This window comes from Pipistrellus kuhlii, unplaced genomic scaffold (genome assembly GCF_014108245.1).
Source record: "Pipistrellus kuhlii isolate mPipKuh1 unplaced genomic scaffold, mPipKuh1.p scaffold_m20_p_51, whole genome shotgun sequence".
In the NCBI taxonomy this organism is placed as follows: Eukaryota; Metazoa; Chordata; class Mammalia; order Chiroptera; family Vespertilionidae; genus Pipistrellus; species Pipistrellus kuhlii.
Window position 1 is genome coordinate 692,577 of NW_023425553.1, and position 130,500 is coordinate 823,076.

A 130,500-nucleotide genomic window follows, 5' to 3' on the forward strand; every position below is an offset into this window, starting at 1 on the left:
CCATCTCCCTCAGCCCCCCCCCCCCCCCGCACCTGCCAGACACTCCGGTGCCCCCCACCCCCAGGCTGTCCCCTGAGCTTTGGTCATCCCTGAATCCTGGGAGCCTTCGGTAGCGGAGCCAGCATGCGGAAAATGTTCCTGTCTCTGTGAGGCAGGACAGTAAGAAGCTAGGGAATTTCCTGGGGCAGTGAAATGGGGAAACCAAGAGAAGATAAACAAGGCCCAACCATTTGAACCACTTACAGCCAGCTCCTCAATCACAAGACCTTGTCTTTCCTAATTAAGGACACTTGAGAGCAAATGGTTTACACCTCTCCTTCCTAACCAGAGAATACAGAGTTTAATTCACCTTTGGGATGGTGGGGGGTGAAGGACAGAGACCCCATTAATACCATTTGCCAGCCAAGCTCAAGGGTGGATGAAGTCGGGGGGTGGGGGGGACATCAAAAATCTAATTGGAGCTAGATAGATCCAAGACAAAAGTGAAACTAAAACAGACCAAAGAAGAATCCCTAACTCCCCTATACACTAATGTTGATGCATCAGCATATTAACAGTGCACCTGGAAAGCTGATGAATATTCTACTAAACCTCTTCCCTAAGATTCTCACCTGCAGCAAAACACATACAAACTCTCGAGACAAAGACCGAGACAGTTCCGGACAGGGAGGAGCCAGTGCAAAGGCCCTGAGGCAGGAGTGAGCCTTCTCGGGCATGAACTTTTTTTAAAAAAAATATGTGTATTGATTTCAGAGAGGAAGGGAGAGAGAGATAGAAACATCAGTGATAAGAGAACTACCCATCAGCCACCTCCTGAGCCCGCAACCCGGGCATGTGCCCCCAACTGGAATCGAACCCAGGACCCTTCAGTCCACAGGCCAATGCTCTATCCACTAAGCCAGTGGTCGGCAAACTCATTAGTCAACAGAGCCAAATATCAACAGTACAACCATTGAAATTTCTTTTGAGAGCCACATTTTTTAAACTTAAACTTCTTCTAACGCCACTTCTTCAAAATAGATTCGCCCAGGCCGTGGTATTTTGTGGAAGAGCCACACTCAAGGGGCCAAAGAGCCGCATGGGGCTTGCGAGCTGCATATACTCCTAAACTCTAAGGGTCCCCAGGAGACTTGTTACCAGGGGAGCAGGGGGCAGTGGCAACTCGACCAGGACTCACCCCCTGATCCTGTCACCAAACCCCCCTTTTCTCTGACTTCCCGGTGAGTTCAAAGCAGCCACACAACTTTGCTCACTTCTTTCCTATAATGTTTCTAGAGAGCCAAACCATTGCACTGCCCAAGCTCTCCCCTGTTGCTTCTTCTCCCCTAAGTCCTTCCTTTGTCTCACTGTGCCCAACTTCTATCAAAATCACCTGGACTCGTATAGGGAAATCTTTCCTACACGAAGTTGAGAATCCACACACTACAGGCTGGCCTGAGGCAGACCCGCTCCAGGCCAGTCTGTTCCTGTCTGGTGATACTTCTGCTTGGTCATTTTGCAGCCCGGATGGTCAGTCTTCACAAACGTCACCTCCACTTTAAGCTTCTCTGGCACCAGCTGGGCAGGGGGGGGTTTCCTTAACCTCCTTGGCTGCTTGCCAGCCCAGGCTGGTCTGATGCTTTCTCTTCTGGATGTGTGTGTGTGAGCTAGCTCCCTCGTTCTTGTAAGCCAGTGTTTCCCAAACTTTTGACATATGTGTACCCCTTCTATAATTTTTGTAACGCTGAGTCCCCCTCGTACTCATGAGAACGTAGAATTAGGCGCAGCTAAGCACGGTGCAGTGCATATCCCCACCAAACTCCGGAGCAATGCGTACCCCCACCAAACTCTTCCCGTACCCCTGTGGGTATGCGTACCACACTTTGGGAAACACTGTTGTAGGGAATCAGGCACAGCTTGCACTCCTAGGAGCCCAGGTCCAGAATCATTTACTGCCTTGGCACCACGGGTGGACTGCGAAGCTGCTGGCAGTGTCCACACTTAGGTCAGATCACATAAATCCTCTGTTCCAAACCTGCTCTGGGCTCCCCTCTCACGCACAGACACAGCCAAAGCCTTTACAGCAAGCATGTCAAACTCACAGGCTAACACGGGCCACAGAACCAAGGTTGAAGTGTATGCGGGCCACAAAACAACAAAAGCTTCCGTTTTCATAGAAACGTAGGTTTATTTCGATAGAGACACACTGAATACTAAGGGCTGAAATGAGTCATCGTTCACATAAAATAATAGAACATTTTAATAACAATTTTTTCTTGAACATTCACTTACTAGACACTGAATAATCGCACAAATCAACAAGCGTCACGCAAATAAACCTATTTTTCTTGTTGTCTGAAAGCAAAATATTTCCTGTTGCTCACACCAAACAAGTCACTCCAAGACTAATGATGTGGCATCGGCTGCTAAAATATTCGCTGCTGGTATGAGTGGAGAGAAATGGTGCGCCTGCGTGTAAGGCGAGTAAGGGAAATTAATGCACCATGATTATAGTCATCAGTCATTAGTGAACGTTATAGTTCGTTATTAATAACTAGAGGTCAGATGCACGAATTTGTGCATGGGTGAGGTCTGGCTGGCCTGTCCCCATGGGGCTGATCATATTGGGCCGGCCCGGGGGAGGGGCTGTGGGCGGTTGGTGGGCCAGCCCCAGCCTCTGGTCAAACTCCTGGTCTAACTCCCAGTCGAGGGGACAATTTACATATTAGCCTTTTATTACATAGGATATTGTAAAAATTAAGTTATTAAATTTTTCTTAAAACATTTCTTACATACCTTTATATTGGCTGGGCTGCAAAAATATTCATTGTGGGCTGCATTGGGCCGGCAGGGTCGTGAGTTTGACATGCCTGCTTTCCAGTGACCTATAAAGCCCTCTGTGATCCTGCTTGTGCCCTCTCTGGCCTCCTCGCCTCCCCTCTCCACCTTGCTCCCTCTGGCCCAGCCACATTGGCCTCTTCCCCCTTCTGAGACACACTCGGCCCACTGCTGCCTCAGGGCCTTTGCACGTGCCTTTTCCTGTCTGGAACTCTCTTTCCCCCAGGGATCCACCTGCCTTACTGTTTGACCTCCTTCAGGTAATTCCCGGATGTCACCCACTCAGAGAGGCTTTTTGGCCCTTCATTAAAGTTGCATTTCACTCTCCCACCCTCTGCCTTACTTATTACCCCCTGCAATATCCCCAGCTCCAATAGCAATGCCTGGCAGAGAGTAGCCCAAGACACTTGCTCTTTAATTAGACCTCCGTCTCTCTCAGCCAAGTCTCATCAAAAGCTATTTTCCTGGCCTAGAACATTCCCGGCCTGCCCCTGCTCCTCTCTCTCTCTCTCTCTCTCTCTCTCTCTCTCTCTCTCTCTCTCTCAATTCATCACCTGAGGATATTTTTCCATTGATTTTTATAGAGAGTGGAAGGGAGAGGGAGAGACATGAAAGAAAGAGAAACATTGTTGTGAGAGAGACACATCCATTGGTCACCTCCCGCATGTACCCCGACCAGGGCCAGGAGCCTGCAACTTGAGGCACATGCCCTTGACTGGAATCGAACCCGGGACCGTTCAGTCGGCAGGCTGATGCTCTATCCCAGCGTTTTTCAACCGCTGTTCCGCGGCACGAGATGTTGCCTGGTGTGCCGTAGGTGCAGACAAGACAAGAATTTTATAATTTTTCACTATTTTGTTTACTTAATATTTCATAATAAAGTAATTATAAAATACTTTGTGTTTATTTGATTCCTATTCTAGAGAATTACTTTATATATAGTCAATATAGGCACAGAGTTAAATTTTTTAACATTTTCTAATGGTGGTGTGCCTCGTGATTTTTTTCATGAAACAAGTGTGCCTTTGCCCAAAAAAGGTTGAAAAACACTGCTCTATCCACTGAGCCAAACTGGCTAGGGTCCCTCTTTTGTGTTAATAAATGGGGGAGGGGAGAAGAGGTTGGCAAGTTCCCCATGATGGACATACAACAGGGACAGGAAGGAGTGGCCAGATTTTAAGGAGTTTGGGTGCATTTGAGCCACTGGGGGTGTGGGGATTGAGCACCGTGATGACCTAGTCTGCCTCTGTCTTACCAGGTTTCTCCTCTGTTTGAACTTAACCTGAGGGAGGCCAGGGCAGAGGCCACTGATAGGCTGGCCACATCCAGGAAGATACTTACAGATAGAGACAGAGAGGTGGACACATACACTGAACCAGATTATTATCATCTCTGAACGCATAATAATCTGGCCACTCAATGTATAGCCTATATAATATGCAAATTCTCCCCTTGACCAGGAGTTCGATCAGCAGGCAGGCCAGCCAACCACCCATGTCCCCTCCCCCTGGCCAGGCTGGCCAGACCCCACCATGCACTAATTCATGCACTGGGCCTCTAATATAAATATACACTACATACACTGGGTGGCCAGCTTAATACGTGTTCAGAGATCATAATCATCTGGGCCACTCAGTGTAGGTGGTCGGGGGTATACATAGCCATGAGGGCAGATGCTGTTAGAACACCTGGGCACAAGGTCAAGAGTCTGGTGGTATCGTTGCTACTGGGGTATGGATCTTGGTCCTGTCACCCCCTTGCCCACCTACAGTGCCCAAAAAAGGCACTAATGAAGGGAACTCAGGTGTGCCGGGAACACATTGCCTGGCCTGGGTGACCTCACCCGTGCAACCCAATCCTGGGCTCAGCCCTGAGCCCCAGCCTTGAGGCCCACCCCCCTCAATGAAAGATGGCCCAGGACCGGGAAGTCCCCTCCTCACGTGTTCTGCCACCCTTAGCTGTTGTTGGACATGAAACTGAAGATCTCCTCCAGCTTCTGGCACAGCTTAGGTGAAAGCAGACAAATTCTTTGAAAGACACAAACTAGCCCTAGCCGGTTTGACTCATCGGGCTGCGGGCTCGATACCCAGTGTGGGGTGTGTAGGAGGCAGCCGATCGGTGATTCTCTCTCATCATTGATGTTTCTCTCTCTCTCACTCCCCCTTCCTCTCTGAAATCAATAAAAATATATTTTTTTAAAAAGGACACAAGCTCCTAAAACTAAGACCAGAAGAAAGAAGACTATCTGAGCAACCGTATAACAAATAAGGAAAAGGGACTCAGATTTTTTTCTTTTTAAAAAAATGTTTTTATTGATTTTTAAAGAGAGGAAGGGAGAGGGATAGAGAGGCAGAAGCATAGATGAGAGAGAGGAACCTCATCGATTGGCTACCTTCTGCATGACCTCCTGCTCCTCAGCTCACCCTGACCCATCCCAGGTATTTGTCCTGACCACCAGGAAGCAAACTAACAGCATCCTGGTTCCTGGATCAATGCTCAACTGCTGAGCCACACCGTCTAGCCAGATCCATAATTTAAAACCTCCCCATAAATAAAACTCTAGGCCAGGTACTATATTACTATTTCTACCAAAATATTTAAGGAAGAAATTGTGCTATTCTCACACATACCGTGTTTTCCCGAAAATAAAACATCCTCCGAAAATAAGACCTACTTACAGGTTTCTTTCTGAGTGAAATATAAGGCATCCCCCCAAAAAATAAGGCTCTCCCTTAGGCTCTGTCTCAGAATGAAAATTAATTTACCGTAAACTGGTCTCTAGGGCCGCCCTGACTGGCAACCAGTGATGTTACGCAGGAATGACGGCCTATCTCCAGACTCTTGATATTGCAATAAACAAGCCATTCAAAGACAATTTGCACATGGAAATTAATGAGTACATTGAAAATAGAATGGAGAGAAATCAGCGTGGAAACTTTGTGAAACCTAAACTGCAAGAAGTTGTGACTTGGGTGAAGAATTCATGGGAGAAAATCACTGACAGTTGCATTGCAAATGCACTGGGAGCAGGCTGCCTTGACAAGAAGTACTCATTTAAAGACAGTGCTATTGCTAAACATGAGAGATTTGGCCCACAGATTCTGAAAGAAATGGAGTCACAGGAAATTCAGGAATTGGATTGTTATGATGATGTTCCAGAAGATGATGACATGATTGTCATTGAATAAATCAGTAAATTCTTGATACTGTAGGATTCACAGTTTGTCTGGTTTGTGTTGACAACTACCGTACTACCGTACCGTATACGGGTAATAAATTTCCTTTATTTTCATTTAACAATAAATGTGTACCATATTCTTCTTCATGGAAAAATAAGACATCCCCTGAAAAAAAGACCTAGCGCATCTTTGGGAGCAAATATTAATATAAGACACTGTCTTATTTTTGGGGAAACAGGGTATTTTTTTAAAAAATAGAAGAATGGAACAATATTACCGTGAAACAAAACCAGACAAAAACATAAGCAAGAAGACAACTGCAGCCTCAAGCCCACAATCCAGGCAAGTGCCCTGATTGGCAATTGAACTGTGACTTCTTGGTTCATAGGTCGATGCTCAATCACTGAGCCATGCTGGCTGAGCAATCTTTCTACTTATTAAAAAATTGCTGTAAAACAGCATGCACTGGTATATCAACAGCAGCCTCACACATCTCATGTTTATTGTTTCTGGACTGTATCATTTCCTCGTGTGCTTGATTTAATCTCATGTTGTCTTATAAATTTATTGTAGCCTAAATGTACAGTGTTTATAAAGTCTACAGTTGTATACAGTAATGTCTGAGGCTTTCCCATTCACTCACCACTCACCAAAGAGCAACTTCCTGTCCTGCAAGCTCTATTCATGTAAATGCCCTCTATGCATGTATACCACTTTTTATCTTTTTTAAAAAACTAATTTTAGAGAGGAAGGGACAGGAGGAGAGAGAGATAAAAACATCAATGAGGAGAGAGAATCATGGACCGGCTGCCTCCTGCATACCCCCGACAGGGGATGAGCCAGCAATGGGGTCCAGATCAGGAATCAAATCATGACCTCCTGGTTTCTAGGTCACCACTCAGCTGCTGAGACATGCAGGGCTCGGCAAACCACTTTTATCCTTTACTAGAGGCCGGGTGTATGAAATTCGTGCAAGAGCAAGCCTTCCTTCCTCAGGCTGATGGCACCAGCTTCCCTCTGACATCCGAGACCCAGGCTTCCCTTGGGCCACCAACAAGCACCCTAGACCTGGGCTTCCCATACAGCCCTGGCTTCGTCTGGAAGGTCATCAGGTCTAATTAGCATATTATGCTTTTATTATTATAGGTTATTAGAGGTACTGTATTTTTACTGCATCTTTTCCGTGTTCGCATACACAAATACTTATTACCATGCTGTTACAATTGCCTACAATATTCAGTACAATAAATGCTGTACAAGTTTGTGTCCTACGAGCAAAAGATTATCCCAGTGGTCGGCAAACTCATTAGTCAACAGAGCCAAGTATCAACAGTACAACGATTGAAATTTCTTTGGAGAGCCACATGTTTTAAACTTAAACTTCTTCTAACGCCACTGCTTCAAAATAGACTCGCCCAGGCCATGGTATGTTGTGGAAGAGCCACATTCAAGGGGCCAAAGAGCTGCATGTGGCTCGAGAGCTGCAGTTTGCCGACCACGGCTCTAACCATATCATTGGTCTTTCTGGCATGGTCAGCTGCCATCCTAAATCTATCTTAGGGGCCCACCGTGAGTCACCTCATTTAGCAGACATTTAGATGTGATCCAAGAGGCCAACCATGAACAAAAAGGCACTGCTATTATTTGGGGACATCCAAGGATTGAGAGACTACCTACTGGGACCAGGGACAAAGGCCAATCAAATGTGTGTTTTTTTATTATTAATATATTTTATTGATTTTTTACAGAGAGGAAGGAAGAGAAATAGAGAGCTAGAAACGTCCATGAGAGAGAAACATTGACCAGCCGCCTCTTGCACACCCCCTACCGGGGATGTGCCCGCAACCAATGTACATGCCCTTGATCGGAATCGAACCTGGGACCTTTCAGTCCGCAGACCGACTGACGCTCTACCACTGAGCCAAACCGGTTTCAGCCAATCAAATGCTTTGTTATGAAACACATACATACCCAGGTTGTTTCTTCCCAGTGGTGCTGGTAGACTTGGAGGGAGAAAGACACCAAATCCTTTGCGTCCAGCACTCTAAGAGATGGCTGAAGGCTGAAGGGAGTTCCTCCGACAGAAGGGAAATAAACCAGGAAGAGGCAATGCCCAAACACAGGTGGGAAAATAGCAGCTCAAATGTTAATAAATGGAGCACGTTCGAGAGAGAATATTCCAAGAGGAAGCAGAAACATCACACACATAAACACTTTCCTGCTGTAAAGGAAAGGAGAGAACTAGTGTCGTAGCTGTGAGAAAGATCAGAAACTGGGCAGATCCGTGTCACATGACCAATGCCAGCTGCAGGGGGGGGGGGGCTAGGAAAGTGAATATTAACTTTTGCATGTGGAGATGGACAAGAGAAAGAGAGAGAGATGCTGCATTAGGCTTTGGGGTCTGCTACAGTGAATTTAGTTCTTGATTTTCAGCTTTCTGGCCCAGATACCATGAAATCTGGATGTCCTGTGCTTTTGCGTTATTATAAATAGCCTTTTAGCAGAGCTGTTTATATAGGTTTCTATTTTTATACTTGAAAGAACTTGAGGAGGAGAGAGAGAGAGAGAGAGAGAGAGAGAGAGAGAGAGAGAGAGAGAGAGAGAGAGGAAGAAACAGAAAGAAAGAAGCACCGCTAGGTGGCTCTCAAGATAGTGCTATCTTGCCCAGCTGGTATGGCTCAGTGGTTGAGAGTCATGGAGGTCACAGTTCAATTCCCCATCAGGGCTCATGCTTGGGTTGCAAACTTAATCTCCAATTGGGGAAATACAGGAGACAGCCTATCAATGATTCTTTCTCATCATTGATGTTTCTCTCCCTCTCTCTCTCTCTCTCTCTCTCTCTCTCTCTCTCTCTCTCTCTCTCTCTCTCTCTCCCGCCCTTCCTCTCCGAAATCAATAAAAACATATTTTAAAATATATTTTATTGATTTTTTTACAGAGGAAGGAAGGGGGATAGAGAGCCAGAAATATCAATGAGAGAGAAATATCCATCAGCTGCCTCCTGCATACTCCCTACTGGGCATGTGCTCGCAACCAAGATACATGCCCTTGGCCGGAATCGAACCCAGGACCCTTGAGTCTGCTGGCTGACACTCTATCCACTGAGCCAAACCGGTTAGGGCAAAAACATATTTTTTAAAAAAGGCAGTCCTATCTCAATGCAGCAGAAGAGGCGGAAGTCGTGCCTGAAAGTACCAATGGGAAGCAAGGTTGAATGCCAACCTCACCTCCTCGCCTGAAGGACATGAGCAGCTTCTTTCCCCAGTGTCCTTCAGGAGACAGCTGGGTTTCAGTCAAAGCCAGAGGTGGGATGAGGGCTGAGAAAAGATACTGAGGAGCTTCTTGATGATGGAAAGGGATGAGACTAAACAAACTTACTGCTTCAGCCCAAGGTGCAGAAAGGAAAACCAATAGACAGATCAATATCATGAAAACCTTCAGTCACAGATGATGGGAACATTTAGCAGACTTGTGGTAGAAGAAACTCAAGCCTTAGATGAGGTATTATTTTTTTTTCTTAAATATTTTTTTATTGATTTCAGAGAGGAAGGGAGAGTGAGAGAGAGAGAAACATCAATGATGAGAGAGAGTCATTGATTGGCTGCCTCTGGCACGCCCCCACTGGGGATGGAGCCCACAACCCAGGCATGTGCCCTTGACTGGAATCAAACCTGGGACCCTTCAGTCTGCAGACTGACACTCTATTCCCTGAGCCAAACCAGCTAGGGCTCAGATGAGATATTCTTAATAGCTCCTTCTCGCCCTAGTAGGTCTATAATTCTAAGTCTAGTTCTTAAGAGTCAATTTAACTTCCGTCTTATCAAATCAGTAGAATGATTGTCATCCATGGTTAAAGGAATTTGGCTTGTGGTGAAATGGGGAGGGCTGGGCAAAAGTCTAGCATGTGTTCACCAAGAGACCCAGTGTGGGCATGATGCCCGGGGTCTGGTCCTCAGCTGGGCCAGTTCAGAAGTCCAGCTGCCTCACAGCTGCCACAGCCCAAACAACTTTCCTCAGACTGAGCAACTGAGCAACAAGTTCATGGGCAGTGATAGCAAATCTTAACAGCCATGATAACAGTAACTGTCAGATACACCTGCTGGTCAACCAACTGTGGTAGAAATGTTAGAAGGACTTGGGGGGAGGGGGGCTTTTGGAATGACTCCATGGCCTGTTTCCAGAGGGTGGCCCTTCTTTGAGCTTTCTGCTCACCTCCTAACCCAGAATCGAAATCACCACTCGTCTGATGTTTCTATCTCCCTCTCCTTTCCTCTCTGAAATAAAAATCAATAACAATAAATCACTGCTTGTCTGAAATATTGAATTCACCTGGGATGTGGGCCCCACTTCACCTGCTGCGCTCAACCTCGCATCTAAGGCCTCATTCCCTGAGGGTCCCAGAGCTTCCGCCTTTGTTTGGCTCCCTCTTGCATCATCCTTCCCCAAAGGGAAGGTCGTCTCCCTGGGCAGGGGGGCTGGGGGAGATGAGGTAGATTCTAATTCTTCTGCCTTCCCTTGAAAGCCCCTATTTAACACCCGGAATGGGCTGCTTACAGAACACCAGAGTGGCCAAAAGGCAGAAACACGTGAAGCCCCAACCCCAGCACCTGGAGAGGTGAGTCCTAGGATGTAGAGGAGGAACAAAGCATGCCCTATGGGAGAGCCTGTGCTGTTGACAGAGAGAGACCGAGCTGTGTGTTTTTGACTTTGTACCTGTGTATCTGTCTGTAAATAGGTCGCCCTGAAGAGCTGGAAAAATCAAGGCAAACCTGTCATGTCTGTGAGGAAGGTGTGGCAGCCATAGGGTGACCAGTGTCTAGAATAACTGGGGCGCCAACTGACTGCCCACCCTGTTTTCTGACACCTCCTACTGCGCAGGCAGCTGTAATCTCTTCCGTTAGTGCGGGAGGGACCTGCAGCCAGAGAATGGGGTGTTTTGACATGCAAATCTCTGTGATACACCACATTAATAGGACGAGAGATTTAAACAAATCCTATGGTCATCTCCATAGACGCAGCAAAAGCATTTGACAAAATACATCCTTTCATGTTAAAAAGCCTCAACAAAATGGGGATAGAGAGAACTTACCTCAATACAATAAAGACAAATCACACAGCTAACATCATACTCGACAGAGGGAGGTTGAAAGCTTTTCCTCTAAACTCAGGAACAAGATGAGGCTGGTCAGAATACATATTCAATCCTGAAAATATTAAATTCCTTGAGAATTGGGTTTGGGCCCAGCAACTGCTTTATCCTGGTGAACGTATCCTCTGTGCTTGAAAAAGAGTGCGTGATTTGCCAAAACCGGTTTGGCTCACTGGGTAGAGCGTCAGTCTGCGGACCGAAAGGTCGCAGGTTCGATTCCGGTCAAGGGCATGTACATTGGTTGCAGGCACATCCCCGGTAGGGGGTGTGCAAGAGGCAGCTGGTCGATGATTCTCTCTCATCGATGTTTCTAACTCTCTATCCCTCTCTCTTCCTCTCTGTAAAAAAATCAATAAAATATATTTAAAAAAGAGTGTGTGATTTACACAGATCTAAAATTCAGCTTTCAGGTTCATCGTTCTAAGCACAGCAAGTCAATGGAGGTAGTTGATAGTATTATTCAGATCGTCCGTGTCAGGGGCCAACAAACTTTTCAGGTAAAAAACCAGAGTAAAAATCTTAGGTTTTTAAGCCACATAGAGTTGCTACTAATATTGCTCTTTCTTGCTCCTTCTTCCCCCATTTTTTGCCTCCCCGTCCTGTTCCTTCCCCTCTCCCATTCTTCCACCTCCCCCACCATCTTCACTATCCATTAAAAGTGAAAAAACAGCCGAAACCGGTTTGGCTCAGTGGTGGAGCGTTGGTCTGCGGACTGAAGGGTCCCAGGTTCGATTCCAGTCAAGGGTATGTACCTTGGTTGCGGGCACATCCCCGGTAGGGGGTGTGCAAGAGGCAGCTGGTCGATGTTTCTCTCTCATCGACGTTTCTAGCTCTCTATCTCTCTCCCTTTCTCTCTGTAAAAAATCAATAAAATATATTTTTTTTTAAAGTGAAAAAACATCCTTAGCTCCTGGGCTATTCAAAAACAGGCCATGAGCTGCATTTAGCTAGGGGGCTATCGTTTGCCAATCCCTGTTCTCTGTCTCAATAGATTGTGTTGTCTCCTCTCACTTACTGTGATTTTTTTAAAAATATATTTTATTGATTTTACACAGAGAGGAATTGAGAGGGACAGAGAGTTAGAAACGTCGATGAGAGAGAAACATCGATCAGCTGCCTCTTGCACATCCCCCACCGGGGATGTGCCCGCAACCAAGGTACATGCCCTTGACCGGAATCGAACCCGGGACCTTTCAGTCCGCAGGCCGACACTCTATCCACTGAGCCAACCCAGTCCCGGCCTTACTGTGATTTTCAACCTGTTCCTTTCACCTATCAATTCTTTTTTTAAAATACTTTTTTCTTTTTTTTTCTTTTTTTTTTTTTTTTTTTACTGATTTCAGAGAAGGGAGAGGGAGAGAGAGATAGAACCATGATCGGGTGCCTCCTGCACACCCCACACTGGGGACTGAGCCCGCATCCTGGACATGTGCCCTGAGCGGGAATCGAACCGTGACCTGTTTCATAGGTCAACGCTCAACCACTGAACCACATTGGCCAGGCAATCCTATCAATTCTTGCTTCATGTATGTTGAAGTTATGTTATTGGGCAAATATACATTTATGATTGTTTTATCTTCCAGATGGATTACTTGCTATTTTCACTATTTGGAATGTATTCCTTTATCTTTGGTAGTACAGTTTTCCTTGAAGACTGATTTATCTAATATGGATGTAACGACATCAGCCTTCTTTGCTTACTGTTTACTTTTGTATGTCGTTTTCCATCCTCTTACTTTCAATTAGTGTCTGTATATTTTAATTGACTCATGTAGGCAGCCTGTAGTGCAGCCTTTTAAAAATCTTTCTAATAATGTCTGCTTTTAAATTGGATTATTGGGCAAATTTACATTTAATATACACTGAGTGACCAGATTATTGTGATCTCTGAAAGCATAATAATCTGGCCACTCAGTGTATATCCTATATAATAAAAGGCTAATATGTAAATTGTCCCCTCGACCAGGAGTTCGACCAGCAGGCAGGCCGGCCAACCGCTCATGTCCCCTCCTCCTGGCCAGGCTGGCCAGACCCCACTCATGCACGAATTCATGCACCGGGCCTGTAAAAAAAAAATAACATACACACACACACACACACACACACACACACACACACACACTGTGGCCAAATTATTATGCTCTCAGAGATCATAATAATCTGGCCACTCAGTGTATTACTGATATGGTTGGATTTAAATCTACCATTTTGCTGTTCATTTTTTGTTCTTCCTTTCTTTTTGCTCAACTTGGTTTCAGTAAAATGTACATATGGAAAAGCACACACATTTTTGCTAATACTCACCGGTGGGTATTTTCCTATTGATTTTTATAGAGTGGAAGGGAGGGGGAGAGACATAGAGACATAGAGAGAAACATCGATTGGTTACCTCCCAAACGCACCCCAACCTGAGCCAAGCTTGCAACCGAGATATGTGCCCTTGACCAGAATCTAACGGAGACCCTTCAGTTCACAGGCTGACAATCTATCCAATGAGTCAAGCTGGCCAGGGCAAGTGCACACATCTTAAGTATACAATGTTATGAGTTATGACAGTGGCATATACAACAAAAGTCATGATAGAAAACATTGCCATTACTCTCACAGTTCCCCTTGAGCTTCTTCACAGTAGATCCCCTCCTTTACATTCTGCCCCCAGACAATATAGATTAGATTCGCTTTTTCTGGAATTTCATTTGAACAGTATTTTACAGTATGTTCTCTTTTGAGTCTACCACCTTTAACTTAGCATAATTATTTTAGATCCATCTAAGTTGTTTGGTGTTTCAATAATCTCTCTTTATTGCTGAGTGCTATTCCATGCACAGATGTATGTAACCATTCACCTGTTGATGGACAGCCGGGTTGTTTCCAAATCAGGCTTATTATTAATAGAGTTGATACAAAGCTGAAACTGGTTTGGCTCAGTGGATGGAGCGTAGGCCTGCGAACTGAAGGGTCCCAGGTTTGGTTCCAGTCAAGGGCATGTACCTTGGTTGCAGGCACATGCCCAGTAGGGAGTGTGCAGGAGGCAGCTAATCGATGTTTCTCTCTCATCAATGTTTCTAACTATCCCTCTCCCTTCCTCTCTGTAAAAAATCAATAAAATATTTTTTTTTTAAATTTGTGCACAAGTCTTTGTGAAGACAAATGGTTTTAATTATCAGGTAACTAGCAGATGTGGCCTTGCGGGGTCATGCGGTTAAGTGGAAATTTAACTTTATAAGGAACTGAAGAAGTGCTTTTTTCCCCTTCAATATGATGATGCCAGCTTACATTCCCACCAGCAAACTAGGAGCTTTTTGTTTTGTCTGTATTCTCTTTTAGTCGCGCTTATATCTTCCAACTGTAGTCTTCTTTTTCAATGTGGATGTTTCTATTCTGGATTCTTTGCATTTCCACATACATTGTGGAATCAGTTTGTCAATTTCTGCAAAGTCAGGATTTTTATTAGGTTTGCTTCAAATGTCTAGAATGGTGTGGTGAGAACGTACAATTTAAGAATGCTGGGTCTTCCAATCCATGAACATGACCTATTTCTCCACTTGGTAGGTTTTCTTTCATTTTTCTTGTCCACTGTTTTCAGTCTTCGTTGTAAATAGTTTGCACATTAAAAAAATATGTTTTATTGATTTTTTTAAAGACACAGGAAGGGAGAGGGATAGAGAGATAGAAACATTAATGAGAGGGGAAATATCATCAGTCCGCTGCCTCCTACAGGCCCCTGCTGGGGATCTAACCCACAACCAGGCATGTGCCCTGACCGGGAATTGAACTGGTGGCCTCTTGGTTCCTGGGCTGATGCTCAACTGTTAAGCTATACCAGCTGGGTTATTTTGCACATTTTTAAGTACATCACTAATTTCATGTTTTGGAATACCATCATGAAGGAGAGTGATTTTAAATTTTTCACTTTTCTTTTTTTGTAGATAGGATTTTCTACATACACAAACATGTCATTTCTCAATAAAGATACTTCTCCTTCATTTTTCCAATTTGTATGACTTTTATTCTCTCTTTCATTCATAGCTCACTGCCTAGGATTTCCAGGACCAATGTTGAATAGAATTCTGTCTTTTACCATTCAGTAATAAAAGCGCTGCAATCCTTTTAGATTGTATAATTTTTAGAATTCTATATGTAGTGGGTATATATTTAGAGTTGTTATGTCTTCTTCACAAACTGACCCCTTTACCATTGGCAAATGTCCTCCATTCCACCATATTCCTTGTCCTGAAGGCTACTTGGCCTGCTATTAATACAGCCATTCAAACTTTCTTAGGTTATAGTTTGTATGGCATATCTTTATCCATCTTATTTTTATCATATCTCTGTCTTTATATTCTAAGCATATTGTTTTGTTTTTGCTTTTGTATACAATCTGACAATCTCTGCTTTTTAATTTCAGCATTTGGACCATTTATAATTAATGTAATTAGTTATATGATTGAGTTTAAACCTATCACCCTGTGTTGTTTTTTTAAATATTTCTCTCATGTGTTCTGTGTTCCTCTTTCCATCTTTTCATGAATCCTTTTAGATTGTATAATTTTTAGAATTCTACTTTATCTCTAATACGTGTTTAGACCTAGTGTTTCTACTATGTATTTTATAATAGACTACCTTCAAATCATTGAAAATCATTTCGCATATGTTGCATGAACATTGCAACATTATGGTTCCCATTACCCACTCATGTCCTTTATTCTATTGTTGTCATACATCTTATTTTCACAGAGGTTATAAATACCACACTATGTTATTAATATTTTTGCTTTAAACAATTTTCTATGACTTAAAGAAATATAAAAATGAGAAAAATTACTTCATACTTAACTACATATATTCTATTACCAGGACTCTTCATTCCTTCATGTAGGTCCAAGTTTCCTTTCTCTTGGAAAACTGCCTTTAACATTTCCTATAGTGCAGGATTCCTGCTGATAACGAATTATCTCTGCTTTTATATGCCTGGGGGGGGGGGGAAATATTTTTACTTTGCTTTTTATTGAGGTAAAATTGAATAACATGAAAGTAACCATTTTAAAGCAAACAATTTAGTGGCATTTAGTTCTTTCCCATGTAGAAGAATTTCTAAGGATTGAGACCAAGAGAGCAGCTAGAGAAATGAGACTTGGATAGGAGGGCAAGGAGCTGGCAGTCGGCTTGATGATCAGAGGAGAGAGGAAAAGGTGTATCACAGGGGCCTGGCAGGCTGCAGGACGGCTTTGGCTTGGACATTGAGTGATGTGATGTGAGCGGCACTGAAAGGTTCAGAAAAGGAGAAGGAGGGACCTGATTGATGTTTTATCACTGATCCTGGACTGGGGTTCCACTGGGTTGGTAGTGGTGAAATAAGGGGGCCATTCCAGGCATTACAAGGTCTAGGGTCATTTATCCAGGGAGAAGTTGCTGAAGGATTGACGTTGATACCATTTCCATGCTCCTGGCCATCACCCACCTTACCACTGTTCCCTTGAGCCTAACCTCATTCCTCTAATTCTGAGTCATTTTTAAAAAATATTTTTTATTGTTGCCTAAACGGGTTTGGCTCAATGGATAGAGCATCAGCTTGTGGACTGAAGGGTCCTGGGTTCGATTCTAGTCAAGGGCATGTACCTTGGTTGCGGGCACATCCCCAGTGGAGGGTGTGCAGGAGGCAGCTGATGAATGATTCTCTCTCATCGATGTTTCTAACTCTCTATCCCTCTCTCTTCCTTTCTATAAAAAATCAATAAAATATATTTTTTAAAAAGAAAAATATTATTTCAAAAAATATTTTTATTCTTTAAAGTATTACATATAGTAGTACATATATCTTTTTTTCCAATTTATGTATTTTATTTGTCTTTCATTCGTAGTTCATTTACCTTACCCCAGCCTCCCCTACCCCCTGTCGCATGCCCTCATCGCACACCCAACCCCGGTGTCTTGAGTCCATTGGTTGTGCTTATATGCATGCATACAAGTCCTTTGATTGATCTGTTTCCCTCCCTCCCCAACACTCCCCATAATTCTGAGTCTTATTCCTATAAGCTTGAAGCCTATCTTCTTTGTCTCTGGACCTTCCCTCCCCTATTCCCTTTTATAGGCTGGGACACCAAACTTAAACCCTCATCTGACTCTGAGTTTGGATTCTACAGGTGTAGGTTTCTGTACGTGGTTCCATGCAGCTGGAAAATGAGACCCTAGTGTCCCAGTTTCTTCTGGAAGGATTGACTGACACCGAGGAGCTGAGGCCCTTGCTCTTTGCCATCTTTCTGTTGGTCTACGTAGTGGCTATAGTTGGGAACCTGGGTATTGTCATCCTTATCGTAATGGACTCCCGGCTCCACACTCCCATGTACTTCTTCTTGGCCAACCTGTCACTGCTGGACACTGCCTACATCACCAACACGGTGCCTCAAGTGCTGGTGCATCTGCTGGCACCGGTGCGGGCCATGTCCTATCGTGCCTGCCTTACCCAGATATTCTTTCTCCACTTCCTGGCCCCCTGGGAGTGCTTCCTGCTCACAGCCATGTCCTATGACCGCTATGCAGCCATCTGCCAGCCACTGCACTACCTGGTCCTCATGGGCCAAAGAACCCGGATAGGACTGGCTTCCATCTCCTGCCTCCTTGCCTTGACCAATGCACTCACCCACACCATCCTTGCAGCTCTACTCAAGTTCTGCGGGCCTCGCCTCATCACCCACTTCTTCTGTGACCTGCCTCCACTGCTCAAACTCTCTTGCTCCAGCACGCAGGCGAATGAGCTCGCCCTGTTCTTCTTCAGTTTCCTGGTGGCTCTTGCACCCTGTGTCCTGGTTGTGATCTCCTACATACACGTGGTAGCTGCTGTTCTCAGGATGAACTCTGCCGAGGGCAGAAGGAAAGCCTTCTCCACCTGTGGCGCTCACATCACTGTGGTGTGTATTTTCTACATCACCTCGGTCCTCTGCTACATCCTTCCCAGCTCTGCGTACTCTGGTCTGCGAGACCGGGTGCTGTCGGTGCTGTATGTGGTCCTCACTCCCATGCTCAACCCCATCATCTACAGCATGCGAAACAAGGAGGTGAAGAGGGCTTTATTTGAGGTCCTTGGGAAGGACAGCGCCTCCTAGGCGGTAGGCACATCAAATCAAGGCCAGACTCCTTCTCTGCGGTGAGGCTGGCACATGCCTGATGCTTTGGGGGTGAGTCCAACAACCGAGGAGCTTGGAATTTCACGTAGATGATACATTTGGAGAATCGTGTTTTGTGTGGCAGGTTTTCCCCCATCCCAGCAACGCTCAAAATATCTCTGTGGCATATTTTTTTTAAATATATTTTATTGATTTTTTACAGAGTGGAAGAGAGAGGGATAGAGAGTTAGAAACATCGATGAGAGAGAAACATCGATCAGCTGCCTCCTGCACACCCCCTACTGGGGATGTGCCCACAACCAAGGTACATGCCCATGACTGGAATCGAACCTGCGGCTCTTGAGTCTGCAGGCCTATGCTCTATCCACTGAGCCAAACTGGTCAGGGCGATGTGGCATATTTTTTATTCTAAAACGTTATTTTCCACTGATAGAAGCAAAACATGGTCATTGGAGAAGTTGTGCAGTCACAGAAATGTATAAAAAGAAGAAAAAATATGCTCCCCAATCTTACCATCCAGAGAGAACCAATGTGAACTTTGATGGTTTCCTTCTGTTTTCTTTGTGAACTGCAAATGTATGAGCATGCATATTTAAAGCAGGAAAACACAATTGCAGTCAGAATGTATTGACAGCCTGGCCGGCATGGCTCAGTGGCTGAGCATTGACCTATGAACCAGGAGGTCACAGTTCGATTCCTGGTCAAGGCTTGATCCCCAGTGTGGGGTATGCAGGAGGCAGCCGATCAATGATTCTCTCTCATCACTTATGTTTCTCTCTCTTCCTCTCCCTCTCTGAAATCAATAAAAATATACTTTAAAAGAATGTACTTACAGTTATGGTATGTTTGGATACATTTCATTTTTTCAACTATAATATATGCTTATTATAAAATCATGCTTGACACAAAGGTGTGTTGTTAGGAGAAAAAGAAATTTTCATAGTCTGAGTCCTGTACTAACCACTATGAACAGTTTTATGTGTTTTCTTCTCCACTTTTTCTTAGGCTATACTAACCTGCATTTTAATAGAATATTTTTTACATAGATAGGGTCATACCACATCTAAATTGGCTCTCTGTAATTCTTTTTTTTTTTAATATATTTTATTGATTTTTTACAGAGAGGAAGGGAGAGAGGGATAGAGAGCTAGAAACATCGATGAGAGAGAATCATCAATCAGCTGCCTCTTGCACACCCCCTACTGAAGATGTGCCCGCAACCAGTGTACATGCCCTTGACCGGAATCGAACCTGGGACCTTTCAGTCCGCAGACTGACGCTCTACCACTGAGCCAAACCGGTTTGGGCTGTCTGTAATTCTTATTCCATGAATTCCATGTTCTTGTCATTTGTACAATTTTTCTTCTGGGCTGTTTGTCTTTTTCTGTATCGATTTTTAAAAGGTACTTTCATTTTAAAGACACTAATATTTTTTCTAAATTGTTTGTCTTTTTACTTTTTTTTTTTTTTTTTTTGTGATTCCTTCCAAAACAGGATTTCAGACCTTTCTGTAATTAGACATTGATTTTAATTTTTTTTTCTGGATTTTGTATCCTGCTTTGTTTACAATTTGCCTGATAAATAATTTTTCTAATTGATTCCCAATTTGATGCATTTCTGGTGTGTTCTGCTATAAATCCACTTATTTATTGATCAGACATTGATCATTTTTTTATGTTAAAAAGATCATAAATCATGATCAAGTGAGATTTATTCCTGAGATTAGTTCAATATCCACAAATCAATTAACATGATACACCACATTTAAAAATGAAGGGTGAAAATCATATGATCATATCAATAGAAGCAGAGTAAGCGTTCAACAAAATCCAGCATCAGCCTGGCCAGTTTTGCTCAGTAGTTGAGTGTCACCTATGAACTAGAAAGTCACAGGGCAATTCCCGGTCAGGACATATACCCAGGTTGCAGACTTGATCCCTAGTAGGCAGCCAATCCATAATTCTCTTATCATTGATGTTTCTGTCTCTCTCTCTCTCTCCCTTCCTCTCTCTAAAACTAATCAAAAACATTTCTTAAATCCAACATCCATTTATGATAAAAACTCTCAGCAAAGCAGAAATAATGGGGACTTAACTCAACATGATAAAGAGCATATATGACAAACCCATAGCTAACATGATACTCAACTGGAAAAAGCTAGAAGCATTTTCCTTATCAGTGTACCTGTCCAATTTCCCAGCACCATTTATTGAAAAGACTGTCCTTACTCCATTATATGCTCTTGCTTCCTTTGTCAAATATTGAGTTGAATGGCTTGTGCCAATTTCTGGGTTCTCTGTTTTGTTTCATTGGTCTATCTGCCTATTCTTGTGCCAGTACCAGGCTGTTTTGAGTACAGTAGCTTTGTAGTATAACTTGGTATCTGGTATTGTGATTCCTCCAACTTTGTTCTTCTTTCTCAAGATTGCTGTGGCTATCCAGGGTCTTTTTTGTTTCCATATAAATTTTTGGAGTGCTTGTTCTAGATCTTTGAAATATGCCATTAGTATTTTATTAGGGATTGTACTGAATCTATAATGAGTCGTCAGCTGTTAAAGTATTATTTAAAATGATTAAATATAAAATAATTCATTTTTGGGGAGACACTTTGATTAAATATAAAGGCAGAGGTTGTACTTCAACTGCATTTTCAAACTTCAAGTAGCATTTCAGGATGAATTTCCTTTGTTCAAAGCTTAGTCTGGTTCTGGCCTCCCGCCCTCGGCAGCCGCCCGCCGCCATGGGCTCCGGGCCGCCAGCCCAGACATTCATCATTTTTATTCATACATGCCTTCTGGGTTTCATGTCATGCTTCAATTTCTACGTTAATGTTTCTCCTTTTATTTTTATAGTGTCACTAGAGGCCTGGTGCACAAAATTCTTGCACAGGGGGAGGGGGAAGGGATCCCTCAGCCCGGCCTGCACCCTCTCCAATCTGGGACTTCTCGAGGGATGTCCAACTGCCCATTTAGGCCCGATCCCACCTAAACGGGTCAGACATCCCTCTCACAATCCAGGACTGCTAGCTCCCAATTGCTTGCCTGCCTGCCTGATTGCCACTAACAGCTTCTGCCTGTCAGCTTGATCACCCCCTAACCACTCCCCTGCCATCCTGGTCACCCCTAACTGCCCTCTCCTACGACCAGGCTGGCGGGGGGGGGGGGGGGGAGGTAAGTGAGGGATGACCAAACAACTGAACAAGCAGGCTGCATGGGGCTACCAGGCAGGCCAGGGGGATTAGCGGGGGATGACCAAATGACTGACCAGCAGGCTGAGTGGGGCAACCAGGCCGGCAGGGGGGCAGGAATTGGGGTCAACCAGGCTGGCGGGGGAAGGGAAGGCAGTAAGGGGTGACCAGACTAGCAGGGAGGCAGTAAGGGGTGACCAGGCTGGAAGGGGGGCATTAAGGGGTGACCAGGCTGGCAGGGGGGGGGCTAGTTAGGGAGACCAGGCCAGCAGGGGGTGCAGTTAGGGGTGATCAGGCAGGCAGGAAGGTGAGCAATTAGGAGCCAGCGGTCCAGAATTATGAGAGGGATGTCCGACTGGATCAGGCCTAAGCTGGCAATAGAGGAGTCCCAGATTGGAGAGGGTGCAGGCTGGGCTGAGAGGACCCCCCTCTCCCCTGTGCATGAATTTCGTACACCGGGCTTCTAGTCAATTATAATAGTAAAAATTATTTTAAAACCCAAATGCTCACCGAAACCGGTTTGGCTCAATGGATAGAGTGTCGGCTTGGGGACTGAAGGGACCCGGGTTCGATTCCGGTCAAGGGCATGTACCTTGGTTGCGGGCATATCCCCAGTGGGGGGTGTGCAAGAGGCAGGTGATTGATGACTCTCTCTCATCGATGTTTCTAGCTCTCTATCTCTCTCCCTTCCTCTCTGTACAAAAACAATAATATATATATATTTTTTAAAATGCTCAAGTTTCTCCAAAGCAACAGTCCTCTAGTCCATTCATGCCCTAATCTTCTCTGTGTCATTTGCTTCTTATCCTTATGTTTCTCCCTGAACCCTTGGGAATGTAACCCAAGCTGCAAGGAATAAATGAAGATGGGAATTTAGAATTTAGTGAAGACAGCATTTCAACTCACTGGAGGAATCTGAATTATTTGGTAAATGATGTTGGAGAAAATAAACTCTGATGGAGAAAATAAAATAGATCAATGTCATTTTTTGCACACCAAAATAAATTCTTAGTGGATTAAAATATTAAAGTTATGAGTGTCAAATTTGATAACGTTATAGCGGCTGAGGCTTTCCATTGGACAGAAACTGCAAAAATCATCATAAAAAATTGATCACTTAAGTAACATTTAAAATTTTTAATAATTTATATATAGAAAGGAATTAAGAGCATAAATAAAAGGAAGCAATGATGAAGGAAAGTATGTTCAAATTATGACAAAGACTTGGTTTCTTTAATATATAAAGAGCGCTCAGCAATCAATAAGTAAACTATGATTATTCCAATTAAAAGTAGACAAAGGATATGAATGGACAGTTCTCAGAAGAAGAGACACCACTAATCAAATGTCATATGATAAGTACAACCAATGGACATAAAACTCTGGGGAGGGAGGGTATGTATGGGAGGGAGGGAGGGGGGCAAAAAAAATCAATAAAATATATATTTTTTAAAAAAAGACAAATGTCATATGAATTGGTAAGCCACATTAGAAATTTAAAAAAAATGAAAATATTGAAATATGATTTAGGTTACTATATGAGCAAAGATTTGAAAGGTTGAAAATGTTTTCTTTGGGGTGTATTATAAACTAAATTGCCCTCCTCCCCAGTTATATTTTGAAATCCTAATGTGACCGTATTTGGAGATAGGGACTTAAGGGGGTAATTAAGGTTAAATCAAGGCATAATGGTTAGCCTCTACCAGGATGGCCCCCTTTCTCCCTCCATACACATAGAGGAAAGTCCACATAAGGACACAGTAAGAAAGTGGCTCAAGGAGGAGGCCTCACAACAAGCCAACCCTGCTGGTACCTTGATCTGGGACTTCGAGTTTCCTGACCGTGAGAAAATAAATTTCTATTGTTTAAGCCACCTAGTGTCTAGCATTTTGTTATATTGCCTAAGCTCACAAATAGAGGCACACCTCAGAGAGATTGCAGGTTTGGTTCCAGACTGCCACAAATAAAGCCAATATTGCAATAAAATGAGTCACACAACCCCCGCCCCCCTCCCCAGTGCATATAAAACTATGCTGTAGTTTGTTAAGTGTACAAAAACATTATGCCTAAAAAATAAAAATAATAAAAAACCATGTCCATACCTTAATTTAAAAATACTTCATTGCCAATTCACATGGATAGAACTGGTTGAGAACATTATGCTAAGCAAAATAAGCCAGACAGAGAAATATAAATATCACATGATCTCACTCATTTGTGGAATATAATGAACAACATAAACTGGTGAACTAAAACAGACCCAGAGACAGAGAAGCATTGATCAGACCATCAAACCTCAGAGGGAAGGTAGGGGAATGGCGGGGGGCGGGGGGGTGGGGGAAGGGGAGAAATAAGAGATCAACCAAAGGACTTGTATGCATGCATATATAAGCCTAACCAATAGACACAGACACCAGGGGGTGAGAGCATGAGTGGGGGGGAGTCATTGGGGAATAAGGATACATATGTAATACCTTAATCAATAAAGAAAAAAATACTTTATTGCTGCCCAACCGGCATGGCTCAGTGGTTGAGAGTCAACCCATAAACTGGAATTCAGGGTTTGATTCTTGGTCAGGGCCCCTGCTGGGTTGCAGACTCGATCCTCAGGGTGGGGTGTGCAAGAGGCAGCTAATCAATGATTCTCTCTCATCATTGATATTTCTATCAATCTCTCCCTCTCCCTTCCTCTCTGAAATCAATAAAATATAAATAAATGAAGTTTTCCTTAGAAAAAGAAAAAGCTCATATGTTAAATGAAAATAGTTCAGAAAATATTTAATCCTGAACTTGAAAAAAGTATACACTATATGTCATTTTTGTCAATTTAATATATAAATGCAACTATAAAACAAAGACATTATTTCAAAATACCATCAGCTATTAATGCTGAATGACATGACACAATTTATTTTCATTTTCTTCCATTGACTAAATTGTCATCAATTGACTAGAGCAAGCATGTCAAACTCGAAGGCTAGCACGAGCCAAATAACCAAGGTTGAAGTTTATGCAGGCTGCAAAAAAATAAAAGCTTCAAGTTTCATAGAAACGTAGGTTTATTTTGATAGAGACACGGCTGAATACAAAGGGCTGAAATAAATGAGTTGTTGTTCACATAAAACAATAGAACATTTTAATAAAAATTATTTTTTGAACATTCACTTACCAGACACGGAATAACTGCACAAATTAATAAGCGTCACGCAAATAAACCTATTTTTCTTGTTCTCTGAAAGCGAAACATTTCCTGTTGTGTACACCACACAAGTCAATACAAGGCTAATGACGTGGCAATAGTTGCTAAAATATTCACTGCAAGTATTAGTGGAGAGAAATGGTGCATCTGCACATAAGGCGCTAAGGGAAATGAATGCACCACGATTATAGTCATCAGTCATTAGCGAACGTTGTACTTCTTTATTAATAATTATGTGTAGCAGGATATTGTAAAAAATTAAGTTACAAACATTTTACTCAAACATTTTTTACATACCGTTATATTGGCTGGGCCGCACAAATATTCGTTATGGGCCACATGAGGCCCGTGGGCCGCGAGTTTGACATGCTTGGGCTAGAATAACTGAATTGCACACCTCCCCTCCAAACCAGGGACAAATGTAAGAAAAGGTGGAGGCCGAATAACTGACAATCATGTCAGACAAGAGTGGCAGTTCAATTTTATTTTCTGTTGTAACAAACAAGTAAGAACCGCATTCTCCAGCCATGGGGGAAACGGTAGTGTTGCGAGGTAGGAAGGGGCCATACGAACAATTAGGCCCCAGAATAAAGTGGCAACTTCTGTCGGAAGCCACTCTCCAGGGAAGGAAGCACTGCCTGGGGGGGGGGGGGGGGGGGGGACTATGGGGGGGGGGGAGTGTCTAGGTTAGCCTCAGGCCCCCCTTTCCAGTGTAGGCTCGATGAAAAAGCTTGCGGGCACTGCCATCAGGGACAGCTGGTCGAGACAGGAGGTGATGTGACTTCGGATTTCGAAAGGGTCTTCGCCAGTCAGCCGGCTGAATGAGGGAAAAAGAAAAGCCGATTCAGTGCGGTGGCTCTGCACCCAGCTCTGTCTGCGCCCGCCGGGGTGCCAGGCCCAGGACCGACCCTGGCCACCTGCCACCAACCCCCATGGCCCCCTTCAGAACGCACACAGTGAGCCGGTTGTCAGACACCGTGAGCTCCTTCAAGCCCACCCCTTCCTGGGCCTGGACGTGAGGCAGCAGCAGCCGGCTGGCCATGTCCGCCTCCATGGACGACGGGAAGGGCACCATGAGGTAGCTGGGGGGGGCTCAGTTAAGGGACCATGCCATGGCCGCTTTGGGGGTTCTCCTCAGGCCCGTCTTACCCTCCTGGTCTCTGAGGTGGCCCCTCCGCCATCTAAGCTGGCCCATCCCCTCAGCCACCCCAGCGTCCCCGCTCCCGACCCCCTCAGTGCCCCGGGGTGACCCCCTCCTCCCCGGCCATGGGGCCATGGCCTTGCCCGGCCGCTGCTCAAATAGGATACAACTGGAGCCGACGTCCTGCCGGCCTTGCGGCTGTGGGCTCGTCGTGTCCATCTGGCCGCTGCCAGGCATCGGCGCCCAGCTCGGGGGTGACAAGTGCCAGCGCAATCTCTGTCGCCAGACTGTCTGAGGGACCGACCTCCCCGCTGCCGCCTCTTCCGGGGTCCTCGTGGCCTCCGGGGCCATGTTGGCTGCCGGAGCCTTGCAGGCTGGCCTGGCCTGCCCCATGTTCGGCCACGCGGCCTGCGCCTCCACCCTCAGCCTGCATGGCCCCCGGGTGAAGGCTGAGAGCCCCCTACAGAGGCGACTCGGTTCCCTCAGAAGCCCCGCCCCTAGAGGGTCCCAAAGAAGCCCCGCCCCTAGAGGGTCCCAAAGAAGCCCCGCCCCTAGAGGGTCCCTCAGAAGCCCCACCCCTAGAGGGTCCCTCAGAAGCCCCGCCCCCTAGAGGGTCCCTCAGAAGCCCCGCCCCTAGAGGGTCCCTCAGAAGCCCCGCCCCTAGAGGGTCCCTCAGAAGCCCCGCCCCTAGAGGGTCTCTCAGAAGCCCCGCCCCTAGAGGGTCCCTCAGAAGCCCCGCCCCTAGAGGGACCCTCAGAAGTCCTGCGCCCTAGCGGTTCCCGCAGAAGCCCCGCCCCCTAGCGGCTCCCGCAGAAGCCCCGCCCCCTAGAGGGGACATCAAAGGACCCTGAGTGCCTGCTCATGCGCAGACTGGTCCTGGCCATTCTCCCCGCCAACACGTCTTGGGAGGCCTCTGGCCACGTGGCTGTGAGCGTTTCCCGCCAGGCCTGCCCTGCTCCCCCAAGCTTGGGGGTGAACCTCAAAGCCTGAGCCCCTGCAGCCCAGCTACCCTCGCGGATGTCCAGCTTGCTGACCGCTGGCCCCCAGGCCAGTCCCTGCGGGAGCCGGGCCGGATGGACCTTGTTTTTCAGCACCATGTCTCACTCGGGGTGCTGTCACTCCGTGGTGCCTGACGGGAGGGGGAAGTACCGCTGTGTGTGCTGGGTAGCCACCCCCCCACCCCTGACCAGGGGCCCCCGGGCTCCGGGCACACACCCTGCGTTGTCTTCACGCGACAGGCTTGGGTCCGGGCCCCACCCGGGTGCTCGGGAGGGACCAGCTGGACACAAGGGCTGCGGGAGCGGGAGCACCAGCCCCGGGACAGCTCCCAGCGGCTCTGCCGTCTGCTCACACGGCCCTCGTGGGCTCTGCCTCCCCAGGAACAAAGTCTATATAGATAGGTACATTGTTATTAACTGAATTAGGGTGCTCCTAAGCTGGCCTTTGCTAAAATCTCAAGGGGCCAAAGAGCTACATGTGGCTCTCGAGCTGTCGTTTGCTGACCTCTGTCCTAGAGGATTTGGACAGAGCACTAACGTGCCCTCACGTGCTGCCAGAACGCAAACTTCTTAGGGAAAGGGATCTCTTTCACTCACTCGGGTCCACAGCGCCTACAAGAGTACACGTGACATAGCAGGTGGTCCCTGAGTATTTGTTGAATTAAATGCAATTATCAAAGGAAAGAAGTATTTCCTTTATTGCTTGTTTTGTTTTTGTTCTTTGTCCCTTGCCACTAAAGGTCTTTCACACCCAACACAATGAAGTTTTCCTGCAGTTTTTTTTTTATGATTTTTTTTCTTTTTTTTTTTAGAGAGAGGAAGGGAGAGAGAAACATTCATCAGCTAGTTGCCTCCCCTGTGTGCCCTGATAGGGGATCAAACCCGAAATCTAAGTCTGAGCCCTGACCCGGAAGTGTTAGTTTCTGAAAGGCTGAAGATTCTCATTCAGGGTTTGCACAGGGTTGGCACCTCGCAGAGCCGCAACTCCTAGGAGACTCGCCTTTCAACAGTAATAACAGAACAGCTGACACTGAATGGCCACTTAACACAGGCCCCAGCACGCTCCTAAGTGCTTCACCTGGCGATTTGGTTTGATCAGCAACCCCAGGAGGCCGGCACTCTTGCACCCATTTTTCAGATGGGAAAACAAAGGCGCGGAGTGATTTGCGCAAGCGCAGGGCGGAGCCGGGAGGCACACGTGTGGGGCTGCTGGGGAACAGATGTGCACAGAGACGACGCATGGATTCTCGGCGTGAGTGACAGCTGAGGCAGGATAGGACTGTGCCAGGAAGAGAGGGAGGCATGGTATTGGCCCGGAGACCAGGCAGCACATGCTAGGACCCGACTGGACTGCTGACCCTCAGGGGGTTCAGATTGCAGAGCCGTCTTGCTCAGGAACTCCGAATCAGGAATCCAAGTTCTCCCAGGGGCCCCCAGGACACGGAGCAGGCAGTTTCCACACCTGCCTACATGCCCAGGTAAGCACGGGTTCTAAGCCCAGTGAGGGCAGGGGCAGGTAATCATGGTGACCACAGTGAGGCTTAGTACCTGTCAAGCGCCAGGCTGCGAGCCTTCTGAGCATAGTCTGATGCACACTCAGTAACATTCCATCGAGGCTGCTACTATTATCATACCCATTTTACAGATGAAGAAACTGAGGCTCAGAGAGGTTACACATGTCTAACTGGCAGCATCTGTGTGACTCCAAAGTCACCACGTCCCTCTGCTACCCCCAACCCTCAGGGGCGGGGGGTGGGGGGGACGTGTTGCTAAGTCCAGCTTTTCTCTCCCTCTTGCTCTGGGACACCCCATGGTCAGCAGGCCTGAGCAGAGGAGGAGAGACGGGGCTCCGAGGGATCCAACGGGGGACCTGGCCATTATTTCTCTAGAGCCCAGCGATAAAGAATCAATAAGGAAAATGACTTGCCATTTCCAGCTATCAGAGCTTGTGGGTTGAGGGAGGGACCAAGAGGTCGGCCATCTCCCCCCCCCCCCCCCCCCCCCCCCCCGGCCCCAAACACACACACACAAACACATATGCCTTGCCCTTGGTGCTGGTCGACCTGTGTGTGGGATGATGGGGGGCGGGGCCTCGGCCTGGAGCCGTGGGTCCCCTCAGTTCCTCATTTGCCATTGGGCATTGGAGCCTGAAGGGGGAGGGACCGAGAAGTCCGAGAGGTCCTCCATTCCTCCTTTCCCACCCGCTTGCGGGCCCACCCCAACTGAGGGTCACCCTCTGTGGGGGGGGGGGGGGGGGACTGGCGGGGTGGAGTCCTTGGCCTGGCATAGCCCAGGTCCCTTGCCACCCACCCCTGGTTCTCCATTTGCCATTGGGGGATGGGAACTGCCAGCTAGGGAAGGGACAGAGAGGTGGAGTGGTGGTTTTTGCCGCCACGCCCCAGCGGCCTGGGCCCCACAGATCATTCCTGCAGCCAGGGGCCCACTGTTCCATCCTCCCAACAATCGTGAGGGCCCTAGGCTTTTATTAGTGTAAAATCTTATATAATAAAAGGCTACTGTGTAAATCGACCAAATGGCAGAACCACCGGTCACTATGATGCACATTGACCACCAGGGGGCAGATGCTCAACGCAGGAGCTACCCCCTGATGGTCAGTGCACTCCCAAGGGGAGCACTGCTCAGCCAGAAGCCCGGCTCACGGATTCTCCCACCTCAGTGGCACTGCTAAGGATGTTGGACTGCCAGCTTAGGACCGCTCCCCACAGGGAGTGGGCCTAAGCCGTCAGTTGGACATCCCCCAAGGGCTCCCAGGCTGCGAGAGGGCACAGGTCGGGCTGAGGGACCCTCTCCTGAGTGCACAAATTTTGTGCATCCAGCCTCTAGTATACATATAAAATAAAGAAGCAGGAAGCTTGAGACATAAGGAAGTGTCTGATAGAGTAAAAGGAGTACGGTTTAAGGGGCCTGAGGTTCAAAGACCCTTTAGGTTGGGTTTCACAACCTGCTTTTCAGGTCAGCCTTGAGGGCCAACCTACTCTTTTTTGGCTCAAGAGCTTGGTTTGAGGTGTGTCAGGTAAAAGCATTCAGGTGGTGGGTCTCATACTTCACCAAGGTGAGGAATTTCATGAGGCTTCCCTTCCTTTCTCTCAGCCAGGATTCCCTGGGCCTGTTTTCTCTCTTGCCTCTGGCCCGTGTCCCCCAAACCTGAGCCCCTACTTCTCTGGTTGTCCCTGAGCCAGCAGCACCCAGAGCTTCTCAGAGAAAAGGTAGGTGGTGGCACAAGAGATTCCTGGTGCGGACAGGAAGGCCAAGGGCCTTTTAACATCACTAATGAGGAAAGCCATGTTGCACGTGGTATCAGAGAAGGCCCTTGACTTTATTGCCAGTTATATATTTTTTTAATTTGCAATTGTTTTTATTTTTTAAATATATATTTTTATTGATTTCAGAGAGGAATGGAGAGATAGAAACATCAATGATGAGAGAATCATTGATTGGCTGCTTCCTGCATGTGCCCTTGACCAGCATCAAACCTGGGACCCTTCGGTCACCAGGCTGATGCTCTACCCACTGAGCCAAACCAGCTAGGGCTGTTTTTTATTTTATTTTATTTTTTTAATATATTTTATTGATTTTTCACAGAGAGGAAGAGAGAGGGATAGAGAGTTAGAAACATCGATGAGAGAGAATCATCGATCAGCTGCCTCTTGCACACCCCCCACTGGAGATGTGCCCGCAACCAAGGTACATGCCCTTGCCCGGAATCGAACCCGGGACATTTCAGTCCGCAGGCCAACGCTCTATCCACTGAGCCAAACCGGTCCCGGCATAGGGCTGTTTTTTTAAATTTCTCTTTTTAAATTTAGTTTATTGATTCAAGCTTTACAAATAGTAGTAAATGTGTCTCCTTTTTATCCCCATTGACCTTCCCCTGGCCTCCCCCCCCCCCTCGCCCTACATATGCCCCCCTTCCCCGTGTCTTGCATTCGTTGGTTAATGCTTTTATGCATGCATACAAGTCCTTTGGTTGATCTCTTACCTCGCCCCTACCCCCTCCCAAAGCCTTTCCACTATAGTTTGACAGTCTGTTCTATGCTTCTTTGCCTCTGTATCTATTTTTGTGCATCAGTTTATGTTGTTCATTATATTCCACAAATGGGTGAGATCATGTGGTATTTTTCTTTCACTGGCTGGCTTATTTCACTTAGCATAATGCTCTCCAGTTCCATCCATGCTGTTGCAAATGGTAAGAATTCCTTCTTTTTCATAGCAGCGTAGTATGCCACTGTGTAGATGTACCAGTTTTCTAATCCATTCCTCTGCTGATGGGCACTTAGGCTGTTTCCAAATCTTAGCTATTGTAAATTGTGCTGCAATGAATATAGGGGTGCATATGTCCTTTCTGATTGGTGTTTGCTTTCTTGGAATATATTCCTAGAAGTGGGTTTACTGGGTCAAATGAAAGTTCCATTTTTAATTTTTTGAGGAAATGCTATACTGCTTTCCGCAGTGGCTGCACCAGTCTTCCCACCAGCAATGAAGGAGGGCTCCTTTTTCTCTCCCCATCCCAATTTATCTTTATTGTTGAAAGTATCACACTTGTCCCATCCCCCCACCTCACACCCACCCTTTATTGCCAATTATCGAAGCTTGTTTCTGATGAAGGAAAAAGATGTCAATCCCTAACCAGTCTGGCTCAGTGAATAGAGCGTCAGCCTGCGGACTCAACGGTCACAGGTTCAATTCCAGTCAAGGGCAGGTGTCTTAGTTGCAGGCACATACCCAGTAGGGAGTGTGCAGGAGGCAGCTGATCAATGTTTCTCTCTCATCGATGTTTCTAATTCTCTATCCCTCTCCCTTCCTCTCTGTAAAAAATTAATGAAATATATTTTTTTTAAAAGATGTCAAGATATGGTTTGGCTGAACCCAGCCATGCGGCTTAGTAGTTGAACTTGAACTATGCACCAGGAGGTCTCGGTTCGATTCCAAGTCAGGGCACAGGCCCTGGTTGCAGGCTCCATGCCCAGTGCGGGCGTGCAAGAGACAGCTGATCAACGATTCTCTCTCATCATTGGTGTTTCTATCTCTCCCTCTTCCTTTCTCTCTGAAATCAATTAAAAAATATTTTAAAAGACATGGTTTGGCAGAGCAGAAGCAGTACTCATTACTGCCACCTGCTCAACTGCTTGCAGTGAAATAGCACGGATGTCGGTCACTCCGCGTGAGTTGGTTCTTAAGTCTGTTGCGATTGAAAACAGCAATGAAGTCTATTTCACATTCTCAACTTTCAAAACGTGTTCTATGTTTATACCAAATGCCATCATTGTAAACAAATAAGGAACTTAAGTCACGATTCCTCCTTACAAAACTTTATTAATGCCAGAAACGAAATAGTAAAAACACAATGGATTTTTATTTTTTTTTAACATCAGTATAATCGTGGGTACAAAGACGGCATGAATGGGGACTGAGGAGGCCTTGAGAAGAGAAAGCAGGCCTGGGGGGAGCCTTCAGCCTCAAGTGAGACCTCGAGGTGTCAGTTCAGTTGATCCTTGCTCCACCGACTGACTCCCACAGCCTCTCTCCACGCCTTGGTAGCGGTCTGTGTGCTGGGCCTCAGGGCTCATCCCACCTCAAGAAAAACTTATCTCCCCAAGTTCTCAGGGACTTGTAGGCTTGAGACCCTTCACAAGTCCCGATCCGGAGGAATTTTCTAACAAAACGAGATAGAAGGAAACAAACAAAACAAGGAACTGCGGAAAACAATGTGGGATTAATTAATTAATTAATTAATTCCGTTGATTCCCAAGTCTTCTAGAAGGAGCACCCTGCACAGTGTCCAGGTGTGCCGTGTGCACTTGACTCAGAATGGAATCTGGGATGATTTGGGGGGGGGGGGGGGGATCTCAGAGGTCACAGTTTGATTCCTGGTCAGGGCACATGCCTGGGCTGTAGGCTCAATCCCCAATGAGGGGCGTGCAGGAAGCAGCCGATCAATGATTCTCTCTCATCACTGATGTTTCTATTTCTTTCTCCCTCTCCCCTCCTGTCTTGAAATCAATAAAAATATCAAAAGTGGCCTGCTATATTTGGTTAAATGTTTAATTAACTCACCCCTAATGCCTTGGCAGGGCCAGAACAAATGATTTCACAGGCCTTATACGGCCCGCGGGCCAGACGTTCCCCACCCCTGCTCTATGGACGCTAGCAATCAGCAGCCTGGGATTCTTGCCGGAAGCTCTGTGACTCCTTGCAAATCACAGAGGAGGCGGCTCTTTACAGGCTCCAGCCTCCTGTGTGATGATGTGGAGCTGGCCACGGGGTGAGAGGAGCCCTCTTGTTGCTCTGTTTGGGCTCACTAAGGACTCGACTCAGTTAAAGAACTCAGCAGGCCCAGGTGGTGTGGCTCAGTGGTTGAGTGTTGACATGTGAGCCAGGAGATCATGGTTCGATTCCCAGTCTGGGCACATGCCCAGGTTGCAGGCTTGATCCCCAGTGTGGGGTGTGCAGGAGGCAGCTGATCAATGATTCTTTCTCAGCATTGATGTTTCTATCTCTCCCTCTCCCTTCATCTCTGAAATCAATAAAAACAATAAAACAAACAAACAAACAAAACTCAGCACTTCCCCCCACCTTGCTCCAGGAAGATGATATGACCAGGTCCTGGTGCTTTTAACATCAAAACTACTTCTTTTATGATCTAAACAAACAAGTCTTTGGCATTTACTTACCGGCAGGGCATTCTGAAACCCCAAAACCACGCAGCAAAGCCTACAGCTGCCCTGCGTAACCCTGACCGTCACAGACCCGCCTGCCTAGTGGATCCAGCCTCACACAGAGGGCACAGTGTCAGTGAAAATGTTCCAGAAGCTGCTTCCTTCCCAGGTATCCCGATCTGTCTTCTGGCCACAGGTGCTCGGAAGGATGAGGAAGGATTAAGTACAGCCTCATGCGCGACTGTGATTTTCGTCCGAGTGCCCGGAACCTCAGTACCCCCAAAACAGAGGGGGAAACGAGCCAGGAAACGTGAGGATGCAGCTCATTGTTTTTGTTTGTTTGTGGGGTTTTTGTTTTTTTTCCTAATCATAACTCTATCACTGAAAAGCGTAAGATAGTCAGGGACAATTTGTGGCTTCCCAAAGTGGCGAAAATTCTTCCACCAGCATTCGCCAGCTTATGGGAAACACGTCGCAAGGGGACCGTGCAATCCAAGAATGGGTTTTGCACTGGTCGTCAGGAGGTATTTGTCATGGTAAATACTGCTTATGTTAGAGTTCCATGTCTGAAACCCTGGCTGGACACGCATACCTTTCAAGTATAAAAGCACCTGCTCAAAAGCCTATGAAAGGGAAAGGAGATGATGCCTCATCTCAGGTCCTGTGTGTGCTTCCCACTTGGCTCAAATTTGACCAAACTGATCAATGTCATCAAAATCCGCAGAGTCGCCCTGGCTGGTTTGGCTCAGTGGATAGAGCGTTGGCCTGCAGACTGAAGGGCCCATGCCCGGGTTGCAGGCTCGATCCCCAGAGTGGAGTGTGCAGGAGGCAGCCTATCAATGATTCTCTCTCATCATGGATGTTTCTATCTCTCTTTCCTCTCCTTTCCTCTCTGAAATCAATATATATGTCTTTTTTGAAACCCTCAGAGTCAGTGGGAGATGGTAGAATGAACCTGCAATGGGCAGCCTGGCCAACGCTATTTAAATCCGACTCTGTGTCTCGGCTCCATGAGTGATCGTGGGCTAGGTGTGCCCTTCTCTGGTCCTCGTTTGCTTTTCTTCAAGTGGGAGCAACAGTTTCTGCCAACCGGGGCCTCTGGGGTCTTTTAGGGGGAAGAGGCGATGATACACGTGAAAACATGCCGGAAACAGGTCAACAGCAATGGCATACCGAGCCACAGGTAGCCGCTTAAACCACGACATCCTCAGAGCAGGCCCAGGTGGCTTAATCCCCACTGCTGTCCTCTGATATGGCCACCGCAGAGCCCAGGAACCATTGCCTCGTCACTTAAATTGTCTTTCTTTGGGGGATAACAACGATCTACCTGCTGGAGCCTATGGAGGAAGGAGTGCAGATTCTCCCACCATTGCTGGCTTGATCTCTTCAGCTGTGTCCTCGGGGCTTCTCTGCTGGGAAAATGTATCATGTCAGCAGAAGCATGAGAGAGAGAGGTCCATTTTCAGGTATTGGAGTCAAAGGATGTCTTCTTGTCAGTTAGGAATACCGGCTTACGATCTGCACTTCAAATCCTCCACTGGAGAGATTTGTCACCAAAGTCTTTGAAAATAGTCTCTCGAGTTTTCTTTTGATTGTTAATACCCTGTTGGAATGAATGAAGTTTTCCCCATGCCAGGCCATGGCCGTGCAATCCTCCATCTCCGCCTCTTGTGACTGTAGAGCCAGCTCTTTGCATCCCTGAGGCTCTGGGCACGGGCCGGTGTGGACAGAGGAGCAAACTTCTGTGACAGGTGGTGGTGTGTAGAGGGGCTGGGCTCCATCACAGCCCCCTCCGGGAAGATGCTGCTTCCTTCTTCTCCCCGTCGAATGTACACAAACAGATCCTCTCTCCCACAAGCCCACGACATTACAAGTTCTCTCTGCATCGTGACCTGTGTGGAACATCGGTGTGATTGCAGGGAAAACCCTCAAAGCCAGCCCCACGCTTCCCTGGGTCACACAGGTCCAAGCCCACGGCACTTACACTTTGGATTGCCTCTCATCGGTCCACTCCTGCTTTGTGTTCTGGAGAGCTTGCGTCTTCTGCTCATCCACCTGGACATAGTCTACTCTTTGCTCTTCAGAAAGGAGAAGTTTCTGAAGGGGGGGGAAACAAAAAGGTTTTCGTTACATTCACTAAAAAATTCGGGAAAAGGTCAGTCCTTCCACGGAATATTCCAGCGTTAAGTATTTACTTTCTGGATCATTCTCTGCAGAAGCGTTATTATATCTTGTGTAAGCTTGTGTATGCGTATGAATAGTTCTTCACCTCTGCTCCCTTCAACTTTGCTCTAGCCATCTGGCTTGCTTAGATGAATATAATGTGAGTGCAAGTGACACGTGCCAATCCTGTAGAGCAGGGGTGGGGAACGTCCGGCCCGCGGGCCATATACGGCCCAGGAAATCATTTGGCCAGGCCCTGTCAAGGCATTAGGGGGTAGTTAATTAAATGTTTGTACAAATATAGCAGGCTCATTTTCAAGGTGATAATTTTGTATGGCCCGAGAATGGTGTTATAAATATCTAAATGGCGCCTGGCAGAAAAAGGTGTGTGTCGTCGTCGCCCCCACCCCCACGGCCCCCCCCTCCCGCTAGGGAAAAAAGGCACCCTGTGATTCTGCAGTCCCTCCTTTTCCCCTGCCGGGAGATCAGCTTGCCTCAGCTAAGAGTTGCTCCTTCTGCCTGGGCCCTGGCTTGAAGATGACCCAGAATACCAGTAGTGGATTGTTCCAGTAGCAACAACCGAAAAAGCCTTTTCTGTTGCAAGACACTGAGATTTGGGGGATGTTTGTCTTGACTGAATAGCCTCCCAGAACAGACTAATGCATCTTTTTTACTTATTGGTCTCACCTTTCTGACCAGCTTTTCTGGAATATCAGTTCAGGTTTTTGAAATGAAATTAGAGGCAAAGGAGAAATGGCAGTTCATCCCGCAAAGGAAAGGGAAGTCTTCCAGACTTTTTTTTTTCTACATACACACACACACACACACACACACACACACACACACACACGAATCACACTGTATATCCTATTTGGCAGGTTGTTTTTCTCATCAAACAATACACTGTTAGGCACAGTTTAGATTATGACTACCCCTTGATTGAAAATATCCATCTGTTGTCCACTGCTTACCACTCATTCATTCCATGGCTTACACTAGTTACATGGGCAGCACTAGTTCATGGGCAACACTAGTTAATGGCTAGTGTTGCTTACATGTACTTACTCATTTAGTACATCAACACAGGTGCTATTCTTTCTGATCCCCGCATTACAGACTAGAACACTACCCAAGAGTTGAAACTGTCCAACTTGGCCTTCAAGGCCCTTTACTGAGAGATTCCAATTCCAACTGAGACCTCCTGTCACAATCCCCAGCCTAGCCACACTAGACCATGACTCCTGTTTTAAGCAGGCCTTTCCGATGTCTGAAGTGTCCTCTACCTCACCCTCATCTCTGCCAGAGATTTTTTTCCGTAAGCTTTTTATATATATTATTGAATTTTTACGGAGAGGAAGGGAGAGAGATAGAGAGCTAGAAATGTCGATGAGAGACAAACATCGACCAGCTGCCTCCTGCACAACCCCCACCAGGGATGTGTCCACAACCAATGTACATGCCCTTGACTGGAATCGAACCTGGGACCTTTCAGTCCACAGACCGACGCTCTACCACTGAGCCAAACCAGCTTCGGCATTTTTCCGTAAGCTTTATGGTCCAAGTTTTAAAGGCCATGAATACCACAAATGTGTATGTATATAGGCCGACCTTGAAGATATTACAGGTTTAATTCCAAAACACTGCAAGAAAGTGTCACCATAAAGCAGGTTGTAATTGTTTTGCTGATGAGAGGCCTGGTCTAAAACACATCTGTGGAGCGCAATAAAGTGAAGTGCAATAAAACCAGGTCTGCCTAGCCCTAGCCGGTTTGGCTCAGTAGAGTGTCAACCTGCAGACTGAAGGGTCCCAGGTTCAATTCCAGTCAAGGGCACATACCCAGGTTGTGGGCTCGATCCCCAGTAGGGGGCTTGCAGGAGGAGCCAATCAATGATTCTCTTTTATCATTGATGTTTCTATCCCTCTCTTCCTCTCCCTCCCTTCCTCTCTGAAATAATACACAAACACACACACACACACACACACACACACACACACACACACAGGTCTGCCTATACATCCAAAGAATATAACCTAGAGAGAATACAGCAGGATTTCTGGGAGGCAGAATCAGGATTGGTTTTAATATTCTTCACTGTACATGTCTGTATGCTTAAGATTTTGCAAAGAGAACACACATGGTTGAATCATCAGAAAAATCTGAACAGAAATGAAATCTGGGAATTCTCAGACATAAAGTCCATCCTACCTGCTGTACAGGAGCTGGTGACGATGAATTGAAGTCCAGGGCTAAGTAATCCAGGCTGCATTTCTTTGTCCACATCACAGAACCACCACTCAGAGAGTTGCCTGTTCGCTGTTCCTCCTAGGAACCAACATCACAGACTCAGGTCAACAATGTCTGGCCAGGCTACCAAAGGAAGGAGGGTGAGCCATGTCTTCATTTGAGCAGCTGTGGTCAGATCAGAACAGACTAGTCTGATGAGCCCTGTGCAGCTCATCCTGCATGTTGGAGTGACAGGAGGCATTTGAAATAAAAAAAAATAGCCAATCCAGTCTTCAGGTGAAGCTATCCCTTTATTCACCATGAAAACAGTTGGCCAGGCCCAGCCAGTTTGGCTAAGTGGTTTGAGCATCAACCAATGAACCAGGAGATCATGGTTCGATTCCCAGTTAGGGCATAAGCCCAAGTTGTAAGGCTCGATTCCCAGTAGGGGGTGTGCAGGAGGCAGCCGATCAATGATTCTTTCTCATCATTGATGTTTCTATCTCTCTCTCCATCTCCCTTCCTCTCTGAAATCAATAAAAAATAAAATTTAAAAAAGGAAACAGCCAAAATCTTCCCCCAAGAAGAATTTGGTTTATGGATCTGTCAGGCCCATGATACCTTAGAGATTAAATCCTGAAAAGATCAACCACACTTACTAAAGCTCTAGTAAAGTCACTCCAATTGCACTTATAGTTACTACTATATACGATACAATGATAACATGGATGTAACACTCACCCACGGACTTACCACCAGCTTCACAATTGGAATATTACCAATAGCCATGAAGCGCCTATTCTCCCTTACACCTCCTTCTCTCCCCCCTAAAGTTTAAGCACTCTCTTGAATTTGGTGCTTCCCACTCCTTTTCTTTTTTAAATATGGTTTTTGTGAGTGTTTAAGTACTGTCCTGAAGTCACATATTATTTAACTGGTAGTTTTGCCTGTTTTGAACTTCTATCAATAGAACCATATGGTATGCATTTTTGGTGGCTTCCATTTTGGCATCATATTACATACTTCACATTCACCCATGTCCATGCAGTAGCCCTATTTGGTTCATTTTCATTGGAATAGAGGATTCCATTGCATGACTTAACTGTTTCACTACCAATGACATTTGAGTTGCTTCCAGTTATAAGAAATGGTGCCTTGAGCATTCATGCACCTGCAGAAAAATTTCTATCCAACAAAATATTGGAAAGCAAGTAGGCAAGAAAAAGAAATGAAAGGCATCCGAACTTGGAAAGAAGCAGCAAAGTAACCTGTTTGCGGATAACATGGTCTTATATATAGAAAACTCTCAAGATTCCACTCAAAATAATAATAAACTCAGCAAGGATTCACCCTCAATTTGAATGCATTTCTATACATTAACAATGAGCAATCATGAAAAGGAAATTAAGAAAAGCACTTAATTAACAATAGCATCAAAAAGAATAAAATATTTAGGAATAAATGTAGCCAACGGGACAGACTTATCCACTGAAAACTACCAAACATTACAGAAAGGAAGTTGAGCACACGTAAATAAATGGAAAGACATCCTATATTCATGGATTGGAGGATAGGAAGGTTTAATGATTGAGATTACAACATTAGCCAAAGCAATCCATAGATTCCAAGCATTCTCTATCAAGATCTCAATGGCATTTTTTGCAAAAGATGGAAAAATCCATCCTAAAATTCACATGGAATATCAAGGAGCCCAGTCAATATTGAGAAGAAAGAGTAAAATTGAAGGACCAACATTTCCTAATTTAAAAACTTGCTATAAAGCTGTAGTAATCAAAACTGTCATACTGGGATAAGGACAGACATACAAATGAATGGAATAAAGAGTCTAGAATAACCTTCACACATGTGGTTAATTAATTTTCAGGAAGGTGCCAAGACCAGCAACGGGGAGAGGGCAGTCTTTCAAACAAATAATGCAGGGAAAACTGGATATCCACATGCAAAAGAATGATAGTTTCACCCTAACATTAGATAATATACAAAAATTAACTCAATTTTTTAAAAATTATAAACAAAGGTTTTACTTTGCTTTAATATAATCTGCCTAGAAAAGGATTCTATGTTTTGTCATTATCAGGTTTCTCTGACTACTTAAGAAAAATTAGTCTTTTCTGTCGATTTGGCTCAATGGATAGAGCGTCGGCTTGGGGACTGAAGGATCCCGGGTTCGATTCTGGTCAAGGGCATGTACCTTGGTTGCGGGCATATCCCCAGTAGGGGGTGTGCAAGAGGCAGCTGATAGAAGAAGAAGAAGAAGAAGAAGAAGAAGAAGAAGAAGAAGAAGAAGAGGAAGAAGAAGACGACGACCAGTGAGCTCAATTAGACATTTCTCCAAAGAAGATCTAAGCACATGAAAATGTGCTTCACATCAGTAGTTATTAGAGAAATGCAAATGAAAACCACAATGAGATACTTCACACACCTCAGGATGGCCATTATATAAAACCAACAAACAAAAAATGGGAATACCAAGTGTTGGTGAGGATGTAGAGAAACTGGAACCATTTTGCATAGCTGTTGGGAATATAAAATGGTTTGGCCACTGGAAAACAGTTTGGTGGTTCCTCAAAAATTATGCATACATTACCATGGGACTCAGCAATTCCAGCTCTAAGTATGTATCTGAAAGAATTGAAAGCCGAGATCTAAACAGATGCTTGTACACCAATGTTCACAGCAGCATTGTTCAGAATAGCCAACAGGCAGAAACAACCCAATTGTCTACCAACAGATGAACAGGTAGACAATAAGTGGTGTGTGCATACAATGGATTATTAGCCTTCAAAACTGAAATTCTGATACACGCTGCAAGAGGGATGAGTCTTAAAAATACTATGCTAAATGAAAGAAGGCAGATGCAAAAGGACAATATTGTTATGATTCCACTTATATGAGACTAGCAGCCCTGTGCAGGAATCCGTGCACCAGTAGGTCGCTGCTGCCCTCCTGTAGCTCTCAGCCTGCTGCCCTGCCCTCCTATAAGCTCCCCCAACCCCCCACTCCTGCTCCCCCTCATAGCTTGCTGCCCTGCCCCCTCCTGTAGCTCTCTGCCGCCCACTTGTTGCTCATTACCCCACCCTTCTGCTGATCCATGATCTGATCGTTGTGCAGCCATTCCTGACATGGTCAGTCGTTAACACCTCAAGGCGTAACGGATAATTAGCATATTCCTCTCTCATTAGGGTACCTAGAATAGGCAAATTTACAAAGACAGAAAGTAGAATAGAGGTTACCAGGGGCTCACTGGTCTTTCTCACAAACTCAGAGATCAGAAATGAGCTGCTAGTCTCTGGAATGCCTGTGCACTTGCTTCTAGTTTGTTATAGATTCACTTCCCTTTTCTGTTCTCTGGAGACAGAGCACAGCTGGTCCAGCATCCTTTCTTTATAAGAGTGTTTTCTTCTACAAACTTCCCAAGGGCCATTACTAAGTGTGAAAAACATTGGGAAGATCACAGCACATTTGTATATGAGTCACTTTCCATCTGCATATGGTTAAGTGCACTTACAGCGCAATTTTTATCTAACAGAAAGCCAAAATAAAGCCTTTAATTACTGCTTCACTGGAGATCACTGTGTTCAGATTCTGAATTGCGTATTATCCTCATGTACAGGAGGGCAGAACTGTCTTCTCAGAGGTATATAGGGCACCGGGCTGGCATGGCTCAGTGGTTGAGCATCGAACTATGAATCAGGAGGTCACAGTTCGATTCCCAGTTTGATCTTGGTCAGGGCACATAAGTGGGTTGTGGGCTCCATCCCCAGTAGGGGGCATGCAGGAGGCAGGCAACCAATGATCTTCTCTTATCACTGATGATTCTCTCTCCCTTTCCCTTCCTCTCAGAGATAATAAATATATATATATTTTAAAAATATATAAAATCACATTGCCTTGAACACTGTCCAAGATCCCCTTTCAAATTTTCAGAGTTCAGAGATTCCCTCTAGAGAATTATTTCTAGAGTTCCTACATTTTATTTTATTTTTAAAATTTATTGGTTGTCGACAGTATTACAGGCGGTTCTCCTACTTCCCACCACCACCCAGGCCCCACCCCACCCCAGGCCTTCCCCACACTATTGTCTGTGTCTATAAGCTCCGCATATATGCATATTAAATTCTTCGGTTAATCTTTTTTAAATTGTGGAATGGCACAGTTCCAGGTAAAGGGTCTGATAATTGTCAGGGGTGCGAAAGCCCCTTCTCCTCTTCAAAACCCATGCTCTCAAATATTGAACTAAGAATCCAAGCTAAAGAGAATAGAACGGATATGAGAGGGCAGGAGGGAGAGGTTAGGACTAGAACTATAAATGGTTCATCAAAGGACAGAAATGTCAGATCTCTAGCCCAGCCGGTGTGGCTCAGTGCTTGAGCATCGACCTATGAACCAGGAGGTCATGGTTCAATTCCTGGTCAGGGCACATGCCCGGATTACGGGCTTGATCCCCAGTGGGGGGTGTGCAGGAGGCAGCTGATCAATGATTCTCTCTCATCATTGACATTTCTCTCTCTCTCTCTCTCTCTCTCTCTCTCTCTCTCTCTCTCTCTCAAATAAATAAAATACATTTTAAAAAAGACATGTCAAGCCTCTATCCACTGAGATCTACAGAAAGACCTGTATCACAGGAGTCTCCGAAGAGGAAGGCATTTGCAAAGCCCAAGGCAGCCCCACTCAATGGGACTCTTAAGTGATTCATCCTTTGGAAGGTTCGGGGCAGTCAGTGGGGGGTCACCTGTGGTCTGGTGGAGGGAACCATCCAACGTGTGAGTTTTTACAGCCTAGTTTTTGGATATCCAGGGAACTACACACCTATTGGGATCCAATAGGACAGTGGTCTGCACACTGCGGTGGCTCGTGAGCCACAGTTTGCCACTCTGTTGACTAATGAGTTTGCTGATCACCAGGATAGGGGCTTCATCACAAGAACAACAGCCTGTAATTATTGGAATCGAGAGTCTAGGACAAACTCATTAGTCAACAGATCGGCAAACCGTGGCTCTCATGGCACATGCCTAAACCCTGGATACTCTTAAATACGGTGGCCTCAAAATGGCACAAGGAACTAAATATCGCAGGGGAAAATACCACTTTCAAACGATTTGTTCACAGTCTAGAAAACACTGCAGCCTGTTACAGAAAAGTGACTGTATTAAGATTGTATGGGGCTTTCTGAGGTATATGTTTCCTTCCTAATGAACTCTTAGAATATAGCTTAGAGTGAAGACTAAGAAGAGTATGAAAAATATGGGATTACCATCTGGATGTAGCTTTCTTCCTCGTCTCTGGAAACAGAATTGGCAAAAAATCTTGCAGAATTAATACCGTTTCTTCCTGGAGAGAGAAAGCTGGTCCGATTGCTAAGAACAAAAATATAGATGAGGTCAAAGCAATGTCTTACAGCTGCTCTGAAAGCCAGCCAGGAACTGACATGGCCCCTGTGGGGTTTCAGCCCTCCCCTTCCAGATACAACTTCCTTCCGGCCAAAGCAATTCTTAAAGCAGTAGAGACTGCCCAGCAGCTTCTGTCCTACCCTGGGGCAAATGACTCCCAATTCTCAAAGGTTATTTTTTCTCCAGGCCCTCCTCGTGACACAGCTCATGAGCTTTCTAGAAACAGACCAAGGCATCAGATCATTTAGAAAAAAAAAACACTCCTCCTTTGGGGTTCTCTTGTTTCCATTCAAAATAACTAGGAGCCTGGGCAGTGTGGCTCAGTGGTTGAGTGTCGAGCTATGAACCAGGAGGTCACGGTTCAATTCCCAGTCAGGGCTCATGCCCAGGTTGCTGGCTTGATCCCCAGTGTGGGGCGTGCAGGAAGCAACCGATCCATGATTCTCATCATTGATGTCTCTCTCTCTTTCCCTCTCCTTTCCTCTCTGAAATCAATAAAAATATATTTCAAAAGAAAAGAGCCTATCTTTGCTGATAGCGGATTTTGTAGCATGCAAATAAGGTCCGGATCTACGGGTCAGCTATTTGTGGCCATGAGGACTGTGCAACAAAGAATAGTTCTTCAAAGAAAGAGGAACAAGCAAATGCGAAGAGAGAAGTAAACGTGAGAGATGGAGAGAGATTCCTTGGGTTCCCGTCAGCATTCTGTTCCTGATTCCAGTATCTTGAGAGGCCGTTATATTCCTTTGTGACCTACAATTGCTTCTGGCTTGTGATCATGAACCCTGTACCTCCTTTTGTTTAAGCTACATCAAGTGTGCTTCAACTACGTTTAACGGGAGAGGCCCAACACCAAGACTGGGCATGTCTGTGCTGAGGAGGCCCTTTGAGCAATCAGAGACTTACCAAGGCACAGTGTGGGTCCTGGTTAGAGAAGCATGTTCCCGGATGGTAGACAGGTTTCTCAGGTCTAGTGGAGGTGGCCGGGCTGCAAGATAACACACACAACATGCAGGAGGGTAAGTTCTCAGGAGTTCAAGGCCAGAATCTAAAGACTCTAAAACTCTCACATTGCACTTGGCTAGCACATCGAATGCAAATGGACGAATAAGCAACACCGATGACGGGTATGAATTTCATTGTCCTACTCTTTCCTGCCTCACTGAGCAAATGGTCACATGACTAGCTGGAGGTGACAATGAGGCCAGACACTTAGTCAATATACACTTAGTAAGGACACATTATACTATGTCAGGCGTGAGTCTAAGTCAGGGGTTGGGAACCTTTTTTTCTGCCAAGGGCCATTTCGATATTCATATTTATTCGTGGGCCATACAAAATTATCAACTTAAAAAAGTAGCCTGCTGCCCGGCTGGTGCTGCTCAGTGGTTGAGCACTGAGCTGTAAACCAGGAGGTCACAGTTTGATCCCTAGTCAGGGCACGTGCCCAGGTTGCGGGTGTGCAAGAGGCAGCTGAACAATGATCCTCATCATTGATGTTTCTATCTCTCCCTTTCCCTTCCTCTCTGAAATCAATAGAAATATATTTTTTTAATTAAATAAAATTTAAAATTCACTTTCTCAGTTGCACTAGCCACACAGAGTTCTGTTGGACAGCATTGCTATAGAAAATCAACCAAACAAAAGGATAACATCCACCTCAGAATTCCAGGTCCCTGCTAAATAGCTTCTGACCAGAATGAATGGTTATTTCCTCTGAACCTCTTAAGACAGGGTCTGTTCTCCTATTTAGCACAGGCCTCATAATTCTTCTTCTTCTTCCAGATGTTTTTTATATATCTTCTTTCCTCCCAGACTGAAGAGCCCTCCTCGCTTCCTCATCTCTGCATCCCACCCCGTGCCCAGAATAGCACGATACTCACTGTAAATGTGATTTGACTCAAATTGAACGGGTGCGACTGGAAGGGACCAGACATGAGTAAGGGATTCAGTTACCAGCTTTGGGCACGGCCGCCTGAAGGAGCAGTTCTCCCAGAGGACAAAGAGGGGGGGATGTACCAGATGTGAGGGGCTGTGATCGGTACCGGGCAGGTGACAGTGGGCGGGTATGAAGTTAGAAAGGGACTTGGGCTGAGACCGGTGTGGCTCAGTGGATAGAGCATTGGCTTGGGGACTGAAGGGTCCCGGGTTCGATTCCAGTCAAGTGCATGTACCTTGGTTGTGGGCATATCCCCAGTAGGGGGTGTGCAAGAGGCAGCTGATCGATGACTCTCTCTCATCGATGTTTCTCTCTAACTCCCTTCTTCTCTATACAAAATCAATAAAATATATTTTAAAAGAAAGAAAGAAAGAAAGAAAGAAAGAAAGAAAGAAAGAAAGAAAGAAAGAAAGGAAGGGACTTGGGCCTGCTTCTCCTCTTTCCCCCTGCCCCTGTCTCCCTGCCTGGCCGTGCTGCTCAGCAGACAAGAGAGGCTGCCTGGAGCAATGCACAGGCGTTAGGGAGCTATGTGCTCACAGGAGCCGGACTGCTCATGGCCAAAGTCTTCTGCCACCTGAAACAACTCAGCCGCAAGGCATGCACAGGGCACTGACTGATAAGTGGTATGTGATCAGGGCTCACATTCAGAAATTAGTGTCAGCGCTGGCTAGTGAGACTCAGTTGGTTGAGCATCAATCGCCCCACGCATCGAAGAAAAGCTGCCGGTTTGATTCCTGGTCAGGGCACATGCCCACATTGCGGGCTCAATCCCCAGGAGAGGGCGTATAGGAGATAGCCTGCTGATATTTCCCTCTCTCTCTCCTTCTCCCTCTCTCTCTCCCTTCCTCTCTCTCTCTCAAATCAATAAAAACATATTATTTTTTTAAAAAGAAAGAAAGAAAGAAATTAGTGGCCCTAACCGGTTTGGCTCAATGGATAGAGCATCGGCCTGCAGACTGAAGGGTCGCAGGTTCGATTCTGGTCAAGGGCATGCACCTAGGTTGCGGGCACATCCCCAGTAGGGGGTGTACAGGAGGCAGCTGGTTGATGATTCTCTCTCATCGATGTTTCTAACTCCCTATCCCTCTTCCTTCCTCTCTGTGAAAAATGAATAAAATATATTTTAAATAGAAAAAGAAAAAATAAATTAGTATCAAAGGCCATTCTCGGCTGCCTTGTAGGAGGAGGGAAATGTGAAGACATTCAGGTGCTATTTTAAATAAGAGACGCCTTGCCCTAGCCGGTTTGGCTCAGTGGATAGAGCATCCGCCTGGGGACTGAAGGGTCCCAGGTTCGATTCTGGTCAAGGGCATGTACCTTGGTTGCAGGCACATCCCCAGTAGGGAGTGTGCAGGAGGCAGCTGATCGATGTTTCTCTCTCATCGATGTTTCTAATTCTCTATCCCTCTCCCTCTCCTTCTCCCTTTCTCTCTGTAAAAAATCAATAAAATATATATTTTTTAAATAAATAAGAGACACCTGGTAGGTTCCATTCCCATCCACCATCATTTCTTTCTGGTCCATTTGCCTCTGGAATGAACTTTGGCTTTGGAGGCTGTACACGCAGCCTGTAAACCCGCTGGCTCCTTTAACCATAGTAACCTGGGGCAGCAAGGTTCCCCGGGCCTTCCCCTTTAATTCCAGTCATTTCTCCTCACCCTGAAACCTGCCAGTCCTCTAGGATAAGGTGACTAAGACGTCCCGATTTTTACCAATTTGTCCCGCGGCATTTGTAAAAAGTCCCGACAAACTGGTAAAAATCGGGACCGTCCCGCCAAAAGCGGGATGTCTGGTCACCTTACTCTAGGATGGTTCTTCTTGTGCTTCCTTCCCAGAGAGAGTCAGGAAGGAAACCCCCCATGGCCGCTCCCCTCAACTGCACAGCAGGCCCGGCCACACGGCTTACGTTTCCTCTGAGGCTTGAGATCTCTGTTCACCGGCGGAGGCTCCAGGTCCGGAGGGAGCTTGGGCAGGGGGCTCACGAGGCTTCCGGAGCTCATGGGGATGTAGTCGTCGGGGCTGCATGGGGTTCGGAGACAAGCAGCGGCGACGTGGGGGCCCATGGGCACGTAGCCGTCCTCGGCGCTGGCTGACGTCGGGGGGTACATCGGGGAGAACCTGCTCGGCTGCAGAAGAACAGGTGCAGGTTGGAAACCGCAGGGTAGTCATGGAAACGGCTGACGGGGGGGGGGGGGGGGCACAGGGTTTCGGTTGCCAATGCCCCCAGAATGACTCTGAACTTCCTTAGGGAGTTCAGGCGAGCCTCTTACTCGAGCTCCTGGACGCGTTGTGTGAGAGCTAACGCTGCTAAGGTGACCAGACGTCCCGCTTTTGGCGGGACAGTCCCGATTTTCAACAATTGGTCCCACATCCCGCGGCGTTTTAAAAAAGTCCCGCCAAAAGCGGGACGTCTGGTCACCTTATGGAAGACAGACGATTATGAATGGGTGCAAATGCTTTCAGTACAGAGGGATGCCTTCAGAGAGTCCACATCCGCTGCCTGCTCAGACTGTTTAATGGCAGTGACTCGAGTGTATTAACATTTTGATGTTTTTGATACTATTTTCCTTAAAGCTGAAAATATTGACAAATGGCTATGATTAGCCTTTCTAAATAAAATGAAACGAAACAACAATTAAAAATAAAGGGATGCCTTTAGCAGCTCCCCTGAGTCAGGCAGGTGTCTGAACCATTGGAATCGGCAGCATCCTTACAGAACGCAGTTTCTAAACAAATTCAAGCCTTAATTAGAGACTGGAATGGTCCTGAGATTCAGAGTGTCAAAAGACTTCAAGGGCCCTGGCAGGTTTGGCTTACTAGATAGAGACCTGAAGGGTCCCAGGTTCGATTCCGGTCAGGGGCATGTACCTTGATTGTGGGCACATCCCCAGTTGGGGGTGTGCAGGAGGCAGCTGATCGATGCTTCTCTCTCATTGATGTTTCTGGCTCTCTATCTCTCTCCCTTCCTCTCTGTAAAAAAAAAATCAATAAAATATATTTAATTTAAAAAAAAAAAAAAAAGACTTCAAGGGCTTAAAGGAACTCAAAGGGCCAAACTCACCAAATTTAAACTCAGCCGCTTGTCTCGGTGTCTTAAGGATTGGCCTTCTGCATCAGCTGTAAGAAACAAGATGGGGTGGTGAGTTATTCAGGACAATATCCCTTTAAACTAGGGTCCAGGCCGGGCCAGCATTGCTCGGTGATTGAGCACTGACCTCCAAACCAGGTTCGATTCCCAGTCAGGGCACATGTCCGGGTTGAGGCTTGATCCCCAGTGTGGAGAATGCAGGAGGCAGCTGATCCATGATTCTCTCTCATCATTGGTGTTTCTCTCTCTCTCTCCTTCTCCCTCTCCCTTCCTCTCTGAAATCAATAAAAAGATTTAACACCGTGGGACCCTGGCCTCAGCTCCCAAGAGGCAGAGAAGCATAACAGTTTCTATATAGCAAGTCTAGTTGGGCCAACAGATGGAAATCAGATCAGATTTGGAAGAAGCTTGTGTATGATAGCTTCATTTGTCTCTGTGAGTTAGGAAGATATGTGGCATGTCATTGACAAATGCTTGTTGTATTTATTACATCAAGTTTCTGAGCTTAGAGATGACGGAGACAGAACTGGGGGGTTGAGGAGAGAAGAGAAGGTGTTAGACACCCCTGGTGCTGACCAGGAGAGCAGAGTGAACAGGGAAGTGATGGTATTGCCAGCAGCACTGAGGGCTCATTTGAGATCTGTGACCATGAACTGGAGACTGTGATTCTGTGCAGCAATAGTCAGCTAGGCAAGCACAGGCGTGGAGAGAGAGGCAAGTTGAATTAAGACCAAATTAGAAACTTGTCAGATGGGTGTGACATCAAAATGTAGAATACTAGTTGAACTGAAAGAGATGTCCATAAAAAAAGTAAAGTTTAAAAAGAAGGAAAATTTTTTTTAAAAAAATAAAGTCAAAAAATAAAGTTAGTGACCAACATGGAGTTGCTGACTTTTTATTGTGCTAAGAACATTAAGAACAAAACCTGAACTTATACCAATCACCACTATTTAATAAAAATATGTTTAAAATGTTTGTAACTTGCCCTGACCAGTTTGGCTCAGTGGACAGAGCATTGGCCTGTGGACTGAAAGGTCCCAGGTTTGATTCCGGTCAAGGGCATGTACCTTGGTTGTGGGCACATCCCCAGTAGAGGGTGTGCAAGAGGCAGCTGGTCGATGTTTCTGTCTCATTGGTGTTTCTAACTCTCTATCCCTCTCCCTTCCTCTCTGTAAAAATCAATAAAATATATTTTTTAAATGTTTGTAACTATGTAAAAAAAATAATAAAAGGTGATGTCTCTAAGGCAGCAAGATACGTGGGTCTAGACTAGGAATGGGGGACCTTTTTCCTGCCAAGGGAAATTTGGATATTTATAACTTTATTCACGGCCACACAAAGTTATCAACTTAAAAATGACCCTGCTGTCTTTGGTCAAACATTTAACTAACTTACCCCTCAGGCCTTAGCTGGGCCAGAGCAAAGAACTTCTCGGGCCTTATACAGTCCTTAGGCCAGACGTTCCCCACTCTTGGTCTAGAGCTAGACTCTAATCCTATATAATAAAGAGCTAATATGCTAATTAGACCGAACAGCAGAATGACTGTCCACACAACCACCCGGATGACCTTCTGGATGAACCTGGAGCTGTGAGGGCCGAGCCCCTTGCATGAATTTCGACTCTAATGAAATATGATGTTTGGGAATTAGTTTCAAGATGTCAACCGAAGCCATAAGAGTAGATGAGATTCTCTAGGCTGCACATGTTAAGTGTAAAACCCAGCAAGTCCCAATATTCAAAGAACAGGAGGATGAGCAGTGGCTCATTCCAACGGTGCCATCACAGGATCATGAGGAGAGTCAGGGGCAGGGTCTTCCAGACTAAGGAAGGAGAGAACGGCCAACAACGCTGACTGCTGGTGGCAAGTGAGGCGAGTGCTTTTAGCACATGCGGACCAGAGCCAAGTGTCCCCCGAGAAATTAGAGATGTCAAAGGTCAGGCTGGCCAAAACCGGTTTGGCTCAGTGGCTGGAGTGTAGGCCTACGGACTGAAGGGTCCTGGTTTTGATTCCGGTCAGGGGCATGTACCTTGATTGCAGGCACATCCCCAGTAGGGGGTGTGCAGGAGGCAGCTGATCGATGTTTCTCTCTCATTAATGTTTCTGACTCTCTATCCCTCTCCCTTCTTCTCTGTAAAAAATCAATAAAATATATTTTAAAAAATAAAAAAAGGTCAGGCTGAAACCGGTTTGGCTCAGTGGATAGAGCGTCGGCCTGCAGACTGAAAGGTCCCAGGTTCGATTCTGGTCAAGGGCACGTACCTTGGTTGCGGGCATATCCCCAGAAGGGGTGTGCAAGAGGCAGCTGATCGATGATTCTCTCTCATCAATGTTTCTAACTCTCTCTCCCTCTCTCTTCCTCTTCCTCTCTGTAAAAAATCAATAAAATATATTTTAAAAAATTAAAAAAAGGTCAGCCTGTCTCAGAGAAATAAACCAGAGTCAAAGATGTGACAGAGATTAAGAATTAAGAATATGTATTATATATGCACATGTAAGTACGTATGTATGCATCTATGTCTTCGAGGCTGCAGAAGCCCCGGGGGGGGGGGGGGGGGGGTAAAAGCTGTTCTGCAGTCACACTGTCGAGTTTAAAATCTCTACTTCCCACCACTGATTAGCTGTGTGACACTGGATAAGATACTTACACTGTCTGTGTCTCAATTCTGTAATCTGTAAAATCAGATCAATAATGCAATCTACTGCATAGGACTGCTGGAAAGGTTAGACGTGCTAGTGCACATGAAGTTCCTGTCCGGTGTGGCTCAGTTGGTTGAGCGTAGTCCCACGCACCAGGTCAACGGTTCAATTCCCGGTCAGGGCGCATGCCCGGGCTGAAGGCAGCCAATCAATGATTCTCTCCTCATTGATGTTTCTCTCTCTCTTCCTCTCTGAAATCAATAAAGATATTTTTTTAAAAGAGGAGCTGGGCTTCTCTCTGTACCTCAATATTTGCATCCAACACTTACCTTTCCAGGTTCTCACGTTATCTAACCCCGAGAGGGAGATCCTTCTCGGCGCCGCAGTGCATTCTGGCTTCCTGAAGCTGCTGTGCCCACCCCACAGTAGCTGCTCCTCACGGCGCCGTTCAGAGAGATGAAGTGGCTTAGGCGGGCGGGGAGGTGGCCTGGTGGCCACCAGGTCTAGTTCTTTCACTCCGAAGGGTAAGGAGCGTTGGCTTTTATCTACGCGGAGGGTGGGATGTAAGGAAGTTTCCAGCAATGGTGAGGCAAAGTGGTCCCTGGCCGGCCCATTGATATCTCTGCTCCAGGTCAGGGCAGCCTGCGGCCTTGTGGGAGGCGCCTCCTGAGACCCATTCCGCTGGGCTGAGGGGTGGACCAGGTTAATGTAGGGCAGCGTCTGCAGGCCGTCAACAAAAACATCATCGAACGAAGTCTGTTCCAATGAGCGGTCTGAGTTGGACCAGCTGTCACATCTGGTGGGTAAACTGAGGGAAGAAAAGCATGAACATTTGACAGCAATGGAGCAGGTGGGTGTCTGGCCGCTGTAGTCGGTCCCACGGCGACACTGCTGATAGACTTGGCAGAAGTCTGAAGGAGAATGCCATCCACCCTCCACGAAACCCAGGGGGCCTCACTCTCCGATCCTCAGTGATCAGCTTTTATTTGACTTCTGTAGCTACATTCCCTCTACAACCCTCAGCCACACCAACCCCTGGGTGCAGAAATAAAATAGTTGGTTTTTGAAATATGAAAATGCAAGGTTAGCCCTAACCGGTTTGGCTCAGTGTATGGAGCGTCGGCCTGCGGACTGAGAGGTCCCGGGTTCGATTCCGGTCAAGGGCATGTACCTTGGTTGCGGGTACATCCCCAGTGAGGGGTGTGCAAGAGGCAGCTGATCAATGTTTCTCTCTCATCGATGTTTCTAGCTCTCTATCTCTCTCCCTTCCTGTCTGTAAAAAATCAATAAAATGTATTTTAAAAAGAAAGAAAGAAAGAAAGAAAGAAAGAAAGAAAGAAAGAAAGGAAAGAAAAGCCCTAAGAAAGAAAGGAAGGAAGGAAGGAAGGAAGGAAGGAAGGAAGGAAGGAAGGAAGGAAGAAAGAAAGAAAGAAAGAAAGAAAGAAAGAAAGAAAGAAAAGAAAAGAAAAGAAAAGCCCTAACTGGTTTGGCTCAGTGGATAGAGCGTCGGCCTGTGGACTGAAAGGTCCCAGGTTCGATTCCGGTCAAGGGCGTGTACCTTGGTTGGGGCACATCCCCAGTAGGGGGTGTGGAGGAGGCAGCTGATCGATGATCCTCTCTCATAAATGTTTCTAGCTCTCTATCCCTCTCCCTTGCTCTCTGTAAAAAAATCAGTAAAATGTATTTTTTTTAAAAAGAAAATGCAAGGTTAGAAGTGAAAGCCACAATGCTGACATCTATGACTCATTTTGTTGAGTGTAACACATGCTTCACCCTTCCTAGCGGTTGACAGTGATCTGACCCCACCTTGTCAGTCGCAGAAAGAGAAGCGAGGGCACACCCACCCACTGGGAGATGCTACAGCTGAACGGGCTGACTCGGGCAGGCGCACTGAGCATATCTCAGTGACAGGCCCTGCAAGAGGAGGCCATCTGGGCTCTGCAAACAGGAGAGAGCGTGGGAGAGGCCTGGCTCAGAGTCCGGCGCATGAGCATACCTGGCGTGGTGCAGTCTTCCACTCTCACAGTTGGACAGAATCAGATAATCAGGAAGGAAGAGCAGCTCTGACTCACTTCTGGTTTCCTCGGTGGCTATGGTAGTAGAGTGTGGGTCATCTCTTGGCAAGGGGGAGCTGACAGCATGGGCGGTGTGGAGGAAGCTGGCAGGGGACGGCTGGAGGGAGGAGGGCGTGTGAGTGAGGCTCTCCACGGAATCTGCCGGAGGAATCATTTCCCAGGTTAACGGTTAGGAATGGCTAGAACACTCACCAGCAATTTCTCAAACAGCATTTCAAGAAGCCAAAGAGAAGATGCAAATCACAGCTGGTGTTTGTACTGATGGAGGAGACCATTTCCCCAAGCTATAAACAATGTCTGGGAAAGGGGGCCAATGTTCCAAGAGTGAAGTGTTGAATCAATTAAGAGGGGGAAAAAAAAACCACCCCAAGCATTCATGGTATAAAAATCTGCAGTTAAATAGTCTACACACAGCTTCTTTATGGCCTGCAGCCTCAGGCCTGCATCACTATTTATTCAGTCAAAAAAAATTTATATATATATATATATGTGTGTGTGTGTGTGTGTGTGTGTGTATTTATGCATGTCAGATACATATGTATGTACTATGTGTGTACTTACATATGCATTTTTATGTATACTGAGTGGCCAGATTATTATGATCTCTGAACGTATAATAATCTGGCCACTCAGTGTATATCCTATATAATAAAAGGCTACTATGCAAATTGTCCCTGTGACCAGGAATTCGATTGGCAGGCAGGCCAGCCAACTGCAAATGTCCCCCATCCATGCACAAATTTAAACACTGGGCCTCTAATATACATACATATATATTAGAGGCCTCTAATATACATACTAATATACATACTAATATACATACATAATATATTCACACACACACACACACACACACACACACTGTGTGGGCAGATAATTATGTGTTCAGAGATCATAATAATCTGGCCACGCAGTGTATGTACACATGTATAGATGTCTATGTCTACAAGAACAGGCGAAAGTACATTTACGGTAGTGAGCATGGAAAACTTAGCTTATTATTATTTTTTCTAATATATTTTTATTGACTTCAGGTAGGTAGGGAGAGGGAGAGATAGAAACATCAATGATGAGAGAGAATCATTGGTCAGCTGCCTCCTGCACACCCCACACCTAGGATCGAGCCCACAACCTGGGTATATGCCCCTGGTTTATGGCTTGAGGCTCAACCACTGGGCCATGCTGGCTAGGCAAATTTATCCTTGTATAATTATTTATTCTTATATCTTTTCCATGCAAACAACTTTAAACAAGTTTTGCCCACCCCTCTATATGGGACACCTACTTTGCACCTAATATGGACCCAGAACTGTTTCAACTTTGCCAATTCAGCCGAGACAGAGACTCTGCCCTTACTGTCCTCCCCAGGAGACAGACAAGTGACACATAAATAAAGGACACTGTTGATGATAGAGTGTTAGTGACGTAGAAGGAACAGGAAGGGGGAAATGGGGCGTTGTGATGGTTAGTGTAGCCCACATCTCTCAAGGAGCATAACATCCAGAGACTCCCAACGAAAAGCCTGCTTCTACTTCCCCTTTGAACCAAGCTGGCAGGAGTTCAGAACTCCGGAGGCAGGGTGACTCAGAACGACCCGGGTTCAAGTCCAGGCTCTGCTGTCTAGCTGTCGTGAACGTGGGCAATTTAGCTTCCTGCTCCGAGTTCCCTCCCCGTACAGCGGAGACGCAGGAGGGATCTAGGCTGAGACCAGCTCATGTGCAAAAGCATTTAGCAGAGCTCCCGGCCGGAGTCTGCACCATGTGCCGCCTGCCCCTGCTGCCGGAGCCACAACCCAACTCGATGTGTGAAAAGCCACAGAACGCACTTTGGGTGTGGCTCTCCAGCGAAGAGGACTCTGTCCTCACATCCTTCTAAACACGCAGGGGAGATCCACGGAATAAAAGAGGTCAGAGGGGGTTTCTGGCTTCCTCCAGCTTCGTGCCAGAGCTTTCCATTTCCTGCCCGGGGCCTTCCTCATTCCTGTTCCTCTCTGAATATTAGGAAACATGTTATGTATGTCTGTTGTAGGATAACTCCTGGGCGAGGAAAGGGAGAGAGGAAACACATAGCAGGACACACAAAGATATATCTAGTTGGGGCTGGAGGTAGGGTGGCGGGGAGCGAGCGACAAGGCCAGAGGGAGTCTGCTTGCCCGCCATGCGACAGGCCAGCCAGGGCACACTCACTGCCACCCACTAATAAGCTTCGCCTGTTGTAGCAAGGACAAAGAGCTCGCCGTCACTTCATTTCCTTTTATCTGAGTGCTGTCAAAGCCCAACAATGTGCCTGAATAGCCTCACTTAATAAGCTTCCATGAAAAAAAAAAAAAAAAAAAAAAAAAGGCCCTAGCTGGTTTGGCTTAATGGCTAGAGCGTTGACCTGTAGACTGAAGGGTCCCGGGTTCCATTCCAGTCAAGGGCACATGCAAGCTCAATCCCCAGTAGGGGGCGTGCAGGAGGCAGCCGACCAGTGGTTCTCTCTCATCATGGATGCTTCTCTCTCTCTCCCTTCCTCTCTGAAATCAATAATAATATGTTTTGTTTATTTTGTTGTTGTTGTTGTTGTTGTTTTAAAGGGGGGGGGTAGGGGGGACTTCATCCTGAAGAAACACTTTCACATGCTTGTTGCAGAGATGCAGCTCTGACTCTCCACCGCCACCTAGCGTTCCATGTAGGTACTTCAGCGGCTGGTGCTAAGCATACAGGGACAGTGGAAATGTTGAAGCAACTGTTGACCACAGGATCCAAGAGTAAGGTTGTTGTCTACCAGACTAAGGGTACGAGAAATCAGGTGGGCCCGGCTAGTGTGGCTCAGTGGTTGAGCGGCGACCTATGAACTAGGAGGTCACAGTTCGATTCCCCGTCAGGGCAGTGTCCGGGTTGTGGGATTGATCCCGTGTGGGGTGTGCAAGAGGCAGCCAATCAATGATTCTATCATCATGGATGTTTCTATCTCTCTCCCCCTCTCCCTTCCTCTCTGAAGTCAATAAAAATAATTTTTAAGAAATCAGATGGGTTGAGGATCAGGGCATGCTGCTCGACACAAAACCCATGAAGGGGAGTGAATTGTAATCCTAGGGGCATTCCACTTGATAGATTACATAGAAAGGGCAGTGTGTGTGTGTGTGTGTGTGTGTGTGTGTGTGTGTGAGAGAGAGAGAGAGAGAGAGAGAGAGAGAGAGAGAGAGAGCATGAGAGCCCTAGCCGATTTGGCTTAATGGATAAAGCGTTGGCCTACAGACTGAAAGGTCCCAGGTTCGATTCTGGTCAAGGGTATGTACCTGGGTTGTGGGCACATCCCCAGTGGGAGGTGTGCAGGAGGCAGCTGATCGATGTTTCTAACCCTCTATCCCTCCCCCTTCCTCTGTAAAAAAATCAATAAAATATATACTTTTCAAAAAGAGAGCATGAGAAAATAAAGAGAGAAGGAGAAAGAGCCTTATGAATCATTTACTCCCACGGCACAGAAATGGCCCAGCATTAAAGTGGGACAAATTTCCCTTGCACAGACCTTGAGCCAATCGGAGATCTGAGGAAGTCTTCCCTACCTCTAATAAGTAGCCAAGTTCTGCCTTCTACCATCTAGTCCTAAGCAATCCAATAAGGAACAGAGAAGCTGGAGTTCCACGCATTTTTGAAAGACGGTGACACCAATATTTCCGAAGGATCAGCAGCAGCAGCTGCACAGGAAAAGTCAGCGCTCTATACAGGACATCCTCGCCCTGGGTTTACTTTCACTGAACGCATTCTCTGTGGCTTATGAGAGCAAAGGCACAGAGTGGCTTCGAGCCCGGCTGGTGTGGCTCAGTGGTTGAGTCTAGACCCATGAACCAGGAGGTCACGGTTCGATTCCCGGTCAGGGCACATGCCCGGGTTGCAGGCTCGATCCCCAGTAGGGGGCGCGCAAGAGGCAGCTGATCAATGATCTCTCGCATCATTGATGTTTCTATCTCTCCCTCTCCCTTCCTCTTCGAAGTCAATAAAAATATATTTTTTAAAAAATCAGGTGAAAGGGAGAAATTTCTGGTACTGTCTTTGGTGGGTAGAAACAGTTCTGATATAAATTAGCCGGCCAGCCCTAATCGGTTTGGCTCAGTGGATAGAGCGTCGGCCTGCGGACTGAAAGGTCCCGGGTTCGATTCTGGTCAAGGGCATGTACCTTGGTTGCGGGCACATCCCCAGTAGGGGGTGTGCAGGAGGCAGCTGATTGATGTTTCTCTCTCATCGATGTTTCTAACTCTCTATCCCTCTCCCTTCCTCTCTGTAAATAAATAAATAAATAAATAAATAAATAAATAAATAAATAAAATATATTTAAAAAGAAATAACATTAGCCGGCCACCCCTGCAGCCCCAGGAAGCCGGACTCTGCTCTCACCTGCAGCATCCTGCAGGTGGCCGAGGTTGCAGACTTGGCTGATGCTGTGGACCCACACTTGCATCTCCTCCTCGGTCTTGGCCACCAGATAGAACGTACGCGAAGTGGTCTTCACGATGAACACGAAGTGATTCTGGAACTCCTTCCGGACGAAGCCAGGGCCCGCATGCTTCCACACGGCGCACTCGCTCAGGTCGATCACGCGGATGGGCTTGCTGGAGTGCTTGTTGCGGTAATACTCCAGCACGTCGGGGTTGCCGCTCATGCGGCCCCGCCGGAGGACGAACCAGCGCTTGCGCCAGGCCTGCAGGGAGCAAGGCAACAAGGAGTTACTGGACCAATCCAATCCCTCCTGCCTCTCCCTCTGCCAAGCACCCATTACATGACAAGGACAGCAAAAGGTCCATCGGCCGTTCGAACGATGAAACGCAAAGCCCACCCTGTTAGTGTGCCACCTTCAAGTCTGCTTCATTCTTTTTCTTAATATGTTTTATTGATTTTATACAGAAAAGAAGGGAGAGGGACAGAGAGCTAGAAACATGGATGAGAAATATAGGTCAGCTGCCTCCTGCACACCCCCCACCGGGGGAGGGACAGAGAGCTAGAAACATCGATGAGAGAGAAATATCAATCAGCTGCCTCCTGCACACCCCCCACCGGGGATGTGCCCGCCACCAAGGTACATGCCTTTGACCGGAATTGAACCTGGGACCCTTCAGTTCACAGGCCGATGCTCTATCCACTGAGCCAAACCGGTTTTGGCTGCTTTATTTTTTTTGTTGTTATTAATCCCCACCTGAAGATATCTTCCCGTTGCTTTTTAGAGAGAGTGGAAGGGAGGGGGAGGGGGGAAATGATGTGAGCCGTAGCCAGTTTGGCTCAGTGGATAGAGTGTTGGCCTGTGGACTGAGGGTTCGATTCTGGTCAATGACACATGCCCGGGTTGGGGGCTCAATCCCTAGTAGGGGGCGTGCAAGTGGCATCGGATTAACCATTCTCTTTCATCATATGTTTCCATCTCTTTCTCCCTCTCCTTTCCTCTCTGAGATCAATTTAAAAATTTTTTAAAAAAGAGACATCGGTGTGATAGAGACACATCAATTAGTTGCCTCCCCCATGGACCCTGAAGGGATGGAGGGGGGGGGGGGTTGAGTTTGCAACAGAGGTATAAGCCCTTGACTGAAATCCAACCCATGCTCTACCCATTGAGCCAAACCGGCTGGGTCTGGAGTCTGCTTTATTCAATGATGATAGGATGGGTCATTTTGGGGGAGTGTAGTCATAGGATTCCCACCCACAGGTTGAAGGACCAGAATTATACAATCAATACAGCAAAGGCATGTAATATAAATGTATTTATGCTCATGCCCCAAAACACACAAAACACCTTATTAATGAAGAACAAAAAGGAAGCTTTCTTATCATTATCTCAACCCCTAAGCCAATATCGTACATTAAAATCACATGCAAATCATGAGGGCTCACCGTTGTCAGTATTATCTGACGTTGTTATATAACTTCTAGAGAATTGCTCAATCAGAAAAACCATACACATTGGAGAGGAGAGAGGATTACCATTATCTGATGTTGATGATTATCTTTCTATAATACCCCCAAGATGATTAAAATGCAAATAGAGTTCCAAGAGAATTAAGTAACCCGTGGCTAGTTAGATTTCTTTCTTTTAAAAAAATATTTTTTTTTATTGAATTTTTACAGAGAGGAAGAGAGATAGAGAGCTAGAAACATCAATGAGAGAGAAACATTGATCAGCAGCCTTTTACATCCCCACTGGGGATATGCCCACAACCAAGATACATGCCCTTGACCGGAATCGAACCTGGGACCCTTCAGTCCGCAGGCCAACGCTCTATCCACTGAGCCAAACCTGTTTCGGCTAGTTAGATTTCTTATATGAGAACACCATGTTCTAAGTCTTTTACCACAACCCCTTTAATCTCCAAAACTATACTATGGGAGATATTCTTATTTTATGTCCATGTTATGTCTGAAAAATCTGAGAGATGAACTAATGTGCCCACGGTCATACAGCTACGGCGTAACAAGAAATGGGTTTGAGCTCAAGTGAGGGTCAAAGGATCAGTAATGAATGTGAAGTACAAAAAGTATAGAGGGCCAAAACCGGTGTGGCTCAGTGGATAGAACATGGGCCTGCGGACTGAAAGGTCTCAGGTTCGATTCCGGTCCAGGGCATGTACTTGATTGCGGGCACATCCCCAGTAGGAGGTGTGCAGGAGGCAGCTGATCCATGTTTCTCTGTCATTGATGTTTCTATCTCTCTCCCTTCCTCTCTATAAAAAAATCAATATATATATATATATATATATATATATATATATATATATATATATATATATATATATTTTTTTTAAGTATAGAGAGTTTGCAACCAATTCTTTCTGATGTCTGACTGTAAAGGGGAGAACTCCAGGCCCAAGGAATTATTTTTTAAACATGGAAGGCACACACATTTTCCCCCACACCTAAATCACAGTGTTTCTCAACCACAGAATGAAATGCCCTACAGGACATCAGCAAACCAATGAGTTTTGCTTGGCCAGGAACTGTCTGGCCTGCAACCATCAGCGCCCTGTTGACAACCACTGTAACAATTGACAGGAACTTTCCTTCGTGCAGTAAAACTCTTAGAAAGAGTCCATCTTGAGATAAGATGATCTGGCAAAGCTTAGTACGTGCTCAAGAAAGAAACAACCCTGGCCAGTGTGGTTCAGTGGGTTGGACGTCACCCCATGCTCCAAAGGTTGCTGGTTCCATTACTGGTCAGGGCACAGGCTCGGGTTGTGAGCTCGATCCCCATTACGGGGCATGCAGGAGGCAGCCAATTGATGCTTTGCTCTCACATCAATGTTTCTCTCTCTCTCCCTCTCCCTTGCTCTCTTTCTAAAAAATAAAAATGAATAAAAATACTAGGGTTGGGGGAAGAGAATGAAACCAGTGCTGAGAGAAGGGCAGACTGTTGCGCATGCCACTGGAGCTACTGAGGAGGAACTTAAGACTCTGCGGCTCCCCACTCACCCTTGACCTAGAATGTTTGCTGCAGACAGTCCCAAGAAGATGCGCAAATTCCAAGGAATAAATAGATAGCTACCTTTTGGGTATGAGGCCTGGGGAAAGACGTATTTGCAAGTGACCATAGCCACACTAGTTTTGTTGTTGTTTTTAATCCTCACCTGAGAATATTTTTTCCATTGATTTTGAGAGAGGGTGGAAGAGAGAGGGAAAGACAGAGAGAAACACATAGACTGGTTGCCTCCTGCACCTGCCAAGAATCGAACCCTGGACCCTTGGGTCTACAGGCTGATGCTCTATCCACAGAGCCAAGCCAGCTAGGGCACTGGTCAGCGAACTCATTAATCAACCGAGCCAAATATCAACAGTACAACGATTGAAATTTCTATTGAGAACCGAAAACCGACTTCTGCGCATGGACCACGAAGTTTCAATCAGTAGGTACGCGCCCACACGTGGTATTTTGTGGAAGAGCCACACTCAAGGGGCCAAAGAGCCACATGTGGCTCTCGAGCCGCAGTTTGCCGACTGCCGGGCTAGGGCCATAGCCACACCATTCTGAGAGCCCTCAGGATCTGTAAACTTCCATGCCATGTCCCGGAGGCAGGGAGAAAGAAGTGAGGATGCTCCGAGTCCCTTCTCTTTGCCGTTCGGTGCCCTTTGACCAGTGCCCACCACCTGCCCAGCCCCTGGCCAGCACGGAGTGCAGGCCAAGGGAACAGGCTAAGGGAACAGGCCGAATGGCCGCCAGTGGGCCTTTCTCCCATCGGAGGGGCCCGATGTTGCAGTTGGCAAATGCAAGTGGAGAGATTTATGCTCTGTGGTTTGTGCTGCTGTGCAGTGGCATGTGTGACAGCAGGAAATGCGGGGTTCTGCCAGGAGGCATGGTGACCACGGGGACAGGAAGTCTTTTATATCTCTAGCTGAGGCCTGACACATGTATAAGACCCACCAGCTTGGACCGAGAGAACAGGGGGAAAGGGAAAGCCACCGTTTGGAGTGTTCTCCCCCCTCCCCCGCTCCCTGGCCAGGAAATGAGATCTGGGGCAGCAGAGAATCTGATAAAGCCCCGAAGAGGGGAAGGCCCGTGGGCACAAAGGACCCGCGATTATGCCTCCGAAGGAAAAGCGCTTTTGAGCCTGTGGCAGGGGCGGCCGTCAGAAGGAGGGCAGTTGGAGTGCTCCATGTCGGGTTGGGCCAGGAGGGGAGAGGGACAGAGAGTTAGAAACATCCATCAGCTGCCGCCTGCACACCCCCTGCTGGGGATGTGCCCACAACCAAGGTACATGCCCTTGACCGGAATCGAACCTGGGACCCTTGAGTCTGCAGGCCGACGCTCTATCCACTGAGCCAAACCAGCTAGGGCTTTTTCAATTTTTTAAAAAAATATTTGATTTTTGTTCATCCTCAACCGAGTATCTTTTTCCATTGATTTTTTTTTTTTTTTGAGAGAGAGAGACAGAGAGGGAGGGAGGAAGGGAGGAGGACAGAGGGAGAGATATTGATGTGAGACATACATTGATTGGTTGTCTCCCTAGGGATCAAACCTGCAACAAAGGTATGTGCCCTTGGCCACAGTCGAACCCAGGACCCTTCAGTCTTCGGGGCTGATGCTCTATCCACTGAGCCAAGCCAGCTAGGGCAGTGGTCAGCAAACTCATTGTCAACGGAGTCAAATATCAACAGTACAATGAACATTTCTTTGAGAGCCGAAAACGGACTTCTGCCCATGGGCTAAGAAGTTTCAATCGCACTGTACCTGCGCACCCGCACGTGGTATTCTGTGGAAGAGCCACACTCAAGGGGCCAAAGAGCCGCATGGGGCTTGAGAGCCACAGTTTGCCCACCACTGAGCTAGAGCAGTTCTTGTTTTGAAAGTGGGAGGAATGAGCATGTTTGTATGCTCACGGGAGTAATCCAGGAGGGAGAGCAAAATGAATGATGCCATAAACTCCCGTAGCAAAAACATGGGATTGAATGGAGTGGAGACTAACCCGTGAGGAAAGGAGCTCCAGAGAGGCTGTGAGTTTACAGTGAGGGAGACGGGAAATGTGGGCAGTGCCTGAGGCAGACAGGAGCACAAGGCCTTGTCCTGGTGTCCCCTGTGAAGATGGGCCTCCCTGTGACAACGTGGGCCCAAGAAGGGGCCTTGGCAATTAAAGAATGTCACATATGCCCTAGCCGGTGTGGCTCAGTGGGTAGAGCGTCAGCCTGTGGACTCAAGGGTCCCAGGTTTGATTCCGGTTAAGGGCGTGTACCTTGGTTGCGGGCACATCCTCAGTAGGGGGTGTGCGGGAGGCAGCTGATCCATGTTTCTCTCTCATCGATGTTTCTAACTCTCTTCCCTCTGCCTTCCTCTCTGCAAAAAAAAAAAAAATCAATAATATATATATATTTTTTTAAAAAGAATGTCACATATGCCTGCTAAGGAAAGTTTTTATGTTGAGCCTGGGCTACCCCACACTTTCCAAAGGGCACTTTGGTATGGATACGTGAAGAGGAGGGGGTTAGAACTACTATGTTTCCCCCAAAATAAGACATCCTCCGAAAATAAGACCTACTTACAGGTTTCCTTCTGAGTGAAATATAAGGCATCCCCCCGAAAATAAGCACACCCCCCCCCAGGCTCTGTCTCAGAATGAAAATTAATTTACCGCCCCGACTGGTGTCTAGCAACCAGTGACGTTACGTGGAGTCCTGACGTCACTGCTGTGTGGAGGGCGGAGCGGACAGTTGCATTGCAAATGCACTGCGAGCAGGCTACCTTGACAAGAAGCACTCATTTAAAGACAGTGCTATTGCTAAACATGAGAGAGTTGGCCCACTGATTCTGAAAGAAATGGAGGCACAAGAAATTCACCAGGAAATTCAGGAATTGGATTGTTATGATGATGTTCCAGAAGATGATGACATGATTGTCATTGAATAAATGAGTAAATTCTTGATACCGTAGGATTCACACTTTGTCTGGTTTGTGTTGACAACTACTGTACTGCCGTACCGTATACAGGTAATAAATTTCCTTTATTTTCATTTAACAATAAAAGTGTACCGTATTCTTCTTCATGGAAAAATAAGACATCCCCTGAAAATAAGACCTAGCGCATCTTTGAGACCAAAATTAATATAAGACACTGTCTTATTTTCGGGGAAACAGGGTATGAAATGGGCCTGGCCCACGTGGCTCAGAGGTTGAGTGTTGACCTATGAACCAGGAGGTCACTATTCGATTCCTAGTCTGGGCACACACCTGGGTTGTGGGCTGGATCCCTAGTACGGGGCACGCAGGAGGCCGCCGATCAGTGATTCTTTCTCATCATTGATGCTTCTCTCTCTCCCTCTCCCTTCCTCTCTGAAACCAATTTAAAAAAGATTTTAAAAAGAAGAAATATGACCCGAAGCCGGTGTGGCTCAGTGGATAGAGCGTCGGTCTGTGGACTGAGGGGTCCCGGGTTCGATTCCGGTCAAGGGCATGTACCTTGGTTGCGGGCACACCCCAGTAGGGGGTGTGCAGGAGGCAGCTGATCGATGTTTCTCTCTCATCGATATTTCTAGCTTTCTGTCCTTCTCCCTTCATCTTTGTAAAAAATCAATAAAATATATATATATTTTAAAAGAATTAGAAATATGAAATGGGTGGATTCATAGGGTACTGAGTACTGAGCAGGCCAGTAGGTGTGGCAACCAGGAGCGGTGGGCGTGCAAAGACGAGAATGACATGGCTACGTCTGGTTTTCAGTCCTTCGTTCAACAAGTACCTGTTAACTAGGCCGCTGACATGCTGGACACAGTGCAGAGACTGAGGAAACGGAGGTGAGCAAGCCACAGGCCCTGTCGCTGCCTTGTGGGCAGCAGGGGAAGTGGGCAGATGGATAAACAGACAATTGCAGTCAGCGAGATAAGCGCTATGATAAGGAGAAGCCAGAATGCTATGGCAACACGCAAGAGAGGCGTCGCTATCAGATCGGTGGGTCTAGGAAAGCTTCCAGAGGAAACGATGGCGGAGTTAAGACTGAAGGGGGCTGAGGGCTCAGCGTGTGTCAGTGCAGGTAGTCTGGCAGCGCCATGAGGCAAGCAGAACGGAAAGAAAAGAACTGTCGCACTCAGTAACCCCAGGAGGATGCGGCATAAGGTTCACGCTAAATCAGGCAAGCTAATCAGCACGCTCTCCCTCGGGGGGTTTTAAATCTCTACGTAAGAGCTGTAATTATGCAAAAGCAGAAATGACGCCTTCTTGAAACTCTCTGTGAAGGAGGCGGAAGCAGAGGCTGCCTCCAGTCCTGTCCCATCCGGCTGATCGGCTTCTGGAAGTGGGAGACATGTGACTGACAAGGAGTCATCCATATCAGAATGAAGCTGGGTCCTATGAAACAGTGCCACCGGAAGTCATCGAAGAAGAACGGTCCCATCAAGCCTGGCAGGTGTGGCTCAGTGGTTGAGCTTCAAACTATGAACCCAAAGGTCATTGGTTTGAATCCTGGTCAGGGCACATGTACAGGAGGCAGCCAATCAATGATTCTCATCACTAATGTGTTGGGTTTTTTTTCTCTCTCTCTCTTTCTTCTCCCTTCCTCTCTGAAATTAATAAAAATATCTATATATATATATAAAAGCCTAGGCCACATGTGTCAAACACAAGGCCCGCAGGCCAAATCCGTCCCACCAGGCCTTGCAATGTGGCCCGCACCGCGCTGTCATCACTGCACTCCGCTGCGTTTCCATCACAATGACAGTTTATGACTGTTCAGTAAACCATTCGGCCCGCGATTTAGGCTGGATTTTAGATTTTGGCCCCTTCTCTGATTGAGTTCGACACCTCTAGCCTAGGCGATCATTATGACAGAACTAGAACGACTGGTTGCTATGATGCACACTGACCACCAGGGGGCAGACGCTCAACACGGGTGCTGCCCCCTGGTGGTCAGTGCGCTCCCAGAACAGGAGTGCTGCTCAGCCAGGAGCTGGACTCATGTGGCTGGCAAGCGCAGTGGTGGTGGCAGTAAGGATGGTGAGCTAAGCAGTAAGGAACGAGCAGGAGGCTGGTTAGGAGTGAGGGGTCCCGGATTGCAAGAGGGTTTTTCAACTGCCAGGCTGAGGCCCCCAACCCCCAGCCCCCAGCCCCCAGCCTCCGCATGCACAAATTTCATGCATCGGGCTGCTAGTATTTTTTTTTTAGAGAAGTTACATCCAAAGGACATGGGAGCTAACCTGCAGAAGTTCCCACTGGCCAAAGAGGGGGCAATTTGAGCTTTAATAAGTATAATGATGGCCGAAGCCGGTTTGGCTCAGTGGATAGAGCGTCGGTCTGTGGACTGAAAGGTCCCAGGTTCGATTCCAGTCAAGGGCATGTACATTGATTGCGGGCACATCCCCGGTGGGGGGTGTGCAGGAGGCAGCTGGTCGTTGTTTCTCTCTCATCGACGTTTCTAGCTCTATCTCTTTCCCTTCCTCTGTAAAAAAATCAATAAAATATTTTTTTAAATGTTAATTTCCTTCAGTATTTTAAATTCAAATGCAATAATAAAGAATTTTCTACTTAAAAAAAATAAGTATAATGATGATAGTGGCTTCAAACCCATCAACATGTTTAAATCTGTGTGTTCTTGTGAAAGTACCAAATAAAAAAACTTCTCATCCTCAAAGGTTGTGAGGGGACCACTTCGTTATCTTGCAAACTGGTAAGTAAGGGGCAAGAAGTGAACATTAGCCTGCCTTTCCAGATAAGCCATCCCAGAGAGCAGATGAAGGGAAAGGGAAATACCTTCTTATAAATGTCTTCTAATATGGACCAGAGCAACAGAGGCCAGGCCCGGAGCAGCCAGGCCCGGAACAGCTTGCTCCTCGCCTGCCCCTGCCCCACAGCTGCCTCTCAGACATGGCTGGAAATTTTTGCGAGAACTTGAGGGTCTGCTGAATCAAGTAATGAGGCTTAGATCTGGATGTGTTGAGTTAATATAGTGCTGGGGTGTTGATCTGTGAGTGCCTTGGGTGGGGCCTGGATGAGGCTGGTTGACCTATTTGGAAATGTCTTTTGTGTGAAGTGTATCATTGGGCATGTGGAGGTATTATTGATATGAGAAAATGCTAAGTAACTGATTTACTATCTGAAAAGGGATTTACTATCGGGGAAAGGGAGGGAGGAAGAGACTGAACATGAACTGTGCACCTATGGATGAGGACAATGGGGGATGGGGAGGGGGCGGAGGGTGGGGTGGGAACCTGGTGGAGGGGGGAAGAAATGAGGAACCTTTGTAATAATATGAACAATAAAGATTTATTTATAAATAAATAAATAAATAAATAAATGTCTTCTAATAAACGGGAACAAATAGTAGAACTAGAGTACCGCCATTTTGTGATGGCCAGTGAATGAATAGGTGTAAGTACTAAGCATCAACAGTGGCCAACTCAGGAAGAGGAACAAGCAGACACTGTACCTTTAACAGCCTGGCATAAGGTAAAAGCCATATTGAGGGAAATTCTGCAGCCCAAAGTTCTTTAGTAGATAAATGATAAGAAAGTGCATGAGGTGGGAAATCTATGCATCACTTGACACTTAAAGGATGTGACAAAAATATTTCTAGGTCACCCGGCCAGCACTGACCTATGAACCAGGAGGTCACGGTTTGATTCCAGTCAAGGCCCGAGGTGTGGGCTCGATCCCCAGTAGGGGGCGTGCAGGAGGCAACCGATCAAAGATTCTCTCTCATCACTGATGTTTCTCTCTCTCCCTCCCTCTCCCCTCCTCTCTAAAATCAATAAGAATGTATTTAAAATTTTTTTCAATGTCTTAGAGTAAATTATAATGTGTACAGGACGGCCATTTGAGTGATAAAAACATAAAAGTCATTTTCTGAACCATACATTTTTAAAGTATGGTTTGCTATATCTATGTTTTCTTTTTTTATTTCTTTTTATTTTTTATTTAATATATTTTATTGATTTTTTACAGAGAGGAAGGGAGAGAGATAGTCAGAAACATCGATGAGAGAGAAACATCGATCAGCTGCCTCCTGCACACACACACACACACACACACACACACACACACACACCACTGGGGATGTGCCTGCAACCAAGGTACATGCCCTTGACCGGAATTGAACCTGGGACCTTTCAAGTCTACAGGCCGACGCTCTATCCACTGAGCCAAACCGGTTAGGGCTATGTCTTCTTTTATGATAACAAGGATTTTAAAACAATCCCTCCGGAGAGGACATATTCATGGATACATTCGATAAACATTTTCTGAGCCCTAGCCTGTTTTGCTCAGTGGTTAGACCGGGTTCGATTCCAGTCAAGGGTGCATACCTCGATTACAGGCTGGATGTGTGTGGAGGCAACCGATCAATATGTCTCTCTCACATTGATTCTCTCTCTCTCTCTACCTCCCTTCCACTCTCCCTAAAAATCAATGGGAAAATAACCTCAGGTGAGGATTAAAATAAACAAAACAACGAAACTCCACATTACTGAGTGTCTATGATGTGCCAGGCACTGTGCACAAAAGGTGCTGGGTCGTCAGGGGATTGGTGGGCTCGGGGACCTGGAAGATGTTTACATTCTACAAGTGCAGGGCCACAGGCTTCACAGCTGCGCCGGCTCCACCTTCTCCCCTCGGGCCTCCGCTGCCGGGCCGCCCCTGAGCAGCTCGGGAAGCCAAGCTGGAAAAGGGTGAGGTCAACAGTTCAGGAGAGACTGCGAAGATGAGCGTCTCCTGGGCCAAGAGGATCTAGAAAGCAGAATCCCCGTGCAAACAAGCACCCACAGTTATGACTCAGAGAAACAATACAAAAAAGGGGGGAGGGGGGAGGGGGAGAGGGGAGGGGGAGTCTGAATGGAAAGTCAGGAGACCTGCATTTGAATTTGGATTCTACTTTACTTTTTTTTTTTTTTTAATGTTTGTGGTTTTGTGGTTTTAAAAAAATATATTTTATGGATTTCTTTACAGAGAGGAAGGGAGAGGGAAGAGAGTTAGAAACATCGATGAGAGAGAAACATCGATCAGCTGCCTCCTGCACACCCCCCACTGGGGATGTGCCTGCAATCAAGGTACATGCCCTTGACCGGAATCCAACTTGGGACCCTTGAGTCCACAGGCCAATGCTCTATTCACTGGGCCAAACCGGTTAGGGCATTTTTTAAAATGTATTATTGATTTCAGAGAGGAAGGGAGAGGGAGAGAGAGAGAGAAACATTCACTGATGAGAGAGAATCATTCATCGGCTGCCTCCTGCACGCCCCTGACTGGGGATCTAGCCTACAACCCAGGCGCGTGCCCTTGACCGGGAATCAAACTGTGATCTCGATGCTCAACCACTGAGCCATGCCAACCGGGCGGATTCTACTTCAGACTTTCTGGGTGACCTTGAGCAATGAACTTGACTGCTGTGAACCTCAATCCTGTCATTTGTGAAGGAAGATAATAAACCGTGTTGAGCCTCCCGTTTGCTGTAATTGCAATGACCTAATGAGAATGGGTAGAAAACGTTATTGATCTAAAGGTAGGTTATAAAATGACAGTTGGATTGGTGGTCGCCAGGACACAAAGCTGCTTCTCTCTGCTTCCTCGCTGTGCACTGATGGCCTCCAAGGAAGGGCTATCTAGGTTCGCTTTTTATGGAATTGTTAGAGGAATAATGGAATTTCATCCTCCTGACAATAAGTTATGTGTCCTTCTTCTCTTAAACCAATCCAACTTGCAGATTTCACCATTTTCTTTATGTGTGTGTGTGTGTGTGTGTGTGTGTTATTCATTTCAGAGAAGAAGGGAGAAGGAGAGAGATATATAAACATCAATGATGAGAATCATCGATTGGCTGCCTCCTGCATGCCCCGCCACCAGGGATTAAGCCCAAAACCCAGGAATGTGTCCTTGACTGGAATCGAACTCGGGAACCTTCAGTCCGCAACCCAATGCTCTATCCACTGAGCCAAAGCAGCTAGGGCTTCATCACTTTCTTGATCAAGAGTGACCCACTAGCCCTAGCTGGTGGTTTGCTCAGTGGATAGTGTCGGCCTGTGGACTGAAGGGTCCCAGGTTCGATTCCGGTCAAGGGCACATGCCTGGGTTGCAGGCTCAATTCCCCAGTAGGGGGTGTGCAGGAGGCAGATGATCAATGATTCTTGCTCATCACTGGTGTTTCTATTTCTCTCTCCCTCTCTGAAATCAATAAAAATATATTTAAAACAAAACAAACAAAAAACAAAAACTAGACCAAATTTATAAAACAACTATTTTTCAGACACTGAGCGGTAGTCAGTGCAGGGCTGTGGTAGGAATGAGAAGAGAAACAAAAGAAGGGAAGCCTGCCCTAGCCGGTATGGCTTAGTGGATAGAGCGTCAACCTGCGGACTAAATGGTCCCAGGTTCAATTCCGATCAAGGGCACATGCCCAGGTTGCAGGCTCCATCCCTAGTGGGGAGCATGCAGGAGGCAGCCAATCAATGATTCTCTCACGTCATTGATGTTTCTCTCTCTCTCCTCTCCCTTCCTCTCTGAAATCAATAAAAATATATTTTTTAAAAAAGAGGAGAAGCCCATGACCTTTCAGCCTGTAGTCACATTTCAAGACTGTAGTGCCAGGAGAGTACCCCGAACGGAGCACAGCAGCCTTGCAGAGTGGAGAAGACGCAGATCGGAATTCTGGACAGTTGAAGAGGCTGAAATTTGTCCAGCAAAACACTAGAGAGGAGGGTGCTATTTAAAGAAACAGCTCCCGAGATCTACATAGGAATACCCCCATGAGAGACTCTGGCTGATAGTAACATGCCCTTGTAGGGTGAAACCCCATGAGGGGAATCCAAAAACAACTACTGGGGTGAGGTGGGCGGGAGCAGGCAGAGATTAACCGAAGAACATGTATGTGTAACCAATGGACACAGACAACAGCACGGGGAAGGTCTGGGGTGGGATGGGGGTTGCGTGGAGGGTGGCAAAAAGGGAGGGAACGGGAGACATCTGTAACATTGTCAATAATTTAAAAAACAATTTTAAAACAAAACAAAAAACAAGCAACTACTGAAGACTCAAACTGAATAGCTGCTGGAAGTCACACAGGGCTGACAGACATTTGAGTTGTGACCAGCTAGTGAGGAGAAACCTGGGACATTCAGCTGACACTCTGAACTAGCCTAGAGTATGGGCTAATCTAGACCTAGCCTAAGAAAGCTTTAAACAGCAGTCTTGGAATGATGGAGCTGATCCTAATGTTATTAAACATAGTTTAAATCTTTTTTTAAATATATTTTATTGATTTTTTACAGAGAGGAAGGGAGAGGGATAGAGAGCTAGAAACATTGATGAGAGAGAAACATCCATCAGCTGCCTCCTGCACACCCCCTACTGGGGTTATGCCCGCAACCAAGGTATATGGCCTTGACCGGAATCGAACCTGGGAGCCTTAAGTCCGCAGGCCGACGCTTATCCACTGAGCCAAACCAGTTAGGGCAGTTTAAATCTTTTTAATGGAAGACAACAAAGTCTAGACAGACAACAGTATAAATATTTACAATGTAAAACACCCCAAAATATTATTAAAAATGAAAAGAGGCGGAAAATGTGGCTCATAATCAAGAGAAAGAATAGTCAATAGAAAGAGACCTAAAAATGACAGAGAAGCCGAAACCGGTTTGGCTCAGTGGTAGAGCATAGGTCTGCGGACTGAAAAGTCCTGGGTTCGATTCTGGTCAAGGGCATGTACTACCGGGGGTGTGCAAGAGGCAACTCAACTGGTCGATGTTTCTCTCTCATCGACGTTTCTAGCTCTCTATCCCTCTCCCTTCCTCTCTGTAAAAACTCAATAAAATATACTTTAAAATAAAATAAAATAAATAAAATAAAAATGACAGAGAAGATGGGATAAGACACGAATTTTATTTATTTTTATATATGTTTTTATTGATTTCAGAGAGGAGGGGAGAGGGAGAAATAGAAACATCAATGATGAGAATCATTGATCGGCTGCCTCCTGCATGCCCCACACTGGGAATCGAGCCCACAACCCCAGGCATGAACCCTTGACTGGAATCGAACCCGGGACCCTTGAGTCCACAGGCTGATGCTCTAACCACTAAGGCAAACCAGCTAGGGCAGCAGACAAGAATTTTAAAACAGCTATTGTATGTTTGAGATTTAAAGGAAAACATGTACATAATCAGGAGAGGATAGTGAGATCTAGACAAGAACTAAATGGAACTTGTGAAAGTAAAAAAAAAATGTAATATCTGAAATGAAAGAAAAAAAAATAACTGGATGGGCATAGCAACATATGAGACCCTGAAGAGGGGTTAGAAATGAACAGAATCATCCAGGGAGCTGCGAAAAATGCACAACCCTGAGTCTCACTTGTAGACAGCCTAATTTATCAGGCCTGCCTTTGGGGCCCAGGAATGTGCATTTTAACATGCACCTGTGCAGTCTGTCATGCATAGAGGCGGACCCGTTTTCAGGCCAAGGATGGGGGGGGGGGGGGGGGGGGGGGGGGGGGGGGGAAGTAGTACAATACATATAACTCTGAATCCCGATCTCAAGGTGCACCATTTCAGCAGTGAATTCCTAACCTTTGGGGGGCTGTGAACCCCGTTAGTGAACATAATGAAATACACAGACTATCTCTCATCAGAAACACGTATGTGCACACAAGCACGTGCACGCACACAAGCACATGTGCGCACACATGCATGCACGCACGCGCGCGCACACACACAAAGTTCTGGACTGCCTTCCCTTATTGAACTCGTTTAATGGCCTCACCCAATCCTTAACTGCCAATCTATTTGATTATGATTTACAAAATCATGTTTCCAACCCAGAGCTTTCCCAGAAACTTCAGACACAGAGCCAACCATCTGACATCTCCACTTACATCTTAAGTGGCCTCTCAAACTTAACATGCTCCAAACGAAACCCTTGATTTCATGCCCCTTCCACTGACTCCTCTTCAAGCCTGACAATATCTCAGCCAATGGTGCCACCACCCATCCATGTTCAAACCTTGCTCCCACTCTCCACATCCAAACCATTAGCAAGTCCTGTTGCCTCTACTTTCAAAACATTCCAAATCAATGAATGCACTTCTTTCGTGCACCACCCCCATTCACAAAACACCCCTAGTCCAATTGAACCTGCTTCTCATTGCCCATTCACTCCCAACTTCCCATAAATTCATTCTCAATACAGAAATCAGATGCCTTTCAACAGCATAGATCATGTTGCTCCATTCATTAGTCCCTTCCAAAGGCTTCCTAATACCTCAGAAATATAAAATCCAGCCCAGCTGGTGTGGCTCGGCAGTTGAGCATCTAACCAGGAACCAAGAGGTCACCGGTTTGATTCCCACTCAAGGCACATGCCTAGGTTGCAGGCTTGATCCCCAGTAGGAACGGTGCAGGAGACAGCCTATGAATAATGTTTCTCTCTCATCGATGTTTCTATCCTTCTCCCTCTCTCTCTAAAAATCGACCAAGATAAAATTTGTAAATAATAATAATAATAATAATGGTAACATAAAATCCATTAATGGTAACATAAAATTCATTAGCAAGTCCCACATGAACTGGACTTGCCCATTTGTCCAACTTCATTGCAATCTTTCTCTTGCTTTTTCACACTGGCTTTCTGAACATGTAAAAGCTCTATCTTGGGGACTTTAACTTACTTGCTCCTTCATCTTGGTGTACTCCTTTTAAAAAATATGTGGGGGTTTTTATTGGTTTCAGAGAGGAAGGGAGGAGAGATAGAAACATCAATGATGAGAGAGAGTCATTGATTGGCTACCTTCTGTATAGTCACCCCCCGCAACCAGGGCAACCGTGACCTCCTGGTTCATAGGCCGATGCTCAACCACTGAGCCATGCCAGTACACCATGCTTGGTGTACTCTTTTACCAAATCTTGGCTTGACTGTCTCTCAACTCTCAGCTTCCTGTGACTGAGATCTCAATTTAATTGTCGCCTTCTCAGAGAGGCCTTCTCTGATCATCCAAACTGAAGTGGCCAGCCAGTTATTCTGTACCACGTTACCCTATTTTAATGACATGCCTCTTTCAATGCCTAGTGTTTTTCTTTCGTTTATTTGAGCTGTAGTGTCTGTATCTCTCTCCCCCCTCCCCCGCCAACCTCCCTGTCCACTAGTAGAATATGAACTCCTGAGGAGCAGAGACCTTGTCAGTATCAACTCTCTGAGCCTAGTAGTGCTTGGCACAAAATAGTTGCTCAGTAAAGATTTGTTGAATGAATTCCACGGTATCCCAGACCTCAGTTTAAAATCCTCCCCTTGAGAAACAACTAGTTTTGTGGATTCATAACAAATCTGGTCATCAGAATTGACTTATCATACGTTTATGCCCGAGGAGCTAGGGTGAACCAGACAGACACAGATTTCAGAGAGGAAGGGAGGAGAGACAGACACATCGTGGAAGTAGGACCTTAGGCAGTCAGACAAGGCTTGCTACCAGACTTGCAATTCAAACACAGCAAATGCTCTATCCAGACACCGCAGCATGCTGTTCAGGATTAAAGTGGGGTGGAAGAGTGATCAGCTGACCATACCAAGGGCGAACTTTTTAAAAATATATATATATTTTATTGATTTTTTTTACAGAGAAGAAGGGGAGAGGGAGACAGAGTTAGAAACATCGATGAGACAGAAACATCCATCAGCTGCCTCCTGCACACCCCCCACTGGGGATGTGCCCACAACCAAGGTATATGCCCTTGACAGGAATCAAACCTGGGACCCTTGAGTCTGCAGGCCGATGCTCTATCCACTGAGCCACACCGGTTAGGACGCTAGGACGAACTTTTATCAGTTAATAAGACAGGTTATCAAGGCTGAAGTCTGAGCACTTGATTCCTGCACTCCCTTCTATTAGCACAAAGAAACCTGGCTGCGTTATAGCAAGGTTTGGGTGTGTGTGTGTGTGTGTGTGTGTGTGTGTGTGTGTGTGTTTCGCTTCTTGGGTTCCACAATTCACTCCAATAAAACCGAAGTGGCCTGTCTGGACTGTGTCCATTGTCTAAAGACACTGAAATGAACGAAGAAACATCCTGAAATTCTCCGAGGCTGTAAAGAGACACCTCTGATTTAAACTGCTTTTCTGGCAAGAGTGATTACTGTCCCTTTGTTTCAGCGGAATTGGCCCCCTGCCCCCTCTGCAGTGGTGAAATCCCAAAGCTATGAAATCATTTCCTCTGCATGTGCACAGGATGGGTCAGTAACCTGCCTTCGGAGCCAGGCTTTCCAGCGCAGGCGGAGCGAACACAACCTCCATCTCGCTGCACTCGGAGCTCGAGGCTCTGAGCTCCGGGGCTGCTGTCATGTTAGCAATGGCCGTTTTCGACTTCACCCAAGAGTGGCCAGGGCTCCAGGATTTGGTGCTCGGTGCTGCTTGTCCTGATTGCTTACAGGTGTGGCTCTCCCAAGCCGCTTTCTCAGTGGCCTTACTGGACAGGCTGCACGAGATGCTTCAGGTTACGGGACAACAAGGGGGGGATGTTGCTGAGCCCTGCAGGAGGCAGCCGATCCATGCTTCTCTCTCATCATTGATGTTTCTATCTCTCTCTCCCTCTCCCTTCCTTCTCTGGAATCAATAAAAGATGTCTGTAAATGTTGCTGAGATCTTACGGAGACCAAGGCCTGGATCTATTGTGAAAAGCTTTCAAGTGATACGTGAATGGCCTCGCTATTACACGTGAAGAGAGGTGCAGAGTTGGATGGAACTGATTTGGGGAGCATGTGAAGTTACAGGCAGAAAATTAGAAGCCAAGACATGGCCAATGAACACCAAACGGTCTCCAACGCTCCTTGGGACTTTAGCCTTTGCTGACCCAGCCTGTGTGCTCTGTGATGACAGGAACGTCACCTGTCTTGGCTCTTGAAGTACCTCCAGCATCTTCAAAAGTCTTGGTGTATGCCCAGCCTCGGTGGCTCAAGTCAACCTATGACCCAGGAGGTCATGGTTCGATTCCTGGTCAGGGCATATGCCCGGGTTGCAGGCTCAATCCCCGATCATGCAGGAGGCAGCTGATCAATGACGGTTCTATCTCTTGTTCTCCCTCCCCGCCTCTCTGAAATCAATAACGATTTTTTTTTTAAGTCTTGGCGTACAATACTCAAAGCATTGTTGGGAACCGAATAATGGACTGACTGGTGTGGCTATAAAAAGTTAACAGGAGGAATCCTTGTGTTAGAAGAGATCTGTACGTTCATCGCAGTGGTGGTCACATGAATCCACACATGTGATCAAGTTGCACTGACATACACATACACAACACACACATGCGTGCATGTACAACAGGTGGAACCTGCTGCATATCTTGGGTCATACCAGTGTCATTTGCTTGAACTGAAAATTGTGCAAGATACTGACATGTGAAGGTACTGTGAGAAAGGCCAGAGGCCTCCTGTATATTTATTAATACTTACAACCTCCAGGGGATCAAATTAAGTTTTTAAATAAGTTTATAAAAAAGATTAGGGGCCCAGTGCACAAATTCGTGCACCTTGAAAGGAACTGTGGGCCATGAGGCTGCAGTAGGCACAGGGGCGGGTCTCAGCCTATCCTCTGCGCCCCCTGCTGGTGGCCCCACTCCCAACACCGCTGTCCCCATTCACTGATGGTGCTTGTATCCGCTGAAGGCTCGGAGCTATTGGGGCCAGAGCCAGCAAGGGTTTGAGTGGGGCTGGTGCCAAGCACTGGGCGGGACCACAGCATGTGCGTGAGCAAAGAATTTTCAGTAACCACCAGAAGCTTGCCCTGATGACAGCAACCAGTACCTCACCTTGGTCTGGCAGCCCCGCTCACCTATTCCACCATCTCACTGTGGCCAATGCCCGCCATGTTCTGTGCACGCCCCCAAGTGGTCAGTGCATGTCATAGTGACTAGTTATTTGGTTATTCTGCCATTTGGTCTACTTGCATATTAGCCTTTTATAATATAGGAGGATAGTACAAAAGAAGTTAAGGAAGTACAGAAATCCTGGTCAGTGAGGCTCAGTTGGTTGGGTGTCATTCCATGCATTGAAGGATTGCGGATTTGATTACTGCTCAGGGCACATGCCTGCATTGTGGGATGGATCCCTGAGCAGGGAGGGGCATGCAGGAGGCAGCCAATCAATGTTCTACTCTCACATTGATGGTTCTCTCTCTCTCTCTACCTCTCCCTTCCTCTCTCTCTAGGAATCAATTAAAAAGAAAAGTACAGAAAAGGAAGCCTAGAAAGGGTGGGGCAAATGAAAAGCACAAAATAAGGTGCCTGTTTTCAATCCAAAATCATCAATAATTACATTAAATGGAAACTGACTACGTAAATCATCTAGTGAAAACATATTTATTGAATGGATTGTGTACAAGGGACACAGAGATAAATATGACCGAGGCCCTACTCTTATGATGCTCACAGTGTCTTATGGACCAAGTGCTGTGACACAATGTGCCACATGCCCAAATTTGTAACTCTCAGGACAGCTAGAGTGACAGAGGATGAAGCTAGAGAGCTGGCAGCCGCCAGATGGTGAAAGACATTGGCTCACCAACTGCACATGAGCCATGAGGGAGAGGGAGGGCTCAGGCTGAATCCGAGGCTCTGATTGGCTACTGGGCAAGTACTATCAGGTACTATGATAAATTAATAATCTTGTGAAGTGCTCAAGGCAGCTACTTTTCCAGAAAAAGCTGAGATGAAGCGATTTGTTCATTGATCCAAGTCTCATGTCTCCCTTTCGGTGTTCAAGGACACTATTTCATTTAAGAAACTGAACTAGAATTAGTTGAAATTAAAGGAGAGAAAAGAGCCCAGCTGGGTGTGGCTCTGGGGTTGAGCGTTGACTTCTGAACCAGAAGGTCACGGTTCGATTCCCAGTCAGGGCACATGCCTGGGTTGTGGGCTTGATCCCCAGTGTGGGGCGTGCAGGAGGCAGCCAATCAGTGATTCAGTCTCATCATTGATGTTTCCATCTCTCTCCCCCTCTCCTTCTCCCTTCCTCTTTGAAATCAATTTTAAAAATATATTCTTTTTTTTTATGAGTATTCCCTTTATTTATTTATTTTTAAAAATATATTTTATTGATTTTGTACAGAGAGGAAGGGAGAGAGATAGAGAGAAACATCGATGAGAGAGAGTCATCGATCAGCTGCCTCTTGCACACCCCCTCCTGGGGATGTGCCCGCAACCAAGGTACATGCCCTTGACCGAAATCGAACCCGGGACCCTTCAATCCCCAAGCTGACGCTCTATCCACTGAGCCAAACCGGTCTCGGCTAAAAGTATATTCTTTCTATTATCAAGCAGGTTTTCGAGCTGATTGCTCCTGCCACTTCTGCAGTCTACAGAGAGGCATTTGAAAGGAAGCAGCTAACAGAGCACATAACCCTCGAAGTCACATACATGTTAGAGCGCTTTCAGCAAAGATCATTCCATCAGGTCTGACCAAGCCGTTTCCCCGACTGAGGTCTGCATTCTGAAGCGGAACATCGGTGTCCCTTCGTGTGCAAACATTCTCCTCTGGAGCCCAGCAGACACAGGAGGAAAAACGGAAAGAGGGTTAAGGCTTGCTCTGGTCTGATTTACTGACTTTCCATTTCCTTCTGCATCCTCCCTCAGCCCCGGGCCTCGCCAAGCAGGTTTCCCCCGCTGTGTGTTTTTCTTGTTTTCGTGTTGCTATTGACATCTACTTAGTAAATGCTGCTTGGTGTTTAGAAAATGCAACAACTCCCGCCGCTCACTGCCATTTGCGAGGCCCCCAGGAATCTTGGATGTGGTCCCGGAACACGAGATGAAAGAAAGCATTTGGTAACGGCTTTGAGATTTTTCGGTAACTTCCCCAAAATCTGCTTCTCTGAGCCTGATCCCCTTCCCTTCCCGGCCGTTTCACCTTGAAAACGCTCAGGGAAGGGTGGGGTGTGTTTCTGTGTTGCAAACTGAAGATCCAGAATTCTGGCTCGTGTTCTGTTTTCTGTGGTGTTTTACTCAAGAGGGGTCTTTCTCCTCCACCTTCTGCTTCCTTGCCGGGGGGGCGGGGATGGGGGTCGTGGGTGGGGGACCACAAAGGCTGTGGAACCCAAGGGCAGCAGGTCGGGAATTTCCAGAAGCAGGTTACATGGCTCCTCTCTACCCTGGCTCGGTGCCACGGGCGCTGGGATTGCTGGTGACCCTTCAGCCTGATGGCCTGTAACCTTCTGCTCGCTGCCAGAGAGAGTTGGGTCTTGTTCCAGGCGTGGAATAACTTCCTGTGATTGTCCTGGAGATGGCCTGGCCCACAGGATCTGCTTGCACGGCTTGTCAACACAGGCAGAAAAATCTTGTATCTCTGCGATGTGCCGGGCCTTGAAAGGAGGAATCCCGAGGAGGAATGTTCAGCAGAGATAAGTGTGCCACGCTACATGACACGGACCTGACCTTCCTCAGGCATTGTCAATCCAAGTGCCGCTGGGCGGTCCTGGCTGGCTCCTCATTAGCCCTTGTGTGGCGGGAGCCGGGAGGTCATTAAGGACCCACTAATCAACTCTGCAGGTGTTGTAAACCTGGGAGGGTCTCCGATGCATTAGGTAGCCATTGGGCTCAGGATGCAAAATGGGGGGTTGGAACAATGGGCTCAAAGCAACACAGGAATAAACAGTTATTTTAAACTCTAGTTACTCGAGTCCTGTGATGGATGAAGAGGCCGAGGTGGAGCCGAAACACAAAGGGGGTAATCAAGTCTGGAGGGAGGTTTGGGGAAGGTACAATGCGGAGGAAGCGACCTCCGAGCTGAGCTTAGCAGACCGGAATGGTTGAGGGGCGCCTCTTCGACGAAGGGTCCTTGCGAAGCTTTTTAAAGTGACCTTCCCACCAAAATGATGGGTCCACATTGTGCTGATGGTTCCACAGGAACACCGATGTGCTTAATGCCACCAATTATACATTGACAAGTGGTTAAATTGATCGCTATTATACTATGTATACTTTACTATTAAAAAAATATTACTGTCACATCATGGATGCCCCTCTAGGGATATTTCCCACTGCTCAAGCTTAGTACTCAAGTGTGAGGACTCCTGGGACTGTCTCCAAAGGAGTCCATTGACAGGACAACAAAAGGAAGACAAACAATCCAATTACAAAATGGGCAAAGGGCCTAAGTAGACACTTCTCCGAAGAGGACATACAGATGGCCAGAGAGGCAAGCGAAAAAAATGCTCAAAGTCACTGATCATCTGAGAGATGCAAATCAAAACAACAATGAGGTACCACCTCACACCTGTCAGAATGGCTGTCATCAACAAATCAACGAACAACAAGTGCTGGTGAGGATGTGGAGAAAAAGGATCCCTCCTGCACTGCTGGTGGGAATGCACACTGGGGCAGCCACTGTGGACAACAATATGGAGTTTCCTCAAAAACATTAAATATGACACTGCCATCTGACTCAGTGATCCCACTTTGGGGAATATATCCTAAAAACCCCAAAACACAATCAAAAAGGACATACGCACCCCTATGTTCATAGCAGCACACTTTACAATAACTAAGATCTGGAAACAGCCTAAGTGCCCATCAGCAGATGAGTGAACAAAAAGCTGTGATACTTTTACACCCTAGAATACTATACAGTAAAAAAGAAGGATCTCTTACCCTTTTGGGACAGCATGGATGGACCCAAAGAATACTATGTTAAGTGAAAAAGGCAATCTGAGAAACACAAATATCACATGATCTCACTATTTGTGGAATGTAATGAACAAAATGAATTGACCCACAAAATATGACCTAAATCAGGGAGGCATGGAACAGACTGACATACCTTGATGTGGGATTGAGGGAACAAGATAAACCAAAGAACTTATATACTAATACGCATAGCCCATGGTCATGGGCAATAGGGTACTGAAGACCTGGGGGAGGTAGGTAGGGACTGGGAGGAGGGAGTAAAGGGGGAAAATGGGAGACATCTGCAATACTATCTTATATACACTGAGTGGCCAGATAATTATGATCTCTGAATGCATAATAACCTGTCCACTCAGTGTATAGCCTATATAATAAAAGGCTAATATCCATATTGTCCCCTCAACCAGGAGTTCGACCAGCAGGCAGGCCGGGCAACTGCCCATGTCCCCTCCCCCTGGCCAGGCTGGCCGGACCCCACCCATGCACAAATTCATGCACCAGGCCTCTTACACACACACACACACACACACACACACACACACACACTGAGTGGCCAGATTATTATGCATTCAGAGATCATAATAATATGGCCACTCAGTGTAATAAAAACCTAATATGCAAATTGTCCCCAGAACTGGGAGTTCGATCGGGAGTTTGACTGGAGGGCGGCAGTGGCAGCAGGCAGCTGGGGAAAGGGAGGCCCCAGCCAGCAGCCAGTAGCCACTGGAGATCCTACCCGTGCACGAATTTCATGCACTGGGCCTCTAGTCAATAATAAAAATATATATTAAAAACACAATGAGAAGCTAGCAGCCCCAGAGTAACAGACCCGAAGTAATACAGATCCCTCCAAATGGACAGCAGCAATCATACTAGTTAACAACAGTCTCACACACTGTTCTAAGCGCTTTGGATGGATTAAGTGAAGCCATTGAACCTGCACACAGACCTTGTGCGCTATACGCTGTTGATGCCATTTGATATAGAAGAGAAAACTGAAGGGCAGGGAGATTAGACAACCCGCCTAAGCACACGAGCTGATACGTGGCAGAGAGGGGCCTTGAACTCAGATCACCTACTTCAGGATCCTGGCTCTTAACCACATGCAGCAGTGAGCTTAGAAGCTGCTATCCCCTGACAAGAGCTATGTAGGTCAAAGAGCTTAGAACGCCCAATCGACTGGGGCTGTGGGAGAGCGTGTATTTGGGTTACAAAGTCTAGGATTAAAGGTCTCAGAACGGCCCAGCCGACGTGGTTCAGTGGTTGAGCATCGACCTATGAACCAATCAGGAGATCACGGTTTGATTCAAGGGCAGGGCACATGGTTTCGGGTTCCCTCCCCACTGTGGGGCCTGCAGGAGGCAGCCTGGCAATGATTCTCTCTCATCATTGATGTTTTTATATCTCTCTCCCTCTCCCTTCCTTTCTGAAATCGATTTTAAAAAATATTTTTTTTAAAAGGTCTAGGAAAGGAGGAAATACAGCACCATTTTATAAAAAAGAGCTCACAGTCAGGCAAGGTCTTCCCGTTCTTTGTTCTAAAATGTGAATTTGGAAAGCATTCGGAAAACCTGGTCTCTTGTGTGAGTAGCTATGAGGAACCTAAGGTTTAATAGTGAGGAAATCTTGTTGGATGAATGAATAAATTCTGCCTGCATTAAAATTCACATTTAAATAAGGACATTATAACAGCACTGACAAAACAGAGGTGGGCATTTACCTCACACTGGCATCTAGAAAAGCTTTCTAAAAACAGGTCATTCTGCCGAAACCGGATTGGCTCAGTGGTAGAGCGTCAGTCTGTGGACTGAAAGGTCCCAGGTTCGATTCCGGTCAAGGGCATGTACCTTGGTTGCGGGCACATCCCCGGTAGGGGGTGTGCAAGAGGCAGCTGGTCAATGTTTGTCTCTCATCGACGTTTCTAGCTCTCTATATCTCTCTCCTCCTCTCTGTAAAAAATCAATAAAATATAATTTTTTAATTAAAAAATCAATAAATAAAAACAGGTCATTCTACCAAGTATGGATGCATATGTGAATAACCCATGGACACAGACAATAGGGTGCTAAAGGGCTGGGACTGCAGGGGGATCAAAGGAGGAAAAAGGGGGACATAGATAATACTTTGAACAATAAAGATTTTTTTTAAATAAAAACATGTCTCCCTAGCCGGTTTGGCACAGTGGATAGAGCATCGGCCTGTGGACTGAAGTGTCCCAGGTTCGATTCCAGTCCAGGGCATATGCCCAGGTTGGGGGCTCATTCTCCAGTGTGGGGTGTGCAGGAGGCAGCCAATCCATGATTCTCTCTCCTCACTGATGTTTCTATCTCTCTCTCCCTCTCCCTTCCTCTCTGAAATCAATAAAAACATATTTAAAATATTAATGAATTACACATCGAACCTAGAAAGAAAAACAGTGGCACATATGAATTCCTAAAAACAAACATGACTATGCTTAAAACACCTGCGCCTGAGACGGAGCAGGATGGGAGGGGAGAAAAGAGAGGCAGGTGAGCAGGAGAAGGAGTGACCCCCTGTCTTCAAAGGGGTCCCAGCTTCTATTGTGGCTGCGCCTCAGGGTTGCTGGGACATCAAGCAATCAGCTGGGGCCTCAGGGGGATTTTTTACAAAGTGGTTCATCAGCTCGAAATACTCTTCTGGCGGGAGGAAATTGCCAAAACCACCTCCCAGTCTCTCTGGCCGGCACATAAACTGTCAATCAGTAGGCGCTACTCCACCCAGACCACAGGCCACCGGTGTTTATTTAAGTTCCTGTCTCGGCAGGAAAGAAGCTGAGACCCCAGAGGGGGCCTGCCTGCAGGCTGATCCCCAGACACCTGAGAGGAAAAGAAGGCTCCTCCCGCTTCGTTACTTGCTTGGTTCAAAGCACACGCATCTCTAGAGGGAGGAACCTTTGATTGTTCGCAGTTCAAGGCAAAATCTCTTGGCCTCCTCACGGTTGACCCTGATATCATTCTTTCCCCCCCAGATGCAAAACAGTAACCAGTCTCACTTTCAATTCAGTGTGCGAGCACTAACCTCAGATGGTCCTCCCTCCCTGATGCACCACTGCATACCTCTTCTCGCCCTAAACCTCCATCCTCTTCCTCATTGTCTCTTTTTTTTAACATATATTTTTAAAATATATTTTATTGATTTTTTTTACAGAGAGGAAGGAGAGGGATAGAGTTAGGAACATCAATGAGAGAGAAGTATCGTTCAGCTGCCTCCTGCACACCTCCTACTGGGGATGTGCCCACAACCAAGGTAAGTGCCCTTGATAGGAATCGAACCTAGGACCTGTCAGTCTACAGGCCGACGCTCTATCCACTGAGCCAAACAGTTAGGGCCCCTCATTGTCCCTTTCTGCTCATGACCCCTGAGAGTCCAAAATGGAGGAATAGCCCACACCATAGTCCTCTCTTTCTTATAGATTTTTTATTGATTTCTGAGAGAGATAGAAACAGTAATGAGAGAGTCATTGATCGGCTGCCTCCTGCATGTCCCCCAATGGGGACGGAGCCCACAACCCAGGCATGTGCCCTTGACCCAGGTATATGTCCTTGACCAGAATCGAACAGGAACCCTTCACAGTCCTCAGGCGGATGCTCTATCCACTGAGCTACAGTGGTTAGGGCCACAGTAAGCATTTCTCATGAGAAGCCTTCGGAAATCTTTCTCCTAATTTTGTCAAAATGGTGCCTTCCCAAGGTGAAACTTACAACTGACCTAGGGTCTTTCCACATGTGGTTGGATTTTCCTTCTCTAGTTTGGATTTTTTTTTTTCCATTCTTTTTTTCTGAGTTTCATAGAGGGAATTATGCAAACGTATACTCAGAACTATGCTACTTTCTGTCATCTTTCTCAGAAACTCCTTTGAAAGCACTGGCGGTAGTCAGAGAAAGACAAGTATCACAAGATCTCCCTCATATGTGGAATCTAAAGAGCAAAATAACCTGATAAACAAAATAGATCCAGAGACATAAAAGCATGAAATAGACCCGTGGTCGGCAAACTGCGGCTCTCGAGCCACATGCGGCTCTTTGGTCCCTTGAGTGTGGCTCTTCCACACAATACCACGGCCTGGGCGAGCCTATCTAGAAGAAGTGGCGTTAGAAGTTTAAGTTTAAAAAATGTGGCTCTCCAAAGAAATTTCAATCGTTGTCCTGTTGATGTTTGGCTCTGTTGACTAATGAGTTTGCCGACCACTGGAATAGACTGTGGAATCTCGGAGGGAAGGGGAGGGGAGTGAGGGGGGGAGCTGGGTGGGAAGAGATCAACCAAAGAATTTGTATGCCTATATGCATAACCCGGGGACACAGACAGTGGGGTGGTGAAGGTCTAGGGTGGGGAATGAGTGTGGCCTGGGGGGGGGGGGGGTCAATGGAGGGGGAAAAGGGACATATGTAATACTTCCAACAATCAATTTTTTTAAAAAAAAAATAAAGATTTAAAATGAAAAGCTCTGCGGGTCACATAGACCAAAGCCAAGAGAGTATGCTGTTTACATTTGTATTTGTCTGATGTCCTAATGAGGCTGGGAATTATTTATGTGTCATGTTCCTTTGTAGACCTTCTTCTGTAAACTGCTGTTCATATACTTGGCCAGATTTTCCATTGGGAGGCTGATCATTTCCTAATGAGTGATAAGGATTAATCATAGCAATAAAGGAGAGGCACTCCTTGCCTGCCTTCTCTTTGTGACCCCTGCAAACATGTATCACCTTTGCTATTGCCTTTCGAGTTTATATATACTGTTGCATTCTCGTTCGGTGGCAAAATTTGGGTGGGGTTCAATGACTACTTCAACTTCAGTTCAACTTCTAATTATACCATTTTCTTGGCCAAAGACCCCAAACCACTGTGGTGTGTGTGTGTGTGTGTGTGTGTGTGTGTGTGTGTTTTGTTAGCACTGAAAGCCACAAGTCAACAGACTTGCTTCTTGTGAAATAGAACTGGGGATGGTGAACTGAAACAATGACCGAAAGGAAGGCTGGGAGGGGACCACAGGCGGCTCATCAGGTGACCTAGATGGCATTTACTGCTGCTGCCTTATAGCAAGACACTCCTCTCAGGGAAAAGCAAGGCAAAATTCTTCTCTGTAAAAAATATAAGGCAAAATAGCCCTAGCTGGTTTGGCTCAGTGGATAGAGCGTCAACCTGCAGACTGAAGGGTCCCAGGTTCGATTCGGGTCAAGGGCACATGCCCAGATTTCAGACCTGATCCCCAGTAGGGGACATGCAGGAGGCAGCCAATCAATAATTCTCTCTCATCATTGGTGTTTCTATCTCTCTCCCTCCCTCTCTGAAATCGATAAAGACATATTTTTTTTAATGCAAAATACACTGAGTTACCTACATAGAAACTCTGTAGAGAAACTTGGGTTCTGGGCTACAGATTTAAGAATAAGTCAAACAGCCCAAGCTGGTTGCTCAGTCGTTGGGGCATGAGCCCACGGACTAAAAGGTTCCAGGTTTGATTCTGATCAAGGGCACGTACCTCGGTTACAAAATTGATCCCCGTCTCTGGTCTGGGTTTGTGCAGGAGGCAACCAATCGATGTGTCTCTCTCATATCAATCTTTCTCCCTCTCTCTCTCTCTCTCTCTCTCTCTCTCTCTCTCTCTCTCTCTCTCTCTCTCTCTCTCTCTCTCTCTCTCATCTATCTCTCATCTCTCATCTCTCATCTCTCATCTCTTCCACTCTTTCTAAAAGGCAATGGGAAATGACAAGTGCTGGCGAGGATGCAGAGAAAAAGGAACCCTCATGCCCTGCTAGTGGGAATGCAGACTGGGGCAGCCACTGTGGAGAACAGTATGGAGTTTCCTCAAAAAACTAAAAATGGAACTCCCATTTGACCTAGCGGTCCCACTTCTAGGACTATATCCCAAGAAACCAGAAACAACAATCAGAAAGGATATATGCACCCCTATGTTCATAGCAGCACAATTCACCATAGCTAAGATTTGGAAACAGCCTAAGCGCCCATCAGAGTGGATTAGAAAACTGTGGTACATCTACACAACGGAATACTACACTGCTGTAAAAAAGGAACTCCTACCAATTGCAACAGCATGAATGGAGCTGGAGAGCATTATGCTAAGCGAAATAAGCCAGTTGGAGAAAGTTAAATATCACATGATCTCACTCAGATGTGGGATATAATGATCAACATAAACTGATGAACAAGAACAGATCCAGTGACAAATGGCAGGGGAAGGGGCGTGTTAGAGAGCAACCAAAGGACTTGTATGCATGCATGTTATGTAGCTAACCAATGGGCACAGACACTGGGTCGTGGGGGGGGGGGGGGGACTCGCCCTCGGGGGTGGGAGTGGTGGTGGGGTTAATGGGGGAGGGAGACATATGTCAAACTTGAAACAATAAAAAAAAGTCAATGGGAAAAAAATATCCTTGGGCAGGGATTAACAACTACAATAACAAAAAGTCAAACAAATCATCTCAGTGCCATGGGTGTAAGAGGGGCCAGGCCGGGGCCTGAGAAAGAGGCTGGGAAGGTTCTCGCCTCCACATTTTGCTGGTCAGCGAGGCTTAGGGGGCTCTCCTTGGTAGGAAGACAGTGCTTTCAGGCCCCGGGCACCAACCTGCAAGGGAAGGAAGCTAGACTTTGATGTCACTCAGGCCGGGCCCCTGGGGAGATGACACTGCGAGTCCACCCAGGCCCTGTGCTTGAGGGAGGGCTCCCAGCGCGGGGAGGGAGACAGACAAGTAAACAGAGGGGGTGCTCCGCAAGGGAAGGAAACTGACTTTGATCCCTGTTTCCACTCTGCCACCCCGCCCTGAGCTACTGAGACAGCAGATGTGGAGCCCCCAGCCAGGGCTTCCTAGCAGGCCGGGGCCGGGGCCAGGCTGCCTGGGGCCTCGCACACCCAGCCTGATGCAAGTATGCAGGCCTCCTCCTCGCCAAGATGAGAAAAATACTTTCCTCCATTTTCTTTCCATGTTTTATGTGTAATTATAACGTGACTGTCATTGTGAGATCCTGAAACTACAAAGGAACAGAGATATACGGATTGGCTTACAAAAATTTTTTTTTAATTTTTTTAAAATATATTTTATTGATTTTTTACAGAGAGGAAGGGAGAGAGATAGCGAGCTAGAAACGTCGATGAGAGAGAAACATCGACCAGCTGCCTCTTGCACACCCCCTACCAGGGATGCGCCCGCAACCAAGGTACATGCCCTTGACCAGAATCGAACCTGGGACCTTTCAGTTCCCAGGCCGACGCTCTACCACTGAGCCAAACCGGTTTCAGCACAAAATTTTTTTTATCATCTACATGGTGAGAGACCTCTTGAACAAAGTGAAGGGAGTAATATGTAAGGAGCTGTAATTTAATAAATAAAACACACCAAATATAAATGACCTAATGGGGAAAAGATAGGAATGACCATTTCAGAGAAGAAGAAACACACAGCCCGACTCAGATATCCAGAAATTGCTAATTAAAAATGTGATACCATCCTAGCTGGTTTGGCTCGGTGGATAGAGCGTAGGCCTGCGGACTGAAGGGTCCCTGGTTCGATTTCGATCAAGGGCACGTACCTGGGTTGAGGGTTTGATCCCCAGTAGGGGGCGTGCAGGAGGCAACCAATCAATGATTCTGTCTCATCACTGATGTTTCTATCTCTCTCTACCCTCTCCCTTCCTCTCTGAATTCAATAAAAATATATATATTTTTTTAAAATGTATTTTATTGATTTTTATAGAGAGGAAGGGAGAGGGATAGAGAGCCAGAAACATCAATGAGAGAGAAATATCAATCAGCTGCCTCCTGCACACTCCCTACTGGGTATGTGCCCGCAACCAAGGTACATGCCCTTGACCGGAATCGAACCGGGGACCTTTCAGTCTGCAGGCCGACGCTCTATCCACTGAGCCAAACCGGTTAGGGCATTTTTTTTAAATATATTTTATTGATTTTTTACAGAGAAGAAGAGAGAGGGACAGAGAGTTAGAAACATCGATGAGAGAGAATCATTGATCAGCTGCCTCTTGCATACCTCCTACTGGGGATGTGCCCACAACCAATATACATGTAGGGCATATTTTTAAATGTGATAACTTTGCCCATCAGACTGGCGAAAAAAATTTTCAAACATGTGCACAATGATGTATATTCATGGATGTTGATGTCATGATTTGTATTGGTTAAAAATTGGAAAGAAAGTAAATTCACATCAAATTGAAGAGCCCAGCCAGCGTGTCTCAGTGGTTGAATGTCGGCCTACATAAAAATATAATTTTAAAAATATTAATTGGTAATCTTTACTGAGAATTTATGAAGTGTCTACAAGTGTTATAAGTGCTTTACATATAATAACTCATTTAATCCTCATGACAACTCTATGAGGCAGGACATTGGTCAACCTTGACAATAACCTGATAAAGAGTAAATTAGTAATATCGCCATGTGTAATCCTTAATGAAATCATCACTTTATTTTTTTTTTAATATATTGTTATTGATCTGAGAGAGAAGGAGAGGGAGAGAGAAACATCAATGATGAGAGAGAACCATTGATTGGCTGCCTCCTGCACACCCCCCACTGGGGATCAATCCCGCAGCCTGGGTATGTGACCTGGGACCCTATCCACTGAACCACACCAGCCAGGGCTGAAGTCATCACTTTACATATGAAGCATCAGTGACTGCTAAAATTACAAAAAGACCACTGGTTATGATTTCCCTCCTAAAGGAAGTAAACGAATCCCACCTCTGAAGGCCATGAGTTCCACTGAGATAGGTAATGGATTCATTATATGAGTCTCTCAGAAAATAACCGATTTGAGTGTTGACTATTATAAGCTAGAAGTGTAAGCTGGACCTACAGGCTCTTGACCAAATACGGGGGGAGTGAGAGAGAGGCATGTGGTCACAAAGGAACCAGTTCCCTGCCTTATTTCTGCCCAATACACTCTATCCTCACTCTCACAAACACCTAGGAGCAAAACTCATCTAAAACACACCCTTCGGATCCTGCCAGGCATATGTCCATCTGGAAAGTTGCTTACTGTGACACATTCTAGTCACTGGCCTGTACTTCTTTTTCTAGCACGCCCGATTTCTGTTTACTTTACCTTATAAATAAATGAAATGCTTCCCAATTCTTTGCTTTCAACTAACGCCTTATCTCTCTTTTCTCTCACTGCCACACTTGGACTTTTCTCCCTACACATTTCTTTTTATTATACATATATTTGTGTGTGTATAAAATTTCTTATTGATTTCAGAGAGGAAGGGAGAAGGAGAGAGAGAGATAGAAACATCAAGGATAAGAGAGAATCATTGATTGGCTGCCTCCTGCATGTCTCACACTGGGGATCGAGCCCGCAACCTGGGCATGTGCCCTGACTGGGAATCAAACCGTAACCTCCTGGTTCATAGGTCGACGCTCAACCACTGAGCCACATCAGCTGGGCCCCATTTCTTCCTAAACCATGGAATCAATTCAATCAGAAAGAGTAGGAAGCCCCACTTTGGTGTCAGGCCCAAGTGGCTTTCTCCACTTGAGAGCCTGGGAGGCGCGAGGGCTGATTGGCCCTCTCCTTGCAAAGACAGTGCTCTCTCTCCTCTTAGCTCTCTGCTTCACTGACATCCTTCCTTTTACTAACTGTGGGCATATCCCCAATTTTTGTCCAAAGTCCTTTTCCTTCTTTTTATTTTTTAAATATATTTTTATTGATTTCAGAGAGAAAGGGAGAGGGAGAGGGAGACAGAAACATCAATGATGAGAGAGAATCATTGATCGGCTGGCTCCTGCACGCCCCCTACTGGGGATCAAGCTCACAACCTGGGTGTGTGCCCTTACCAGGAATCAAACCGTGACCTCTTGGTTCATAGGTCAATGTTCAACCACTGAGCCACACCAACAAGGTACAAGGTCCTTTTCCTTCTTATTCATCACACTCTCCTTGGGTAATCGCATCCACTCCCATTATTTCAATTAATTATACCCCAGTGATCACCAAAAATCCATCTCATTCTCAGGTCTCACCCCTGAGCTTAGGGCAAATTTACCCAAATGATTGTTGCCTGTCACAAGACTTGCTCCCAAACTGTCTTTTCTCCCATGTCCCTTCTCACATATATGTCATACATGGCCTAATCAGGGTCCAACAAGAAGGACCAAACAAAAACATGCAATTTTTTTTAAAGAAAGAAAAAAGAAAAAGAAATAAGTAAAAACTTAAAACGAAATTTAACCTTAGCTGGTTTGGCTCAGTGGATAGAGTGTGGCCTGCAGACTGAAGGGTTCCGGGTTTGATTCTGGTCAAGGGCACAGGCCTGGGTTGCGGGCTTGATCCCCAGTAGGGGACCTACAGGGGGGCAGTCAATCAAGGATTCTTTCTCATCACTGATGTTTCTTTTCTTTTTTTCTTTTTTAACATATTTTATTGATTTTTTAAAAAAATATATTTTATTGATTTTTTAAAAATATATATATTTTACTGATTTTTTTACAGAGAAGAAGAGAGAGGGATAGAGTTTGAAACATCGATGAGAGAGAATCATCGATCAGCTGCCAAGGTACATGCCCTTGACCGGAATCGAACCCAGGACCCTTCAGTCAGCAGGCCGATGCTCTATCCACTGAGCCAAACTGGTTTCAGCTATTTTATTGATTTTTTTACAAAGAGGAAGGAAGAAGGATAGAGAGCTAGAAACATTGATGAGAGGGAATCATCGACCAGCTGCCCCTTGCACACTCCCCATGGAGGATGTACCCGCAACCAAGGTACATGCCCTTGACCGGAATCGAACCTGGGACCTCTCAGTCTGCAGGCCGATGCTCTACCCCCTGAGCCAAACCAGTTTCAGCTCATCATTGATGTTTCTCTCTCTCTCCCTCTCCCCTTCCTCTCTGACAGCAATAGAAATACATTTTTAAAAAGAATAAAGAAATAGATTCATATTAAAAACAAAACCAAAAAAAAAGATGAAATTGAACGGTAATCATCGTAAGGCCCAGTTCCCGGGCTTTTAAACAAAACAAACACCAGCAGCACCAGAAGAGACTGGAGAAAAGATAGCTTAGCAAAAAAGCACAGAGGAAAACGAAGTTCACTTGACAGGAAGCTCCGTGTGAGTCAACGGTGCGGTGTGGCTGCCAGAACAAAGCTAATGGGATCTCCAGCTGCCTTCTCAGAAGCGCAGCGGCCAGATGAGCGACGATCATCTCACCCTGCCCGGCCCTGCCCTGGCCACTCCGAATCCGAAGGAGGGTCCGCCCCGGTACCAGCTCCGAGCAGGGCCAGCGGGATGGGGCAGGAGCTTTCACACGGACTGCCTGCACCGCTCTCCAGGTGAAGAAGAATGAGATGTGTCCTGTGTATTGTAAAGAGGTAACGCAGGACCGGATTCTCACAGTCGGAGCCATCACACAATTATTTGGGAAGCGTGTTATGTAACAGTTTCCTGTCACTGGAAGTGTCCAGATAACAAATGACTCGCCAAAAACGTGGCCAGCATTTAATCAGATTACCGTTAGGATCCCTTCAAATCACTCAAGTTCACAGCACTGCATTGCAATGGCGACTGACCATCACCCTGGCTCAATGTGTTCTCTCTCTCTCTCTCTCTCTCTCTCTCTCTCTCTCTCTCTCTCTCTCTCTCTCTCTCTCTCTCTCTCTCTCTCTCTCTTTCTCTCTCTCTCTCTCTTTCTCTTTCCCTCTCTCTCTCCTTTTAATTTTTTTATTTTAAAAATATTTTTATTGACTTCAGAGAGGAAGGGAGAGGGAGCAGGAGATAGAAACATCGATGATGAGAGAGCATCATGGATTGGCTGCCTCCTGCATGCCCCACACTGGAAATCGAGCTCACAACCCGGGCATGTGCCCTGACCAGGAATCCAACTGTGACCTTCTGGCTCATAGGTCGACGCTCAAGCACTGCGCCATGTTGGAAGGCTCTCGCATACCTTTTAATTAAGCAATCCCAAGTCCCACTGATTATCTCTCTAAAACCATTCTCATATTTCCCCCTTCTGCTGCATTCCCATTTATGCCCCCCCCCCCGCCCCTTTTTCCCTCACTCCCGTACACCTAGAGTGCAAACTCTCACCTTTCCTGACAGTTTAGTTTCGAGATTGCTTCTGCCCCTAGCTGGTGTGGCTCAGTGGATAGAGCATCGGCCTGAGGACTGAAGGGTCCCAGGTTCGATTCCGGTCAAGGGCACATGCCCAGGTTGTGGCCTTGATCCCCAGTAGGGAGTGTGCAGAAGGCAGCCAATCGATGATTCTCTCTCATCATTGATGTTTCTCTCTCCCTCTCCCTTCCTCTCTGAAATCAATAAAAGTATATTTTGGGGGAAAAAGATTGCTTCTGCAGACCCTACAACACTTGTTTAGCTACCTGATTAAACAATCATTTAATTACCTGAAATGATGAGCCCACTGTCCTAACCAGTTTGGCTCAGTGGATAGAGCGTCAGCCTGCAGAATGAAGGATGCCAGGTTCAATTCCAATCAAGGGCATGTACATTGGTTGCGGGCACTCTGCTCGGATAATCTCATCCAAGGTAGGCATTTGCTTCTCAATGTGCTGGAGATCTTAAAAAGGATGAAAAGCTGCCCTGACCGCTGTGGCTCAGTGGCTAGAGTGTCGGCCTGGGGACTGAGGGGTCCCGGGTTCGATTCCGGTCAAGGGCATGTACCTTGGTTGCGGGTACATCCCCAGTGGGGAGTGTGCAGGAGGCAGCTGGTCGATGTTTCTCTCTCATTGATGTTTCTAACTCTCTCCTTTCCTCTCTGTAAAAAATCAATAAAAAATATATATTTTTTTTAAAAGATGAAAAGCTGATACACCTACATTCTTGGCTCAAGCGTGGTTGAAAAAACTAGACTGTCAATGACAGTGCTAAATGAATCTCATCTTCCAGCCGCAGGCCAAGATAGCCCACAGCAAACCTCGTGGTTTCACACTGCAGGGCGCCAAATGATTCCGCCAGGTCTTCTCTGTGAAATCAAGAGCAAGTTTAAGATCCTGAGAACTGGAACGGAGGCCTGGGAAGGCATTTGGAGGACGCTGAGTACCCTAATCTCCTGACCCCTGAACCCCACTAGGACTGCCAAGGGATCCAACTTCTCTGGAATGAAGGTTCAAGTCACCGCCCCAGCCAGTTGAGCAAAAGGGGAACAGGAATCAGACTATAGTAAACATTCATATGTTCTGCCTTGATAGGACATTGTAGTAATTTTTTTTTTCCAAATATATGTTTTTTTATTTCAGAGAGGAAGGGGGAGAGAGAGAGAGAGAGAGAGAGAGAGAGAGAGAGAGAGAGAGAGAGAGAGAGAGAGGAACATCAATGATGAGAGAGAATCATGAATCAGCTGCCTCCTTCACACCCCACTCTGGGGATTGAGCCCGCAACCCAGGCACATGCCCAGACCGGGAGTCGAACCCTGTTCATAGGTTGACGCTCAACCACTGAGTCATACCGGCTGGGCAGTAATTTTCTTTTTCTTTCCTTTCTTTTCCTTACTCTGTTTTTTTATCCTCACCAGAGGATAAGCTTGTTGATTTGAGAGAGACAGACAGACAGACAGATACCGATCAGTTGCCTTCCCATAGATGCCTGGCCCAGGGATCGAACCCGAAACCTAGGTTATGTGCCCTGACCAGGAATCAAACGTACATGGGTCGACGCTCTAACCAACTGAGCCACACTGGCCAGGCTTTTCTCTAGGATGCGTTGATGGGAGTTGACTTTAAAGTTGAATTCCTATTGCAGAGACTCTTACGTAGGCTCGTGACAATATTAGAGATTAAGTGGCATCACTGAGACGCCCGGCTACTGCTCTCTTTGACACAAGAGAGAAGAAACAGGTAGGGAGAAGCCGCGGTGGCTTTCTCACCAGAGCTAGTTCTGAGTTGTGGTTTGGGGTGTTTTTTTCCTTTCCTGGCTGTTTAACCTCAAAGCTGGTTCTCCAGGCTCTCAGCACTTCTGTGAGCGACCCAATAGCACTTTGATAAGCTCCTTCTCTGCTGAAATCAGCCAGGATCAGCTATTGCTGCTTGCAAGGTATAAAACAACACCAACTATTGATAGTACAACATCTACATGGAGTGTGTGGGTCAGCCCAGGTTTCCTCGCCTCTCAAATACAACGAAGCTGAAGGAAGAAATTAATAAACAGAAAAGAGGAAATTAAAAGCGCTAGGAAATGTTCAAGGTAAAAAGTCGCTGCTAATCTAAAAGCTGGCTCGCTGCAAAAATAAAAATCAATAAAACAGAAAACCCCCCCTCAGCAGGGGGAAAGTGGGCCATGCGGATTCACAATAACAGGGGGAAAAATAACTTCCAGGAAGACTAAAATAAATTCATAACTCCTACGAACCATTTTATAAAATTATATATAGATGAGTTTGATAGCCAGGATGAAACAGATACTTTTCCAGGAAAAGTATAATTTACAAAACTGACTCAGGACGAGATAGACTAAACAGATCAATTGCCATAAAAGAAATAAGCGTTGAAAAAGATCTAAACACACACAAAAAGCTTCAGATATAAACTATAGGGGATCCTGCCAAAACGTTCAAGTGCTGATAATTCCGGCTCTACTTAAAATATTCTAGAATATAGCAAACTTCCAAATTTTTATATGAGTGAAGTGAAACATTTATGCCAAAACCTGCTAAAGACTATAGCGAAATAAAGAAAGCCAAATTTAAAGTCGAAGGTCACCCAGCCAATGTGGCTCAGTGATGGAGCGTTGATCCAGGAACCAAGAGGTCATGGGTTCCATTCCTAGCCTCAAAGTCAATGTCTTTCTTTTTTAAGAACAGCTTTGTTAATGTATAACTGACATACAAAGAAATACACTGGCTGGGTTAAGATCTTTCTGAAGTAAATATGGAAGAGCCTTGGCCGGTGTGGCTCAATGGTTAGGCACTGACCTATGAACCAGAAGGTCACAGTTCGATTCCTGGTCAGGGCACATGCCCAAGTTATGGGCTAGACCCACAGTGTAGGGCATGTAGGAGGCAGCCAACCAATGATTCTCTCTCATCATTGATGTTTCTCTCTCCCTCTCCCTTCCTCGCTGAAATCAATAAGAATATATATATAGATATATAGATATTTTTAATATATTTTATTGTTTTACAGAGAGGAAGGGAGAGGGATAGAGAGCTAGAAACATCGATGAGAAACATCAGTCAGCCGCCTCCTGCACACCCCCCACCGGGGATGCACCCGCAACCAAGGTACATGCCCTTGACCAGAATCGAACCTGGGACTCTTGAGTCCGCAGGCTGATGCTCCATCCACTGAACCAAACCGGTTAGGGCAAGAATATATTTTTTAAACAAGAAAAAAAAAAACCTTGAAGGCATGCATTTAAAAAAAAAATCAAGATCAAATTAAGGTTGGTATCTATACTACTGTTTCACATGGAGTTGTTAACCAGCACATCTGGACAAGAGAAAAAATGAGATATATAAGAGCCAAAAAAAAAAAAAAAAAAAAAAGTGGTAAAACTCTTTCTATTTCAGATGACATGATTGTATATCCAGGAAACCTAAAATAATCAACTGGAAAAACTATTAGAAAAGTAATGAAATTCAAAGGTAGGAGGACAGACTATTAACATGTGGAAATGATACTGGACCCATTTTTTTTTTAATTTTCTTTTTTTAAAATATATTTCATTGATTTTTTTTACAGAGAGGAAGGATCGATGAGAGAGTCATTGACCAGCTGCCTCTTGCACGCCCCCTACTGGGGATATGCCCGCAACCAAGGTACATGCCCTTGACGGGAATCGAACCCGGGACCCTTCAGTCCGCAGGCTGACCCTCTATCCACTGAGCCAAACCGGTTTCGGCTAGACCCAATTTTGTGCATCCCCAGATGAGCTGGGCCCCATCTGCCTTCCAGGCCTTGGTTGCTTGCTCAGTGGAGAGCCATGGCCTCTGCTGAGGGTCCCTCCCCTGCAGCCTGGTTTGGCCTCCCCGGATAAAGGCTGGGTTCTGGTGTGGTTTCCATCGCGTCCGCCAGGGCAGAAACCCACTACAGTTCCTATGCCCAGACCCAACCCAAACGAACCCTTAGACACTTTATTTCCGTCCCCACTTCGGGATTCAGAGGAGATACCATGGCACAGAATATGGGGAGCCGCTTTCCCAGAGGCTGCCCGGAGGGCCAGTGAGAGACAGGAGCCGTAAGGTATCTCTCTTCCTTTCCGCAAAAGACTGTTTCAAGGTGTGATGGGTTCTATAAAGCAAAGGACCCAAAAACACTAGCTGGCTGTGTTTTCTCATGAAGCTGTAGCCAATTCAGTAACCCACCAATTTGTATTTTCTTTCTTTCCTTCTCCTTTTCTGTCACTCTCATTACACTGAGATTACAACTCCAGCAAAGCGTGGGCAAACAAGTGTTGGCTCAAATTCTGTTTTCTAAGGAACTCGGGCAAAGAAAGAAATCGATAGCCTTATGTATACAAACAACAACCGATCAGTAGCTATAATGGAGAGGATCCATTTACAGTAACATCTGCTTCAGGATAAACTGCAAATGGGTCACAAATCTAAATGTAAAAAACAAAACCATAGAAATACTAGAAGAAAGCTTAGGTGAATTCTTTAAAACCAGGGAGTAGAAAGGCCTTCTTAATGTGACTGAGACTCTAGAAGTTGTAAAATAAAATATGGACACATCTGACTAGATACGTTTTTGTGCACCCACACAGATAACATAAGCCATTGGTCGGCAAACTGTGGTTCTTTGGCCCCTTGAGTGTGGCTCTTCCACAAAATACCATGGCCTGGGTGAGTCTATTTTGAAGAAGTTGCATTAGAAGATGTTTAAGTTTAAAAATTGTGGCTCTCAAAAGAAATTTCAATCATTGTACTGTTGATATTTGACTCTGTTGACTAATGAGTTTGCCGACCACTGACATAAACAAAGTCAAAATAGAATGAAAGACTAGGGGAAATTTTATATAACTTTTATCACAAAGGACTCACCACCTCCCAGTAATTGAGACTAAAAAGACCAATGATAAAGAAAGAACACACGTGTCACAGGAAAATAAACAAAAATATCAAGAAATGTTCAACCTCCCTCTGAATAAAGGAACTACAAATTATAATTCCACAGAAATACCACTTCTTATGATTGGGTGGCCGAAATCCCAAAGTTTGACAACACATTCTCTTGGCAAGGCACTATTTACATTGCTGGTAGGAATGCAAACGGACATTTGGTAATATCTACTCCATTTACAGATTCACAGACCCAGAAATCCCAGCTCTGGAAATCATACAGATTATATCTACACAAGAACAAGACGTCACATACAATATTATTAATTGTGGCAATGGTTGCAAATATCAAAAAGAGTGGAAACAACACAATAGTATCCAGTTGTCAAAAATGAAGGTCTCTGGTTATTGACATAGAGAGAATTCTAGAATTCTTTTTACTGAGAAATATTAAAAATATATATTATTTTTATGGATTTCAGAAAGAGGAAGTGAAAAGAAGAGGGAGAGAGAGAGAAACATCAATCATGAGAGAGAACCATTAATGGGCTGCCTCCTGCACGCCCCCTACTGGGGATGGAGCCCACAACTCGGGCATGTGGTCTGACCTCCTGGTTCATGGGTTGATGCTCAACCACTGCACCACACCAACCAGGCTTTGAGAACTCTTAAGATCTCTCTTAGCAACTTTCATATAGAAAGTTCAGTATTATTAAGCATAGTCACCATGCTGTACATTACATCCTAATGACTTATTTCATTACTACAATAGAACTTTGTATCTTTTAACCCACTTTACTCTTTTTTCTTTAATATATTTTATTGATTTTTTACAGAGTGGAAGGGAGAAGGACAGATAGTTAGAAACATTGATGAGAGACAAAAACTGATCAGCTACCTCCTGCACACCTCCTACTGCAACCAAGGTAAATGCCCTTGACCGGAATCGAACCTGGGATCCTTGAGTCCGCAGGCCGACGCTCTATCCAGTGAGCCAAACCGGTTAGGACTAACCCACTTTACTCTTTTGCCCACTCCCTATCTCCTACCTCTGGTGACCACTAATCTTTCCTCTGCATCTGAGTTGGTGTGCTCTTTTTTTTTTTTAGATTCCAGATATAAGTGAAATAATATTGTATTTGTCTTTCTCTGACTTATTTCACTTAGCGTAATACCCTCTAGGTCCACCCATGCTATTGCAAATGGCAGATTTTCATTATTTTTATGGATGAGTAATATTACATTGTACCATATACCAAAACTACTTTATCCGTCCATTCACTGGGGGACACTTAAGCTGCTTGCATGGCTTGGATATTATGGAAAATGTTACAATAAACATGAAAATCAAGAAGGTGGTCCCAGTGCCTGCAGCTGCAGAGAGAAAGGGAGGAGGAAGAAAGGGAGGAGGGAAGAAACTTATTTTTCACTATACACTTTAATATGCTTTGATTTTGAATCATGTGCCTGTATTTCTTAAAAATACACTCTCTCTGGGAACAAAGAAACTGTGTATGGAGGAAGAATTACTCAACAAAGGGTGTTAGATCAATTGATTAACTATACAATAAAGTTATACCCTCGCTTTACCTTACACTAATACAATTGCATCAGAGAAATAAAAGTGTTTTTAAAGTGAAACCATCTAAGGTAACCGTGGCTGTGCAAATCTGAAACTCCCACCGTGTCCTCTAAATATAACTCAGAGTGAGATCATCTAGAGGTCAAAAGCAAAGAACAGAAATGACTAAGTACCAAGGCGAAATAAAAGAATAAAACCAAGAGTTTAAGAGACTCAGAAAAAAAATGAGCTCTAGCCAGTTTGGCTCAGTGAATAGAGCGTCGGTCTGTAAGCTGAAGGGTCCCGATTTGATTCCAGTCAAGGGCACAAGCCAGGGTTGCGGGTTCGATCCCCAGTGTGGGGCGTGCAGGAGGCAGCCAATCAATGATGCTCTGTCATCATTGATGTTTCCATTTCTCTCTCCCTCTCCCTTCCTCTCTGAAATCAATATATATATATATATATATATATATATATATATATATATATATATTTTTTTTTTTTTTTTTTTTTTTTAAGCCATATACACTGAGTGCCCAGATTATTATGATCTCTGAACACATAATAATCTGGCCACTCAGTATGTGTATATATATCAGAGGCCTGGTACATGAATTCGTGCATGGGTGGGGTCCAGCCAGCCTGGCCAGGGAGAGGGGACATGGGTGGTTGGCCTGCCTGCCTGCTGGTCAAACTCCTGGTCAAGGGGACAATTTGCATATTAGCCTTTTATTATATAGCATATACACTGAGTGGCAAGATTATTATACATTCAGAGATCATCCTAATCTGGCAAATCAGTATATTTGTCAACAGGATTCTCATTTCAGCTGAAGAAATTCAGTTTCGTATAAAACAAAATGTCTCACTCTTGGAACTATTGACATTTTGGGCCAAATTCTTTGTGGTGGGGGCTGTCCTGTGCATTGTAGGGTGTTTAGCAACACCCCTTAGATGCCAATAGCTCCTGCCCATCAATTGTTCACAACAACAAAAATGTCCCCAGACATTGCCAGATGTCTCCTAGGGAGATAGGGTTGACATGTGTATACAAAAACATTATTTGTTTCCATTATCTGAAATAGAAACCTACCTTTTTGTTTTTGGCTAAATATGGCATCCCTACCTCGGAGGCAAATTCTGACACCCACTGAGAACTGCTGATCTAGATCCTCAAACAGACATCAGCAGACAACCACGCTTTTGCGAATGTGAAACCAGATTCGCAAAGCTCTTCCTCAAATACCGCAAATAGATTCCTTCCTTCTGCTTCGGGGTCTTCACACTTCCTGTCCCCTCTTTCTGGAGACCCGTTCTCCTAAAATGCCTGTATGAACGGGAGGGAGGAAGCCAGGATCCTACCCAACCCGCCAGGGGAGACTCTCAAAGGATGCTGGGCTATCCAGAGGAGATGGGCCGGCTGCTGCGAAGAGGAAACCATTCTTCGAAATGCAAAGCATGACATGAGGGCCGAACACAGGGTTGAACAGCACAATGTCTACCACTGAAGAGCAAACCATGAGCTCACAGCTGGACCTGAGAAATTATCTCTGAACAGTGACCAAAAGGACCCGAGGACAAGTAGGGGAGGTGGGGGGAGTTGGGACCTAGAGAATACTTCCAGGCTACCCCTGTGTTTCTATTGTCTGTCCACCCTGAGATCACACCCTGTGTAGCCGCCTCTAGTTCTGAGACTGGGACTCCACCAAATGCAACTCGAAGACTCCCCTTTGCTGCTGTCTTCCGGTTGGGTTCTGCTCATGGGAAACACTGGTAGAAGACTGATTTCAAGGCAAGGAAAAGGGAGAAGGGACTCTTAACACCCAACTGCATGTCTCAGTGGCAGAAGACAGCACCAGCTCCAGCTGCCAGCTTCCTTCAACAGGATCCTTCTGAGATACCAGTGCCAATGCAGAGCACCCTTCTGTTTAGGAGTTGGAGCAATAGATACATGGCTACAAGGACCCCACCTCCAAGCTCCTAGGTTTTCTGGTCGTACTATCCTTCAGCCTAATGCTTGAGTTGAGTTCTGACAATCGTAGCTGGTTTCTGTAGTTACTAATATTTGGTTGCCCCATTTTTGCTCTCTCAGCTTTCTGACACCTGTGTAAACCACACACGCTATTGAATTATCTCTGCTGAATGCTTAGTGTGGCTTCTGTTTTCCTGTCTGAAGCCTGGCTGATACGTGCGTTCGGTGCCAAAAGTAGTTCTAGCAAATAAACCTTTACAATGACCTTGCATAACAGACAAAGTAGAACACAGAGTAAAAGAACAGTACCAGAAATAAAGAAGGTGGTTTCATAATGCTGGCGTGGTTATTTCAGCAAGATAAAATAACAATCCTAACTGTGTATGGATCGCTCTCTTTTTTTTAATTTAATTTAATTTTTGTCTTTATTGTTTAAAGTATTACATATGTCTCTGTTTTCCGAGACATTGACCTCTCGTGGCCACTCCCACATCCTCCCTGCCCCCCCTCCCCCAGCACATGCCCTCACCCCCCTACTGTCTTTGTCCATTAGTTATACTTATTGTGTATGGAACTCTTGACAGAACTTCAAAATATATTAAGCAAAAACTGGTAAAACTTCAAGGTGAAATAGACAAATCCAATTACGATCTGAGATTTCAATACCCCTCTCTCAGTAATTGGTAAACCAAGAAGACAGAAGGAAGTAAACAAGGATATAGAACCGAATAACACTACTAACCAACTTGACCTAATTGATATTTATAGAACGCTCCACCCAACAACAACAAAATGTACATTCTTTTCAAGTGCACACAGAACATTTACCAAGATAGACCATATGCTAGGTCAAGTCTCAACAAATTTACAAAGATGAAAATCATACGAAGTATGTTGTTTAACCGCAATGAAATGAAATTAGAACTAAAAACCAAATATAACACATAGGTCACAGAAGAAATAACAAGGGAAATTGGAAAATATCTTGAAGTAAATAGAAATGAAAACACAACATACCAGAATTTGTGGAATGCCACTAAAGCAGTGCCAAGGGAGAAATTCATGGCACTAAATGGGAGATATCTATAATACTATCAACATACAATATATATTTTAGTTATTTTTCATAGCGCTAAATACCTATATTAGACAATAAGTAAGGTCTCAAATCAATGGCCTCAGGATCCACTTTCAGACAGAGCACTGGCTCTCATGTGGTCAAGGATAAGGGAAAGAAGACACTAAACACCATATATTCTATTATTCCCTTTTATGAAATTATCAGAAAATGCAAATCTAGAGACAGAAAACATATTAGCTCTTTCCTGGGGCTAGATGGGGGAGTGGGGATTGACTGAAAATAGGCCAAGGAAAACTTTGAGGGGGTAGAAACGGTGTAAAACTGTCCTGTTGTAATGGTTGCATAGCAATAGATTTACTAAAAAGCACCCAACTATACACTGAGTGGCCAGATTATTATGATCTTGGAATGCATAATCATCTAGCCTCTCAGAGCATATCCTATATAATAAAAGGCTAAAATGCAAATTGTCCCCTTCACCAGGAGTTTGACCAGCAGGCAGACCGGCCAACCACCCATGTCTCCTCCCCCTGGCCAGGCTGGCCGGACCCCACCCATGCACAAATTCATGCACCGGGCCTCTAACACACACACACACACACACACACACACGCACACGCACACGCACACGCACACGCACACTGAGTGGCCAGATTATTATGTGTTCAGAGATCATATTGTAATAATCTGGCCACTCAGTGTATATGTACAATAGATGACTTCTTAAGCACACATGTGTGCGTGCCTGTGTGTGTATATGTGTGTGTACCTCAATAAAGCTGTCTTTAAAAACCACTGGAGCCATGGCTGGTTTGGCTCAGTGGTTAGAACATCAGCCTGCAGAACGAAGGGTCCTGGGTTCGATACTGGCCAAGGGCACATGCCTGGGTTGTGGGCTTGATCCCCAGTAGGGGCATACAGGAGGCAGCTGATCAATGATTCTGATCATTGATATTTCTATCTATCTCTCTCCCTTCCTCTCTAAAATCAATTAAAAAAAAAAAATATATATATATATATATATATTTTTTTTTTAAACAGTTATACCAATCCTCTAACACAGCCACTATTAAAATACATAAATAAATAAATAAATAAATAGGTATAGCCAACATAGAAGATAAAATGGAATTACAAAATTTAAGTAATCCAAAACAGGACAGAAAAGAAGAAAAATTAAATAAATGAGATAACTAGCAAGACGGTAGAATGAAAATACAAAAGGAAAACCTAAAATTGAAGGGCATGCAGAGATTGAGAGAGAAGCTTTGGAAAACAGCCACTATCCTAAATACTGTAGAAAATGGAAGACAAAAGACATCTTTAAGGTGCTGAAAGAAAAAAAAAAGTCAACCCAGAATTTCATGCCCAGTGAAAATATTTTCAAAATAGGGATAATTCTCAGACAAACCATCATACTAAGAACATTCATTGCCAGCAGACAAACCACATGAAATATTAGAGGAAGTTCTTTAGGCAGAAGGAATATGACACCAGACAGAAACTTGAACCTACAAAAAATAAAGAATGCTAGAAATAGAATAAACAAAGGACAGTAAATTTGATTTTTTCCTTATTTTTAATTGCTTCAAAAGATAATCATCTAAACCAAAATTAATAGCAATCTGTCATGTATTTGTAGCATATGTAAAAATAAAATACATGACAACAATAGTCCAAAGAATATAAGGATAGAATTGGGAATGTACTGTTATAAGGTCTTCACACTGCTCATGAAGTGGTATATTATTTAAAGGAAGACTCCAATTAATTCAAAATGTATATTTTATGCTCCAGGGCAATTACTAAAAATGTTATAATTTATGTTTGTTGATAAAAGAGAATAATAAAAAAAAAAAGCTCAATTAACCTGATGAGGTAGAAATAGAACAAAAGAAACAAAGAACAGATAAAACAAATAGAAAACAGCTAGCATTGATAGATTTTAATATTTCAAAATTCACATTTTATGTGAATGAATACTCCAATTAAAATAAAGAGGGTAGAAATGCATAAGAAAGCAAGACCCAACTATATGCTGTGTATAAGAAACTCACATTAAATATAAAGACAGCCCTGACTGGTTTGGCTCAGTGGATAGACCGATAGAGCATCAGCTGCGGACTGAAAGGTCCCAGGTTCAATTCCAGTCAAGGGCATGTACCTTGGTTGCGGGCATATCCCCAGAAGGGGGTGTGCAGGAGGCAGCTGATCAATGTTTTTCTCTCTCATCGATGTTTCTAATTCTCTATCCCTCTCCCTTCCTCTCTGTAAAAAAATAAAATAAAAAAATAAATCAATAGAATATATTAAAATATATATATATATATAAACACATCTAAGTTAGAAGTAAAAGAATGAAAAAAGGTATACCATGCCAGCACACAGCATCAGGGATAAATACAAACATTAATTAATGAAAAAGTCCATTATTCAAGAAAATCTAATAATTCTAAATATCTTCAACTAACAACAGAACATCAAAATACATGATGCAAAACCAAATAGAGCCATGACCGGTTTGGCTCAGTGGATAGAGCATCAGCCTGCAGACTGAAGGGTCCCAGGTTCGATTCCAGTCAAGGGCATGTACCTTGGTTGCGGGCACATCCCAAGTGGGGGGTTGCAGGAGGTGGCTGATATCATAGATGTTTCTAACTCTCCCTCTCCCTTTCTGCGAAAAAGTCAATAAAATATATTTTTTTAAAACACACAAATAGAACTGAAAGGAGAAATGGACAAGTCCATAGTTATAGGGGGAAACTTTCACACCCCTCTCTCAATAATTGATAATAAAAATAAGCAGACAAAAATAGTGAGGATATAAAAGAACTAAACAACACTATCATTGGCAAATATGTTCTCCCATTCAATCAGTGCTTTGTGTCTTTCATTTTGTTGGTTTCCTTTGCTGTGCAAAAACATTTTAGTTTGATGTTATGAAAAGATGCTCAATGTCACTCATCATCAGAGAAACACAAACCACAATGAGGTACCACCTAACACCTGTCAGACTAGCTAGCATCAATAAATGAACAACTAACAAGTGCTAGCGAGGAAGTGGAGAAAAGGGAGCCCTCATGCACTGCTGATGAGAATGCAGACCGGTGCAGCACCTGAGGAAAGCAGTATGGAATTATCTCAAAAAATTAAAAATGGAACTACATTATGACTCAGTGATTCCATTTCTGGGAATGAATCCAAAGAAACACAAAACACACTGATTCAAAAGAATATTTGTACCCCTATGTTCACTGCAGTGTTATTTACAACAGCCAAGATCTGGAAACAGTCCAAGTGCCCATCAGTAGGTGAGTGGGGGGGAAAGCTTCATTTACATAAAGGAATATTACTCAGTGTAAAAACGAAGGACATCTTTCTTACCTTTGCAACAGCATGGATGGGCCTGGAGAGTATTACGCTAAGTGAAATAAGCCAGTCAGAGAAAGACAAATGCCATAGGATTTCACTTATATGTGGAATCTAATGAACAAAATAAACAAACCAAATAGAAACAGACTCAGAGATACAGAGAATAGACTGAATAGAGTGGCAGCTGTCAGAGGGGAGCTGTGTGAAAAAGGTGACGGGGTGGGGAGAGGTAAGAGAAGGTAAAGGGAGTATCAACGGTGATGGAAGACTTGGCTTGGGGTATTAAATATATAATATAATGTACAGATGATGTATTATAGAATTATACCTCTGAAACCTATGTAATATTGTTAACCAATGTCATCCTAATAAATTCAATTAAAAAGCACTATCAACCAACACGATCTAAGTAGCATTTATAGAATACTCCACACAAGAATAATACACATTTTTTTCAAGTGCACATGTAATATTCACCAAATGAAACTATATTGTGGGTCATAATATAAACGTAACAAATTCTAAAGACTAGAACTCATACAGTTTGTTCTGTAAATTCCATTAGACCATAATGGAATTTAACTAGAAATTAATAACAGAAAGATAGTCTAGAAAATCCACCAATATTTGAAAGTTAAAAATACTTATAAGCAATCCTTGGATCAAAGAGGAAATCTCAGAGGGACATTAAAGAATATGTCAAGCCCTGACTGGTTTGGCTCAATGGATAGAACGTTGGCCTGCGAACTGAAGGGTCCCATATTCGATTCTGGTCATCGTGGATGTTTCTATCTCTCTCCCTCTTCCTTCCTCTCTGAAATCAATGAAAAATGTATTTTTAAAAAATAATATGTTAAAGGAATTAAAATGAAAACATAATAGATCAGTATATCAAATTTTGTGGGATGCATCTAAAGCAGTGCTCAGAATGAAGTTTATAATAGTAAATGCTTATACTGGGGGAAAAATGCTTATATTGAAAAATAAGAAAGACCTCAAATCAGTCATTTAAGTTTCCCCCTAAAGAAACTAGATAAAGAAGAGATGCAATCAACCCCAAAACAATCACAAGAAAGTAAATAGTAAAGATAAGAGATAAATCAATAAAATTTAAAGCAGAAAATCAATAGAGAAGATCAATGAAACCAAAGGCTGGTTCTTAGATATCAGTGAAATTGATAGAAGTCTAGCCAAACGGTTCAGGGAAAAGAAAAAAAAAAGTAGAGAAGAAATAAACTACAGTGTCAGAAATGAAAGAGGAGCCATCACTACAGATTCTACAGACATTAAAGAATAATAAGGGAATATAATAAACATATTTGTGCCAATAAATGCAAGAACTGGATTAGAGAAAATCCTTGAAAAACATAAAACTACCAAAGCCCATTCAAGAAGCTATGGATAGCCTGGCCGGTGTAACTCAGAGGTTGAGTGTGGACCTAGGAACCAGGAGGTCATGATTTCATTCTAGGTCAGCGTACATGCCCAGGGTTTCAGAGTCAATCCCCAGTAGGGGGCGTGCAGAAGGCAGCCAATCTGATGATTCTCTCATCACTGATGTGTCTATCTCTCTCTCTCTCCCTCTCCCTTACTCTTTGAAATAAAAAAAAACATATTAAAATATGTTTTTAAAGAAGCTATGCATAGCCGGGACCGGTTTGGCTCAATGGATAGAGCATCGGCTTGGGGACTGAAGGGCCCCGGGTTCGATTCTGGTCAAGGGCATGTGCCTTGATTGCGGGCATATCCCCAGTAGGGGGTGTGCAAGAGGCAGCTGATCGATGACTCTCTCATCGATGTTTCTAGCTCTCTATCTCTCTCCTTTCCTCTCTGTACAAAATCAATAAAATATATTTTTTTTAAAAAAGAAGCTATGCATAACCTGAATAGCTCTATATCTGTTAAAGAAATAGAGATTATAGTTAATAATTGTCTCACAAAAAAAAGTGCAGGTCCAGATAATTTCAGTGGTGAATTTTTTTGTGAATCAATGGCACCCAAATAAATTCAATTTAAAAAAGTAATCTTGAAGAAAATTTTTAAAAGTAAATAAAAGCTCTGCTATAATAAACTTCTAATCCATTTCATTTGTTAAAAATGGTGACTTTAATCAAACATTTAAAGAAGAAGGAATACCGATTCTGCACAATATCTTTCAGAAAATAGAAGAGGTAAGAACATTTCTCTATATTCATTTTGAGGCGAGCATTATGCTAATATCAAAATCAGTCAAAAGATAACACAAAAGAGGAAAACTACAGACCCATATGCCTCATACACAAAGACATAAATGTCCTCAGCAAAATATTAGCAAATTAAATCCAGGAGTATATGCAAAGGATAATATATTACAACCCAGTGGAGCTTATCCCAGAAGTTCAAGGCTGGCTCAATATGCAAATTTCAGAATAATTCACCATAGTAACAGACAGAAAAAAAGCATATCAGCATTTTTATAGACGCAATTCATGATTTTTTTTAAAGTCTCGGCAAACTAGCAATACAAGGAAACTTGATAAAAAGTACCTTCAGCCCTGGCTGGTTTGGCTCAGTGGATAGAGTGTCAGCCTGTGGACTGAAGGGTCCCAGGTTCGATTTTGGTCAAGGGCATGTACCTTGGTTGAGGGCACATCCCCAGTAGGGGGTGTGCAGGAGGCAGCTGATCGATGTTTCTCTCTCATTGATATTTCTAACTCTCTATTCCTCTCCCTCTCCATTCCTCTCTGTGAAAAAAATCAATAAAATATATATTTTTTAAAAAGTAAAAGACTGAATGGTTTCCCAGTAAAATCAGGATAAAGGATGGCTGCTGACAACATTTCTGTGTAGCACAGACAGTACCACAGGTTCTAACTGTAAACAAGGCTACTAGAATTAGTGAGTTAGCAAGGTTGCAGAATACAAGGTTAATATATTATACAACAATCACCTGATAAAACTCCAAGCCACTATATGCACAGATTACATAGCGAGTGGGTTGGCTCCTCCACAATCTTTAAGGTATAAGAGTCCCAGCCATTCATTATCATCTTCCTCCTGAGTTATTTTGAAATGGTTCTCTCTCATTCTCTCTCTCGTTCCCCCTCTCTCTCTCTCTCTCTCTCTCTCTCTCTCTCTCTCTCTCTCCTCTCTCTAACTTGGCTGTAGTATTGGTGCTAGAATATACATAATATGGATCATTATTAGACCTCAACCAATCTTCTTTTCTCTCTTCCGCCTCTCCTCCCCTGTCGGATGTACTGTATGTATGCAGTCATAACCTTTGTATTAGTAGATTAGAAATCTACAAATCTGTTTTGTACTTTTATACTGATGGATACTTATGATCACAACTTTTACTAGATTACTGAATACATTTAGTTTTTTCAGGAAATAAAAAATCGACTGATAAACTAATTCTAGTATGTGCTGCCAAAGTGAGCACAATAAATTAATTCTAAAATTGATATAAAAAGACCAAGGACCTAGAATAGTTAAAACAACTTTCAAAAGTAAAGTTGGAGGGATAAAACTGCCTGGATTCAGGATTTGTTATAAAGGTATCGTCTTGAGATCAATGAACAGACTAGAGAATACACAGACCTACATTAGTATGACCAATTCATTCTTTTTAACAAAATTCCAACAGTAGAGGCTATTCATTATATGGTACTGGAAGAAATAAAATTGCTTTACAAGAAAATGAACAACATCAACCTCACAGCTTTTACAAAATTTAACTCAAATAGGTCACTGATCTAAATATAAAACTTTTAAGGGGGGGGAGGGGAATGAGAAGAGATTAACCAAAGAACTTACATGCATATATGCATTACCCATAGGCACAGACAATAGGGTGGTAAAGGCCTGGGGTGGGGCAGGAACCAGATGGAGAGGGGCAATGGGAGGGGAAAGGGTAGACATCTGTAATCTTCTCAACAATACAGATTTTAAAAACATAAGCATAGCCCTAGCCAGTTTGGCTCAGTGGATAGAGCATGGGCCTGCAGACTGAAGGGTCCCAGGTTCGATTCCTGTAAATGGCATGTACCTTGGTTGCAGGCTCAATCTCCAGTCCTGGTCTGGCATGAGCAGGAGGCAACCAATCTATGTTTCTCTCTCCCACCGATGCTTTTCTCCCTCTCCCTTCCACTCTAAAAATCAGTGAAAAAATATCCTCAGGTGAGGAGGAGGAGGAAGAGGCGAAGGAGGAAGAGGAGGAGAAAGAAATAACTAAATAACTAAATAAAACTTTTAGGGGGGAAACCGTAGGAGAAAAGTCTTCAGGGTCTAGGACTAGGCAAAGAGTTCTTAGATTTGACACTAAAAATATAATCCATAAAAGAACGTTTGATAAATTGGACTTGATCAAAATTTTCAAATCTTTGTTCTAGAAAAGATAGAATAAATAGGATGAAAAAACAAACTATAGCCTGGTGGGAAATATTTTCAAATTATATTGCCACAAAGAACTTGTACGCAGAGATAAAAAGACTTGGAAGACAGACTGGGATAAAATAAGTGCAGTCCTTAGCTTCGTGCCTGGCACATGCAAGCATTCAATAAATTTCAGTCATTATAATTGTATCATCATTGCTCTTTAAAATTGAGAAAAGGCAAATGTTCATCAACAGAGAAACTGTTAAATTCTGTTCCATCTACTACAAGGAATATTGAGCACTGGTTGAAGAGAATGCAGTAAATTTATATACTCTAATCTGGAGATGTCCAGTGTTGTGAAGAAAAAAAATATTGGTGGACAATTTTACAGCATGATCTCATGTGTGCAAAAAAGAAAATTATATCTTTGGGAGAAATTTTTCTAGGATGATACTCGCTAAACTGCTAACAGTTGTTATCCCTGGGGAAAGGGGTAGGATAAGGAGCGGTGCACAAAATAGGTAGCATATGGAGGGAAGCTAAAGAGGGCCTTTTACTTGTGGCTCTAGTTAGTCCTAGACTGGTTACCTTTTGACAAGGATCTAGTCCTATATTACTTGGTGAAACCAAGAAGACAAAAGCAAAGCATCAACCATCTTTTCAGAGAGCAGTGATAGAAATGACTTGCCTCATGGAGTCGGAGGGTGAGGCACGAGCTTACCTTGGACCGAAAGACTTAACTGAAAACAGACTCGGCTTCCATTTGTAAGTTAACAGACATTGCAGGCGTGCTGCTTGCCCTGGTTGTGCGACACACTCGCTTTGTTATGTGATATTGTGGTACAAATGGCAGATTGTGGCGTTATCGAGGTCAGGGAGCAAGCCTTTCTTCCTCTGGATCTCCAGCCCGTGCCACAGGGCCTGGCTCAGAGCTGGCGCTCAATTAAAAGGACATGACAAGATCTTAATTAAAGTTGGCTGTGAATAATAGCCCCGTTGAACTGACACGCGGTCGCCATCTAGTGGCCACCAGCGGTTCCTGCAGGGCTTAGAAATGAGAGGAAGGGGACTGAGGTGTATGTATGCTCCAGACACCTTGCAACAAAATAGCAGGACTAAGGCTATGACCCTAATGAAAAGACACCCCCAAGCCTGGGCTAAAAGGCTCAGGGTTACGTCTTTGGGTGTTGGTGACATGGCACTCTTGTGTCTTAAGTCTCTCCTCTATCACCACTCCATCCTCCCAATGCCGCAAACTGTCCAAAGTCCGCACTTGTCCCCCCTCCGTTCACCCCAAAAGAATGAAGCACGTCTGTTAAAAGGTAGAGGCCCTCACGCCTTCCCAGCGTTGATGAAATACTAAGCAACTTTCCTAAGCCAGTTTGGGCTGGACAAGATACAAAGCAGGACTGGGGGGGAAATAGTCCATCAACTTTGCCCTCCAGGTCCCCCATCTTTCTGCATCATCTACTGAAGAAAGGGGACACTCTGAAAATACCGAATACACCTCAAAACGCCTCCCATCCCCAAGGGCGGCCAGGAAACCACCCCAAGCCGGCCTGGTAAGCACCCCCCACTGGGACAAACTCACTTGGCCAGAAAGATCGCGGGGGGGGGGGGGGGGGGCGGCAGGTTTTCCTCTCTCGCCTCCTTTGAATATCAGTGAGTCTGCAAAACAGCTTCACTGTTGTTTTTGAGGGAAGCAGCTGGGTGGTTCAGAGGCTGCGAGATGTTGGACCTTGTGTTTGCGGACTTGGGGGGCTCAGAAAGAATCAAGAAGGGGCACCCTGGGAGGCCAGCTGAGAAATCCCCGAATGTATACATCGGATCTGGGACATCTGCGCGCTGAGCAGAACAACGTTCCCGCCAACTGTTGCTCAGCAGAATAAACAACAACAACAATAAATTAATTAATTAATTAAAGAAAAGAAAAGAAAGAAAAGAAACACCTTTCCGTAGACTCCCAAGAGGATACCGTCTAGCATAGGGTCAGGTGGGGAATGGGGCCTTATAGGATCAAGGGAGAGTATACATCCACGCTTCAAGTTCGCTTCTAATCCCACCTCCTCCACTTCCACACAGTATGTGCCTCATAAACGTAGCAAGGAAAACAGTGGGGGAATTGGCTGCAACTCGGACACCAGTTTGGGACGATGCCATACACAAGAGATTTGTGGGTGGGCTGCTGGGGAGCGGGGCAGACATGAGTGTGTGTGTGCGTGTATGTGCGTGCGTGTGTGTGTGTGTGTGTGTGTGTGTTGCTAGCACCCTGCTCCGGACTTGCAGAGAAATTGGGAATTCTGAACAACATGGATCCATCAGGCTACTCCCAGCCTAAAAAAAGCCAGCCCTGGTATCTATTTATATGCAAGTCCCTGAGGACTGAAGTGGCTCTTCCTAATGGATGAAGAACATTCAGTAGCAATCAAGTCTTGAAGGGGAATGTTTTTAAGACCTTATGCCGAGGGTGCTGATGGAGATAATGAGCGCCCGAGCGGTGCGCAGTGCATTTAACATGGTAATGGACTTGGGTAGATGTGCTGGTAGGGAGATGTGTCCTTCCCTTATTGCTCACTAGCAGAAGTCCACGGTTCCTGCTGGTACTGGGGCGGGGGGAAAGCGACGTGTCAGCATAAAGAAAAAGCTGAGAAGAGACAGCATGAGAAACGAGTTACACTCCGTGGAAGGTTCCAGATAGGAGTGTCCGATGACAACTACAGGGAGAGCACTCCTTACGGTCCAAGTGGAAGGCAGGCCCGGTCCCGCCGGGCTTCTCCCTACCCCCTGCCCTGTCCTCCTCGCCGGGCTTCTCCCTACCCCCTGCCCTGTCCTCCTCGCCGGGCAATGGGACTCGGGGCCACCCCTCTCTCTCTCCGGGGACGGGGGATTCAGTCGCGATGTCTCTCTCCCTCCGGCCGCTCGTGCACCGAGCCCGGCGCTGCAGCCCCAGCCCGCCTTCCTCCCCTCGGGTCCGCGGCGATCGGAGCTGCCGGCCCCGCGATCGCGAGTCCCCGGGCCCCTGCCCGCCGCCGGGACACTGGCTCGACGTGCGATTTCGCTTTCGGTGGATCGGCCTCGCCTGCAGCCCCGGGAGCTGGGAGCGGCTGCCGTTTGGGGCGCAGACAAGCCCGGGGCTCCCGGCGGCCACCCCGCGGGCGGGGACCCCGAGACGCGAGGGTGGGCGGCTGGCGCCCCTACTCACGTAGCGCTGCAGTTTCCTCTCGGGGGGCGACTTGACGAGCCAGCCGGTGCACACAGCGTCGCCCGCGCTCATCGTGGCCGCTGCCGCCGCCGCCGCCCCTTCCTCCAGCTGGGTCGGCCGGCCTCGGCAGGAGGAAGTCGGGCCAGGGATTCCGACGGGGCGGGCCCAGCGCCCGCCCGCCCGCCCAGCGCCGCCCCGTGCGGCCCCGCGACCCCCGCCTCCGGCCGCTCCCCCCCCCGCACCCCCCCCGCGGGGACGGGCGCCACCGCCCGCGGCGCGAGGCAGCGGGGGAAGCAGGCGGCTGAGCCCGGGGAGCCCCTTCGAGCAAGAGCCCAGCCCAGTGCCTGGGGCCGGACCCCCGGAGAGCGCTCGGAAGGAGCCCCTCCACCTAAGGGGAGCGCAGCGCGCAACTGTCCCCCGCGCCCTCGCCCCCACCGGCCACCAGTCACGTCAAAAGGGCCGGTGCAGGCGCCCCGGAGTCCCTGAAGCTAAAACCTGGGCTTCGCACCTGCCATGCATATAGCCAGGCAGTGAATGACCTCCCTGAGCCGCTGGGCTGTTTGCAGAAAAGTGGTGCTTTCAAATGGCATTTGGGGATACTCATTTTAAGGTGATTTTTGAGAAACAAAAGACTCAGCCAGGAAACGGGCGACCCTAAAGCGGGGTGTGGGGTGTGGGGGACGGGAAAAGATTAGCCAAAGACCTTGTATGCATATATGCATGGCCCCTGGACTCAGACAATAGCGTGGTGGGGGCCTGGGGTGAGGCAGGCACTGGGGGGAGGGAGGGAAGGGGGAAGGAAATAGGGGACATCTGTAATACTGTCAACAATAAAAAATGAACCTAAAAAAAGAAAGAAAAGACTCAGAAAGAACCTTTAAACCACCACCACCACCACCCCTTTCTTGCCTAAGAGATTCAGATGGAAAAACCTACTTTAAAAAGCATTACTGCCCTAGCTGGTTTGGCTCAGTGGATAGGACTGAAGGGTTCCGGGTTCGATTCTGGTCAAGGGCATGTACCTCGGTTGCAGGTTCCCTGGCCCTGGTCGGGGTGGGTGCAGGAGGCAACCAAAGATGTGTCCCTCTCACATGGATGTTTCTCTGTCTCTCCCTCTCCCTTCCACTCTCTCTAAAAATCAATGGAGCCCTAGCAGTTTGGCTCAGTGGATAGAGCACTGGCCTGCAGACTGAAGGGTCCTAGGTTTGATTCAGCTCAAGGGCGTGTACCTTGGTTGTGAGGACATCCCCAGTAAGGAGTATTCACGAGGCAGTTGATCCGTGTTTCTAACTCTCTATCCCTCTCCCTTCTTCTCTGTAAAAACTCAATGAAATATATATTTTTAAAGATATATTTTATTGATTTTTTTAGAGAGGAAGTGAGAGGGATAGCGAGTTAAAAACATCAATGAGAGAGAAACATCAATCAGCTGACTCCTGCACATCCCCCACTACGGATGTGCCCGCAACCAAGGAACATGACCGGAATCAAACCTGGGACCCCTCAGTCCATGGGCTGACGCTCTATCCACTGAGGCCAAACCGATTATGGCAATGAACTATATTTTTTAAAATCAATGGGAAAACATCCTCAGCTGAGGATTAACACACACACACACACACACACAAAAGCACTTCTTAAAACAGTCACTTCTAGGGTTCATCTTCTAGTTCAGACACCACCCTACCTCAATATTCTATAACCTCTATCGACCTTTCCTTACGTGTATACTAAGATGGAGAGAGAAGAAAGATTAGGAAAATTTACACACACGGGTACTACGATCCTCATTTCTAGAACTGGTTTTGATAACTTCCTCCTCCCACTACGCTCCCTGTCCCTCCCCCCACCCCCTTTGCTCTGCAACCAGGACCTCAGCTGGTCAGAAGTGTCCATCTGGGGAGTGCCCCAAACCTTTACACCCATTGGGTCTGAATGCTCAGTGTTCTTGCCTGAACATAGCAGTAGGATGTGGGGATACTATGGATTCAAGACAGCCTTCTGCCGAGACCGGGACTGAAAGGTCCCAGGTTCAATTCTGGGCAAGGGCATGTACATCGGTTGCGGGCACATCCCCAGTGGGGGATGTGCAGGAGGCAGCTGGTCGATGTTTCTCTCTCGTTGACGTTTCTGGCTCTCTATCTCTCTCCCTTCCTTTTCTCTGTAAAGTATCAATAAAATATATTTTTAAAACATAAAAATAAAAGACATAGCCTTCTTCTATTGTTTACCAGCAACCCGGTGTCCATAGGGTAGTCAACATCAACTGTCCAAGCTGGCTCAGTAGATCCTAGTTTGCCTTTTGGTTCAATGGCATAAAGAAGCCTCAATGGCTGCCCTAGCTGGTTTGGCTCAGTGGGTAGAGCGTTGGCCTGTGGACTGAAGGGTCGCTGGTTCGATTCCGGTCAAGGGCACATGCCCTGGTTTCGGGTTCGATCCCCAAGTGTGGGGCATGCAGGAGGCAGCCGATCCATGATCCTCTCTCATCATTGATGTTTCCATCTCTCTCTCCCTCTCCCTTCCTCTCTGATAGCAATAAAAATGTATTAACAGCAAAAAGGAGCCTCAATGGCCAGGTGGAAATCTCAGCCTCTATGCTGAGGCTCTGGTAGAAGCATCCTATGGTGGGACCAGCGGAGCTCAAAGCTGTGGGGATGGAAAGAGGCAACTTGAGAGAAGATTATTCGAGAATAGTCACATCCACTTTCACGTCTTTTTTTTTTTTTTAATATATGTTATTTATTTTTCACAGAGAGGAAAGGAGAGGGATAGAGAGTTAGAAACATCAATGAGAGAGAAACATCAATCAGCTGCCTCCCACACACCCCCTACTGGGGATGTGCCCGCAACCAAGGAACATGCCCTTGGCTGGAATCGAACCTGGAGCCCTTCAGTCCGCAGGCCGACGCTCCATCCACTGAGCCAAACTGGTTAGGGCTACCAGTTTTTCTAATGTCCCCTCTCAATTTCAGGATCCATTCCAGGGTTCCAATTTGCATTTAGAGCTATCACTTTTTTCCCCTATTCGTTTTGAAATTACAGATTCACAGGAAGTTGCAAAGATAGAGGGACCCTTCACCCTGTTTTCCTCAATGGTTACATCTTAGTTATGTATCATCTCATGTGTGGCTTTTGTGTGACCGCCGCTACAGTCTGGACACAACTGTCCCATCACCATCAGGATGTCCATCTAATTACCCTGTTAGAGCCACGCCGACCCCTCCAGCCGCCACCCCAATCCCTAGCAACCCCTGATCTGTTTGTCATCTCTCCAGTTTTGGAATTTCAAGAAGGTTGTATAAATGGGGTTGAATAATTTGGAAACATTTGGGATTGGGTTTTCTCAACATGTACCCCGGAGATTCATCCTGATGGTTGCGATGTCCACAGCTTGTCCCTTTTGAGGGTTGTATGGTTTTCCAGGGTATGCTCACTGTTCCAGTTAAGGACATAGAGGTGGTTTCCAGTTTTTCGCTATCCTAAATAAAACAGTTATGAACATTCAGAAACAAAACAACAATAAAAAAAAAAAAGTTCTACCTGGTTTGGCTCAGTGGATAGAGCACCGGATTGCAGACTGAAGGGTCCTGGGTTTGATTCTGGTCAAGGGCACATGCTTGGGTTGTGGGCTTGATCCCCAGTAGCAGTATGATCAATGATCCTTTTTCATCATTGATGTTTCTTCCTGTCTCCCTTCCTCTCTGAAATTAATAAAAATATAATAATAGCCGAAACCAGTTTGGCTCAATGGATAGAGCGTTGGTCTACGGACTGAAGGGTCCCAGTTTCGATTCCGGTCAAGGGCATGTACCTTGGTTGCGGGCACATCCCCAGTAGGGGGTGTGCAGGAGGCAGCTTGTCAATGTTTCTCTCTCATCGATGTTTCTAGCTCTCTATCTCTCTTCCTTCCTCTCTGTGAAAAATCAATCAAATATGTTTTTAAAAAATTATATATATATATATATATATATATATATATATATATATATAATGATAATAATAACAATAAGTGCCTATTCAAGCGAGTACAAATTGTTGCCCCTTCCAGATAAATGTGGTTTGATTCCATCAATCTGTCACCATGGGGCTAGTTGGACCCTCCCTGGGGATATTACCTTATAGGGGCTCAGTGTTGGTCTCTGATGTGGGCAGGCTGAGTACATAGCAGTGGCAGTGGCTGGGACCATGTCAATTGATGCCAGTCCCTGGAGCCTCACCACTCATTGCTGATTCCCTTCAGCTCGCTGGTGCCTCTGTATACTCACCTGGAGAGTATTGTGCTAAATGAAAGAAGCCAGTCAGAGAAAGACAAGCATCACATGCTCTCACATGTGGAATCTAATGAACAAAACAGATCCAGAGACATTGAAGCATGCAACAGATGGATGTGTTTCAGAGGGAAGGGTGGGGGAGTGGGAAGAAATTAACCAATGAACTTATATACATATATGCATAGCCCATGGCCAGGCAGTAGTGCAGGGAAGTCCTGGGGAGGGGAGGGGAATGGGGTAGAGGGCATCAATGGGGGGAGCAGAAAGGGGACATCTGCAATTCTTTCAATAATAAAGATAAATTTTTTTAAATTTCCTCATTAGCTGAAACCGGTTTGGCTCAGTGGATAGAGCATTGGCCTGTGGACTGAAGGGTCCCAGGTTCAATTCTGGTCATGGGCATGTACCTTGGTTTCTGGCACATCCCCAGTGGGGGGTGTGCAGGAGGTGGCTGATCGATGTTTCTCTCTCATCGATGTTTCTGGCTCTCTATCCCTCTCCCTTCCTCTCTGTATAAAATCAATAAAATATATATATTTTTTTAAAAACACCTCATTATACTCTCCTCAGTTCAATCCACTGAGTCTACCATCTGCTTCCTTCTGAGACCTTGACCAATCTACCTACCTAGCCATGTAGAACTCCCAGTGATGTCACAGGTGTGAATCAAAGGAAAGAGTGTCACGTGAAAGAGTGTCACGTGGCAGTAGGGGCCACAGAAATGAGAGCCACTTGCTGAAGCAACTTTTGGTGTGCTTTCCAGACCTACTGGAGTCCTGGCCCCAAATAGTCCACTTGCAGAGGATGTCAGCACCCAGTTTACCAGGGGCAGCTGAGGTGTCCTGGCACCTTGGTGCCCCATGGTCAATCATTCACACTTTACCATAGCCCAGGAGCAAGCCAGAAGCTGCTGATCAAAAAGAAAGTACATTTTTGTGCTAGAGGACATGATTTGCTTCAAGACTCTGAGGGTATGCCCCGGCCAGTGTGCTCAGTGGTTAGAGAGTTGGCCCATATACTGAAGGGTCTCGGCTTAGATTCCCAGTCAAGAGCAGGTACCTGGGTTGCGGGTTCATTCCCTGCCCCCCAGTCGGGGCAAGTGCTGGAGGCAACCAGTTGATGTGTCTCTCTCACATCAATGTTTCTTTCTCTCTCTTTCTCTCTCTCTCTCTCTCTCTCTCTCTCTCTCTCTCTCTCCCCTTACCTCCCTCCCTTCCACTCTCATACAAGCAATGGAAAAATATCCTCTGGTGAGGACTAACTGTTAGTCCTCTTGGGATTTACCAGAGACTTCATGTAGCCTCCCAGTATGTCAAAGGATTCTATGCATGTTGAACCTGTGTGATCATCAAGGTCAAGTGCATTGGACCTGCTGCCTAGCTTTTTTTTTTTTTTTAACCTTGGGTCTCACTGAAAACGTGCGATCTTTTTTTTTTTTTTTTTTTTAATATATTTTATTGATTTTTCACAGAGAGGAAGAGAGAGGGATAGAGAGCTAGAAACATCCATGAGAGAGAATCATCGATCAGCTGCCTCTTGCACACCCCCTATTGGGGATGTGCCCTCAACCAAGGTACATGCCCTTGACCGGAATCGAACCCGGGACCCTTCAGTCCCCAGGCCGACGCTCTATCCACTGAGCCAAACCGGTCCCGGCGAAAACGTGCGATCTTATGGATTGCTTGTTGTCTGAAGAATCTGAAAAGCCAACCACACGCTGTGCCTCTTTCTTAGCAGTAGGTGGTATGAGGTACAGCAACTTGCTGAATACCCGCAATGGTTCAGACCAGCGGTCGCCAACTGGTGGTCCACGGATTGGTGACCGCTGGTCCAGACCATCTCCAAACATCATTGAGGGTCAGGCTCCTTGAGTTCTCATGGGTTTTATCTCACATCTCCTGGCATACATGTGTCTCAATAAAGCATTTATACTCTCTTTTTTAATCTTCACCCAAGGATATGTGTTTCCATTGATTTTATTTTTTTAGAGAGAGTGGAAGGGAGGGGGAGAGTCAGAGAGAAAGAAACATCCATGTGAGAGAGACACATTGGTTGCCTCCTGTACATGCCCCTGTTTGGCACAGGGGATCAAGCCCTCAACCGAGGTATGTGCCCTTGACCAGAATTGAAATTGGGACCCTTCAGTACATGGTCTTACACTCTATCCACTGAGCCAAACCAGCTAGAGCTATTTTGCTCTCTTTTTAAAAAAATACATATATATTTTATTGATTTTTTTTTTTTTTTTTTTTTTTTACGGAGAAGAGAGAGGGATAGAGAGTCAGAAACATCGATGAGAGAGAATCATCGATCAGCCGCCTCTTGCACACTCCCCACCAGAGATGTGCCCACAACCAAGGTACATGACCGGAATCGAACCTGGGACCCTTCAGTCCGAAGACCGACGCTCTACAACTGAGCCAAACTGGTTTCGGCTGCTCTCTCTCTCTCTCTCTCTCTCTCTCTCTCTCTCTCTCTCTCTTTTTAATAAATATACTTGTATTGATTTTAGAGAGAAATGGAGAGGGAGAGAGAGATAGAAACATCAATGATGAGAGAGAATCATTGATCGGCTCCCTCCTGCACACCTCACACTGGGGATCAACCCCACAACCTGGGCATGTGCCCTTAACTGGAATCAAACCCAGGACCATTCAGTCTGCAGGACAATGCTCTACCCACTGAGCCAAACCAGCTAGCTAGGGCGCTCCCTCTCTCTCTCTCTCTCTCTCTCTCTCTCTCTCTCTCTCTCTCTCTCTCTCTCTTAAATATATTTTATTGATTTTGTACAGAGAGGAAGGGAGAGAGATAGATAGTTAGAAACATCGATGAGAGAGAGTCATCGATCAGCTGCCTCTTGCACACCCCCCACTGGGGATATGCCTGCAACCACGGTACATGCCCTGACTGGAATCGAACCCAGGTCCCCTCAGTCCCCAAGTCGACGCTCTATCCACTGAGCCAAACCGGTTTCGGCTCTGCTATCTCTTGAGCACCAGGTCCAGTAAGCAAAATGTCTTCAATGTAACGGACCAGCATGATGTTCATGATTGGCTCCGCAATTAAGTCCCATTCACCCTGGAGTATGACAGGGAGCCGGAGGATAGATATAGCCCTGAGATAAGGCACTAAAGTTGGACTTCTGTTCCAGCCACATGAAAGCGAGCTGATTCTGATCGTCTCTGCTGATTGGGATCGAGAGAGAAGAGCATTTGTCAGACAAATAGCCGCTTACCAGGTGCCAGGGGCTGGGTTGATTTGTTCTAGGAAAACAACATCATCCAGAGAGTCCTCCATTCGAGTCACAGCCTGATGACTTCTGCAATTACCCACTATTCATCGCCAGGCTAACCAGGTAGGTTGGTTAAGGATATGATTTCTGCATCTTCGAGAGTGTCCTGTTCTTCCAAATGGGAGAGATGATGTCTTTATATGACAATTTTCATTCTCCTTTTGTAAAAAAATATTTTATTTTTTTTTATTTTTTTATTTTTTTTATTTTTTTATTTTTTTATTTTTTGTTTTTTTGGTTTTTTTTAATCAATCTTTATTGTTCATATTGTTACAAAGGTTCCTCATTTTGTAAAAAAATATTTTAATTGATTTTTTACGGAGAGGAAGGGAGAAGGACAGAGAGTTAGAAACATGATGAGAGCCAAAACCGGTTTGGCTCAGTGGATAGAGCGTCGGGCTGCGGACTGAAAGGTCCCAGGTTTGAATCTGGTCAAGGGCATGTACTGTATATTGGTTGCGGGCGTATCTCCAGTGGGGGGTGGGGTGGGGTGCAGGAGGCAGCTGGTCGATGTTTCTCTCTCATCGACGTTTCTAGCTCTCTATCCCTCTCCCTTCCTCTCTGTGGAAAATCAATGAAATATATATATATATATATATATATATATATATATATATATATATATATATATATCCGCAACCAAGGTACATGCCCTTGACCAGAATTGAACCTGGGACCTTTCAGTCCTCAGGCTGACACTCTACCCACTGAGCCAAACCGGTTTTGGCTTTCATTCTCCTTTTGTCAAGCCCAGTCCCAGCTTCTTGGCACTCCAGCCTGGGGAGAAGAGATATTTTCAAAAGGAAGTGGTGTTCAGTACCTGGATTCTCTTTGTGGCTTCCCAATTTATTATTGATTTACAACAGGTTTAGTTTGGCAGTTCTAATTCTAAGTGGCTCAGTGGTTGAGCATCAACCTATGAACCAGGAGGTCACGGTTCGATTCCTGGTCAGGGCACATGCCCAGGTCCCCAGTAGGGGGCGTGCAGGAGGCAGCCGATCAATGATTGGCTCCCATTGTTGATGTTTCTATCTCTCCCTCTCCCTCTGAAGTTTAATAAAAAATAAATAAATAAATAAATAAATGTGCACGATGATGGAAGAGTTTCTATTTCAATTATGTAGTATGGGCAAAGTGGCCATGCAGCTGCCTTATTTTCTGGGCAAAGAGAGAAAATTTGAAAATAAAATGTTTCTCCAATTTCCGGATCAGGGACATACACACGGGGATAGCTTCCATGTGTGTGAAAGGCCCATCATAAGGGAAGAGGGCTGTGCCTTCCTATATTCCCCGCCTCTTGTTCAACTATTCAATGAAGTCTGTGAATTAGAGGCCTAGACCACCGTGGTACATACAAAGTGCTTTTCTGAGTGTGAAAGCAACTGCCTTCTATATGAGTTACCGGGGAAACCTCTGGTTGGGCTTGGGCTGCCTATGGCTGTGTTCAATAATGAGAAGGCCAGCCAATCAAGAAGACAGGGTAGCCAAAACCGGTTTGGCTCAGTGGATAGAGCGTCGGCCTGCAGACTCAAGGGTCCCAGGTTTGATTCCGGTCAAGGGCATGTACCTTGGTTGCAGGCACATCCCCAGTAGGGGCTGTGCAAGAGGCAGCTGATCGATGATTCTCTCTCATCGATGTTTCTAACTCTCTGTCCCTCTCTCTTCCTGTCAAAAAATCAATAAAATATATATTTTTTTTTTTTTAAAAAGAAGAAGACAGGGCTCTTACTAGCATCAAATCCTGCCTTCCAGCAAGGTGCAGGGGACAGGATTGTAAAGGGGAAGGGGTGTCAGCCTGCTGACTGAAAAGTCCCAGGTTTGATTCTGGTCAAGAGCATGTACCTTAATTGCAGGCACATCCCCACAGGAGGTGTGCAGGAGGCAGCTGATTGATGTTTGTAACTATCTATCCCTCTCCCTTCCTCTCTGTAAAAGATCAATAAAATATGGCTTTTTTAAAAAAGAAATTTCAGTCATTATACTGTTGATATTTGGCTCTGTTGACTAATGAGGCTGGACCACTGGCTAAGGTGCTACATGCAGCCGTGGGGGTCCACAGACATCAGTTGTTGTCTTTAGTCATCGGGGGATGAGATGATGTTGATGAGATGATGTTTTGACTTCTGATGGGTCAGTCTGACCCTGCTTATCAGTTCCGCTTGCTGGATTCACAGCTGAGTCACCTCCTTAATTGCTTCGCACAGGCCTTAAAAAGGAAGCTAAAAAACTTAACCCCTTATTCACATAAGTATATGAGTTCTAAGATTTAAAATAATATGATTCTTTTTCAGGTTAATTCAGGTGCTCTATCAATCAGATTATAGGTCCCGCTATCAAATGGAATATGAAATTTGACATTAATATTACCAATGGGCTCTGGCCGGTTTGGCTCAGTGGACAGAGCGTCAGTCTATGGACTGAAGGGTCTTTTTTTTTTTTTTTTTTTAACATGTTTTTATTCATTTCAGAGAGAGGAAGGGAGAGGGAGAGATAGAGACATCAATGATGAGAGAGAATCACTGATCAGTTGCACATCCCCCACTGGGGATCGAGCCCTCAACCCGGGCATGTGCCCGACCGGGAATTGAACCAACAACCTTCTGGTTCATAGATCAATGCTCAACCACTGAGCTATGCCAGCTGGGATGGACTGAAGGTTCTTAGGTTCGATTCCGGTCAAGGGCACATACCCAGGTTGCAATCTCGATCCTCAGTAGTGGGTGTGCAGGAAGCAGCCAATGGATGTTTCTCTCTCATCATTGATGTTTCTATCTCTCTCTCCCTCTCATTTCTTCTCTGAAATCAATAAAAAATATTTTAAAATATATTACCAATGGTAGTCTTTTTCACATCTTATTAAAAATCCTGATGTCTTTTAAAAATACATATTTTTGTTGATTCCGGAGAGAAAGGGGCAGGGAGAGCTAGAAACGTCAATGAGCCCTAGCTGGTTTGCTCAGTGGATAGAGTCAGCCTGCAGACTGAAAGGTCCCGGGTTCGATTCTGGTCAAGGATACATTCCTGGATTACAGGCTCAATCCCCAGTAGGGGGCATGCAGGAGGCAGCCAATCAATGATTCTCTCTCATTGTTGATGATTCTCTCTCTCCCTCGTCCTTCCTCTCTGAAATTGATAAAAAAAAAAATATATATATATATATATATATATATATATATATATATATATATATACTAAAAAGAAATGTCAATGATGAGAATCATTCATCTGCTGCCTCCCGCACGCCCCACTGGGAACAGAGCCAGTATGTGCTCTGACCAGGAACTGAACCGTGATCTCCTGGTTCATAGATCAACACGCAATCGTTGAGCCATGCTGGCTGTGCAATAGTATGGCTTTTCCCCCCAACATGTTTGCTAGCAGAATTCAGGTGAATATCACTGTAAATCTAAGTCAAAATGGGAAAGAAAAGATTCATATCAACATCATGGTCATTGTACATGTAGATCTGGGCAAGTCTACCACTTACTGGCCATCTGATCTACAAGTGTGGTGGGATTGACCAAAAAAAAAAAAAAAAAAGGAAGAATGGGAAAAAGCTCCTTCAAGTATGCCTGGATCCAGCAAGGATGATATGACCATCATTGATGCCCCAGGACTGTGGTCTGCAAACTGCGGCTCGCAAGCCACATGCGGCTCTTTGGCCCCTTGCGTGTGGCTCTTCCACAAAAGACCACGGCCTGGGCGAGTCTATGTTGAAGAAGGGGTGTTAGAAGAAGTTGAAGTTTAAAAAATGTGGCTCTCCAAAGAAATGTCAATCGTTGTCCTGTTGATACTTGGCTCTGTGGACTAATGAATTTGCCGACCACCGGCCCAGGACACAGACACTTCGTCAACAACATATCTCAGTGCTGTCCTGAGTGTTGGCTGCTGGCTTGGTGAAATTTTAATTTTTACTAGTTTAAAAAACAAATCTTTATTGTTGAGAGTGTTACTGATGTCTTCCCTCTACCCCCCATTGTGCCCCTCCACCCGGTTCCCACCGCCCCAGGCCTTCACCACCCTATTGTCTGTGACTATGGGCAATGCATATATGCAGATAAATTCTTTGGTTAATCCCTTCCCGCCCCACCTACCCGTTGCCCTCTGAGATTCCCCAGTCAGTTCCACATTTCCATGCCCCTGGTTCAATCTTATTGGTCAGTTTAGCTGCTGCAGTGGCAGGGGGTGTCTCCAGGAATGCGCAGACCTGGGAATTTGCCATTCGGGCTTACTTCCTGGGCGGGAAACAAAATGGATTTCCCTGAGCCACCCCACAGCAAGAAGAGATATGGCCGAAACCGGTTTGGCTCAGTGGATAGAGGGTCGGTCTGCGGACTGAGGGGGTCCCAGGTTCGATTCCAGTCAAGGGCATGCACATTGGTTGCGGGCACATCCCCAGTGGGGGATGTGCAGGAGGCAGCTGGTCGATGTTTCTCTCTCATCAATGTTTCTAGCTCTTTATCCCTCTCCCTTCCTCTTTGTAAAAAATCAATAAATATATTTTTTAAAAATTGGCTACAGCCCTGGCCGGTGTGGCCCAGTGGTTGAGTGTGGACCTAGGAACCAGGAGGACAGGGTTCAATTCCCAGTCAGGGCACATGCCCAGGATGTGGCCTAGATCTCCAGTAAGTGGTGTGCAGGAGGCAGCTGATCAATGATTCTCTCTCATCATTGATGTTTTTCTCTCTCTCTTTCTCTCTCTCCCTCTCTGAAATCAATAAAAATATATTTAAGAAAAGAAAAAAAGAAAAAAAATGGGCTACAGCCCTGACACAGGAGCATTTGTAGCAATTTTGGTTGGAATGGTGACAACCTGCTGGAGCCAAGTGGTTCAAGGCATGGAAAGTCCCCCGTGAAGATGGCAGTGCCATAGGACCCGCGCTGCCTGAAGCTCTGGTTTGCATCCGGCCACCGACTCATCCAACTGACAAGTCCTTGGGCCTGCCCCTCTAGGAGGTCCACAAAACTCATCCTGACATTCAGGCCAATCAGGGCTGGGATGTGCCTGTGCTGGACTGTCACACAGCTCACATCACTTGCAAATTTGCTGAGCCGAAGGAGGAGGCTGATCATCGTTGTGGGAAAAAGCTGGCAGTTGGCTCCAATTGTTTAAAATCTGGTGCTACAGCCGAAACCAGTTAGGCTCAGTGGATAGAGCGTTGGCCTGCAGACTGAGGGGTCCCGGGTTCAATTCCGGTCAGGGGCGTGTGCCTTGGTTATGGGGGCATCCCCAGTGGGGGGGGCGGTGCGGGAGGCGGCTGGTCGGTGTTTCTCTCTCATCGATGTTTCTAGCTCTCTTTCCCTCTCCCTTCCTCTCTGAAATCAATAAAAGTAAATTAAAAAAAAAAAAAAAAGCAGTGGACAAGAAGGCAGCTGGAGCTGACAAAGTCACCACGTCTGCCCAGAAAGCGCAGAAAGCGGGATGAATAGTATTCCCCACGCTGCCACCACGGACTTAATTAGTGGTGAAAGACCGGTCTCAGAACTGTTTGTCTCTATCTGCAACCATAAAAATGACAGACAGGCCCCAAGTGCTATGGTTTAATAAAGCAATCCCAAATATACTAATAAATTGCATCTGAAATGTCAAAATGAAAAAACAAATAAAAAAAATCCCTACACCCATGCTTGCGGACACACACACACACACACACACACACACACTCACAGAGGCAAGAACTGTTTGTCTCAATAGGCCACTTAAGTTTCACAGTAAAAGGCTGGTTGGTGATTACAATGCATCGTAAAATCTCAGAAGGAAAAGAGAACGTTCTGTGGACCATTTGGTTTTCTTTGTGTGGCAACTTTTGAGTGACTGCTCTCTACAATCAGTACTTTGTAATAGAAACAATTTGACCAAAAATATGTCACAGGATGGTGGGACCCATTGAAGCAAAGTTTAAGGAGGAAAAAAATTGCTGTCACCAGTCCAAAGCAGTTTTCTTTCTTTTTTTCTTTTTATATATTTTATTGATTTTTTTACAGAGAGGAAGAGAGAGGGATAGAAAGTTAGAAACATCGACGAGAAAAAATCATCAATCAGCTGCCTCCTGCACCACCCCCACTGGGGATGTGCCCGCAACCAAGGCACATGCCCTTGACCTGAATCGGACCCGGGACCTTTCAGTCCACAGGCCAACACTCTATCCACTGAGCCAAACCGGTCTCGGCCAAAGCAAACACTTTTCAACTCATTCTAGAAGGACAGTATTACTCTGATGCCCAAACCAGAAAAAAAAATACTGTAAAAATAATTTTTAAAACTGACAGAGCAAAATGCCTAATGCAGAAAACTCCTTAGCAAAATACTGGCAAAGTAGAACTTACAAATATATGAAGACTTATACACCATGGCCAGGTGGGTTTTATCCTAGAGCTGCAATGCTTGTTTAATATATGAAAACCAGTCAGTGCTGCTGAAACCGGTTTGGCTCAGTGGATAGAGCGTCGGCCTGCGGACTAAAAGGTCCCAGGTTCGATTCCGGTCAAAGGCATGTACCTTGGTTGCGGGCACATCCCCAGTAGGGAGTGTGCAGGAGGCAGCTGATCGATGATTCTCTCTCATCGATGTTTCTAACTCTCTATCACGCTTTCTTCCTCTCTGTGAAAAATCAATAAAATATATTTAAAAAAAAAAAAGCAGACAGTCAGTGCTATCCACCACATTAACAAGCGAAGAAATAAAGATCATACAATCCTATCAACTGATGCAGAATAAGCACTTAATAAAATACAACACCAACTCATGACAAAACCCTCATAAAACTAGGAATAGAGGGGCAATTTCCTCCACTCGTTAATGTCCAGCTACAGAAGACATTATGACTAACATCTTCCTGGTGAAAAACTGTATACATTCCCCCTAAGACTGGGAACAGGCACGGATATCCACTCTCACTACTATTATTTTTTTAAAATATATTTTATTGATTTTTCACAGAGAGGAAGGGAGAGGGATAGAGAGTTAGAAACATCCATGAAAGAGAAACATCGATCAGCTGCCTCCTGCACACCCCCTACTGGGGATGTGCCCGCAACCAAGGTACAAGCCCTTGACCGGAATGGAACCTGGGACCCTTCAGTCTGCATGCCAACGCTCTATCCACTGAGCCACACTGGTTAGGGTTACTCTTATTTTTTTTTAAATAGATTTTTTTTTTTATTGATTTCAGAGAGGAAGGGAGAGAGACATCAATGATGAGAGTGAATCATTGATTGGCTGCCTCCTGAACACCCCACACAGGAGATTGAGGCAGAAACCTGGGCATGTGCCCTGACCGGGAATCAAACCCTGAGCTCCTGGTTCATAGGTCAATGGTCAACCACTGAGCTATGCTGGCTGGGCCATTCACACTACTCTTGTTCAGCATAGTATTGGAAATTCTAGCCAGTAAAATAAGGCAAAAGGAGAAGAAGGAAAGGAAGGAAGAGGAGAAGGAGAAGAAGGAGGAGGAGGAGGAGGAGGAGGAGGAGGAGGAGGAGGAGGAGGAGGAGAAACAAAAAGGCACAGACTGGAGAGGAAGAAATAAAACTGACTCAATTTACGGATGATAGAATTGTCTTCATTGAGAATTCCAAGAAATCTACAGCAAAACATCCATAACTAATGAGTTTTACAGGCTGCAGGATGCCAGATCATTACCCAAAGCTCTTTACACAATTTTAAGGCTTATTATATAGCTATCGCAATCAAGACTTGTGATATTGCTAGAGGAATAGACACATAGATAAATGGAATGAAATAGAGAACCCCTAAAAATAGATTCACATTAATTAGCCAAACTGCTTTTAGACAAATGCAAAACAGCAATTCAGTGGATGAAAGACAGTCTTTTCAATGGTGTTGGAGCAATTAGACATCCATGGGCAAAGCAAAACAAAACAAAAATTTAAAAATGTTAACCAAAGCCTTATATAAAAATTATCTAAAAATGCCCGGCCAGTGTGGCTCAGTGGTTGAGCATCAGCCTATGAATCAGGAGGTCACGGATTGATTCCCCGATAGGGCACATGCCCAGGTTGTGGGCTCCATCCCCAGTAGGAAGCGTGCAGGAGGCAACCAATCAATGATTCTCTCTCATCATTGATGTTTCTATCTCTCCTTCTCCCTTTCTCTCTGAAATCAATAAAAATAAAGTTTAAAAAAAACTTGAAAAATGCAGAAAAGGAAATTCTATCACAACGGCATTGAATTCGTCAATTTGGCCTGCACAGCAGTTGGTTAAGTCTTGGTGAATGTGGCAGATTTAATTAATTAATTGATTCATATGTTTTCATTAATTTTAGAGAGAGAAGGGCAAGAGAGAAACATCACATTGATAATCAACATCGATCAGCTGCCTCCTGCATGCCCCCTGCTAGGGATCAAAGCTGCAACCTGGGCATTGATCCCTGACAAGGGATCTCTTGGTATATGGGTGAATGCTCAACCATTGAGCCACCTGGGCTCCAAAATTATTTGACATGGTTTTCACTGAGAGGCAGGGTCGATGCCACTTCCTTTTGAGCCTGGGTAAGCTGGTGACTGCTTCAACCAGACATTACAACAGAAAGGATGCTTTGAGACCACTGGTTAGGCTTATATGCATGCATACAAGTCCTTTGGTTGATTTCTCCCCCATACGCCCTCCCCTACCTTCCCTCTGAGGTTTGACAGTCTGCTTGATGCTTCCCTGTCTCAAGGTCTGTTTTTGTTCATCAGTTTATGTTGTTCATTATTTCCCCTAGATGCGTGAGGTCATGTGGTCACAGACAACAGGTGGGTGGGGGCATGCGTGGGGAGGGGTTTGGGATGGGAATGGGGGATGAGGACACATATGTGATACCTTAATCAATAAAGAAATTAAAAAATAAAAATAAATGAGTCTCAAAAAAAGAAAAGAAAAGAAAGGATGCTTTTGAAGCATGTTGGGGCCCAGAATTTGAGAGGCATTTGCCTCTGGACCCACGCGTAATAAATGTAACTCCATCTCTCTGGTATTGCTTTGTTCTTCTTCGGTTTTCTGTAACACTTTGAGACTTCCAAGTCACAAAAGTTGATGCAGTTTTCTGCTTCATCCGCCCTAACACTTGCTTTTGGAGCCCTGAGCCACCAAGTGCAGAGTCTGCTGACTCTGAGGCTGCCAGGAACTCCAAGCCACACAGACAGGCCACGTGAGAAGGTGCTCCCATTCCAGTGACACCTGGTCTCCAAGCTGAATTCTTTTTTTTCTTTTTTAATATATTTTATTGATTTTTTTTACAGAGAGGAAGAGAGAGGGATAGAGAGTTAGAAACATCGATGAGAGAGAATCATCGTCAGCTGCCTCCTGCACACCCCCTACCGTGGATGTGCCCGCAACCAAGGTACATGCCCTTGACCGGAATCGAACCTGGGACCTTTCAGTCCACAGGCCGACGCTCTATCCACTGACCCAAACCGGTTTCAGCTCCAAGCTGAATTCTTAACACAACCAGATCCTGTCAGCATCAGAAAGTGGCTGTTTAATGGCACTAAGTTTGGGGATGTTTTGTTATTCGGCTGACAGATTATGCTGAGGATTTCAGACAGGACATGGTGAGAATGTCTTCTCTCTGCTCCATAATGTCTGGAGACTCAGTTGAGATGACTCGATGGTTGAGGATGACTGGATGGCTGGAGGCTATATTCTGGAAGCTTCCTCATCCACATGCTTGTTGTTTGTACTAGGATGCCTATTCTGGCTATTGTATATGCATGGAATCATACAATACTGGGGTGTGCAAAAGTATATTTACAGTTGTTCTTTTTTAATATATTTTATTGATTTTACACAAAGAGGAATTGAGAGGGACAGAGAGTTAGAAACATCGATGAGCAAGAAACATCAACCAGCTGCCTCCTGCACACCCTCCACTGGGGATGTGTCCGCCACCAAGGTACATGCCCTTGACTGGAATCGAACCTGGGACCTTTCAGCCCGCAGGCCGATGCTCTATCCACTGAATCAAACCGGTCCCAGCTACAGTTGTTCTTATGGAAAAATACTGTATATAAGAATCAATAATAATACAAGAATAAACTATGTGTTTTGCAAACTCACAACTGTAAAGCTACTTTTGTCCACCCGTGTGTTTGTCCTGTGTTTGGCTTGTTTCACGTAGTATGATGTGTTTTGTTTTTCCTAAAATTTTAAAATATATTTTTATTCATTTCAGAGAAGAAGGGAGAGGGATAGAAACATCGATGATGAGAGAGAATCATTGACTGACTGCCTTTTGCATGCCCCCCATTGGGGATCAAGCTCGCCACCCAGGCATATACCCTTGACTGAAAT

At 45.5% G+C, this 130,500-nt stretch overlaps 3 protein-coding genes across 3 annotated transcripts; 1 reads left to right on the forward strand and 2 right to left on the reverse strand.

Moving 5' to 3' along the window:
- The first annotated feature begins 17,312 nt into the window (after positions 1 to 17,312).
- LOC118706431 (olfactory receptor 3A3-like) lies at positions 17,313 to 18,248 on the forward strand. Its single transcript, XM_036415743.1, has one exon. The coding sequence runs from the start codon at positions 17,313 to 17,315 to the stop codon at positions 18,246 to 18,248; it is 936 nt and encodes a 311-aa protein (XP_036271636.1).
- Positions 18,249 to 25,230: 6,982 nt separating this feature from the next.
- Positions 25,231 to 26,229, reverse strand: LOC118706432 (cancer/testis antigen 1). Its single transcript, XM_036415744.1, has 4 exons — positions 25,988 to 26,229; positions 25,609 to 25,737; positions 25,391 to 25,472; positions 25,231 to 25,293 (listed from the first exon to the last, which is right to left on the reverse strand). Exons 1-4 carry the CDS (start codon positions 26,227 to 26,229, stop codon positions 25,231 to 25,233), a joined length of 516 nt encoding a protein of 171 aa, XP_036271637.1.
- Positions 26,230 to 34,298: 8,069 nt separating this feature from the next.
- Positions 34,299 to 112,756, reverse strand: GAB3 (GRB2 associated binding protein 3). The gene is made up of 11 exons (XM_036415820.2): positions 112,643 to 112,756; positions 57,387 to 57,690; positions 52,932 to 53,148; positions 51,265 to 51,743; positions 48,270 to 48,325; positions 47,115 to 47,334; positions 44,176 to 44,257; positions 43,134 to 43,236; positions 37,841 to 37,957; positions 35,456 to 35,568; positions 34,299 to 35,363 (listed from the first exon to the last, which is right to left on the reverse strand). Exons 1-11 carry the CDS (start codon positions 112,712 to 112,714, stop codon positions 35,339 to 35,341), a joined length of 1,788 nt encoding a protein of 595 aa, XP_036271713.1. The 5' UTR covers positions 112,715 to 112,756; the 3' UTR covers positions 34,299 to 35,338.
- Between the last annotated feature and the right edge of the window lie 17,744 nt (positions 112,757 to 130,500).

Coding starts and splice junctions, on each gene's coding strand:
- LOC118706431 (XM_036415743.1), top strand. CDS start 17,313: ATGCAGCTGGAAAATGAGACCCTAGTGTCCCAGTTTCTTCTGGAAGGA.
- LOC118706432 (XM_036415744.1), bottom strand. CDS start 26,229: ATGCAGGCTGAGGGTGGAGGCGCAGGCCGCGTGGCCGAACATGGGGCA. Junction 25,738..25,987: donor GACGAGCCCACAGCCGCAAG/GCCGGCAGGACG, acceptor AGCCCCCCCCAG/CTACCTCATGGTGCCCTTCC. Junction 25,294..25,390: donor TGTCCCTGATGGCAGTGCCC/GCAAGCTTTTTC, acceptor CCCCCCCCCCAG/GCAGTGCTTCCTTCCCTGGA.
- GAB3 (XM_036415820.2), bottom strand. CDS start 112,714: ATGAGCGCGGGCGACGCTGTGTGCACCGGCTGGCTCGTCAAGTCGCCC. Junction 51,744..52,931: donor GGAAGACTGCACCACGCCAG/GTATGCTCATGC, acceptor TTCTTCCCTCAG/TTTACCCACCAGATGTGACA. Junction 48,326..51,264: donor TAACGTGAGAACCTGGAAAG/GTAAGTGTTGGA, acceptor TGTTTCTTACAG/CTGATGCAGAAGGCCAATCC.